The 121,896-nt window shown below is 36.8% G+C and overlaps 2 protein-coding genes across 4 annotated transcripts; one reads left to right on the forward strand and one right to left on the reverse strand.

Annotated features, from left to right (window-relative positions):
* Window positions 1-51,371: 51,371 nt before the first annotated feature.
* CAPZA3 (capping actin protein of muscle Z-line subunit alpha 3) lies at window positions 51,372-52,448 on the reverse strand. Its single transcript, XM_003265573.3, has one exon. The coding sequence runs from the start codon at window positions 52,289-52,291 to the stop codon at window positions 51,392-51,394; it is 900 nt and encodes a 299-aa protein (XP_003265621.1). The 5' UTR covers window positions 52,292-52,448; the 3' UTR covers window positions 51,372-51,391.
* Window positions 52,449-52,503: 55 nt separating this feature from the next.
* On the forward strand, window positions 52,504-105,603 carry PLCZ1 (phospholipase C zeta 1). Of its 3 annotated transcripts, none has more exons than XM_003265572.4 (15): window positions 52,504-52,629; window positions 53,050-53,198; window positions 54,224-54,347; window positions 67,182-67,413; window positions 71,399-71,600; window positions 78,008-78,152; window positions 84,847-84,996; window positions 88,374-88,458; window positions 88,561-88,628; window positions 90,171-90,327; window positions 93,838-93,954; window positions 95,028-95,197; window positions 100,580-100,709; window positions 104,501-104,650; window positions 105,457-105,601. In XM_003265572.4, exons 2-15 carry the CDS (start codon window positions 53,188-53,190, stop codon window positions 105,540-105,542), a joined length of 1,827 nt encoding a protein of 608 aa, XP_003265620.1. In that variant the 5' UTR covers window positions 52,504-52,629; window positions 53,050-53,187; the 3' UTR covers window positions 105,543-105,601. The 3 variants fall into 3 exon arrangements, with proteins under 3 accessions (XP_003265620.1, XP_012357791.1, XP_030660385.1); XM_012502337.2 differs by having other exon boundaries at window positions 52,546-52,629; window positions 67,179-67,413; window positions 105,457-105,603; XM_030804525.1 differs by lacking the exons at window positions 52,504-52,629; window positions 67,182-67,413; window positions 71,399-71,600; window positions 78,008-78,152.
* The last annotated feature ends 16,293 nt before the right edge of the window (window positions 105,604-121,896 follow it).

The raw sequence follows: 121,896 nt of genomic DNA on the forward strand, positions 1-121,896 counted from the left end.
CATCTGACAACAAGGATAATTTGACTTCTTCTTTTTCAAACTGGATGCCCTTTATTTATTTCTCTTGTCTTATTGCTCTAGCTAGGAATTCCAGTACTATGTTAAATAACAGTGGTGAAAGTGGGCATCCTTGTCATGTTCCCAATATTAGAGGAAAGGATTTCAGTTTTTCTCATTTAATATGATACTAGTTATGAGACTGTGTATATGCCTTTTATTATGTTGAGGTATGTTCCTTCTATACCCAGTGTTTTGAGGGTTTTCATCATAAAGGGATATTGAATTTTATCAAATGCTTTTTCAGCATCAACTAAAATGATCACATGGATTTTGTCTTTTATTCTATTGATATGATGTATTGCATTAATTGATTTGCACATGTTGAACCATCCTTGAATCCCTGGAATAAATTCCACTTGGTCATGATGAATAGTCTTTTAAGTGTTTCCTTGAATTTGGTTTGCTAGTATTTTGTCAAGGATTTTTGCATCAATACTCATCAGTGATATTGGCCTGTGGTTTTCTTTTTTTGATATGTCATTGTCTGGTTTTGATATCAGGGTAATACTGGCCTCACAGAATGAGTTTGAAAGTACTCACTCCTCCTCATTTTTTGGGACAGTGTGAGTAGGATTGGTATAAGTTCTTCTTAAAATGTTTGGTAGAATTCAGCAGTGAAGCCATTGGGTTTCTTGCTTTTCTTTACTGGAAGACATTTTATTACAGCTTCGATCTCATTACTTGTTATGCATCTGCTCAGGTTTTGGACTTTCTTCATGGCTCAATTTGGTAGGTTGTATGTTTCTAAGGATTTATCTATTTCTTTTAGATTTTCCAGGTAATTGGCATATAGTTGCTCAAAGTAGCACCTAATTAACCTTTGAATTTCTGCAGTATCAGTTGTGATGTCCTCCTTTTCAACTCTGATTTATTTGAGTCTTCTCTCTTTTTTCTTGGTGAGTTTGGCTAAAAAGTTTTGTCAATTTTGTTTATCTTTTCAAAAAAACAACTTTTTGTTTCACTGATCTTTTGTATTGTTTTCTTCATTTCAATTTTCTTTATTTTTGCTCTGATCTTTATTATTTCTTTCCTTCTACTAATTTTGGGTTTGGTTTGCTCTTGTTTTCTAGCTCTATATGATGCATTATTTTATTGTTTATTTGAAATTTTTCCTCCTTTTTTGATGTGGGTGCTTATAGCTATAAACTTCCTTCATAGTACTGCTTTTGCTTTATCCCACAGGTTTTGTTTTGTTGTGTTTCCACTATTATTTGTTTCAAGAAATTTTTAAATTTTCTTCTTAATTTCTTCATGGACCCACTGGTCATTTAGGAGCATATGGGTTAATTTCCATGAGTTTGTACAGTTTCCAGAATTTCTCTTCTTAATGATTTCTAGTTATATTCCATTGTGGTCAGTGAAGATACTTAATATTAGGCTGGGCATAGTGGCTCACACCTGTAATCCAAGCACTTTGGGAAGGTGAGGAGGATGGATCACTTGAGCCTAGGAATTTGAGACCAGCCTGGGCAACGTGGAGAAACCCTGTCTCTACAAAACACACACATACACACACACACACACACACACACACACACGCACACACACACACACATCCCTTAAAAAAGATGCTTGATATTATTTCAATTTTTAAAAAATGTTTTAAGACTTATTTTGTGTTCTAATATATGGTTTATCCTAGATAATCATGTGCTGAGGAAAAAATGTGTAGTCAACAGCCACTGAATGAAATGTTCTGTAAGGATCTATCAGGCCCACTTGGTCTATGGTGCAGATTAAGTCTGATGCTTCTTTGTTGATTTTCTCTCTGGAAGATCTGCTTGGTACTGAAAGTGATGTGCTGAAGTCTCCAGCTATTATTGCATTGGGGCCTATTTTTCTCTTTAGCTCTAATAATATTTGCTTTATACAACTGAGTGCTCCAGTGTTGGGTGCATATATATTTACAATTGTTTTATCCTTTTGCTGAATTGACTCTTTTATCATTATATAGTGACCTTTATCTCTTCTTATTGTTTTTGTCTTGAAATTTATTTGGTCTGATAGGAGTATAGCTATCCCTGTTCTTTGGTTTTCCTTGGCATGGAATATTTTTTTCCATCCCTTCGTTTTCAGTTCTTGTGTGTCTTTACAGGTAAAGTGTGTTTCTTGTAGGCAATAGATCATTGGGTCTTTTTTAAAAAAACATTCAGCCACTGTATGTCTTTTGATTGAAGAGTTTAGTCCATTTACATTCAATGTTATTATTGATAAGTAAGGACTGTGAACCCAAAAGTGTCTGAGACAGGTCTCAATCAATTTATAAAGTTTGTTTTGTCAAGGTTAAAGACATGACCGTGACACAGCCTCAGGAGGTCCTGATGACATATGCCCAAGGTGGTTGTGGTACAGCTTGATTTTGTACATTTTGGGAGACATGATATGTGTAATATGTACATTGATTAATTAATATGTGTAATCAATATGTATAATATGTAATATTACACATATTAATTAATTAATATGTGTAATATGTACATTGGTTCAATCTGGTAGGCGGGACAACTTGAAATGGGGGCTGCCAGGTCATAGGTAGATAAAAGACAGATGGTTGCATTCTTTTGAGTCTTTGATCAGCTTTTCACTGAATACACAATTTATATGTGAGGGGTTGGGGTAGGAGATGGTCACTTCTGCCTTAATCTGCCTCAGAGAATCTCTATTTTTACATAAACAGTTGGACAGAGGAAGAAATCAGATATGCATTTGTCTCAGGTGAGCAGAAGGATGACTATCAGTACTGTCCTTTGTCCTGAACCTGTTAAGATAAGCCATCAATTTATATTGCCAAGATAAAATTCAGCAGAACCGTTTTAGAGTGAAGATCTTGAAGTCCACAAGGAACTTTCTTGTGGGCAAATCGTGAGAAGGTATGTATACCTTTTACATTTGTAGTTTTCTTATTTGGGAATAAAATGGGAGGCATGTTTGCCTGACATAGTTCCCAGCTTAAGTTTTCCCTTTGGCTTAATGATTTTGGGGTCCCAAGATTTATTTTCCTTTTACAGGACTACTCCTGCCATTTGTTATTTGTTTTCTCGTTGTTTTGTGGTCTCCTCTTCCTTCTTCTTTTTTTTTTTTCTTTTTCTTCCTGTCTTCTTTTTAGTGAAGGTGATTTTCTCTGGTGTCATGATTCACTTTCTTGCTTTTTATTTTTCATGTATCCAGTGTATTTTTTTATTTGAGGTTACCATGAGGCTTACAAATCTTATCTTACAACCCATTATTTTAAGCTGATAAGCACTTAACATTATTTGCATAAATAAACAAGCAAGCAAAAAGAAAATTAATAAAAACTCTACACCTTAACTTGGTCTCCATGCTTTTTAACTTGTTGTTGTTTCTATTTATACCTTATTGTACTGTCTTTATCTTGAAAAGTTTTTGTAGTTATTATTTTTGATGGGTTCATCATTTTGTGTTTCTACTTAATATAAGACTAGTTTACACACCACAGTTACAGTTTTATAATATTCTGTGCTTACATGTGTATATACTATTAACAGTGAGTTCTGTACCTTAAGGTAATTTATTAGTGCTCATTAACATCCTTTTCTTTCTGATTGAAGTACTCTCTTGAACATTTCTTGTAGGACAGGTCTAGTGTTGATAAACTCCCTCAACTTTTGTTTGTCTGTGAAAGTCTTTATTTTCCCTCCATATGTGAAGGATATTTCCACCAAATATACTATTCTAGGGTAAAAAATTTTTTTCCTTCAGCACTTTAAATGCCACCCTCTCTTGGCTCGTAAGTTTTCCACTGAAAAGTCTGCTGCCAGATATATTGGGCTCCATTGTGTGTTATTTATTTCTTTTCTCTTGATGCCTTTCAGATCCTTTATTTATCATTGATTTTTGGGAGTTTGATCATTAAATGCCTTGAGATAGTCTTCTTTGGGTTAAATCTGCTTGGTGTTCTCTACCCTTCTTATATTCGGATATTGATATCTTTCTCTAGTTTTGAGAAGTTCTCTGTTATTATCCCTTTGAATAAACTTTCTAACTCTTCCTCTCTCTCTACCTCCTCTTTAAAGCCAATAACTCTTAGATTTGCCCTTTTGAGGCTATTTTCTAGGTCCTGTAGGCATGCTTCCTTGTTTTTTATTCTTTTTTCTTTTGTCTCCTCTGACTGTGTATTTTTGTTTATATATATATTTTTTATTTCTTCTAAAATAAAACCAGGATACATGTACAGAACATGCAGGTTTGTTACATGGGTGTACATATGCCATGCTGGTTTGCTGCACCTATTGACCTGTCCTCTAATTTCCCTCCCCTCACCCCCCACACCTCAAAAGGCCCTGGTGTGTGTTGCTCCCCTCTGTGTCCATGTGTTCTGAATGTTCAACTCCCACATGAGAACATGTGGTGTTTGCTTTTCTGTTTCTGTGTTAGTTTGCTGATGATGATGGGTTCCAGCTTCTTCCATGTCACTGCAAAGTACATGATACCATTCCTTTTTATGGCTGTGTAGTATTCCATGGTGTATATGTACCACATTTTCTTTATCTAGTCTATCATTGATGGGCATTTGGGTTGGTTCCATGTCTTTGCTATTGTAAATAGCACTGTAATAAACATATACGTGTGTGTGTCTTTATAGTAGAATGATTTATAATCCTCTGGGTATATACCCAGTAATGAGATTGCTTGGTCAAATGGTATTTCTGGTTCTAGATCCTTGAGGAATCACCATACTGTCTTCCACAATGGTTGTACTAATTTACATTCCCAACAACACTGTAAAAGAGTTCCTATTTCTCCACAGCCTTGCCAGTATCTATTGTTTCCTGACTTTTTGACAATTGCCATTCTGACTGATGTGAGTTGGTATCTCATTGTGGTTTTGATTTGCATTTCTCTGATGATCAGTGACATTGGGCTTTTTGTTATATGTTTGTTGGCTGTGTTATTGTCTTCTTTTGAGAAGTGTCTGTTCATATCCTTTGGCCACTTTTTGATGGGGTTGTTTGTCTTTTTCTTGTAAATATGTTTAAGTTCCTTGTAAATTCTGGACATTAGACATTTGTAAGGTGGGTAGACTTCAAAAATTTTCTCCCATTCTGTAGGTTGCCTGTTCACTTTGATGATGGTTTCTTTTGCTGTGCAGAAGCTCTTTAGTTTAATTAGATCTCATTTGTCAATTATGACTTTTGTTGCAATTGCTTTTGGTGTTTTCCTCATGAAGTCTTTGCCTGTGCCTATGTCCTGAATTATGGTATTGCCTAGGTTTTCTTCTACGGCTTTTATGGCTTTGGGTTTTACTTTTAAGTCTTTAATCCATATTGAGTTAATTTTTGTATAAGGTGTAAGGAAGGGGTCCAGTTTCAATTTTCTGCGTATGGCTAACCAGTTTTCCCAGCACCATTTACTGAATAGGAGATCCTTTCCCCATTGCTTGTTTTTCTCAGGTTTGTTGGAGAACAGATGGTTGTAGATGTTTGGTGTTATTTCCAAGGTCTCTGTTCTGCTCCACTGGTCTATATGTCTGTTTTGGTACCAGTACCATGCTGCTTTATTTGCTGTAGCCTTGTAATATAGTTTGAAGTCAGATAGTGTGATGCCTCCAGCTTTGTTGTTTTTGCTTAGGATTGTCTTGACTATACGGGGTCTTCTTTGATTCCATATGAAATTTAAATTAGTTTTTTCTAATTCTGTGAATAATGTCAATGGTAGTTTGATGGGAATAGCATTGAACCTATAAATTACTTTGGGCAGTGTGGCCATTTTTGCAATATTGATCCTTCCTATCCATGAGCATAGAATGTTTTTCCATTTGTTTGTGTCCTCTCTTATTTCCTTGAGCAGTGGTTTGTAATTCTCCTTGAAAAGGTCCTTCACATCCCTTGTTAGCTGTATTCCTAGGTATTTTATTCTCTTTGTAGTGATTGTGAATGGGAGTTCATTCATGATTTGGCTCTCTGCTTACCTATGGGGGTAAAGGAATGCTTGTGATTTTTGCACATATTGATTTTGTATCCTGAGACTTTGCTGAAGTTGCTTATCAGTTCAAGAAGTTTTTGGGCTGAGATGATGGGCTTTTCTAAATATAAAATCATGTCATCTGCAGAGACATCTTGACTTTCTCTCTTCTTATTGAATACACAGTCAGAGGAAACAAAAGAAAAAAGAAAAAAAACAAGGAAGCATGCCTACAGGACCTAGAAAATAGCCTCAAAAGGGCAAATGTAAGAGTTATTGGCTTTAAAGAGGAGCTAGAGAGAGAGAAAGAGTTAGAAAGTTTACTCAAAGGGATAATAACAGAGAACTTCTCAAAACTAGAGAAAGATATCAATATCCAAATATAAGAAGGGTAGAGAACACCAAGCAGATTTAACCCAAAGAAGACTATCTCAAGGCATTTAATGATCAAACTCCCAAAAGTCAAAGATAAATAAAGGATCTGAAAGGCATCAAGAGATTGACTGCCCTGGCCAGAACTTCCAATACTATGTTGAATAGGAGTGGTGAGAGAGGGCATCCTTGTCTTGTACCGGTTTTCAAAGGGAATACTTCCAGCTTTTGCCCATTCCATATGATATTGGTTGTGGATTTGTCATAAACAGCTCTTACTATTATGAGATATGTTCCATCAATACCTGGTTTATTGAGAGTTTTTAACTTGAAGGGATGTTGAATTTTATTAAAGGGCTTTTCTGCATCTATTGAGATAATCATGTAGCTTTTGTCTTTGGTTCTGTTTATGTAGTGGACTATGTTTATTGATTTACATATGTTGAACCAGCTTTTCATCCCAGGGATGAAGGTGACTTGATCGTGGTGGATAAATTTTTTGAAGTGCTGCTGGATTTGTTTTGCCAGTATTTTATTGAAGATTTTTGCATTGATGTTCATTAGGGATATTGGCCTGAAGTTTTCTTTCTTTTTTTTTTTTTTTTTTTTTTTTTTTTTTTTTTTGTCTCCTCCTGGTTTTGGTATCAGGTTGATGCTGGCTTCATAAAATGAGTCAGGCAGGAGTCCTTCCTTTCCAATTGTTTGGAATAGTTTCAGAAGGAATTGTACCAGCTCTTTTTTGTATTTCTGGTAGAATTCAGCTGTGAATCCATCTGGTCCTGGACTTTTTTTTTGTGAAGCTCTTAATTACTGCCTGATTTTCAAAGCTTGTTATTGGTCTATTCGGGGATTCAACTTATTCCTGGCTTAGTCTTGGTAGGGTGTATGTGTCCAGAAATTTATTTATTTCTGCTTCATTTTCAGATCTTGTTATTGCTCTATTCAGGGATTTGATTTATTCTTGCTTTAGTCTTGGGAGGGTGTATGTGTCCAGGAATTTATCAATTTCTTCTAGATTTTCTAGTTTATTTGCATAGAGGTCTTTATAGTATTCTCTGATGGTAGTTTGTATTTCTGTGGGGTCAGTGGTGATATCCCCTTTTTTTATTGTGTCTATTTAATTTTTATCTCTTTTCTTCTTTATTAGTCTAGCTAGTGCTCTATTTTGTTAATTTTTTCAAAAAACCAGCTCCTGGATTCATTGATTTTTTTTGGGGGGGGGGGTTTTTCGTGTCTCTATTCTCTGATCTTAGTTATTTGTTATCTTCTGCTGGATTTTGGAATACATTGCTCTTGCTTCTCTAATGCTTTTAATTGTGTTGTTAGGGTGTCGAATTGATATCTTTCTAGCTTTCTGATATGGGCATTTAGTGCTATAAATTTCCCTCTTAATACTGCTTTAGCTGTGTCCCAGAGATTCTGGTACATTGTCTTTTTGTTCTCACTGGTTTCAAAGAACTTCCTTATTTCTGCCTTAATTTCATTATTTACCCAGGAGTCATTCAGCAGCAGGTTGTTCAGTTTCCATGTAATTGTGTGGTTTTGAGTGAATTTCTTAATCCTGAGTTCTAATTTGATTGCACTGTGGTCTGAGAGACTGTTTGTTATAATTTCAGTTCTTTTTCATTTGCTGAGGAGTGTTTTACTTGCAATTACGTGGTTGATTTTAGAATAAGTGCCATGTGGCACTGAGAAGAATGTACATTCTGTTGATCTGGGTTAGAGACTTTGGTAGATGTCTACTAGGTCCACTTGATCCAGAGCTGAGTTCAAGTCCTGAATATCCTTGTTAATTTTCTCTCTTGTTGATCTGTCTAATACTGACAATGGGGTGTTACAGTATCGTACTATTATTATGTGGGAGTCTACATCTTTTCATAGATCTCTACGAAAGGAGATCTTTTATGAGAGAGAAATTTTATGAACCTGGGTGCTCCTGTAATGGGTGCATATATATTCAGAATAGTTAGCTCTTCTTGTTGAACTGTTCCCTTTTCCATTATGTAATGCCCTTATTTGTCTTTTTGGATTTTTGTTATTTAAAGTCTGTTTTGTTAGAGACTAGGATTGCAACCCCTGCTTTTTTTTTTTTGCTTTCCATTTGCTTGGTAAATTTTCCTCCATCCCTTTATTTTGAGACTGTGTGTGTCTTTGCACATAATATGGGTCTCCTGAATACAAGACCCTTATGGGTTTGACTCCTTGTGCAATTTGCCAGTCTGGGTCTTTTACCTGGGGCATTTAGCCCATTTACCTTTCAGGTTAGTATTGTTATGTGTGAATTTGATCCTGTCTTCATGATGCTATTTGGTTATTTTGCACACTATTTGATGTAGTTTCTTTGTAGCGTTGTTAGTCTTTATATTTTGGTATGTTTTTGCAGTGGCTGGTACTGGTTTTTCCTTTCCATATTTACTGCTTGCTTCAGGAGCCCTTGCAGGGCAGGTCTGGTGGTGACTCGGGATTTGCTTTTCTGGAAAGGATTTTATTTCTCCTTCACTTATGAAGCTTAGTTTGCCTGGACATGAAATTCTGGGTTGAAAATTATTTTCTTTAAGAATGTTGAATATTGGACCCCAATCTCTTCTGGCCTGTAGAGTTTCTGTTGAGAGATCCACTGTTAGTCTGATGGGCTTCCCTTTGTAGATGGCCTGGCCTTTCTCTCTGGCTGCCCTTAACATTTTTTCCTTCATTTCAACCTTGGAGAATCTGATGATTATGTGTCTTGGGGTTGATCTTCTTGTGGAGTATCTTAACGGTGTTCTCTGTATTTCCTGAATTTGAATGTTGGCCTGTTTTGCTAGGTTGGGGAAGTTCTCTTGGATAATATCCTGAAGTGTGTTTTCCAGCTGGTTTCCATTCTCCCCATCTCCTTCTGGTACTCCAATCAATGTTTGGTCTTTTTATGAAGTGCCATATTTCTTGGAGGCTTTGTTCATTCCTTTTCATTCTTTTTTCTCTATTCTTGTCTATACGTCTTATTTCAGTAAGGTGGTTTTCCAACTCTGATATCCTTTCTTCTGCTTGGTCAAGTCAGCTGTTGATGCTTGTGTATGTTTTATGAGGTTCTCGTGCTGTGTTTTTCAGCCCCATCTGGTTGTTTATGTTCCTCTCTAATCTGGTTATTCTAGTTAGCATTTCCTCTAACCTTTTTATCAAGGTTCTTAGCTTTGCATTGGATTAGAACAATCTCCTTTAGCTCATTGTAGTTTTTCATTACCATTTTCTGAAGCCTACTTCTGTCAGTTCATCTATCTGATCCTCTGTCCAACTCTGCACCCTTGATGAAGAGATGTTGTGATCATTTGGAGAAGAGGCACTCTGGCCTTTTGGGTTTTCAGGATTTTTTTCATTGATTCTTTCTCATCTTTGTGAGTTTGTCTAGTTTCAGTGTTTGAGGCTGCTGACTCTCAGAAGGGGTTTTGTGGGGACCTTTTTTTGGTTGTTGTTGTTGATGCTGTTGTTGTCACTTTCTGATTGTTTTTATTTCAGTAGTCAGGTCTCTCTTCTGTAGGGCTGTTGCCATTTGCTGGGGGTCCACTTCAAGCCATATTCATCTGATTCACTCCTTTGCCTGGACATGTCACTCAAAGAGGCTGGAACACAGCAAAGATGTGTATCTGTTTCCTCTTCTGGGACCTCTGACCTTGAGGGACACCAACCTGATGCCAGTAGGATTGCTCCTGTATAGGGTGTCTGTCAACCCCTGTTTGAGGATCTCACCCAGTTGGGTGGCATGGGGAGCAGGACCTGTTTAATGAAGCACTTTGTCCCTTGATGGAGAGGATGTGTTTTGCTGGGGGAAAACCCACTCATCTGGGCTGCCTGGATTCCTCAGAACTACCAGTAGGAAAGGCTAAGTCTGCTGGTCTGTAAAGACTGTGGTCACCCCTCCCCCTAGGGGCTCAGGCCCAGGGAGATCCAAATTCTGTCCCTGAGCCTCTGGCTGGACTTATTGGAGATCCTGTAGGGAAGCCCTGCCTACTGATGAAGGATGGGTCTGGGTTGGACCTAAAGAGGCATTCTGGCCACAGACTGCCACAGGCAGTCTGTTGGGCTCGGGGACAAGTCTTGGGACCAAGCCTTCCTGCCTTCCTGGTTCCAGCAGGGGGAAAGCGCAGCCTGGAGCTGTAGAAATGGATGCCACCATTCCCCCGCCCACGGAGCTTAGCATGTTAGGCAGTTGTGAGTCCCATTGCTGGTTGTTGCCTCTCCTCCAAAGAGCTCAAATGGCTTAGCAGGCTGCGGCAGCTGTTGCTGGTCGCCTATCCCCCTGAGTCTGGTAGGCTTAAGCAGATTTGAACTGAGAGGCTGTCAGAATCTGTGTATTCTGGGGCTGAAACGCTAGGCCCTGGTGGCATGGGTTCATGAGTGAGATCTTCCGCTCCATGGGTTTCACAGTTCCGTGGAAAAAGCAGTTTCCCTGGCTGCGTAGTGTGCTCAATCACCACCTCCCTTGGTTGGTGGGAGGGGGGTTCCCCTTCCCCGTGTGGGTCTCAGGTGGGCTGCCACACCACACTGCTCTTCCTTCTCTCCATGGGTCACACCAGCCTTCTAGTCAATTTTCTTTTCTTTTTTTTTTTTTTGAGACAGAGTCTTACTCTGTTGCTCAGGCTGGAGTGCAGTGGTATGATCTCAGCTCACTGCAACCTCTGCCTTCCAGGTTCAAGTGATTCTCCTGCCTGGGATTACAGGCACGCATTGTGGCGCCCAGCTAATTTTTACATTTTTAGTGGAGAAGGGGTTTCACCATGTTGGCCAGGCTGGTCTTAAACTCCTGACCTCAGGTGATCCACCTGCCTTGGCCTCCCAAAGTGCTAGGATTACAGGTGTGAGCCACTATGCCTAGCTTTCAAGTCAATTTTGATGAGAGAACCTGGATACCTTAGTTGACAGTGAAGGATTCACACACTTATTATGGTTTTCTCTGATGGGAGCCTCCAAACAGTGCTCCTTCTAGTTGGCCATCTTGGCTCCACTCTTGATTGTGTATTTTTAAATAGCTTGTCTTAAAGCTCACTAATTCTTTCTTCTGCTTAATTAATCCTGCTATTAAAAGTCTTTGATGCATTATTCAGTATGTTAATTGCATTTTCCAACTCCAGAACTTCTGCTTGATTCTTTTTAGTTATTTCAATCTCTTCATTGAATTATCTGGTAGAATTCTGAATTCCTTCTCTGTGTTATTTTTAATTTCTTTGAGTTTCTTCAAAACACCTATTTTCTTTTCATTTTAAAATTCCCTTTTTTATTTTTATTTTTATTATACTTTAAGTTTTAGGATACATGTGCACAATGTGCAGGTTTGTTACGTATGTATACATGTGCCACGTTGGTGTGCTGCACCCATTAACTCGTCATTTAGCATTAGGTATATCTCCTAATTCTATCCCTCCCCCCTCCCCCCACCCCACAACAGTCCCCGGTGTGTGATGTTCCCCTTCCTGTGTCCATGTGTTCTCATTGTTCAATTCCCACCTATGAGTGAGAACATGCGGTGTTTGGTTTTTTGTCCTTGCGGTAGTTTGCTGAGAATGCTGGTTTCCAGCTTCATCCATGTCCCTACAAAGGACATGAACTCATCCTTTTTTATGGCTGCATAGTATTCCATGGAAAACACCTATTTTCAATTTTCTATTTAAAAGGTCACATATCTCTATTTCTCCAGGATTGTTCTGTTGCCTTATTTAGTTCATTTGGTGAGGTCATGATTTCCTGGGTGGTCTTGATGCTTGTAGATGTTTGTCTCTGTCTGGGCATTGAGGAGTTAGGTATTTATAGTAGCCTTCACTATTTGGGCTTGTTTTTACCCATCCTTCTTGGGAAGTCTTTCCAGTATTTTTAAAAGGACTTGATTGTTGTAATCTTAGCTGTGTCTGCATTAGGGGCTACTCTAAGCTCAGTAACACCATGTTACTTGTAGACTCATAGAAGTCTCACCTTGATGGGCTTCAATAAGATCTGGAAGAATTCTCTTGATTACAAAGCAGAGACTCTTGTTCTCTTCTCTTACTTTCTCCCAAAGAAATGGAGTTTCTCAGTTCTGCATTGTCTGGAGCTGGAGGTGGGATGACATAAGCACCTCTGTGACCATTACCAGTGGGCCTGTGCTAGGCTAGAACTGAAGCCAGCACAGTAACACACTGGGTCTCACCCAAGGTCTGCTGTAACCACTACATGGCTACTGCCTATATTCCCTTAAGGTCTTGGGGGCTCTACAATCAGCAGGTTGCAAAACCATCCAATCTTGTATCCTCCCCTTCAGGAAAGTAAGTTCCCCTATGTCCTGGGCAGGTCAAGAGGTGCCAGCTGGGAGCCATGGACTGGAGTAAAAAGCCTTAGAAGTCCACTTGATGTTCTATTTTACTGCAGCTGAACTGGCACTCAAACCATGAGACATGGTCCTTTGCACTCTTCCCTCCCCTTTCCATAGGTAAAGGAGCCTCACCCCATGCCTACCATCACTACAGGCCCATGGGGGGTACTGTCTGACTGTTGTCAGTGTTCCCTCGAGGCCCAAGGGCTCTTCAGTCAGCTTGTGGTGAATGTTGCCTGGCCTGGGTCTAACCCTTCAGGGAAGTGGGCTCATTTCTGGCCCAGGGCAGGTTCTGAAATGCCCTCCATGAGCCAAATCCTGGAATTAGAGACCCCAGGATCCCACTCGTTTCTTCATCCCTCTTTGGCCGAGCTGCTACTTAAGGTGCAAGACAAAGTCCCCTTGGCCTTTCTGTCCACTTTTCTCAATAAGGAGTCTCTCCCCATAGACACCATAGCTGAGAATGTGCTGAGTCTTACCTGATACCAGCAAGTTTCAGAGTCTCATCCAAGCTCCATGGCATGCTACCTTGGTATTACTGCTGGTTTTTCAGAACCCAAGGGCTCTTTAGTCAGCAGACGATGAATCCTACAGGACTAGCTCCTTCCCTTCAAGGAAATACGTTCTCTTTTGTCCCAGGGAAGGTATGGTGATGTCATCTGGGAGCTAGGGCCTGGAGAGGTGGCTTCACTACTCTGACTGGTGCCCTTATCCTACTGTGGCTGGGCTAGTATTCAAGACAGAGTCCTCTTTACTCTTCCCTTTCCTCCCCTCAAGTGAAGGAGGGTGTCTTTTGGATTCATGAGCTGTGCAGCCTGGGGTTGGGGAGAGGTGGCACAAGCACTCTCTTAGCTGCCCTGGCTGGTGTCTCACTAGGTCATGTGCTCCCCAAGTCCGCTGGTACCAAACTCAGCATAGCGTTAGGTCTTGCCTAGGAATTGCAGTCTTTGTGGCCTAGGCAGCCTTTGCTTTTCAAGTTTATTTAGAACCCCAGAGCACTTTAGCCTATGGTAGCAAGGCTTGCTGAAAGTCAAGTTCTGACTGCTGGGATGGGCAATTCCCCTCTGGATAGGGCTGGCTTAAATATTTCCTCCATCAATGGGCATCAGCTGAGTTCAGCCTGGTTTTGCTCACTGCTATGACAGAGTAGCATTAAGTTCAATGCAGTGTCTCACAATTGCTACACTTTTCCTTTCCCAAAAGCACAGATTCTCTTTCTGTGTCAGGCAGCTGCTGCCAGGGATGGGGCAGGGGTGGTGTGGAAGATTCAAGACTGTCTTTTCTCTCCTCTTCAGTGCATCTTTCAGTGACATGAAGTTAAAACCAGGTATTGTGAGTGCTCACCTGATTTTTGGTTCTTATGAAGGTGCTTTTTTAAAAATGTAGATATGTTGTTAAATTGGTGTCCCTTCCAGGGGAACAACTAGTGGAAACTTCTATTCAGCCCTCTTGCTCCACCTCTCCTATACATTGTTTTAAGCAGTGAGTTTATGGTACTTTTTTATAGCAGCAATAGGAAACTAATACGCTAAGGAAACTGCACTGCCAACTGGGAGAGAGTGCTGCCTTATTCCTACTTTGGCAGCCTTCTCTGTGCAGTCAATGTTTCAATACATTTGCCACTGTAGGCACTTGACATAAAGTTAACAGTGCCTTTTGAGGTCTTTCTGTCCTTTACTGTTCCATTGTAACACCCATTGTAGGTAAAGTGATAATAAACTCTGCTCTGTGATCTCAAAGGAATGAACAGAGAGTATGCCTTAACTTTTAGGTTGCTAATATTTCTGGATATTAAGTGTAACTCTTACAAGCAACAGCTTGTTAAAATTATTTTAAAATTTAATTAGGGACTATTTCTTTTTACAGGAAAATTTTGCCTCCTTACTTACAGTTTTTTTTTCCTTGCTCCAGTTGCATTTTCATTATTGGTTCTGTTCATATGTTAAAATTTAATAATGCCATTCATTCTTTTCCCTTTTCATTTACATCATATCTCCACAGATGCTAAACTTTCCAAATAATCCATTCAGTTTACATCATGATGAGGGATTTCAAAGGTAGATGTTTTTCTTAGAATATGCATCTCTCTTTTCAAATTTCCCATTGAAATAAATAATTAAGAGAAAAGCTCAGATTACATACAAGGATATAAAAATTAAAGTGTCCTCAGAATTGTTTCTTTTCCAGTGAATATTATAAGAACTCAGAAATGACAGAGTTCCAGGGGAAATTATTTGAAAAGAATAGGACTGTAACCAGACACATTTTCTGTGAGGACACAGAAAGTCCTTCTTAGATATAAAAGAAAACTGGAAAAAATGAGTCAAAGGTCAGAATGCAGTAATGATGAAATAGTAATTGGAGAAAACTAGTGGTGATTACTAAACTCAATTCATTTCTTTATTTACTCAAAAAATATTTATTTAATGACTTATGCCTTGATCACTGTTCTAGGTGCTAGAGATATAGTTGCAAGCAGATCTTCTCCATAAAGTTTAAATTCTAGTGGAGGAGAAGATGAAAAAGCAAAATGAATAAATGTAATATATACTATGCTGGATGATGATTCATATGACTGAACTAACTAAATCCAAGAGGGGGATATGATGGGAGTTTATGGAGTATTGTATTTAAAATATGATAGTCAGGGCTGAGAAGATGATATCTGAGTAAATGTATGAAGTAGGTGCTAAACTAAGGGATGTTTTGATAATTTTTTAAATACACTAAATCATGCACAGTGTTTTTCTTTTAAAGTTATATTTTAAGTTATACAGTAAAATAGAAATTATACATTGTTAAATTTCAGGGAAGACTTTAGTGTAGAAGTTAAATATATGAGCTCTGGCTCCAAAATTTCCGGGTTTAAAGTTCAGCTCTACCATATACTAAGTTTTATGACCATGATTGAGTTAAACTCTTGCAACTCAATTTCCCTACTTGTAATTGGAAAGAAGAATAACAGTTGTTTCGTAGGGTTGTAGTGAGGGTAAAATGAGTTAATATATAAAGTGCTTAAGACTGACTGGCACATGGTAAGTACTCAATAAATGTTAGGTATTACTATGACTATTCTTGTTATTATAATATTAAATCTACAAGGATCAGAAGGAGAAACATCCAATAGGAACCCCTACTTTTCAAAAAGGTAGGTAAAATAATATTGTTCAGTTATTGAATTAATTTAATATGGGTCATTGCCAAACTATCAGATTCACTAGTAGGAACAAATGTGTTTCTTTCTCTTTATAATTTTTGCAGAGAATAATAGCAGAATAATAAAGTAAATCAAGAATAGAATGCATAGAGTAAAGTTGACTGAAACCAAAGCAAACTCAACAATTAATGATGTTTAATGTAAACAGGCCAGATCTCCATATGAACAAATAAATCACCATCTGACCAGTTTTTTTAAAAACAAAGGAATATTCTTCACACAAATGTACACCATTGTAAAATGAAACAGGAAAAAAGAGATATATTAGGAAAGATTTCAAAAAGTTGAAAAAGCAAGAATGACGTTATTCACATCAAACAGGTATAAGTTAAGCCAAAACCTTCAGAATAGAACAGTTATTTCATAATGTTAATAACTACTATACAAAACTAAGATAAAAAAATCTTGAAATAATAAAATATAATAATTTATATCCCAAGACCTGTTAGAATTAAAAATTGAAATACACAAATAATATAGTGGGATATTTTAACACTCCTTTATATATTCATGTTACGGCAAGAAGACAAAACATATATAATATTTGAATAATATGATTAATAATTGAACTAATAGTTTGGTATCTGACATTGTAATCCATGAGGAGAAAATGTTTTTTATTTTTAAATGTGAAAGGAACATTTATTCAAATGAAACTCTGACTAGGTCAAAAAATTTCAACATACTTCACAAGTAGAATTTCAATATACTTCACAAGTATACAGAGATTGTTACAATCAATGTGAAATGCATTTTGGCAATATCTTGCCAAGTTAAAGATGTGGATAACCCATCACTGGTGGTTGCAGTCCTAGGTACCCTATAGAAATTTTTCCCCATATGCATAAGAAGATCATGCAAGAATGTTTGTTGCACCACCATTCATAATTGCAAAAAACTGGAAAGGCCTTAACTGTCTATCTAAAGAAGAATAGAAGCATAAATTTGGGAGTGTACAAGCAATTAAAAACTCTATAGCAGTTCAAACGAATAAACTATGAGTACATGCAACAGTGGATGATCTAAAAAATATAAAATTTAGCCAAAAAGAGCAAGTTTTAAAATTATACAGTATGATTCTATTTATATAAATCTAAAAACATACAACAATACATTTTGCTAATGGATATATATGGGAACAATACCACATTAAGTAATGAAAATAGTAACTACTAAATGCAATATAGAACTTACCTTTTGTAAGTTAGAAACCCTATAGGTCAGATTCTTTGGTTACCTAAAACATAACAAGAATTAATTTTAAAATTTTAATAACATTTTTTCAATCATTTGTATACTTAAAACATCCCCACAGATTACCATAGGATCAAAAAACAAAAAACAGTCAACAGCTTACCAAAGAAAAAATAAATATGTATATCAAAACTTATGTGATTTAGCCAAAGATAAACTTATTCACAAGTAAATATGTATTTTTTAAGTTTTAACTTTTATTTTAGATACAGGGGATACATGTGCACAGGTGTTTTACATGGAAATGTTGTCTGATGAGGTTTGGGGTATGGATCCCATCACCCAGTGATGCATAGTATCTGATAGGTAGTTTTTTGATCCTCTTCCTCTTTCCACACTCTACCCTCAAGCAAGCCCTGGTGTTTGTTGGTCTCTTCGTGTCCACGTATACTCAATGCTTAGCTGTACTTATAAGGGAGAAAATGGAAAATTTGGTTTTCTCTTCCTACATTAGTTTGCTTAGGATCATAGCCTCCAGCTCCATCCATGTTGCTACAAAGGACATCATTTTGCTCTTTTTTTTTATGGCTGCATAAAATTCCATGTTGTTTATATGTACCTCATTTTCTTTAGCCAATCTGCCATTGATGGGCACCTGAGTTGACTATATGTCTTTGCTACTGTGAATAGCACAGGGATGAACATACAAATACATGTGAGAAGACTCCAGACTGCTTTCCACAGTGGCTGGACTAATTAGCATTCCTACCAACAATGTATAAACATTCACTTTTCTCTGCAGCTTGGCCAGCATCTGTTTTTTTGTTTTTTTTTTTACTTTTTGATAATAGCCATCCTGATTAGTGTGAAATGGTATCTCACTGTGGTTTCAATTTGCATTTCTTTGATGATTAGTGATGGTGAGTGTTTTTTCATGTTTGTTGGCTGCTTGTATGCTTTCTTTTGAGAAGTGTCTGTTCATGTCCTTTGCTCTTCTTTTAATGAGGTTGTTTTTTACTCATTGATTTAAGTTCCCTATAGATTCTGGATATTAGGACTTTGTCTGATACATAGCTTGTGATGTCTTTTCTCATTCTGTAGGTCGTCTGTTTACTCTGTTGATAGTTTCTTTTGCTGTGCAGAAGCTCTTTAGTTTAATTGGGTCCTACTTGTCTCGTTTTGTTTTTGTTGTGATTGCTTTTGGGGACTTAGCTAAAAATTCTTTGCCAAGGTCAATGTCAAGAAGAATATTTTCTAGGTTGTCTTCAGTGTTGTTACTATTCCTATCAAACTACCAACATCATTCTTCACAGAATTAGAAAAAGCTATTCTAAAATTCATATGGAATCTGAAAAGAATGCAAATAGCTAAAGCAATCTTATGCAAAAAACAAAACAAAAGAAACCAAAACCAAAAAAAAAAAAAAGCTAGAGGCATAACACTACCCAACTTCAAACTATACTGTAAAAATATAGTAATCAAAACAGCATGGTACTGGTAAAAATCAGACACATAGACCAATGGAACAGAAAAGAAAACTCAGAAATATTGCCCCACACATAACAACCATCTGATCTTTGACAGGACCAACAAAAACAAGCAATGGGGAGAAGACTTCTTATTGAATACATAGTGCTGGGATAACTGGCTAGCCATATGCAGATGATTGAAGCTGGACCCCTACCTTTCAACATATATAAAAATTAACTTAAAATGAATCAAAGATTTAAATATAAGTAAACATTTTTATATTCTTTATACATTAATAAAAGAGAAAATTAATCAAGCATTCAATGTAAAAAGATAGAAATCAAACAAAAATGTTAAATTTAAGGAATCTGAGTGAAAAGAAATAACACATACACACCAACACATGCACACACATATATAAATTAGAATTAAAATGAGATAAAATTTAAAAAGTCACAGATTGATATAGACAAGAATTAGATTTTTTTAAAAAAAGCCAAACTAATGGAAAATCTAAAAAAGAATATACACACCATTTGAAATGAGAAAGAGGATTTAACAATAAACGAAGAATAAATTAAACTCATAAGAGATTTGATGCACATTGAAGCCTACAACTTGAACATTTCAATGACATGAATAACTTGTCTGATGAAAAAAGTATTAAAATTGACTCAAGAGGTAGAAAACCTTTCTAGTGTAATCGTTGGGAAAATTTAAAAACATGCCAATTATCTAAAAACACATACTTTAGAGTCACAAAGTGCTTGAAAATTATGCATTTAAATATTCCAGGAATAGTTCATTTCAACAGTATACACTTTGCTCAGAACATTAAAAACCTGTGTGTGCTTGTGTCATTCATGTTCCCCTCTAGATCCACTCCACCTTTCCCCTCACTGCCCTCATACCCAGATGTACTACTTTAAGAACTCCCTGCACTCTGTTTTGGACTGGTTTCAGCCACATGGGAAACCCAGCAGGAGGTTTAAGGGAGGAAAGAAAGTAAACTTGCAGTATTTATATCTGTAGCTTCTTTTCTGAGGAGTTACCTTAGGCTCTTTGAGACCCCTACTAAAGATTATAGGTTTTCGCAAGTTGGCCATTTTAATATTATTCTCTCATTCCAAGTTTGGTAACTATTTCTCCCTTTACCCCTTCAGACCTAGGTGTGTTAACCACCCTAAGATACTGTAGTGTAGCTGGTGGTTAATCTACACTCCCTGCATACTTCTTTGTACATGGTAAATTTATTAATCTTTCCTGAAATTATCTTAATTTGACTATAATATTTGTTTCTTACTGGTACACTGATTTATCCAATAAGCAAATCATTGAATGAAGTATCACATATGATACCAAAACCTGAAAAGATCGTGCATAAAAGAATTACAAACAAATTTCATCTTTTATTAAAAATAAAATTCTAAATAAAATATTAACAAATAGATATACTCCACCATCGACAAGTAATTTGCATTAAAATATACAAGGATGGTTTGAAATGAATGCACTTACTTTATATCAATAGATTAAATAAAAAATACTTTTAATAGGTACTGAAACATATTTAATAAAATCTCATATATTTCTGTGTATGTATTATACTATATTAACTACTGTTATAGTATTCTAGAAGGTCAATGTAATTAAACATGGAACAATAAAAGCTAGAGTGTTCTGAAAACAATGAGACAAACTTTTATTATTGCAGATAATGTAATTTTTCAAATGTAGATAGCTTAGAATTAAGCAACCTCGTTAAACTGGCTGAATTCAAGAAAATGATAGAAAATTGACCATTATTATCAGTATAGTTCCCAATTAGATAAAACAACAGGGGAGTCTCATTCACAATTGCTACAGAAAAAATAATCATAATATATTTAGGAATCAACTCATGAAATGTAAAGAAATATAAGAAAACCTATAAAATTTTACTTATCCATATGAAGGGGTTCTTGAATGGATGGAGAGATGTATTGTAGTAATTGATGAGAAGGTAGTATATCATGATAATTAAAATCATGGGCTTGGAATCAAACTGACCCAGGCTAGGATTCTTGCCCCTCTACTTAGTAGCTGCTTAAAGTTCCTAAGACTCAATTTTACTATCCGTATGTTAGGGATACAATATTTCCCACGGGTCTTGTGAATACATTGTCACATGTTTTGGTAAAGTTCTTAGCACAATGTCTTAAAATTATAAGGGTTCAAAAATGTTGGAATGAATAATTTTCCTCAAATTAATTGATAGGTTTAACACAATTCCAATCAAATTGAAAAATATTTTCTTTTAGGGGGAACTTGACAAAAATTCTCAAGTAAATCTAGTGGAAAATAACCACACAGAAATAGTAAAGAACTTTTTGACAAAAAAAAGCAGTTATTACAATGTCCTAACGCCACACCTTTGAAAATATGTGATAAGGATCTAAGGAAAGAAAATTAAAAAATGGAATGAAACACAAGTATATGTAATGAAACAGATACAAGTATATTTATTATATATACATCATAAGGAAACTCTATACAATAACGACACAGGCAAGGATATTCACCCAAATGACGTTGGCATTCTTAGTGGAGGAGAAAAAATCATTTGATTTCAGTTTTACACAAATTGGCAAAATAACATTAAGATAGTTAAAAGTTTAAGGATATATCATCACACTATCAAATTGCAGGGGAAAATGTGTGTAATTTGATTAAATTCCTTACTGAAATATATCTTGCTGTATATTGTTAAGTGTTCTGATCTTATTAAAAGATTATTCAGGTTCTCTAAATCTTTAAATAATCTTTTTCTATCTATTCTGAGCAAATTTGCTTGCCTGGGCCTTTCTTATTATTGCATCTCTCTCTCTTTTTTTTTTTTCTAAAGATTTGGATATATTTATCTTCAAATTTGCTACAACAGCTGCATGGTTATATGTAAAGTCATTATTATTTTATGTTTTAGAATAATTTTCTTCATTCTTCCTGGTAGTTAGTAACACCCTGGCCTTGACTTACATTATAATATTGACATCAGGGCTTACAAAGCATGTTCTCACCAAGAGGTGAATTTCTGTATTCACATGATTTCTCCACCGTTTCCCTGTCACACACAGATTTTGTAATTTGACTTTATAACTGGTTGCATTCCATTTTGATAGTTAAAGATAATATTTTTTTTCCCAGAAAGAAGTTATTTCACAAGTAGTAAACAAGAGGGGTTTTCTTCCTTTAAGAAAATAACGTGCTATTTCTATCCTGCAAGCTGTTTGGATCAATTGTGCTTTATAGTAGGATAACTGGGACTCCCTACAGAGCTTTGTTATGATGATATAGTTCACTTCTCTAACCAGAATGCTGTACTTCACTCTCATTATGGTTTTATTTTCCTGACTCTGAGGTGGCATTTCATAGCATTTGTCCTTTTAATTCCTAAAGTAGCAGAAGTTTGGAGACAGCCCTGAGAGTAGCATCTGACACTTGCCCTTCTACCATGAAATGACTGAAAAGATAACTATGTACCTAGAACAAACGAGGCGTGGTCTCGCTGTACTTAGAAAGGGTCCAAGTACAGCAGGTTGTGTTAGGTAGAATCCTGGGTACTTTTTATTAAGAGGAAACTTGCAAAATTGGAATGTAAGTAGAAGAGATGAGGATGGTGAGGTGTCTAGAGAGCATAGCACTTAAGTGTACATGAAGGAACTGGAGAAGTACAGCCTAGAAAATGGAGGGCTTGGATCGTAGAACTGTAAGGCAGTGATATCATCAAATGGTATACTGAAGGCAACTCTGGACTTGAAATGACTTGGTTTCCATAGGGCTTTGCCAAGGAGTCACACGGCCCTGGGGAAAGCATTAACCTTTCAGGGCCTCAGCATCTTCTGTAAATTAGGGAAATTAGATGAGATCACCTCTGCATTTTAATAATACCATGATTTCAGTATCTTTTTGTGATACCGGAATATAGCCATGATTTTTCAAAATCATTTTTAGAAGTGTAATTCTCTTTCTTTTTAAACAGTGCTTTACTGGGAGCTCCATTGTATAAAAAAGATAAAAACAGAGTTTCTCTGGTTGAAACAATGACAAAGAACTAGAGCCCTACTCACAGGGTTTACTTTCCACATGGCATCAGCTCCTGTCTCCCCTCTTGAGTAGCAGTGTAGACGCTTCTGCAGAACTCTGTGGGAAACATAGTCTGAAAACACTGAGAAAGTGGACTGGAAAGGAACATCGACTTTATAGGCTGAACTTTGTGAAATGGTTGATTCTGAAGCTCAACAGTGTAGTGCACTTCATCCGAATAATGGGCTGAGTGGGGTTAGAGCCTCCCTCTTCCTGTCCCTCATATCTTTCCCTTAGATGAATTTAGAATTTGAGACCTACACAGTGTTTTTTTTTTTTTTTTTTTTTTTTTTGTGGGAATACAGAATTCCAGAAACTTCATATCCCTCATCATAATGTCTTACCCCCCACTTCAAGTGGGAAAAATTCACCTCGCTATATTTATAATTGTTAGTCTGCTATAACGTTCATAACTATAATAGTTTTCTTTAGTTGGCTTTTAATAAATTAGCAGTAAATGTTTACACTATAAAAATATCTTAAGCCCTTAAGGAATGTTTTTCATGGTTTCATGAATATAGAAAATGATCTTCATAAAATTTACTACTAATAAAATATCTGTTACATACATTTTGCTTTGTACATAATGTATTCAGTTTCAAAGTAAGATATTTGCAATTAAGGCATATCTCAAGAAACTTCCAAAACACTGATTTTTATTTTATTTTATTTTTATTATACTTTAAGTTCTGGGATACATGTGCAGAATGTGCAGGTTTGTTACATAGGTACACATGTGCCATGGTGGTTTGCTCCACCTATCAACCCATGATCTACATTAGGTATTTCTCCTAATGCTATCCCTCCTCTAGCCCCCCACCCCCCAACAGGCCGCGGTGTGTGATGTTCCCCTCCCTGTGTCCACGTGTTCTCATTGTTCAACTTCCATTTATGACTGAGAACATGCAGTGTTTGTTTTTCTGTTCCTGTATTAGTTTGCTGAGAATGATGGTTTCCAGCTTTATCTATGTCCCTACAAAGGACATGAACTTATCCTTTTTTATGGCTGCATAGTATTCCATGGTATATTTGTGCCACATTTTCTTTATCCAGTCTATCCTTGATGGGCATCTGGGTTGGTTCCAAGTCTTTGCTATTGTGAATAGTGCTGCAGTAAACATACATGTGCATGTCTGTTTATAGTAGAATGATTTATATTCCTTTGGGTATATACCCAGTAATGGGATTGCTGAGTCAAATGGTATTTCTGGTTCTAGATCCTTGAGGAATCACCACACTGTCTTCCACAATGGTTGGACTAATTTACATTCCCACTAACAGTGTAAAAGCATTCCTATTTCTGCACATCCTCTCCAGCATCTGTTGTTTTCTGACTTTTTGATGATCACCATTCTAACTGGTGTGACATGGTATCTCATTGTGGTTTTGATTTGCATTTCTCTAATAACCAGTGATGATGAGCTTTTATTCATATATTGGTTGGTCACATAAATGTCTTCTTTTGAGAAGTGTTCATTCATATCCTTTGCCCACTTTTTAATGGGGTTGTTCTTTTTCTTGTAAATTTGTTTAAGTTCTTTGTAGATTCTGGATATTAGCCCTTTGTCAGATGGATAGATTGTAAAAATTTTCTCTCATTCTGTATGTTGCCTGTTCACTGCGATGATAGTTTCTTTTGCTGTGTAGAAACTCTTTAGTTTAACTAGATCCCATTTGTTAATTTTGGCTTTTGTTGCCATTGCTTTTGGTGTTTCAGTCATGAAGTCTTTGACCACACCTATGTCCTGAATGGTGTTGTCTAGGTTTTCTTCTAGGGTTTTTACGGTTTTAGGTCTTACATTGGAGTCTTTAATTTAACTTGAGTTAATTTTTGTGTAATGTGTAAGGAAGGCGTCCAGTTTTAGTTTTCTGCAAATGGCTAGCCAGTTTTCCCAACACCATTTATTAAATAGGGAATCCTTTCCCCATTGCTTGTTTTTGTCAGATTTGTCAAAGATTAGATGGCTGTAGATGTGTGGTGTTAATTCTGAGGCCTCTGTTCTGTTCCGTTAATCTATATATGTGTTTTGGTACCAGTACCATGCTGTTTTTGTTACTGTAGGCTTGTAGTATAGTTTGAAGTCAGGTAACATGATGCCTCCAGCTTTGTTCTTTTTGCTTAGGATTGTCTTGGCTATACAGGCTCTTTTTTTGTTCCACATGAAATTTAAAGTAATTTTTTTTCTAATTCTGTGAAGGAAGTCAATGGTAGCTTGATGGGGATAGCATTGAATCTGTACATTACTTTATGGCCATTTTCATGATATTAATTCTTCCTATTCATGAGCATGGAATGTTTTTCCATTTGTTTGTGTCCTCTCTTATTTCCTTGAGTAGTGGTTTGTGGTTCTCCTTGAAGAGGTCCTTCACATCCTTTGTAAGTTGTATTCCTAGGTATTTTATTCTCTTTGTAGCAATTGTGAATGGGAGTTCACTCATGATTTGTGGCTCTCTGTTTGTTTATTATTGGTGTATAGGAATGCTTGTGATTTTTGCCCATTGATTTTGTATCCTGAGACTTTGCTGAAGTTGCTTATCAGCTTAAGGAGATTTTGGACTAAGATGATGGGGTTTTCTAAATATAGAAGCATGTTATCTGCAAACAGAGACAATTTGACTTCCTCTCTTCCTATCTGAATACCCTTTATTTCTTTCTTTTGCCTGATTGCTCTGGCCAGAACTTCCAATACTATGTTGAATAAGAGTGGTGAGAGAGGGCATCCTTGTCTTGTGCTGGTTTTCAAAGGGAATGCTTCCAGCTTTTGTCCATTCAGTATGATATAGGCTGTGGGTTTGTTGTAAATAGCTCTTATTATTTTGAGATACGTTCCATTAATACCTAGTTTATTGAGAGTTTTTAGCATGAAGGGGTGTTGAGTTTTATCAAAGGCCTTTTCTGCATCTATTGAAATAATTGTGGTTTTTGTCATTGGTTCTGTTTATGCGATGCATTAAGTTTATTGGTTTGTGTGTGTTGAACCAGCCTTGCATCCCAGGGATGAAGCTGACTTGATCGTGCTGGGTAAGCTTTTTGATGTGCTGCTAGATTTGGTTTGCCAGTATTTTATTGAGGATTTTCACATCAATGTTCATCATGGATACTGGCCTGAAATTTTCTTTTTTTGTTGAGTCTCTGCCAGGTTTTGGTATCAGGATGATGCTGGCCTCATCAAATGAGTTAGGGAAGAGTCCTTATTCTATTGTTTGGAATAGTTTCAGAGGGAATGGTACCTGCTCCTCTTTGTACCTCTGGTAGAATCCAGCTGTGAATCTGTCTGGTCCTGGGCTGTTTTGGTTGATGGGCTATTAATTACTGCCTCAATTTCAGAAATTGTTATTGGTCTATTCAGGGATTTGACTTCCTCCTGGTTTACTCTTGGGAGGGTATATGTGTCCAGGAATTTATTAATTTCTTCTAGATTTTCTAGTTTATTTGTGTAGAGGTGTTTATAGTATTCTCTGATGGTAGTTTGTATTTCTGTGGGATCAGTGGTGATATCCCTTTTATCTTTTTTTTTATTGTGTCGATTTGATTCTTCTCTCTTTTCTGTATTATTCTGGTTAGTGATCTGTCTATTTTGTTAATCTTTTCAAAAAACCAGCTCCTGGAATCATTGAAGGATTTTTCATGTCTCTATCTCTTTCAGTTCTGCTCTGATCTTAGTTATTTCTTGTCTTCGGCTAGCTTTTGAATTTGTTTGCTCTTGCTTTTCTTGCTCTTTTAATTGTGATGTTAAAGTGTTGATTTTAGATCTTTCTTGCTTTCTCCTGTGGGCATTTAGTGCTCTACATTTCCCTCTAAACACTGCTTTAGCTGTGTCCCAGAGATTCTGGTACATTGTGTCTTTGTTCTCATGGGTTTCAAAGAACTTCGTTGTTTCTGCCTTAATGTCATTATTTACTCAGTAGTCATTCAGGAGCAGGTTGTTCAGTTTCCGTGTATTTGTGTGGTTTTGAGTGAGTTTCTTAATCCCGAGTTCTAATTTGATTGCACTGTGGTCTGAGAGACTGTTATAATTTCAGTTCTTTTGCATTTGCTGAGGAGTATTTTACTTCCAATTATATGGTCAATTTTAGAATAAGTGTGATGTGGTGCTGAGACGAATGTATATTCTGTTGATCTGGGGTGGAGAGTTCTATAGATGTCTATTAGGTCCGCTTGGTCCAGAGCTGAATTCAAGTCCTGAATATCCTTGTTATTTTTATGTCTCATTGATCTGTCTAATATTGATAGTGGGGTGTTAAAGTCTCCCACTATTATTGTGTGGGAGTCTAAGTCTCTTCGTATGTCTCTAAGAACTTGCTTTATTAATCTGGGTGCTCCTGTATTGGGTGCATATATATTTAGGATAGTTAGCTCTTCTTGTTGCATTGATCCCTTTACCATTATGTAATGGCCTTCTTTGTCTTTTTTGATCTTTGCTGGTTTAAAGTCTGTTTTATCAGAGACTGGGATTACAACCCCTGCTTATTTTTGGTTTCTATTTGCTTGGCAAATATTCCTCTATCCCTTTATTTTGTGCCTATGTGTGTCTTTTCATGCGAGATGGGTCTCCTGAATACAGCACACTGATGGGTCTTGACTCTTTATCCAATTTGCCAGTCTGTGTCTTTTAATTGAGGCTTTTAGTCCATTGACATTTAAGGTTGATATTGTTATGCATGGATTTGATCCTGTCTTTATGATGCTAGCTGGTTATTTTGCCCGTTAGTTGTTGCAGTTTCTTTATAGTGTTGATGGTCTTTACAATTTGGTATATTTTTGCAGTGGCTGCTATCAGTTTTTCCTTTCCATATCGCTTACAAAGCTTAGTTTGGCCGGATATGAAATTCTGGGTTGAAAATTCTTTTCTTCAAGAATGTTGAATATTGACTCCCACTCTCTTCTGGCTTCTAGCATTTCTGCAGAGAGATATGCTGTTAGTCTGATGTGCTTCCATTTGTGGGTAACCCGACCTTTCTCTCTGGCTGCCCTTAGCATTTTTTCCTTCATTTCAAGCTTGGTGAATCTGACAATTATGTGTCTTGGGGTTGCTCTTCTTGAGGAGTATCTTTGTGGTGTTCTCTGTATTTCCTGAATTTGAATGTTGGCCTGTCTTGCTAGGCTGGGGAAGATCTCCTGGATAATATCCTGAAGAGTGTTTTCCAACTTGGTTCCATTCTCCCTGTCACTTTCAGGTACACTAATCAAATGTAGGTTTGGTCTTTTCACATAGTCCTGTATTTCTTGGAGGCTTTGCTTGTTCCTTTTCATACTTTTTTTCTCAAATCTTGTCTTCATGCTTTACTTCATTAAGTTGATCTTCAATCTCTGATATCCTTTCTTCTGCTTGATCAATTGGTCTATTGATACTTGTATATGCTTCACGAAGTTCTCATGCTGTGTTTTTCAGCTCCATCAGGTCATTTATGTTCTTCTCTAAACTGGTTATTCTAGTTAGCAATTCCTCTAACCTTTTTTCAAGGTTCTTAGCTTCCTTGCATTGGGTTAGAACATGTTCCTTTAGCTTGGAGGAATTTGTTATTACCTACCTTCTGAAGCCTACTTCTGTCAATTCGTCAAGCTCATTCTCTGTCCAGTTTTGTTCCCCTTGCTGGCGAGGAGTAGTGATTCTTTGGAGGAGAAGAGACATTCTGGTTTTTGGAATTTTTAGCCTGTTTGCACTGGTTTTTCCTCATCTTGGTGGATTTATCTACCTTTGGTCTTTGATGTTGGTAACCCTCGGATGGGGTTTCCGTGTGGATGTCCTTTTTGTTGATGTTGATGCTATTCCTTTCTGTTTGTTAGTTTTCCTTCTAACACTCAGGCCCCTCTGCTGCAGGTCTGCTGGAGTTTGCTGGTGGTCCACTACAGACCCTGTTTGCCTGGGTATCACCAGCGGAGTCTGCAGAATAGCAAAGATTGCTGCCTGTTCCTTCCTCTGGAAGCTTTGTCCCAGAGGGCACCTGCCAGATACTGGCCGGAGTGCTCCTATATGAGTTGTCTACTCCTGCTGGGAGGTGTCTCCCTCAAGAGGCACAGGGGTCAGGGACCCATTTGAGGAGGCAGTCTGTCCCTTAGCAGAGCTTGAGTGCTGTGCTGGGAGATCCACTGCTCTCTTCAGAGCTGGCATGCAAGAGTTTAAGTCGGCTGAAGCTGGGTTCACAGCCGCCCTTTCCCTCAGGTGCTCTGTCCCAGGGAGATAGGAGTTTTATCTGTAAGCCCCTAACTGGGGCTGCTGCGTTTCTGTCAGGGATGCCCTGCCCAGAGAGGAGGAATGTCGAGCTGTGGTGGGCTCTGCCCAGTTCAGACTTCCTGGCAGCTTTATTTACACTGTACAGGGAAAACTGCCTACTCAAGCCTCAGTAAAGGCAGATGCCCCTCCCCACACCAAGCTTGAGCATCCCTGGTCGACTTTAGACTGCTGTGCTGGTAGCGATTTCAAGCCAATGGATCTTAGCTTGCTGAGATCTGTGGTGGTGGGATCGACTGAGCTAGACCACTTGGCTCCCTGGCTTCAGCTCCCTTTCCAGGGGAGTGTGTGGTTCTGTCTCGCTGGCATTCCAGGAGCCACTGGGGTATGAAAACAATCTCCTGCAGCTAGCTTGGTGTCTGCCCAAACAGCTGCCCAGTTTTGTGCTTGAAACCCAGGGCCCTGGTGGCGTAGGCACCTAAGGGAATCTCTTGGTCTATGTGTTGCGAAGACCATGGGAAAAGCGTAGTGTCTGGGCTGGAATGTGCCGTTCGTCACGGCACAGTTCTTCATGGTTTCCCTTGGCTAGGGGAGGGAGTTCCCCTACCCCTTGCACTTCCCAGGTGAGGTGATGCCCCACCCTGCTTTGGCTTGCCCTCTGTGGGCTGCACCCACCATCTAACCAGTCCCAATGAGATGAACTGGGTACCTCAGTTGGAAATGCAGAAATCACCTGCCTTCTGCATTGATCTCGCTGGGAGCTGCAAACTGTAGCTATTCCTATTCAGCCATCTTGCCAGCCACTACCGATATATTTTTTTTTATAAATGACTAGATTCTTTTAAATCTGTTTAAATGGATTAAGGAATATAAACAAATCCAGAGGGTGAAGTAGCATCTTCTTCCATGAAGTCTACAGATCAGAACAGTTAATGCTGTTGACATGACTTTGCATTGACCTTTTGATGGTGAGAAAAATGTTGTCAAAAGTTATAATATGCTTAAATGAAAATGAACTTCAAATAGAATCTTAATTACTAAAGCAACTGGACTGGAAAAGATGATGTTAACAGAAACAGTAGTTAATTTTTCAGAAAGTACCATGGAATAAATTTACATTCACTAGTTAAGAAAAATAACAGCACCAAATATATGAAGACTCTTGGTTTTAATATATTACTTTCTGAGCATGTAGATAGATGAGCAGGAAGGTGAATTTAATACAGATGCACTTGAGGCTTTAATTCATTAGCAATTCAAGAAGGAATAATAAATACTTCAAATAAGCTGTACTTTTCATATCTGCTCAGTAATGAAATTTTAATTAACTATAGAACAAATTATAAGATTTTGTATAAAATATTGCAAGATTAATTTTTTCAATGGCAATTAAACTGTTCAAGTAGAGATTCTGCTAGGTTTTGTCTAGAAAGTTTTTCCTTCTTTCTTTTTTTCAATTTTTTATCATAAGAAGTGTAAAAAATACATAAGAATTCCAATTTTGAAAACCAAATCCCTTTCTTTTGTCTGTTATATGTTTCATATATGGACAGTCCCCAACTTACGATAGTTTGGCTTACTATTTTTCAGCTCTACAGTAGTGTGAAAGCAATGTATTCAACTGAAACTTCAAGTGCCCATACAACCATTCTGCTTTTTCACTTTCAGTAGAAAATTCAATAATTTCCATGAGATACTTAACACTTTATTATGAAATAGGCTTTGTGTTAGATAATTTTGCCCAACTTTAAGCTGACATAAGCATTCTGAGCATGTTTAAGGTAGGCTAGGCTAAACTATGATGTCCAGTAGGTTAGGTGTATTAAGTGCATTTTCAACTTATGATGGGCTCATTAGGACATAACACCATTATAAGCAGAAGAGCATCTGTATATATTTTGTGTATCATATATAAAAATTTTTTAATGTAAAATTATATATTGCCTAATTTACATAAAGTGTTAGCCAAAAGAGAGACTCCATTCTACTTTATAGGCCCTAACGGAGTTATGGGTCCCTTTACATGGCAGTGAGTGAAATATTTAGAAGTCTAAGATACAGACCTAAGCCTAAAGAGTTTTTCAAGTCCCTTTTATCTTCCTGCCAAAAATATTAAGTAATAAACAACTATTGGCCAGGCACCATGGCTCATGCCTGTAATCCCAGCACTTTGGGAGGCCAAGGGAGGCAGATTGCTTGAGCCCAGGGGTTCAAGACCAACCTTGGCAACATTGTGAAAACCCATCTCTACAAAAAATATAAACATTAGCCAGACATTAGCCTTAAGAAACATAATTCTTAAATAATAAGACTTGAAAGTCAAAATTACCCCTTGATTCATGGACTGCAGAATGGATGTTGTGTTAACAGGTATAAAAACTCTTTGTACATCTTTCCCAGAGCTCTTGGGTGACTAGGTGCATTGTCAATGAGTAGCAGTACTTTGAAAGGAATCTTTTTTCTGAGCACTAGGTCTCAACAGAGAGCTTTAAATATTCAGTAAACTATGTTGTAAATAAATATACTGTCATCTGGGCTTTGTTGATGCACTTATAGAGCCAGGCAGAGTTGATTTAACATAGTTCTTAAAGGTCCTACGATATTTGGAATGGTCAACGAGCACTGGCTTCCACTTAAAGTCACCAGCTGCATTGAAACTCTGCATTTGAAACTCTGAAGTCAGACACTGACTTCTTTCTAGGTATGAATGTTGCAGGATGTATCTTCTTCCAATAGAAGCCTGTTTCGTCTACATTGAAAATCTGTTGTTGAGTGTAGCTACCTGCATCAATGATCTTAGCTAGATCCTCTGGGTAACTTGCTGTAGCTTTTCCATCAGCACTTGCTGCTTCACTTTGTACTTTTATGTTATGAAGATGGTTTCTTTCCTTAAGCCTCATGAACCAACCTCTGCTAGCTTCCAACCTTTTGCCTGCAGCTTCCTCACCTCTCTCAGTCTTCATAGAATTGAGGAGACTTAGAACCTTGCTCTGGATCAGGCTTTGGCTTAAGGGAATGTTGTGGCTGGCTTGATCTTCTCTCCAGACCACTACAACTTTCCCCCTGTCAGCAATAAGGCTTTCTGCTTTCTCGTTATTCATATATTGACTAGAGTAACACTTTTAATTTCCTTCAGGAACTTCTCCTTTGCATTCAGAATCTGGCTGCTTGACACAAGAGGCCTTACTTTCAGCCCATCTTGACTTTTAACATGTCCTCTCATAAGCTTAATTGTTTCTAGCTCTTGATTTAAAATAAGAGATACGTGACTCTTCCTTTCACTTGAACACTTAGAGGCTATTTGTAGGTTATTAATTGGCCCAATTTCAATATTGTTTTGTCTCAAGGAATAGGAAAGCCCAAGGAGAGGGAGAAAGATGGGACAATTGCTGGTCTGCGAAGTAGTCAGAACACACAATATTTATCAATTAAATTTGCTGTCTTGCATGTGCGATTACAGTGTCAGTGGCAATATCAAAAATCACTGCCAGGTGTGGTGGCTCATGCCTGTAATCCCAGCACTTTGGGAGGCCGAGGTGAGTGCATTATCACCTGAGGCCAGGATTTTGAGACCAGCCTGGCCAACATGGTGAAACCCCATCTCTACTGAAAATACAACAACAACAACAAGAATTAGCCATGTGTGGTGGTAGATGGCTATAATCCCAGCTACTCGGGAGGCAGAGGCGGAAGAGTTTCTTGAACCCAGGAGATGGAGGTTGCGGTGAGCTGAGATCGCACCACTGCACTCCAGCCTGAGAGACAGAGTGAGAGTCTGTCAAAAAAAAAAAAAAAAAAAAATCACATATCATCACAAAAGATGTGATAATAATGCAAAATTTGAAATATTGCATGAATTACCAAAATGTGTCACAGAGACGTAAAGCGAGCACAGGCTATTGGAAAAATGGCATTGATACGCTTGCTTGACACAGTCAGCTTCAAGCTATTGCTAGCTTGAAGTGAGGAGGCAAATGACTACAAATTAGGCTGTTGATTGTTTCACATGTGACTGGAAAGTATTCTGGGACTGTTAAATTCCTTAAGATACTAGATAAAAACTGTCACATGATTTCTTTTTTCAGATTGGAGTTTATCATATGCTAAAGTAGTTAAACTTATTTTCTCAAATCATTTCATAAAATAATTATTCTGATTTCTGTCAGCCTAATCTTGTTTCATCTCTAAAATATTTAATATTTTCTACTTCCTACTAGGAAAATATAATTGAAACTAACTGCTTGGATTAAATAATTTTTTAGTAGTACATATACTTTTTAAAATAAAATACATAGAAAATTTCGGTTAGAGATCTGTTAACTACACTTTATACATAGTTCATGTGTATATATATATATATATATATATCAGACTCCTTACTTTATAAATAACTCATAATTTAGTCTTGCAAATTAAGAAATAAAAATGGCATTTGATCATGTCAATTTATTAGAAAATGATGTTACATTATGTAGATATGAAAAATTGTAGTCTTGTTTGCTTTTAGTAACTTATGTTACAAGATATGACTTCTAATTTATTTCACAGTGAATTTTATATTTCTGAAAATATGTGTATTATCCCTTTACTGGAAGTTAAAACTTGAAGTCTGATTTCTTTTTTTTAAGAGTGGCTGATGGCTGACAGTATTAAATGTGGGTTGGCTTGCTTAATTAGGTTATATGGTGGATATTTCCGACTAATTAAATGAGTATAACACTGCATTTTGTTCCTCGATGTTGACAGGTTTCAAAGATGCATTGAGTTGAATATTTTAATTTCTCCCTCCCTGCCTAAATATATTGAATTAAACACAACCCCTTTCAGTGAAAAAGCCACTGGTATAGGCTGGTCATTGAGTCATGGGAAAGACTTTGTGCTCTTAGCACTCTTCCTTTCAGAAATTGAGGATGTCAGTGGCTCTAATAATAGAATAACAAGTCCATTTTCAAATATATTGGTTTCTTATTGTTTGCTTTCAATATAACAGAAGGGCTGGCTAACAAAGTGTCCATTGACATATTATTAAAAATAATGTTTGGTGATAGACTACTGTGATTTTTTTGGTATAAAATTCAGAAGAATTTAAAGAACTGAGTGACATTTCATAAGAAAACTCTTTCCCATTCACTTTTTTTCTGATCAAGGTTGCTCATTGCTCATATCTATGAAGTAAAAATAAAAATAGACTGGATGCTGAACACTCTGTCTTTCTAGTAATAACTAATATTCATTGATAGATATATAAACTAATCCAAAATAAATGAGCTTGATCCATGTCAGTATGAATTGTGTTTTCAATAAGTTCAAATTTTTATCTTTAAAATTACATTAAATTTGTTAATATCTTTATGTTATTTTGAATAGTTGTTTGTAGAAGAGAAAATTTTTAAATCTTTTAGACTCATGGGCACAGGAAAAATCATATACGTGTTTTTGTAGCAAACATGTATGACAGAATAATCAGCGAAAGACTTTTCAGCATAAAAATGTATTAAATTAGTATAAAATGTATTGGTGAAATGACATAGAAAGTTCAAAAAGAGAAAGAAACTACATAAAATTAGGGAAGTGTTTGTCTTTTTTTTTAAAAAAAGAATAAATCTAGTGTATTTAGATTCTGCTGCATACTTAAAAAATCTGATAAAAAGATTTTATTTGAAAATGTTGATATTTATAATATGTCTGAAATTACGTTACTCTTCACTTTTTAAAAGATAAATCTTAAACATCAACTTAAAAATGTACAAGAAGATACCTATTTTTCTAAAATTCTTCCAAAATTTTAGGGATTTGTCAGTTGAAGTCCTCTATCTTAGGGGACCATGTTTTCTTGGTGATAACTTTTAAAGTCTGTCTTTTTCTTCATCGAAGGAGTTATTTTTGCCTGGATGGTGGCCAAGCCTCTTTATCTCCAAGAGGGGACTGCACCAAGGTCCTCAGGAACATGACCACATTAGGGGTTGAATGCAAGGCCCTTCAGCCTGTTCTAACTTACTACCCCAGCCTTGCACTCTGGCCCCCACCAGAGCTCCACACTCTCTCCACATCAAATCTCTCAGTCTGTGACAATATCAGATCCTTTTGTACTTTGGTGCTTTGAACCTTATGTTTCTTCTGCCTGCAGCCATCTTCTCACTGTCAAAGGCAAAGGCAAAGGCAAAAACTAAAACCCAGAACATGTAGGGAGAGTGATTTTATTTGGAATTTTGCAATAGCAAGAGCACCCCAGATCTGAGGATCAGAGTGTGTCAGCAGGGTGGTTTTGCCTTGGATTTTATAACAAAGAGCTTTTCTAAGCTATATGTGGGATGACTTCACAGTTAGGAAGTTTTTTTTTTTTTTTGTAATCAGGGGGAGACTCAGTCTGTCAGATTGTTACTAGAAAGGGGTTCCAATCCAGACTCCAAGACAGGGTTCTTGGATCTCGTGCAAGAAAGAATTCAGAGCTAGTCCATAGAGTAAAGTGAAAGCAGATTTATTAAGAAAGTATAGGAATAAAAGAATGACTATTCCATAGGCAAAGCAGCAGCACGGGCTGCTCAAATAAGGATACTTATAGTTATTTCTTGATTATATGCTAAACAAGGGGTGGATTATTCATGAGCTTTCCAGGAAAGGGGTGGGCAATACCCGAAACTGAAGGTTCCTCCCCTTTTTAGACCATATAGGATAATTTCCTGACATTGCCATGGCATTTGTAAACTGTCATGGCACTGGTGGGAGTGTCTTTCTGCATGCTAATGCATTATAATGAGCAGTGAGGACAACCAGAGGTCACTCGTGTTACCAAATTGCTTTTGGTGGGTTTTGGTTGGCTTCTTTTCTGCAACCCGTTTTATCAGCAAGGGCTTTATGACCTGTATTTTATGCCAACCTCCTATCTCATCCTGTGACTTAGAATGTCTAATCTCCTGGGAATGCAGCCCAGTAGTGATAGGGACAGGCGGCAAAGAAATTCTGGGCAGAAGAGGGCAGGTCCCTGGCAAGGGCCCCACCCTCAAGCCAAAAAGCCGGAGACTGCAGCCCAAAGTGAGAATTTACATCACTGTTTTCGTGCTCGAATGTTGCCTTTTCCAACACAACCCATAGACCCACCCTGCCCCATTCTGTGCCTATAAAAACCCCAAACCCAGCTGCCAGAGAGAGGAGAAGCAGCTAGACGTTGGCTACTGTGGCTGGATGTTGGAGAGAAGTGGCTTGACTTCGGAGGGACAGATTGACAGCTTCTCTGGTAACTTCAGACAGGAATCTGGCAGGAGATAGCTGGACTTTGGGGGAAGATTACCTTCTCACTTTATCCCCTTTTCAGCTCTCCTTCCCATTGAGAGCCACTTTCATCCACAATAATATCCCCCACGTTTACCATCCTTCAATTTGTCCATGTGATCTCATTTCTCCTGGACACGGGACAAGAGCTTGGGAGCTGTGAGTGCGGATGCAAAAAGGCTGTCACACTGACCCTTTGCCTTTGTTGGCAGAAGGCAGCTGCCTCACATGAAAAGGCAGAGGGTACACTGAGCTGTTAAGGCTTAAGCTGTCCACGGACGGCAGAGCGAAAAGAGCACTGTAACACTCCCTCTGGGGCTTCAAGGGTCGTGGGCACCCCCACGGTGCTGCCGCTGAGCATGCACAGGGTTTGCTCTTGCCAGCACCCGGTAGCACTCACCCTGGCTCCTGCACCCGCTTACCTGTGTGCCCTCTCCCACGAGGGGTGGAAGGCAGCGGGTCTGAGTGAGTGGAGTTCGCTCTTGGCGGCGATGAAGTAGCCAGCTGATTCTAGCACTCGTGTATTCCAGTTCCCGCCTTGTTGGCTTGCTCACTCCCTCCTACGAGGAGTTGAGAGCTGTGGGCTGAGTACACGGGGCACCCCTGTTGCGAGTTCCACAGAGGGGTCAGAGAAATGTCCTGCTTCAGTAGGTCTCAGCCTTATTTTATCCAGCCCCTGTTCAAGTTGCTCTGGTTCAAATGCCTGTGACAAGATGAACAAGAAATGTTTATCTCTGTGTCAAGCTAGTTTTGGGAGGATAAACAGTTCAGCTAATTATTTATGAAACAAAGACAGTTTTTCAGGGTCTGGCTTTGTTATACAGAAACATTTGTGAGTCTTATGTGAGTTAGGAAAAAGGGTGAATTTTGAGTCTCACATGTCACCTGGGAAGGGGGTTCTTTGCAGTAAACCCTTTCCCAGAACACAAAAAGGGTGAGGAATTCTGGAAAGCTACTTTTCAGAACCACAGGGCATAGGTAAAGTTCAATGTCACCACCCTGGGGAAACCTTTGGGTCCTAAGTACTTCCTTTGTCAAACTGTAACCCTCAGGCTCCCCGGGAAATAGAATCGAGACAGGGATTAGCTTGCCGGATGTTTACTGGGAGGTGCTTTTGGGATTAACAGCTGTGGAGAGCAGGTGAGAAAAGCTGTTTAGGGTGGAGCAAAATTCCACAAACCCAAATCTGGTTCATGGCCTGATTGTATTTGGCCCTGAGATAAGTAAGAATGGTTTTTACATTTTCGATGGATTGTAAAAAATAAAATAGACTATCTGACAGAAATTGACCTTATGCAGCCTGCAAAGCCTAAAACATTTTACTCTGTAGCCCTTTCAGAAAAAATTTGCCTACTCCTAGGTTGGAAGGGGGACGGGGAACTGCTGATGCAGTCATAACAAAGGCCTTAGTCAGTCCTCCTGGGAGCTTGGAAGCTGGGATGATGCTGCAAAGTTGTCTTGAACTGGGGCAAAGGGGTAGGATTTCCCATGTGGTCTGCTCCTGGGAAGGAGCCTTATCTTGATGAGGCAGCTGGAGGACGAGTGCTTCAGTCCTCCAGGGAGGGTGGGGGTGGTGGAAGCATTCACTATATGAGCCTTCTCTAACTTCCTGAGGGAGAGTTTTTTGCTCTCCTTTGGTCTCCCACAGTGTGAAGTTTTTGCCTAATTAGTCCTTTACGTGCCAGTATCCTCCACTCAGCTGGGACCTACCAGGAACAAGAAGAGTGTGCAATTTCCTTTTGTGCTCCTAGGGTCTGGCATAAAGATTGGGCTCAGTAGCTATTAACTGAATGAGGAAATATTCTCGCTTTTTATAAGACTGAAATATGGAAAATAATCTGTCTAGGCATTCATAGAATAAGTGGAAGGGTTTTTTAAGAGCCAGATAACTTGTAAACCAGACCTTTGTTTATTTTCATGAAATGGATATGAACGGATGCATGACATTTGAATACAAGAAAAGTAGAATGTCCAATTTCAATCACACACTTGGATTTGGGAGAAATTCTCCCCCCTGGCTTCATAAGCTGCCCTATTAATGTTCCTGACACTTCCTGGCATGTGGTAGGAACAATATGGATTTCTCTGCTGGACTTTGATTAGCTTCATTTATCTCCACCTTCCAAACACAAAACTCACTATCTCCTGCCACTCTTCAGATGAGCCAACTTAATTCGCTTCCTCTTGACCTGAATCAGAAAAAGCTGTTAATTCTAGGACAAGGGATTCTAGGCCCTGCTTACCATGAAGGAGAATATTGCTTTTTTTATTCTTTGTATTGATTGAATCTGTAGGAACAAAAAGCAAAGGTACTAATTTCTTACTATTGCTCTCTGTTAAAATTATTATCTCTGAATTGCAGGAAACATAAAGATAACGCCTGAAGTTACGGTAACTATCGCTCTTTAAAAGGTCCATAGCAAGACTCTGTCTCAAAAAAAAAATAAAAAAATCAAAAAGATCTTCAGCTGCTGGAGAGCTGAGATCATTGCTCATATTGTTTTTCAGTCTATAGTTCCTTTTACAGGGGTGTTTTCAGGAAAATAACTTGTAGAATGAATTGATGGGAAGTAAAATTCTTTGTGATAAGTCCAGTGCTATAACACAGTATGGGTTAAAGTTTATGCTTTGCTCCTCCAACAGTAGACGAACTGTACTTGATTCAGATATTTTCACATTCTGTAGACTTTTGGGAAGAGTTTACTGTTGGCATCATTTGAAGTTTCTACATGGTCGCTTTCCCAGGAGAAAGCTGATAGAGTGGGCATGCAGAAAAAGAAAACAGTTTAATTTGACGGACAGCACAGCTAGATTTCTAACTCTGGATGTAGATAGATAGCAATGACAGAAGGATCAGGAGGGACTGTTCTATTCTACTGACTCCATATTTTCTTTCTTTCTTTCTTTTTTTTTTTTGAGACGGAGTCTTGCTCTGTCCCTCAGGCTGGAGTGCAGTGGCGCGATCTCTGCTCACTGCAAGCTCCCGCCTCCCGGGTTCACGCCATTCTCCTGTTTCAGCCTCCTGAGTAGCTGGGACTACAGGCGCCCGCCAACACGCCTGGCTAATTTTTTGTATTTTTAGTAGAGACAGGGTTTCGCCGTGTTAGCCAGGATGGTCTTGATCTCCTGACCTCGTGATCCGCCTGCCTTGGCCTCCCAAAGTGCTGGGATTACAGGCGTGAGCCACCGCGCCAGGCCTTGACTCCATATTTTCTCAACGTAGCCATTCCAAATACCTTTTGGCTTCAGTGCATACGAGCTGTATTTTAATTATATGCTTAAAATGTAATTGTATATATTTTGAGTTTGGCTATCATGATGCCTATAGTATTTTCTAGTGCCACAGTATGCATTTCTAATGCACTGTATTTCACAGAATCACATATCTTGGGGTAGATGTAAATTGGCTGTCCAATATTAAGTTTTCGGCTGTCTGTCCTTTGTGCCAGAAACTCCAGGGCATCCTGTGAATACATGTGATTGTGTGTCAAGGGCACCAAACCATCTCCAGTACCTATTTGAGAAGTGTCAACTCATTTTCTGTTATACTGTCATTTCCCAGAAAAATATCACTAATAATTTTATAGCTAAATTCCTTCTAATTTAACACTCTGTTTAAAGAGAAATGGATTTTTATCTTTGTGGTTTTGCCTTTTCTGACATATTCATTGAACTATAATAAGTAAAAATTTAAAAAATGAATAGTTCAGCAACTTCTTTTTGTTAATTTTCTTCACCACCAGGAGACTAGACCAGGCAACAAGATAGACATGAACAAAGTTGAGGATTAGAGGGGGCAACTGGCGAGGCAGGAAATTTCTGTACTCTTTCGTGAAGCAGTTTTATAGAAGAGAAAATTATTAGAATTTTGAGTGAATCACAGTAAAGTTATACTATATCTTTATGGTCAGGTTTTCATAATCTACCGATCTGATAAGAAGAAATACACAACTTTTTCAATTTCCCAGTTAGAATTTGACACTGCTTACAGGTCCTGGCCTCTTTTGATCTCTCCTAAACAATCCTTTGATAACAGTGACAGCCTATGAAGCCAAACTCACTTTTTCCAATCACCTGCTACGTGAAAACAGAGATAGACTCTTTTTTCCAATCCCAGTTTGTGTTTGTCTTGAGAAATTCAACCCCAGCCAGATGAGTGGCATTTCTTACTTTGCACAAAGCACACCCTTGCCCAGCACTCAGCCTCATCTGATTACAACAGACCACTCACAGTTACATAAGGTAGGGTTGAAGTGTGGTGCCCTCTCCCTGACACAAGCGGAGGAGAGGGAAAATGTGGGGATGTATTTCAGTTTAGCTTTGGCAGCTTTAACTTCATGCTACTTCTGAATAAATAAAACCATTTTTTACTTCTGTTTATTTTCCCTTTAGTTTCCTCCTTTTGTGGTTCTGGTTGTTTATTTTTGGTTTGCTTTCTTATTTCCCTTGTTTTAGCTTTTTATTCGCCTGTTTTCTTTTATTCCCCATAGCTCATTTCTTTTCTCTGCACAGGCAACCATTCTAATACATTTAATGTGTATTTTTTTAAAAAAGAGCATGTGTTCTTGAAAAATGTATATTGCAATTTGTAAGCATCTCCCTTCAGTTTTTGCATTTGTTATCATGATATAAATCACAGTGTGTCTTATTCTTTGTTACCCAGCAGAGTGCTTTTAAGATCCACCCATGTTGCTCTGGGTACGTCTACTCCATTATTTCCAGCTGTCCATGGTACTCCTTGGTGTGTATCTGCCACCTTTACCTTTTCATTCATTCAAATTGCAACTAACTTCCTGCCACTGCAGTGAACATCCTTGTACGTGTTTTCTTCCAGAGTAATGTGAGAATTCTGGAAAAAAATAGACCCAGGAATGGAATTGCTAAGTCAAAGGGCATGCCTGCGATTAATTTGACTAAATAGTGCCACATTGCTGACAGCAGCCCTTGTCTACCTTCCCACTAGCAATGTATGAGAGTTCTAAACACACACACACACAAACACACACGCGCGCACACACACACACACCCCCACTAACCAGAATTTACCTAAACTGGCTTCTAATTTTTGCCTTTTTTAGAATTGTGATATAAAACTAATGGCAGTTTTAATTTGCATTTCTTTGACGATTTCATGTGCTTTTTTTTCTTAGTTCTTCTGGGTTTTCTGTTCTATAAATTTTTATATACTTCACCCATTTTTGTATTAAGATTGCTATTTTCTGGTTGAACAGTTTCTTGTGTCAAAGTGTGTGTATACTGCTAGAAGAAAGAAGGGTAAGATTTACTTCTCTTCTTTATAGCTTCCCACTCAAGGCCTCAGTAATTTTACCCTTCATCAGCCATATGAAGATATTTTTCAAAGATTCGTTACAACTTATGACAGCATTACAGTTACCTTGATTTACTAAGAAGTTGTAGATTATTTTCTTTTTAAATACCACCCACTTGTTGGCAACTTGGAAATAGAAATGAGAATGGAGCTGTTGAAACTTTCTTTCTTAGGGCAAGTTCCTCCAATTATCAGAAGGTACAGGGGAAAAAAATTGACATCCAATTCTACCTCTTTCATAATGCACAGCTGGGCTGCCCCATAGTGATGGAAATGTGAGAAGCTCTTTCCAAGCATCCTCTCTGAAATTAGGTGTTGGTTCAACCATATCTTTTGTGTCTAAACCCTCACATATATTTCTCCTAAGATCTGCCTGATGGGCTTAGTAATAATACAGGAAATGGAACAAAATGTAAATATAATGCTGGACCAGGACTATAGTATTGATTAAAGTTGCATGATTGTTTTAAAAAAGCACTCAAATTATCTGGGGCTTGTTTCAGTTTCCCGAACTATAAATGAAGAAATAAAACTGTATGGTGGCTATCGTCTTTTAGTTAAAAAAGAAAAAAAACAAAACACAAAACTATTAAAGCCTTCAAACTGTTTTCAAGCTTATACATGGCTCATCAGCAGAAGTCTTCAACATGAATTTTTCAAGGCAAGAATGGAATTAGTCATAAGGAAATTCCCAAAGAAAAGGAAAATTCTTTGTAGAAGGAGACTGTTTATCCAAAAGTGAGGTATAAAATGAAATACTGAAATGAATGTGCAAAATACTTATTAGGAAGCATTGAGAAATTGTTCCAATATCCCTGCTAAAAAACATATCATGTATATGGAATTTTCCAGTATCTTCAGTAATAAGCCTTATATGATACTTCACTGTCACTGTGTTTGCAAATCACAGTGTTGAGATCAGCCTGTTGGCTGCCTAGCTGAGTGGTTTTCCCAGGTTTGATAAGAAAGCAGTCTTACATACCAATAAGTTAACTCACTCTCTCATGCCGCAACTGCCTCTGAATTGAGGCTACATTTGCATGCTATTAGGGTCACAGATCACATTCCCAGGGAATGAAAAAAATAAATCTGTCCAATTAGTAAATCCTATTCGCACCATAAATTCTTCTTTATTTGCATGAGTTTGGAGTCTGAACATTGTGTTTGCAAAGCAAGGGCACTTTACATATTCTAAAATAAGAATAAAAAGTGACTAGGGAGATAAGAACAGTATGGTAAGAATTATATTTGTGTAACAAAATTAATTCAGGAAAGCTGTTGCATTTATAACCTAGAAGAGGTTGTCCTTTTTGGGGGAATTAAAATGGACTAAAATATACAGAACAGTTACTTGAAAACCTTCCAAACACATCTTTTATGTAGTGATACAAAATATATTTATTTACTTAAACAAATGGCATTTCCAAATGAACAAGAGGATAAAGTATCTTCAGCGAATGCTAGATGCTCATCTTATCAAAATGAAGCTCTGTAAGGTGTCAGAAATAGCATTCAGATGAATGGATGTTTGATATCTCCTATTTGCTCCTCCAGTCTTACTTTCTTCCCTTCACCACCATATTGTTAACCGGCGGAGGCTGATGTGTATGGACTATATTCATGGGCTCTCTTGTCTGTCCTCTGTTTGTTGATTGAGTTAGCTAGAGAGCTCTGACAGAGACTGGGGAAAGGAGGAGAACATTTATGCTGTTACCTTTTTCCCTGAGCAATGTCTTTAGACTGTCAGTGTCCTTCCACAGAAATTTACACCCCTTCTTATGGTGACCCAATAAATAGACTCCTCCTTCCAGGCTACAGTGACCACTCCCTAACCTGGGCCTAAACATATGAACTGCTTTCATGTTACTTTACCACTCCATGTGTTTCCACATCTTTTTTTTTTTTTGATAATTCTTTCATTATACCTTCTTTGAATTATTAGATTTGTATTTGTCCATCTGTTTCCTGTTGGGATCCAGATTTACTGAATTTGGAAGACAAATCTTGCCCCCGGCACCTTTTTAAAGAATCTATGTCCACTTGGCATGTCCACTTGGCATGTAATAAGACATCAGGAGTGAATTGTCAGGGAAATAACAGAGTGAGGAAATTTTATATTCTAGTATGTGCCAGGTACCATGAAACACTTTTTAATTGCAAATCTGTACATCCAACCCAGAGGTATCTGTAAGTTGGAATTTCTGAAAGGTAGAGAGCTTGGCTGGACTGGGGAAAGATGCTCTCAGAAGCTTTCTCTTATCGTTGGGAAATATTGCCTGTCCAGCTCTGGCCAACCTGTGAGACTCATGGAAGTTCTCTTCTTTTGGACATTTATTCATTCACCAATCATTTATTGCTCATGAAATATATGTAAACACCATACGAGGTGCAGCACATTTGTAGCTGCAAAGTGCCGTAAAATTAACTCAGTATCTAATTTTAATGTTGCAAAAATCCTCCCCATTTAACAGATGGAACAATTGAGTATCAAACAAATCATATGTTTTAATTATGCCTAAAATTACAAAGATAGTAATTGGTAGAATACAGACTTGAACTTTCATAGTCTGACACAGTGTTTCATAGATTTCCACTATATTACCTAAGAATGAAAAAAAAAATTCCTCCTTTAGTTTATTAACAGAAGCAGGACACACGCAGACACATTTAATATTCAAATTAGGGTGAACAGGCCGAGCGCGATGGCTCACACCTGTAATCCTAGCAACTTGGGAGACCAGAGCAAGAGGATCCCTTGAGGCCAGGAGTTCAAGACCAGCCTGGGCAACAAAGCAAGTTCCCATCTCTGAAAAAGAAACAAACAAAAAAGTAAGGTGAACAAGTACCAAGGCAGAATTAGAGATAAAGTATGTTCACCTTTAGGGAATTTAGAGCACCTCTGGTGAGGCCAGTAGAACAGGCTTTTTAAAAAAGATGCTGGAGGCCAGGCGCGGTGGCTCACGCCTGTAATCCCAGCACTTTGCAAGGCTGAGGCAGGTGGATCACCTGAGGTCAGGAGTTCGAGACCAGCCTGGCCAACATGGTGAAACCCCATCTCTACTAAAAATAGAAAAAACAACCAGTCCTGGTGGCACATGCTTGTAATCTCAGCTACTTGGGAGACTGAGGCATGAGAATCGCTTGAACCTGGGAGGCGGACGTTGCAGTGAGCCGAGATCCCGCCACAGCACTCCAGCCTGGGCGACAGAGCGAGACTCTGTCTCAAAAAAAAAAAAAAAAAAAAGAAAAGGTGCTGGAAAAGATAGGGACCCTCAGATCATGGAGGACATTAGACCGCTAAGCCATGGAATTTGAAATGTACCCACTGCTTAGTAGATATTTGTAAAAAGTGTTTGATCAGGATTGTGAGGAATATCAGTTAATAAGCAATTGAGGCTTATAAAAATTAATTTGGAAAAACTTCATAGAATAGGTTGGAGATTAAGAGAAAAAGAAATGAAAACAGACCAGTTAGACAACTTGATAAGTGAAAAATAACAAGGATTATTAAGGGGATAAGAGAATAAATTTTAAAAATTGCAAAATAGCAATAGACCCAATGATGAATTGAATTTTAATAAATGGATAATTAATAAATGACAAAGGGAATAAATATGGAAAATGATTTCAAGGATAGAAACAAAGGAATCCAATGACTTATTGGATTTTATTTTATTTTGTGTTTTTTTGTTTTATTATTTTACTTTTTAAAATCTTTGACTGTAGGTTCAGGGGTACACATGCAGGTTTGTTACATAGGTGCATTGTGTGTCACAGGCGTTTGGTGTACAGATTATTTCATCACTCTGGTAATAAGCATAATACTCGATAGGTAATTTTTAAATCCTGTCCCTCCTCTGACCCTCTATCCTCAAGTAGGCCCCAGTGTCTGTTGTTCCCTTCTTTGTCTCCATGTTTAGATCCCACTTATATGGGAGAAAATGTAGTATTTGGTTTTCTATTCCTGGGTTAGTGTGTTTAGGATTATGACCTCCAGCTCCATCCATGTTGCTGCAAAGGACATAATCTTGTTCTTTTTTATGGCTGTATATGGTGTATATGAACCACATTTTCTTTATCCAGTCTACTGCTGATGGGCATTTAGGTTGATTCTACGACTTTGCTATTGTGAATAGTGCTGCAATGAACATATGCGTGCATGTGTCTTTAAGGTAGAACAATTTATATTCATTTGAGTATATACCCAATAATGGGATTGAGGGGTTGAATGGTACTTCTGTTTTAAGTTCTTTGAGAAATCACCAAACTACTTTCCAGAATGGATGGACTAATTTACATTCCCTTTGTGTGTTCCCTTTGGAAAACAAGTTAAGAATGCTTAAAGTCTTGACCTTGAGTTAATGGTAAGATAGTGCTTCCAAGAGCAGAAAATAAGAGAGAGTAATTTGTTTGAAGTGGGGGTGGGGGACAGGAAAGAAATAAGTGATTTGGATGTGGGAATGTTGATTTTTGACATAGTATGGCTTGGACTGATAGTATTGGAAATGTGTAATCATTGTCAGGAACTGGGGATAGGGGAAATGGAAAATTGTTCTTCAGTGGGATGAAGTTTCTGTTATGCAAGATGAATACGTTCTAGATGTCTGCTATACAGCATAGTACACATGGTTAACAATACCTTATTGTGTGCTTTAAAGATATGTTAAGATAGATCTCATGTCAAATGTTTTTACAAAAAAATCTCACAAATGAACATAAGGAAATTTTTTGAGGTGTTGGATATGCTTAGTACCTTGGTTGTGATGGTATCATGGGTGTATGCATATGTCCAAATTCATCAAGATACATGCATAAATGTGTGCAATTTTTATATCTCAATTATACCTAAATAAAGCTAAAAAAACAAGAGGACAAGGAACTGAAGTTGGAAGAAGCCTGTGTTTGGCTGAGGGGTGGATGAGGAGATATGAAAGAAATAGTAGATGAGGAGATATGAAAGAAATTAGAGAAAAGATAAACTAAGATGCAGGCACAACTGAGGAAGTAAGGTTTTCAAGACAAAACCAAGTTCCTGTGATAACTGAGAAAAGGTAATTGGAATGAATAATTGATATTGAAACTTTTGAGAATGGGTGTTAGTTATGCTGATGGAATAGAAGCCAGGGGGTAGAGTTAAGGCAGCATGGCAAGGTGTAGAGGGCATGAATTTTGAAGTGTGACAGGCCTGAGTTGGAATTCCAGTTTTGCCACTTACCAGCTGTGTCAATTAGGCCATGTTACTTAAGAAATGATAAAGGGGGTATTACCACTGACCCCACAGGAGTTTGAGACCAGTGTGGACAACATGGTGAAACCCCATCTCTACAAAATATTAAAAAAGCTAGGTATGACGGTGCATGCCTGTAGTCCTAGCTGCTTGGGAGGCTGAGGTAGGAGGATCTCTTGAGCCTGGGAGATGGAGGTTGCAGTGAGCTGTGATTGTGCCACTGTAGTCCAGCCTGGGTAACAGAGTGAGACACTGTCTCAAAAACAAAACAAAACAAAACAAACCAAACAAATGCCCTGATGGATAAAGAGCCTAGATGGGAAAAGATGAAGAATTTAGGATTCAATGTACAGGAGGAAAAGTTAGTCTTAGAAAGGAACATATACTTCTTTGGTGACTATTTGGAAGGAGAAGAGCATAAACGTATTTTTAAATGCAGAGAAAGGCAGCAGTAGCTCTTTTGAAAGAATGTGTCTTCTTGGTGAAGGAACAAAGTCGTTTGCTATGTGAATCAATGATGAAGATCAACTAGAGAAATTTGAAAGCATATCACAAAAAAGACTACAGATGTTAATAGAAAAGAATAAATAGATTGCTCATCAGGAGTGAGAGACAAGCAACTGAAGTAGGGTCAGGATAGATTTCACGAGAATTTAGGAAAATGTAGACTGGTAACCCATTTTCTAAGAATAGTAGCAAACCCTAGGGAGCTGCTTCAGTTATCCAAGTAGAGGGGCCAGAATCTAAGGTACGTCGTGATGAGAAGATTGAGAAGAATTTGAGATAAATCAATAACATGGCCAAAAATTGGCTGAGTGGCAGTGAACTGAAATCACTTTTCATATTGACTCACTAAAATTTAATCTACTATGGAGAGGGCCTTTATAAGCTTTTGAACATCTAAAGAGTTGCATAGGAGCTCCAGTTGATTATTCCCAGAAATTCATGATACGTAGAAGGGAGTAGTTAGGTCTTGTATAATGTGATAAAAGTGCAAACAAAGCAGAAACGATGAAGCATGCTTTAATCTCAAGGCACTCATGAAGCCAGGGCATGTTCCAGTGCAGCAGGGACGCACCCTAACATGCAGGCATGTTGAAAGATGTAAGTCTCCTCATGGACCTCTGCTTGAGTAGAACATGGTATGGTCATTCCTTTAGCTCTCTGAACCAGCCTCCAAGGCTAGAAAATCTTTGACAGAGAATCGTGTAAAATGTAATCAATGTAAAATGAAAAGAAATGTATGACTTTTGAAGAACTTGATTTCTTAAACTTGATAGAGGAGAAATCTCCTACTATTTGGAGTCAGAAAAAACCAAAAGTTTTCATCACAGCAGAAGACCAATGGCAGTTTCTGAATGGAATGAACAGCCTTGGAGTCAGGGGTAACAACATCAGCACTGGGAATCTGCGGTGGGATGCATGCCTCCTAAGGGACAGTGGGTGTTGGTGGGTTACAAAACCTTAAAGCCAGTTAAACCTACTGTGCTTCCTATCTTTGTGATCCTTATTCATTTGTTCATTGATTCATTCATTTGAGTACTTACCATATGACAGACAATAATGGATCAGGTACTTGAGATTAACAAGGCCATCATTCTCATGGAGCTTATATTTCTGTTGGGAGTGGGATTTGAGGGAGAGAACACAGTGACTCCTCAATCTGAAATATTTTTTATGGGTGCATGTGCGTAGGCGTGTGTGTATGTATGTGTTTTGAGTGCAGGTCTAAGTGTGTGTGTGTGTATGTGTGAGAAAGAAAGAGAAAAGAGAAAGAGAGAGAGAGGTCAGAGAAAAAGAGAGGAAGAGAGGACAGAATGAGAGAGAGAGAGAGAGAGGTACAGGGAACAGGTAGTAACTGCATTTCCCTGGCCCTGCCAATTTCCATATAAGGAAAATAACTACCAAATTAAATATCTTTGTGGGACTACTCTTGACATAATGAAGTATAAGTTCATGAAATAACTTTTTTTCCTGTTTTGTATTGTCTAAGATTTCCTTGTTGCTTATCAAAAAAATTTGATATTATATGGTCAGGATTACTGTGCTGAGCTAGATACTCTCTTAATGCTACTAATGGGATGATAAATTCGTCAAAATCTTTATGGAAAGCAATTTGGCAATATATATTAACTATTAATACGTTCATGTCTTTTTAATGGGCAGTTTTAAGGAATTTATCTCAAGGAAAATAATCTATGATGTGGACAAACAAATGTTCATCATAGCATCACTAATAACAGAGATAAAATGCTAAAAATTTAAATTACATATGAATAGAGAAGTGATTTGTCTTGTTATGGACATCTACAGTATGAATATTATGTAAATAATTAAAATTATGTGCTCAAGGAGTTTTTAATGACATGGGGCAATGTTTATGATATATGTGTTATAAAAAAGAACAAGATACAAATTTTTATATTTTGTCTATTCTTAATATTTAAAGCAGTTCTATAAAATTAGACAGAAGAAAATGGGCCACAATACTTTATGCTTTAAGCATTTTCCACGATTTGTACGTGTGACTTTTATATTCAGAATTATCAACAAATATTACTTAAAAAAAACCCTATGTTAAAGCAGGAGCTAAATGCCTCTATAATTATCCCACAAACCACTGGGTCCTAATCTGCAATGATCTGGAAAATCAACCCTTACACATATAACCATAATATCAATTCAAATTTTTGCTAAGGATTCACCAGATGGCTGTATTTTAGTGCTATGAAAGCAACTTTCTTTTCTGCTTTTCTTTAGAAAGTTTGTTTTTACCTTTTTTACATGGCAAGGCCCATCCATAGTAAATGCAGTAAAGTGGTAGCAATGGCCTTCATTAGGCTTTGGTTTTGTGGGAAATGATTTTAATTAAGTAAAGAGAAAGCACGGGACATGCTATTTTAAGATTAGGGAACATTTCTTAAAATGTGGCGCTGAAATCTTTTGCATCAGAGTAACCTCTGATACTTGCTAAAATGCAGATTTCCCAGCCTACTAAATCAGAATCCTAGGATGGGCCCCAGTAAGGTATATTTTTAAAGATAAACCCCAGGTTATTCTCCTGAGACTCTCTAAGAACCAGCAGCTGGGGAGGTTTGAGGTTTAGAAATTCTTGCACGGGATCTGAATGCTCCAATGTTAATAAGTAGAATTAGAACTGTTTTTCAATTGCATAAACCAAAATACAAAACACATTGCTTCTTAGATAAATCAGAATTGGAGGATGGGGCCTACCTACTACTATACTGTAATCTTGTTAAAGAGGTTTACATTTGGGAATTTATTGAAAGAGCAGATACCAGTGGTCAGTAACATTGCTAGGAATAGTGGTAGGGCGAGTGTATAGGTGATTTGCTCTAGCTAGAAAACAGCTGTCACAAGTTCCATTTCTTCTGGGATATCCTTTAAGGTGGAATGCTTGGCAAAATCAATGTACATCAGAGTCCATAACTCATAATGAAATAGGCTTCCATGGGGAACTGTTGTACCCTGAAGCATGAGCACTAAGTCGGATACACTTGTCACTATGTGGTACGGCCTGATTGTTTGTGTCCCCCAAAATTTATATGTTGAAACTAAGTCTCTGAGGTGATGGTATTAGGAGGTGAGGACTTTGGGAGGTGATTGGCCATGAGAGTGGAGCCCTCATGAATGATATTAGTGCCATTAAAAGAAGTTCTACAGAGCAGCTTTGCCCCTTTTACCATGTAAGGTCACAGTCAGAAAGTCCTGTCTATAAGGAAACACACCTTTACTAGGCACTGAATCTGCTAGCAACTTGGTCTTGGACTTTGCAGCCTCCATAACTGCAACCAATAAATTCCTGTTATTTATAAGTTACTCAATATATGGTATTTTGTTATAGCAGCACAAACGAACCGTGAAACTATGTGTCTGGAATATGAAAAGAACTTGAGAACTTAGGTTTTTCTTAGGTACAAAGGAGATAATACTAGTACCAGATTAGTGATGAAAACTGTTATGCAAAATATTTAGCACAAGCCATGTTATGTAGTAAGTAGTTCTAAGTGTTTACAATGATGACTTCACAAGAACTTAGCTGTAAAAGTTTGGGAAGTCAGGCTTTTCTAGTTGGCTTGGAAGATCATGTTAGTTATCAGACAAGCCAGGGATTTTGAGTAACCCCAATTCTTGAGGGGAAGAAAGTAGAGTGGAAGAGGAGCCAAAATTACTAATAGTCCTTCATCTGAGCTAAATTTTTGATATCTGTTGGTTTTGTGGAAAATCCAAACCTAATGTCATTTATTGAAATTCACCGTCTCGTGGATGGTCCAGGACTGAATTGAGTTATATAAAATATCATTTGTGGAGTGATAGTCATTTGTATACCTTTTCCGTTCAAAACAAAGTCAAAAGTCTCTCTCTCTCTCTCTCACACACACACACACACACACACACACACAGCCTTAACCCTGGCCACCTCTATATTATTTCTGGAATCCCAGATTCTATAAAACTATTTTAGTTTCTAACAGATGTCTTGGTCTTTATGATGGTCACCACCATGAAACACAGTTACTTTACGCTTTCTTGCCTTGTTCATAAATATTCCCCAAGTAAAATTACTTGTTACACTTTTCCCATTTAAATTTGCATTGGCTAAGCGAGAGGCATCTCTAAAGATTGCTCAATTTTAGGAAAATAACCATTCCCAGAAACACAAACAAGTCAAATCAAGATAGTTACCAGGAGCAATTCTTTATATTATCCAGTTGCACAACACACTTCTTGAATAAATGACATATCCTAATTTAGGATACATCACCAGATTCAAGTCAGAGAGTATCCTCTGCCAGTCAATAAGAGTGCGGGTCACTGGAAGATCCCTTCGTAGAATTTTTCTCAGGGCTTCATTGGATAACTCCTGTAATTCTTCCAAGACTGCAGCTTGAAATTTGTTCTCTTGCTCTTCCACAAGCCTTGCAAAACTTAGAGCCAGTTGAGCTTGGTTAACTATTTCCAAGCTTTCTTTCAGGTCCTTGGATATTTCAATATGAAGGTTGACACACCTGAAGAAGTGAGCTTGCACAAATATTCTTCCTGTTACTTGGGTTAGAAATGGGTTAACTTGGAAAATCCATTTAGATTTCCAAAGTCCGTTCCAGCACTCTCCTGTTTCATAGCTGTGATCTTCAATGCAAGCTATCAAGTACTCCTTACTTTTGACAGTTTTTCTCAGCACGTTGCAATTTCCTTTTGGATAGTGGTCATTCACATACAGTTTTAAGGTGCACAGAACAACAACTCTCAGGTATTCTGCTTCATTCTGAATGATACCATGACTTTGGATGTCTTTCAGCTGATTTTGAAGCAGGTCATATTTGAAAGAAAGTTTGCTTTGATGGTCAAAAAATCGGTAGTCACCTATTACATTGTGGTGAGACAGGAGTACCGGATTTCCATCTATGCAGAGTGGTACAGAATATTTTTGGCAGTGTTGGTGGCCTGCACACTCACCTTGATGGTGCATAAGTTTTTCATCACGAGTAAGCAGACAGAGATCATCAAAGGCATTTACAAATTCCCCTGGAGGTGCCTGTAATAACAGTCTGCGAATTACTCTTTCCTTGTCCGTCCTGCTCAGCACGCTAAGTGTCATGTTTGGTTGCAACAGAAGCAAAGCTTCTGAAATGAAGAGTGTTCAAAGGATAAGAAAACATTCCATGAGACACCTTTCCCATCAAGATGTTAACATTCAAGCCTGAAGGTTATTATGTCTATCCATGAAAGCAGGCAGTCTGGCAAGGTCTGAGCTTCCTGATGAGGTCATAAGAAGCTTTCCTTGTGAAGTGTGGAACCTCTGATGATATCACAATGGGAATTCAGACCAAAAGGAAAAAATGACAGTCATCTGACAGTGTGGTGCCCAGCCAACCAGCTATACCTCTTTTGAAGGTTTTAAGAACTTAGCCTCCTGAACAGTCTTCTTCGAAAGTGGTGTGTCTCTGTGTGCATTATATGTTGTCAGGGGTCTAGAGAAGCAGCCCGAAGTTTCAAGAGTGACAGCACTTTGCAACTTCAGGAATCACAATGGTGTTGATTTATGCTCAGGCTCTCAGAGTAGCTGCCCAAACCCACTGGAAGCATATTATGATGAAAGGTTTGAGGGGTTTAAACAAAATAGTAAGAAATAAAAGGAGATACAATGGCAGTTCATGGAAAAATGCCAGACATCAGGGAAAGCTGCGTTTTCAAATATTGTGGGTTTGGAGATGGTCAGAACGTAAGAAGCCAAACAGTTTCAAGGGCAGGGTAGTGCAGGTACCACATCTTGCATACTGTTTCTATGGTTAAGTGTGAGCTAGCTTCAAAGAACAAAGGCAACAAACCACTGTGTGTTCTCTGCTTTCTCCCTAGAAAAGTGGTAACAGCTGATGAGTATCAAGAAATTATTTTCTGAAAAAGGGCAGAGTTAATTGTATCTGGAATCCCTGACAGCACCTACTGGGGAAAGACTTCTAAGTGAGGAGAAACGGCTCTACAGGTCATGAAACTATGGAAATGAGATATCCATTGAGAACTTCTTTCTGCCCCTCTTCTTCTTTCTCCTAATTATCCTCTTTACTTGATGCTGTTATTCTTTTCGAGGAGTTCTGAATTTAAGTCCTCTTCATTTAAGTTGAACTGCTTTTCCCTGTTTGTTCTGAGCTTTTCTAACTTTCTCTACATTCTGGTATCTTTTTCTTACGAGAACATGAGCTTTGCTGTATTAAGTCCTAACTATTAAATTTAAGGAGATCTCATTAATTCATTCTAACAATCTGAAACTTAGTAGTTTTGCACAATTTTTACATATACCTTTTATAATTTTAGTGATAATTGTCATTATCTCATTTTGATCTTAGTTTTTCAAATGGAAGTGTCCTAGTTTTTGTAGTTTATCTGTCTATGATAAGTAAGCTTTTTAACATTTTTTTGTTTTCTCTTTCATACAAAATATACACTCACCATGGTATTTTTGTTGCTTTTTGATGGTACTGTCTTGAGTGTGTGTGTAGCTGGGCATTTGACTAATGTAGTAATAATAGCCTTATTAGTCATGGTTACTATTTATTGAACACTAAGTAGCAGAAACTGTGTTCAGTGGCATATTAGGAATCCATCTAATGCTTCCACCTTCCTTAAGATTCAGGGTTAATTTGCTCACCTTTCTGGATGAGAGAACTAAAACAGAGAGGTCAGGTGAGAGGTGATCTTGAAATCTAGCTGCCTCCCAACTTCATGCCTTCAGGCAATAGATTGTAATAATGTTTTAATGTATTTTCTAAGTAATGACTTTACTTCTCAAATTTTAACTTTAATTTTTTTTTTGTATTTTTACTGTGCTATGTCCTTTCATACCTTTACTATAGCATAGTAACTACTTAATTTTGTTTTTTAAAAAATATTTATCATACAATTATACTATAATTTACTTTAAACATATTCTTTAAAAATAAAAATAAGTACAGTAAATCAAATGTTTCTTTAGGAATTTTAAATACTCAATGACTTTCTATGAGAATTTCCTTAACTTTTTTGTGCTTCATACATGGTTTTTGTCAAAGATTCAGGATGACTTTAGAGGTGGAAAAATTAACCTAGAAAAAACTCAGAAGTTACTTGAAAAATTAGATATTCGGTGCAGTTATATTCATGTGAAACAGATTTTTAAGGTAAGATGATGTCCACCCCCTGCCTATCCTGTCCTAGGAGGAACTACTTAATCCAATGTCAGTAAATGTCAAATAAAGTTTAGTCTCTTAAGAAGAAAAGCAATTAATTATACTAACTATATTTACAATCAAGATGGAGAGCATTTCGGTAGAAGGTAAAATTAGTTGTTGAGAAAATCTGAAATAATACCAGGATATCAGTTTAGAATAATTTCCTGAGCATACAGAAATGCTAACATTAAACCTAGGATTGGATGTCTAACTACATCAAAATAATAATGGTAACTGTATTAGATGTTAGTGATTTATAAAAAGAGTGGAGAATAAGCCCAAAGTTAGCAGAAGGGAGGAAATAATACAGATTAGCACAGAAATAACTAAAATAGAAAAGAAAAAAATTAGAAGAAATTGAGGAAACTAAGACTTGTTTTTTTGAAAAGTTAAATAAAATTGACAAATACTTAGTAAGAGTAAGAAAAAAAGAGAGAGGAGTCAAATAAAATCAGAAATGAAAGGAGAGCCATTACAACAGATCTCACAAAAATGAAAAACACATAGAGCAATCATACCCCATAAAATTGAACAATCTAGAAAAAAAAGAGAAATTTCAAGAACCGTACAACCCATCAAGACTGAACCAAGAAGAGCTAGAAAGGCTAAACAGACCAATAACAAAAAGGAGACTGAGAGGCTGGGTGCAGTGATTCGTGCCTGTGATCCCAATGCTTTGAGAGGCCAAGGTGGGAGGATCACTTGGGACTAGGAGTTTGAGACCATCCTGGGTAACATAGTGAGACCCTGTTTGGAGACTTAATCAGTAATCAAAAACTGCCCAACGAAGAAAAGGCCAGCACCAAATGACTTCACAGGTGAATTCTACCAAAGATTTAAAGAAGAATTAATACCAATCCTTCTGAAATGCTTCTAAAAAATAGAAGAGGGAACACTTCCAGTTTTATTTTATAAGGTCAACATCATCCGGATACCAAAGCTGAACAAGAAAACAAAACTTTAGGCCAGTATTCCTGATGAACATAGATGCAAAATTCCCCAACAAAATAATAGCAAGGAGATATACCTAATGCTAAATGATGAGTTAATGGGTGCAGCACACCAACATGGCACATGGATACATATGTAACAAACCTGCACATTGTGCACATGTACCCTAAAACTTAAAGTATAATAAAAAAATAGCAAATCAAATTTATAGCACTTTAAAAGGATCATATTCCATGACCAAATAATATGTGTCCCTGGCATGCAAGGATGGCCCAACATACAGAAATCAATCAGTGTGATACACCACATTAACAGAATGGAGATAAAAATCACATGATTACCTCAAAAATATAGAAAAAGCATTTGACAAAATTTAACTCCCTTTCATGATAACTCTCAATAAATTAAGTATAAAAGGAACTTAACACAGTAAAGTCCATATATGAAAAGCCTACAGCTAATATAATATAAAATAAACTGAAAAGATTTTTTTCTAAGATCTGGGAAAAGGCGAGGATGCCCACTCTCACCACTGCTGTTCAAGATGGTACTGGAAATCCTAGCCAAAGCAATTAGTCAAGAAATGAAAATAAAAGGCAATTAAATTAAAAAGGCAGAAGCAAAATGATCTCTATTCACTGATGGCATGATCTTACACGTAGAAACTTCTGAAGATTTTGTCAGCAAACTACCAGAAGGCCGGCTGTGGTGGCTCATGCCTGTAATCACAGCACTTTGGGAGGCTGAGGCGGGTGGATCACCTGAGGTCAAGAGTTCGAGGCCAGCCTGGCCAATGTGTTGAAACCCTGTCTCTACTAAAAATACAAAAATTAGCCAGACGTGGTAGTGCATGCCTGTAATTCCAGCTACTCAGGAGGCTGAGGCACGAGGATTGCTTGAACCTGGGAGGCAGAGGTTGCAGTGAGCTGAGATTGTGCCACTGCACTTCAGCCTGGGCAACAGAGCGAGAGTCCTCAAAACAAAAGCAGCAACAACAACAAAAACAAAAACAACTACTAGAAATATTAAATTCAGTAAAGTTGCAAGATACAAAATTACTATCTAAAAATTTGTTGCATTTCTATTCATTAACTATGTACTATCCAAAAAGAAATCAAGAAAACATTTTCATTTACATTAGCATTAAAAAATATATAATGCTTAGGAATAAATTTAACCAAAGAAGTGAAAAACTGGCACACCAAAACTGTAAACCATTGATGAAATAAACTTTAAAAGTTACAAATAAGCAGAAAAACATCCCATGTTAATATATCCATACTACCCAAGGTGATCTATAGATTCAATGTAATCCCTACTAAAATCCCAATGGCATTTTTGTTTTCTTTTTACAGAAACAGAAGAAACAATCCTAAAATTCATATTGGAATCAAAAAAGACCCTGAATAACCAAAACCAATCTTAAAAAAGAAATATAAAGGTGAAGGCATCACAATTTTTGGTTTCCAAATATATTTAAAATACTGTAGTAATTGAGGCAGTATGGTAGGGGCATAAAAACAAATATGTAGACCAATGGAACAGAATAGAAAGCCCAGAAATATACCCCTTCATATATAGTCAACTGATCTTCTACAAAGGTACTAAAATACATAATGGGGAAAAGATAGTCTCTCCAATAAATGGCACTGGGAAAACTGGATATTCGCATGTAAAAAATGAAATTGGACTCTAACCTTATCGCATATGCAAAAATCAACTCAAAATCCATTAAAGATTTAAACTTAAGACCTGAAACGATGAAACTCATAGAAGAAAATAGAAAAAAAGCATTTTGACATTGGGCTTGGCAAGAATTTCTTAGATATGATTCCAAAGGGATAGAAACAAAGACAGGTAACAAAAACTTGTCTAAAAATAGAAAAGTGGGATTACATGAAACAAAGTGGCTATTGCACAGCAAAGGAAATAATCAACAAAAATGTAAAGCCAATTTACAGAATAAAAGAAAATATTTGCAAGCCACATGTCTGATAAGGGATAGTATCCAAAATTGAATCCCACAACTCAATAGAATGGAAACCCCAAGTAACCCGATTAGAAAATGTGCAAAGGGATTGTATAGACATTTCCCTAAAGAAGCTATACAAATGGCCAACAGGTGTATAAATAAGTGCTCAACATCACTAATCATCAGGGAAATGCAAATCAAATCACATGAGCTATCACCTCATACCTGTTAGAATGATTATTATAAAAAAGTACAACAGAAAGATGTTGGCAGGAATGTGGAGAAAAGGGAACTCTTGTATACTATTGGTGTGAATGCAAACTGGTACAACCATGTGGAAAACAATATGGAGGTTCCACAAAAATTAAAAATAGAACTGCCATATAATCCAGCAATCCCATTTCTGGGTATATACCCAAAGGAATTGAAATCAAGAGAGATTTGTACTCCCATATATATTGCAGCATTATTTTACAATAGCCAAGATATGCAAGCAATCTAACTGTCCATTATGAATGAATAAAGAAAATATAGTATGTACGTACAATGAAATATTACTCATCCTGAAAAAATAAAGAATATCTTGTTATTTGTGACAACATGGGTAAAACTAGAGGACATTATATTAAGGGAAATAAGCCAGACACAGAAGGACAAATAGTGCATGACACCACTTATGTGAGGAATCTAAAACAGTCAAACTTATAGAAGGAGAGAGTTGAATGATAGTTACCAGGGCTGGGGGAGGGGAAAACAAGGAAGTGTTAATCAAAGGGTATAGTTTGTGTTATACAGCACAAATTAGTCCCAGCGAGCTACTGAACAGCATAGTACCCGTGATAAATAACACTGTGTTGCATATTTAAAAGTGTAAGAGGGTAGATCTTAGATTGAGTATTCTTATCACACACAAAAGTAATAAAGAGGGTCCAGGTGCGGTGGCTCACGCCTGTAATTCCAGCACTTTCTGAAGCTGAGGTGGGCAGATTGCCTGAGCTCACGAGTTCGAGACCAGTCTGTACAACATGGTGAAACCTCGTCTCTACAAAAAATACAAAAAATCAGCTGGGCCTGGTGGTGTGTGCCTGTGGGCCCAGCTAATTGGGAGGCTGAGGTGGAAGGATCCTTCGAGCTCAGGAGATAGAGGCTGCAGTGAGCTGTGATGGCACCGCTGTACTCTAGCCTGGGTGACAAAGAGAGACCCTGTGGGGAAAAAATAATACAGAGGGCAGAAGGAAACTTTTGGAAGGAATGGATATGTTTATGGCATAGATTGTGTTGATAAAATCATGGCTGTATACTTATCTCCAAACTCATTAAGTTGTATACATTAAATATATATAGCTTTCTGTGTGTCAATTATACCTCAATAAATTGATTTAAAAAATCAAGAAGGAATACGTAATCTGAAAACATATGTTATTTCACTTATTCCCCAAAAGAAAATCATCCAAAAATTATCTTTGTTTGAAGAAGAACTAGTAGGAGGGAAACCTGGCTCAATTCTGTCACTAGATGACAGAAGGAAAGATCATTAACAAGATTAGGAAAAGCCGTTTTAGCTGAGATTTGTACTAGGAAGATGACAAATTTCTTGGAGAATCAGGCAAGAAAGCTAGACTGGCCAATCCAGATCATTAGGAACCTTAAAATCCTGCATATGATTTTGTTTTTTGAAAGTGAGTACTCAGATAACACAATCTGTGTTGAAGTTGTTATTGGTTACACAAACTGGGAAAAGTCTGACGTTTTACCCTCCTTGCAAACTAACAAATTAGCCTGATGTAGCTCCATGGAAGCTGGTGGAAGCAGGCTTGTGGGTCAAAAAAAAAAAAAAAAAAAAAAAAAAAAAAGACAGCTTATTACTCACAGAAATGACAGTTGTCAGAGTATTAGCATTTTGATGTTATTTCCCCAAGCCCCAGTTTTTAAAGTGTGGTACGAAGAGGAACAAGTGACACACACTGAGTTGCGTTACAGAATAGGTACCTTAAGCTTAAGGAACCCGGGCCTTTTATGGTGGGCAGTAAGCCTACCTGATCTTTGCCCTGTAGGCTGTCATCATTATTACAGGGAACAGTAAACAAAACTGCTTTTTTTTTCTCTGGAAGGAGACACTACCTTTACCAAAGCTGTTCGCTATACAAATGTCCTTGAAAATCTAGTATGGAAGAAAAGCAGTCAATACCTCTCCTCAGAAAACACATAGAAACACAGGAGACCTATGGAGAATTGTCTTCCAACAACCACTTCTCTCAGTAAGATTTAGTCTTCAAGTTCACAAACCACAAAGAGGAGGTTAAAAAAGAAAAGCTGTGCTTCTCAGGAGACCCCAGTGAAAACCAAAGTTGCAGAACTGTTTCTCTGAATCCAAGCAGTGCATGTGGCCATAACGTATCAGAATTTTAATCAATTCATGGCTAATACCACATTCAAAGAACACAAGTTTTTATGAACATCTTTACATGTAGGATTTTTCCTCCGGCAGTATCTTCCAAAGGGAGAAAAGCTATTGCTTCTCGAGTTAATAAAATTTACATTAAATACAAAATAAAAATAGTAATATATTGAAATCTGTATCAAATGTGAAATGTTGTAAATATTATTCAGTGATTATCAAGTTTCTTTATGTTATCTTCAGGGCAGAGATATCTGAAGTGAAATTTAGTAAAATACATGCCATATTTAAAAGCATTACATAGAATGCTTAACCATTATAAAAGTACAGAAATGGCTCACTAATTGAAATATATGATTATGGACATGAGCAGGCCTGAAGATGTATTGTTTAGCAAAGCGTTTTTAGAGTGGCTATAAATATAATATTAATTATAAAAATTAGAGAGGCAGAGTTTGCTAAGAATACTTCAAAAAACCTTCTTAAAATAACTGTAAGTACTTTAGAAGCATAAATTACATATAAACAAAGCTGATAATCATGATAAACTATTCTTATCTATTAACATAATTCTAGAACCACTAATTTAAAACTTTGTCGCCTTAGGCTAAATTGCCATGTATGCATTAAAATGTTGATTAAGTAGAATCCTTAGGGAAGGTGTATTGGTTAGCTGTATTTTATGGATAGTTGAAGATTAAGCTTCTTACGCATTCAACTCACTTGCTTCAACTCTTGTTGCTGAATTTTTCTCACTTTATGGATGCACCTTTTCCCAGAGTAAATAAAATGAGTCCTAATAAATCTTTCGTGACCAAAATCTTCTAGTCTCTCAGAGCACTAGCGATTCTTGGCTCTAAGACATCCTAGCTGTTTACTATTTGGCAAGTTAAAAATCTCTCTGAGCAAATTTCTTAATCCGTAGAATGGGACTACTAACATAGCTATCTCACATGATTGTTGTGGATATTAAATAAGATATTATGTATGAATATACCTAGTACCAGGCATGACACAAAATAGGTGCTCAATAAATATATGTAGATGCTGCATCAGTTAAGTATACACAATTGAATTACATTTATTCATTTTCTAAGTAGCTGACATAAATTCTGACATGAGTTTATTTTCTTACAAGGTGACATTTTATTAAAAATTTGAGTAAAGAAAATATAACTTTATGATCTTGGCAATATATTCTGAACTTCTTTCTACAAGATTAATTATTGATTCATGGCGTAAGCAGCAATTCTCTAAGATTTTTTTAATCCCTTTACTAAAAATAGTCTATTGCTTTTATCATGCAATAGTCTTTATAGCATTTAAAATATTTTATAGGAAATACGTGTTATTTCAATACATAGTATGAGTGTTGGATTACACTTTCGATTGTTGGTTGAGCAAGATAGTATCCTTTGTAATTTCAGGATTTTTTAAATTGGATTTGCCCTGAGTCTTCAAATTCTCTAAGGAATTAATAGGCACTATTAAACCTATAGTATGTGCTGACACTCTGTAGGAAACTCTGAATTGTAAAAAATGAATAAAGTGTTATCTCCCTTTTAAGGGCAGAAAAAGGAATGCAGAAATTACTGTTTTATAAGTAGCTTATAATATATCTCATGGGTAATACAGGGAATCTGAGAAGAGACTGTATTTAACTTGGGCTTTTATAGAAGATGCCATGATGGAAGTGGCATTCTTTCTGGACCTTAAATAAGAAGCAATATGTATGGAGTATGTGCAAAGAGTGCATGGAGAATAAAAAGTAATCAAATATGACTGGAGTACAGGATGCATGAAAGGAAGTGGTAAGAAAGAGTTGCAAATGACAGTTATAGCCAGATAATGGAAACCTTGAATGGTAGACCATGGAAATTACATTTCCTTTTGTAGGCAAGGGGTACTCACTGAAATTTCTTGAGTAAAGAAATATTACATATTTTAGGATAAATAACATGGCACTAGTTAGAATGGATTGGAAGCTAGTATTCAGAGAGAGAGAAATTGTTTCTCTACTGATTCTGCCCTACAAATCTGCTACCTGGAATCAACTCAGTCACTTACATTCTGCTTGGTTCCACCTCAAGTTTATGGCTTCTTACCTTAGTTGGTCCTCCACAACGTAAACTTTTAAAAAGTCTCATCTAAAAAATAAATAGCACCATATCCTCTTCTAATGTTACATTCTCTGTTTTAACAGATAAACCAAAAGAATCCTTTACATTTCTTTCTCCACTTGTTCAATGATCCATTGCAATCCGTTTTGCTTTCATACCTATCTCAAAAATCTTTTTAGGTCATAAATGCTAAATCCACTGGTTAGCCTTTCTGTGCATTTCACTTATCCCTCTTTATAAAAAATTTCTTTGTTCTGACTTCTATGACATCATTCTCTCCCAATTTTCTCTTAAAATCTGTGACCAATCCTTCTCCTTCTGTCCTGTGACCATTCCTTCTACTCTCCTCTTAAAGTTGAGCTCTTTATATCCTTTATTTTTGCATTACAAACTTCCTGAGCTATCTTATTGACTCTTAATGGCTACTTCTTAAATAGGAACAAGTTCCAAATTTTCTATCCTGAACGTCGAAGACATGTAAATAGCACCATTTGTTCATCATCTGCCATAATGTAGACACTGATTAGGTTTTGCACTCATTTTATTAAAAACATATAAGGAAGTTATGGTTAGCTTCTTTTTACACATAAGGATATTGAGCGTAAGAATGTTGATATAATTTCTTCATATCTCACATAACAGTAGAAACTCATGTTTGGGTCTGTCTGACTCCAAAGTTATTGTACTTTCTTCTATAGCGTATTGTTTTCCTCTATCCCGAACCCACAACCATTTGCCTACTGGCTTTCTCTGCTTAGATGTCATCTCAGATGTACTTCAAATTTAATATGTTTAAAGTGAAACTCATCTTTCCCTCTTAAACTGTCTTCCCTCCTTTATTTCTTTGCTTGGTGATCTCAGCACCGTTCTCTCAGTTATCTAAGCAGAAATTGAAGAGGTTTTCAGACTCTTCTTCTGACCCTACCTTTTTAGGTCCATATACTTGCTACACCATGTCAATTGCTCTTGAACTACTTACTACTTATTGTGGTCCTCAGACCAGAAATGAAGCTGATTGCCTTTCAACAAGTCCCAAGGTGACTCATATGTACATCAAAGTTGTAAAAACCCTACAGATTGGTTTGTTTTACATCCCAACATCTACCTTCTACACTGCTGCCAGAGTAATCTTTCTAGAACAAAAATCTATGTGATTTCTCTCTTAAAACTAATCAATAACTCTTTATTCTTTCCAAAGAAGTCTAAGTTTCTCATTGTGGCTTCCGAGGACCCCTGGGATTCAGCTGTGCTTCCTGCCTTATCTGCTCCCGCAGCTTCACCAACATTCTCTCTAATTACACTCTTCTGTTTTGTACTTTGTACCTTCATTTGCTCTGATCTTAACAGATGGAATTAGCCCCTTTCCTCCCTAATTTCAGGCAAATATCTTCCTTCTCATCTCTGAAGATTCAGCTCCAGGAACACTTTTTCTATAAAGATTATCCTTTGACCCTCCAAGAAGAATTGTCCAACTTTCCTTATTGTGTCTATTATCTATAAAATTTATTTTATTTTTAAAATTAAAAAAAAAATTAGAGACAAGGTCTTGCTCTGTCACCCAGGCCAGAGTACAGTGGTGTGATTATAGCTCACTCTAGCCCTGGACTCCTGGGCTCAAGGGATCCTCCTGCCTCAGCCTCCAGAGTAGCTGGGGCTACAGGCACGCACCAATGAACCTGGATAATTGTTTTTTTTTTTTTTACGTTTAGAGACAGGGTCTCACTATGTTGCCCAGGGTGGTCTTGAACTCTTGGCCTCAAGTGCTCCTCCCACCTTGACTTCCCAAAGCTTGAGGATTGCAGGTGTGAGCCATTGTGCTCAGCTATAAAGATTACATTTTGGCACCTGTACACTTCCATGCCTACTTTCTTTTTCTAGACTATCTGCTTCCAGAGGGCACTGACAATATGTTACTTTTGCATCCTTCTTACCCAGTATAGTATCTGACTCATATATTTGGTAAGGAGGAAAGGGAAAAAGAAAAGGAAAAAGACAAAATTGTCAAACAATTTAAACTAGTGTCAGAGTTTGGGGAAAAAGAAAGTGGCAAGTCATATCATTTCCTGTAATATAATTTGAATTTATTTAGGCTTTATTTTTAGTGTAATTTTAGATACAACTAACTTTAAAATGCTGTATCTTACATTAAAAGTAAATTCTGTTTTGATAAATCAGCTTTCTCATCACATTATTTATTTTAAATAACATTTCATATTTTTACTAGCAAACTGAGCATTGCAAATGGAAAATGGTGACAACATGGAAAGCCTTCATTCTGTTTTCTGAAAGTGTACACTCAGAATGACAACCAATAGAATTATTTTGTATTTTTTTTTCCTTGTTTATTCAATCATTCATTTAAACATATAGTAATTAAGCTCCTACTCTAGGTAGGTCCAGTAGTAGGCATTAGGAATAAAAGGAATAAAATATCTACCTTCATGATGTTCATGGTCTTGAAGTATATGGTGTATTTCTAAATATACAAGACATTGAATGAATTGTTTGGGAAAGTGCTTTTTGTAATGCTTTGCAAAGAATAACCACTTAAGGAACATTTTTTAAACAGGAGAAAAATGATTTTATTACTCTTATTTTATGTTGTACATTTAATGATTAATATGAAACTTTTTAAAGGTGGTAGTGAACCCTGAGGTGGGGCCTGAGATTTTGCATATCTTCTGGAATATGCATTTTTAAATCTCTTTTCCTATCCTCCTTAAGTCTAGGGAGATACTTAACTTCTTTATCTAATTATTGTCTAAATGCACTTATTTCATCAGATTCATAAAACTGTTTGGGTGGTAGGCCACATTCTGAATATCTTCAGTCAGGCATTTTTTTAAGTCTGAGGATACAAGAAACAAATGACAAACTCGCTGTCTGAGGCAATTCTAGAATGAATATAGAAAAAGGCTGTCATTCCAGTCTAATAAGGCCTGTAAGAGAAGAAAGTGGAGTCTTCTAAGAACCCAGAGAAGGGATATTTAATGCAACCTGGGGAGGAGACACAGAGGACCTAGGAAGATTTCTGGAATGGGTGACACTTTTTCAAGGATTGGTAGAAATTGGTAATTTAAACAGAAAGGATATTCCAGAAAGAAAAACAAACAAACAAAAAACAAAAAAACACATCTGTACCATAGCAAGAGATGGTTTGGTACCTGTGCTGCAACTAATTCAGAGCACGTGAAGTGTGAGGTGCAAGGAGAAAAAGAAATCATCCATGACATTTTAGATGGCTTTGGATGCTACACAATACAGCTGGGGTTTTGTCTTGAAGACAAAGGAGGTGCAGTGAGAACTTTAAGAGGGAGTTGAGATGGTCAGATTTGCATTTTACAGAATTTATTTCTGCATATATACTGTTAATCTGTGTAATGGTATACTGACTTTTTTTCTTCCAACTGCTCCTCTGGGTGGTCTTAGAGTTAGTTGAAAATCCTGGTCTACCTGTGTGGCTGGGGACAATTTACCTAAGATTTTTGTGCTTCAGTTTTCTCTTATAGGGGAGTCTAGTACGTTGGCAGTCTGAGCTGCTATCATGTGCCTCAGCACTCAAATTGCGCCTTCTTATTGCTTTTCTTCCCCCTGCTTCCCTTGATCGTGATTCTACCATGTCCTGCTTTTCTTCCCCATTGTTACTTGCTCCTTGTTGCTTTCCTTTTCCATTCTCTTTCTACTAAAATTAGATCTTCCCCTCTTCAGTGATACAACTCTCACTATTTTGTGTGGTTTTCATTTTTCTATAATTTGATTAACATTTGACTTTCAATTCTTCTTTGATTTTGATCAATTATAGTGATTCTTGGGATTTGTGGAATTTTGTTTGGACTTATATCTCCAATTCTTTTTAGTATAAGATGGCAACTTTGACCTTTTAGAAGAACATGAGACAAAACAAATTATCAGAGAACATTTCAGACGACCAAGCTTATACTCTGTTTGAAAGTAATAAAACTTTCATTATTCAGTGAATAATGTATATTTTATTTTATGCTGCTGTTCAGTAGAATAATAATTTTTATTTATATAATTTTCTATAACCAAAATTTTCAGGAATTACAGGCACATTTTAAATTTTGATTGACTTGCTTAAGATTTTATGACAAATAAGGAGTGGGATAAGGCTAAAATGAAATTAATTCTATAATATCCACTTCCATGGACCTCAAAATCAAGAATTTAAAAACAGTAACTTGAAGCATGTTATTTAAGTAAGGTAATGAACAATATGCATGAATTACTTTAAGATTATATAATTTTAAGGTGCTATCATTGTTTAATAAGCTCTGGAGACCCAGCATCTGATTTGACAACCACAGATCCCACCATGACACAATGCCCCTTCAACACATGCTTCTTGCATTCAAGCTGTTTACAATGTAACAAGAGAGTTAAGATGTTATAAAAAAGCATTTTTTAAAAAATTAAATCTCCCTCTTAGCTGAAATTCCTATTTCCCAGTTTATTTGTTAGTGATAGTATAGTTCTACTAGTTTTTCTAATTCTCCCTGAGCCCAGTCATTCCTGAATTATTTCTCTCATTTGTCTAAAATTTCATTGTGTCAAATCCTTCTGAATTCTCCCTTCATCATTTCACTGAGGTCTGTTCTTTAGTGTCTATTCACCACCTCCCACTTGAATTTCATCCTATCTGCTCTCTTACCTGCAGTTCTCTATCTCTTCCAATTGGAAATGCACAACTAATCAAACCAATATTCTATTTCTGGTATTCGTTTTCCTATTCAGAAATTCCCAGTCATCCTGGTACTTTTAATAACTTGCCTTTTCTCATAAAGTTCAAATATGACCTTTTGAATCCACTCTTTCTTATTGGAACTCATCTTGTTTGTACCTGCCCCAAATCCTTCAATGATTACTCAGACTCCACTTCCTCAAGGTATTGCATAACTACTACAGCTTCTGCAGTTTACATTGATCTTGAATGCTGTCTGAATATGTCTGACTCACTCTGACATACATGGTCCAGGCTGCACACCAGTGGCATGAGACTACACACTGCCTGGTATGGTTTTAAGAAGATATTGAAGTAAAGTGGAACACAAAAATGAAATGTGAAATTGAAAGACAACCTGGAATCCTCATTTTCTCCCACACTCCTTTCTTTATCCCTATAACCACTGGGTTTCAAGAGTTAACTAACCCTTTTCCAATTTTGACATCACTCCATGCAGCTTTATATATTTTATCTTCAATAAGAATCCAATGTAAGTTTCATCTTCAAGTATAAATTACTACATATTACATAAATACTCTAATATTCATTTTATGTATTTTTTATACTCACAATGTGAGCCCACCAGTCATTTTTTTAGTAGGACAACGACAGGCTGAAACAAGGAAGAATCACCATAGAAGAATTTAGAGCAATTTATCGAATTATCACGCACAGAGAAGAAATTATTGAGATTTTCAACGCATATTCTGAAAACCGGAAAATTCTTTTAGAAAATAATCTGATTCAATTTCTGACACAAGAACAATATATAGCTGAGATGAGTAAAGTTATTGCTTTTGAGATCATTCAGAAATATGAGCCTATTGAAGAAGGTATGTTTGCATTTCAAACTTTTATCAGAATATTTATATGTGAAGTATTTTTTTTCAAAAATTATTTTAAAGCAAAGTATTTTTATGAATTACGGTTATCAAATTACAGTTTTTGGATGGGTCAAATATCTTTGGGAAAATATATTTTATAGAATTGATACCTTTTAGAATGCCATAGTATGCAACCATGACATCCTTTGCTATACATTGTTCAGCTCCTTTCTTTTAACTGCATCCATGTATGTCTCAAGTGTTCAGAAATGAGCTTGGAGGTGAAAGTAAGACAACAATTCTATTACATGTACCCTATTAGAAGAAAGTATCTTGAGCTCATGAATAAGATAAAACCCCAGTTATAGGTGGTCTTCCATTTTAATGCATTATATTATTGAAAATATGTATGAAAATTCAATGTGCTAAATGAAAAAAAATTCTAAGAAGAAAATATTATAAACTGATGAATTTTACTTTGTTTATAAATATAATTATCTACAACATTTCATAAATATATATACTTTTCGCTTGTTCTTCAATTTTGAACACATAGTGATTTGGTTTAAATTAAATGACCATTTAGGCTAATGATCTGTCATAGAATTTGTGATCTTTGTTCCATCTTTCAATGGGTAAAAACACTTCACAGTTTTTCATTTATGTTCATTTTGAAATAAAATCATAAACACGTAATACAATAAAATAATCATATATGGTACCAAACCATTGTTAAAGCACAATGTTTGACCTTACAGAAACTAACTGATAGAATAGCTCAAAATACTCACCTAGGAGGGGCGTATGAAAGTTCTAGTTTTGCCTCTTTAAGTTGGTTTAGGCTACCAATGTTTAACACATGATAATGTAGGTTCTAACAAAACCAAACTTATTTCTGCATTGGATCATACATTGATAATTTATTCAAATATTTATCTGTAGTAACCAAGTATGGTTTTGGGGGCTGAAGATATAGTGAAGAATAAGGCAATTAGGTCTTGAATTCCGGATGGGTTGGAGGAAAGCTGACAGTAAATAACGAAGCATGTAAAAGGATAACTTAAGAGAGTGCTATGTGATATGGAAATACAGAGCAGGGAAGGTGATGGAGAGTAAATGACCTGGGAGGCCTAGTTCAGGTTGGGTGTTCAGAAGAACCCTCTCTGAGAGTGTGAGATTTGAGCTGAGACTTAAATGGCAAGAACGGACAAGTTATATGACAAAATGGGAGAAGTGTCTAAGGTCCAAGAAAGGGAAGCATTAAATCTGAGTTGAATAACTGAAGGAACAGGAGGACTGTGTGGTTAGAACTTTGAGAATGAGGGGGAGATGAATTTGGAGAGACTGGCAGAGATCAAACCATATAGGTTCTTATAGGCCACAATAAAGATTTTGGCTTCATGACTCAGTGCCATGCAAAGATTTTGGAGGGTTCTCAACATTGTAATGGTGTCATTGAGTTCAGTGTTAGTGACAATTTGGTCTCAGCACCATTAAGTTTTTGCAGGTTTGCAGCAAGGTAAAGAGCTTGTGCCAGAATACTAAGCGACTATATCACTAAGCAGAACTGATGAGTTCAGTTGACTTTTTTTTTTTTTTTTTAATAGCAAGACTTTCTCTAAGGAAGTAGTGAATTGATTTATGTTCTGGCTCAAGCTCTTTATGTCATTGCCAACTGGAAACAACCAGTTTACAGATGAGCACTTTAAGTAGCACTGATCTAGAGAATATTACCAAAAAAATTACTTTGGCACTGTAAACTTCAGGTGGTAAATTAAAAGATACAAATGAGATATTGGGATGGTGGCAGTGACACTTTGGAATTGTGTTTGCATTTTAACTACAATATTATACTGTTCATCCATTTCCTCTTTTGAGCCTTCACCTGCCTCAAATACTCTCCAACACAGCCAAGACCGTGCATTTCATTTACATGATTATTGATCACTTTGGTGTCTTATTAAGGCCAATTTGAATTATGATCTTATAGTTCCAAATGCTGCCAAGTTCCTCAGCCTCATCCCTCATTGGTATGTGACATATACCAAATGAGGTTTTTAAAAATCCATGTGATCAGTCCTCATTTCAAACTGGTAGTTTTTAAGTGAACAAAATGAGTTTATTTTCTATTCCATTACCGAAGATATTTATTTAATTATTCAATAGTTCAAAAGGGTAAGCCAATTACTGCTAATTAAACAGGGAAAAATAATAAATGTATGCAAGTCATTACTGTTACAATGAATGATTAATTTGCTCCATACACTTCTATCTTCCTAAATTTATATGGCTTTGAAATAGAGGTTTTGTATACCTATAAAAATTTTATTTATTTTCTTCTAGCTTTTATTTTTTAAACCAAAATAGTAATAGCAGTTTGAATGCTGTCTTCTTCATTTTTACGATGTCATAAACATTTACTTACATCACTATATTTTTATGATACATTATTCTTAATGGCTGCTTAGTATTCTATCATATTTTGAGCTTTAATTTGTTTATTCCCCCGCACTTATCTTGCTTTTTATAAATAAGGCTAATGTGAGCATTCTTGTACATCACTGTCTGAGTCTCTACTTCTGTAGGATAAATTCCTGGAAATAAAATTCTCTGCCAAAGATCACACTGTAATCAAGGGAATGCTCATGTCACCTTTTCTTTTTGGCTAAAATGAACTATCAATAGCAATAATAGCAACTAAAAATTATAGAGTAAATATATAAGGTTAGATCCTATTATTACCCCCATTCCACAGATAGGGAGAGGTTAGCTAATATGCTCAAGGTCATATAACAAGTTAAATGGATATGGGTCCAGGCTGTCTGTTTCCAGAGCCACTCTTCTGCTTGACTGATATTTTGGTATATATTACAGAGAGTAAAAAAGTTCAGAGATTAACTACTAAAAATGATCACATGCAAATGACCCAGCAATTCCATTCCTAGGCATGCACCACACAGAAATGTGTATATATTTGCACCAAAAGACATTTACTGGTTATTTTTGGCAGCACAATTTGTAACAGCCCCAAACAGGAAATTATCTAAATGCCTATCAGTGCTAGAATGAATAAATAAATTCTGGCATAGTCATACAATGGAATACTATAAAGTAATGGGAATGAGCAATGTATAACTACATGCAACTACAAGAATAAATCTTTGAAATATAATGTTGAGTAAAAGAAACCAGGTACAAAAATACATACTGTCTGAGTCAATTCATGTAAAGCACAACAACCAAAGAAAACTAAATCTATGCTTTTCGAAGTCAGATCAGTGGATATACTTGGGTGTGGTGAGTGATGGGGAAGTTAGTCGGAGGCAGGCTTCTGGAACACTGCAATGCTTTGTTCCTCAACCTGTGTGCCAGTTATCCAGATGTGTAGCTTGTGGAAGTTCATTGATCTATAATATATGTACTTTTCTTTTGGGTATTTTCAAAACATAAAAAAGAGATAATTAAATAATATATTCTTTTTTTTTTTTTTTTTTTTTTGAGACAGAGTCTCGCTCTTTTACCCAGGCCAGAGTGCGGTGGTGCTATCTTGGCTCACTGCAAACTCCACCTCCCAGGTTCATACCATTCTCCTGCCTCAGCCTCCTGAGTAGCTGGGACTACAGGCGCCGGCCACCATGCCCGGCTAATTTTTTGTGTTTTTAGTAGAGACGGGGTTTCACCGTGTTAGCCAGGATGGTCTTGATCTCCTGACCTTGTGATCCACCCGCCTCGGCCTCCCAAAGTGCTGGGATTACAGGCGTGAGCCACCACACCCAGCCAAATAATATATTCTTTACTTGAATGTTAATATGGAAGAACTGAAGGTTTTACTACAAAAATTTGTTTCCAAACAACATAAATATAGTATTAATATTAATTCTAAAGGAATATTTTAGAAATATGCTCTACTACTGAGTAAGTTTACAAGTGAGATGTAATTTTTTATCTTGCTAATGGTATTTTTGCATCCTTTTAACTTATTTTATTTTTTTAGTTAGGAAAGCACACCAAATGTCATTTGAAGGTTTTACAAGATACATGGATTCACGTGAATGTCTGCTGTTTAAAAATGAATGTACAAAAGTTTATCAAGATATGACTCATCCATTAAATGATTATTTTATTTCATCTTCACATAACACGTATTTGGTATCTGATCAATTAGTGGGACCAAGTGACCTTTGGGGATATGTAAGGTATTTATTTTATTTTTAAATCTATTACATTTAAAAATACTTGAAAGTTCCTGGCAGTGTCTACCTCAGTAGGCAAGAGTGCACAATAAAAAGAAGACTCTCTGTGTTATCCAAACTCATAGGGAATAGGAATTTTTATTTGTACATATCTTGAAGATCCAACATTTGGATGAAGTGGCAACGTAATTTATTGTATGCATTAGTATCATATGCTTTCCTTCTAATCCCACCTGTTAACCTCTTCTCCGTGATTATGGCCCTTCCAAAGTTTGCTGAATAACCTAGACACTTCTCAAAGGAAAGCATATGAAGAAAACTCTTATTTAGCTAGTCAGAAGATGCTAGATTTTAATAAGTATGGTTAAAATTAATTCTAAGGCATCAGGACACATACTATAACTAAAGCCAACACATAAATACAGTACATTGTATAAATTTGCATTTATGGATAGTGATTTTTATAGACTTGCATGTTAAATAGTTTACATAGATTAAAAATAATCCACGTTGCATTGCTGATTTTATACCTAACAGTGTACCTATCATACTGTTAATACCAGACTTCAGTTTAGTCAGTCAGCTCAGATACATCGCTGAACAAGATTTTCAAAGCTGCTATATTTATCTGTGTACAAGCAGATAGAAAGATAATAACCAGGTAAAAAAATGTTTTCAAGGGTTAATGAATCATACAGGGAAGATGAACTAAGGTAATGTGATAGAAAGTGACTGTGAGGTGGAGGGTGTTACTTAGGGTAAAGTTGTCAGAAAAGTCTTCTCAAGAGGTGAAATGAAATAGTTGTGGCATGAGTGATGATACAGGAAGCCTTAGAAAGATCTAGTAGGAAGGTCATGTTGAACAGAGTAAGTGCTTGGCATGTTTAAATGAGAGAAAAATGGCAAATGTGGCTGGAAACAAGTCAATGGTGAATGAAGGGAGGTGAGTTTGAGGAGGTAGGCAGAATCAGTTAATGAGGATCTTGTAGAGCATGGAGAGGAGAATAGATTTTATTCCAGCTGCACTGAGAAGGATTTTCCTTAAGATAGTGTCATAATTTGATTTATTCAGTAATGTGGAGGAATGACTGATGGGGCCAGAGTGGAGGTAGAAGATGATTTGGGAAGATGATGTAGCAGTGCAGGTGATATAGCTGGTGGTGAACTCATGAGGCAGCAGCTGAGATGACAAGTGGTTGAATTTGAGATGTAGATGCTTCTCAACTTAAAATGTGGTGACATCCACAATTGTATCAATACTTGAAAATATCTTAAGTTGAAAATGCATTTAGTACATCTAACCTACCAAACATTATAGCTTAACCTAGCTTACTTTAACACACTTACACTAGCTTACAGTGGGGCTAAATCATATCCCCGCTCCCAAAGCACCCCCCAAAACTGGCAACACAGGACACTGTAGAGTTTTGGTTGTTTACCCTTGTGATCATGTGGCTGAGTGGGATCTGTAGCTCACTGCTGCTGCTCAACATCTTGCGACAGAGTATCTCATACAGCATATTGCTAGCTTGGGAAATGACCAATATTCAAAATTCAAAATGTGATTTCCACTGAATGCATATTTTCTTTGCACTGTCATAATGTTGAAAAATTGTAAGTTGAACCATCCTATGTTGGGGACCATGTAATTTTAGGAGACATAGCGAACATGACTTACCAGGTGATTTGAAGAGAGATATGAGGGAAAGAGAGGAATCAAGATTTTCATTCCAATAACCAAATTACAGTGATACTGTTGGCTGAGACGTTGAAGCCCAAGAGAGAAGCCCATTGTAGGGTTTGAGGCAACATGCAAGGGTTCTGTGGTTTCCACGTTAAGTTTGAGATACCAATTAGTTACCAAATGGCTAGATCAGATAGTCAGTTGGGTATATTTATGTGGAATTCAGAAGTTATCAGACTGGAAAAAGAGAACTGGAAGTCATCGGTATATATGGGATATTTAAAACCAAATGATTAGATAGTATTACTTAAGGTAAAACCATCAATAGAAAAGATATCTTCTAATTCCAAGATAATATCAAACATACAAGTAAATATTGCTGCTTCTCTAATTTCAAATGTAAGTAATGACATAAATTCACAAATTTTGAAATGTATTCATTTAGAATTCTGTAAAGATAGCCCAATTTATAGCTATAATTTCATTATAGGAATTTCCGTTCATTTTTTGTTATTTTAATTTTTTAAGAGAGAAAATATAAATATTAAAGCAGTTATATTTAGATATATATATAATTACTTTTACGTTACAAGAAAAAGTTTCACCCAACCGCAAATTTACATTTAAATTTAATTGTACTTTTCTGTTTCTTTATCCACCTTTGGAAGATACATGCTTAGTATGAAAGTCTTTCAAAATATTTTTCCTTATGACTAGTGGCATAATATCGTGTTTAAATATCAATGTTTAAGTTTCTAGCATTCATATTTCTTCCCTTTCCCTCATCTGTTAATTTTGTGACAGATATAACCATTGTGTATCTCAATTTCCTCATATTTACAAAAGGAAAAAGAATATTACTGTTGTATAGCATTCAATATCTTAATGTACCAAAAGATTCTTAAATTTATTTTTATTACCAGTTAAAATTCAACTTCAAATAGAAAAAATAACATTACACAGTCTAAAGAAGTTACAACAAAAATTATAATATTTTATACCTTGATAGTTTATAGGAAGTATTTGAAGGAAATTTAAAGATAAATAGATGAAATAAAGTTAAGAGTGGAAATTTCATACCACAAAGTTCTGTACAAATTCTAGAATGCGTGGAGAATATCACCTATAAGTTTTCTAAGCAGCCAAAGTCAAGAGAGAAACAGGATTAATTACAAGGTTTACAATGATCATAAAAAACTGTAGTGAATGAGAGAGAAATTTTCTCTATTTGTTTCCAAAAAGGAGGCTCAAAGTGAAATAGCGGAGTGTCCTCAACATCACTGTTAGAGAAGATAAAACTTTCTCTTATGTGCCTCCACATGTAAGTGGTTGACATGACATTGCACAATCACTGAAAACATTTTGCTGGAGACCAAACCATGTAGTCTGAATATGCAGTTTTGTAAAGGTTGATTTGATCCATCGATAAAATTAAAACTATCTAGAGAAGTAGCAAGAGCCAATATTATTTATGAAAAGTTTTCTTTCACAATATGGTTCTTGGTGGTTTCTTCCCTCCACCACCCAAGTAAAAAGCTCAAGACTGTTCTCTGGCAGCACTCCAGAGATCTCATACTCTATGTTGATAAAATAGGCAAGACAATTTACTGTCATAATCAAATACGAGTCAGGAAAGCAAACATTCTTCCACAGAAATTAAGAAACTTTACAAATAAACATTGTTTCTTCTCCAACTTTAAATACATAAATAAATCCATAAGCCAAGAAATATATTCATTTGCAATTCTGCAAATGTAGCCGAATTTAGAACTTCTGCCTTATTTGCCCAGAGAGTATCCATGGGCCAGACAAGATTTCTCTATGAATATTCTAGGCCCATTTCTCCAATACAAAGACAATTAGTTAAGAAAACTCTGAAGTTTTACATTATAGTGCATTGCCACATGCCTAAATAAAGCACTGTGCACTTAAACAAACAAACAAAAGCCAAAGCAAATTACCCAAATGTGGTAGCATGTGTCTGTAGTCCCAGCTAGTTGCGAGGCTGAAGTGGGATGATGACTTGTGCCTAGGACCAGGTTGCACTTTAGTATGGGTGACAGGAAGAGACCCCATCTTAAAAACAACAACAAAAAAACAAAAACAGACACAAAAACAAAAAACAAAATTAAAAAACCCCATCCTGGCTAATACAGTGAAACCCTGTTTCTACTAAAAATACACAAATTAGCCGGGCGTGGTGGCGAGCGCCTGTAGTTCCAGCTACTTGGGAGGCTGAGGCAGGAGAATGGCGTGAGCCGAGATTGTGCCACTGCACCCCAGTCTGGGCGACAGAGCGAGACTCTGTCTCTAAAAAAAAAAACAAACCAAAAAAACCCCAAACACCCCAAAAGAATTTATTAAGAATTTAATTTTTCTTAATAAAAATTTGGCTTGGTTAGTGAAGCCTCCAAGATAGATGAGATTCACCAATTCTCCTTCTCTCGAATGCCTTACTTCCTCATCAGAGTTCTTCCATCTTTTATCTCTATTATTCCCAAGGGTATACAAGGTTTTTTTTTCTCTCTCTCTCTCCCTCCTTCCCTCCCTCCCTCTCATACTTTAGGCAGTCCTGAATTCAGTACATTGACTTAGTGTCATAATTGTTTTATCTGTTCTCAGCTATCTCTTACCTAAGTACTTCTTGGGTCGTCTCCCTAGAAAGGGACTAAATAAGATCTCCAAAGAAGAACTAAATCTAAAAGGTTCATTTTCTCATATGGCCCATTTGGTGCTCAGTGTTTCTGTTTGGAAAAACTACTGATTTTATATAAGTACTTGGTGCTGGGATGACAGGAGCTTCTCCAGGTTGTCATGACTTATGGCAGGGTTTCGCAAACTTTGCATTTTTTGAGTCAGATAATTCTTTGTTGTTGGGGTCTGTCCTGTGCATTGCTGAACGTTTAGCAGCATTGTGACCGTTACCTGCTAGATGCCAGTTACAAACCTCTCCCTATCTCCAGTTGTGGCACCGAAAATGTCTCCAGACATTGCCAAATCCCTCCTGTGAGGCAAAATCGTCCCAGTGGAAAACCAGTAGCCTGTAGACATGGGGTAATTTCATGTACTTATTGGTTTTCTATGGAAAAGTATCTCTATGTATGACAAGGGAGCTTTTTTAACCTCTTTCCTAGTATGTATCGATTCTAAGATCCTGGTGTTTCAAGTCAGCTCTCAGATTCAGTTTTGTCTCTTCCAAGATCGCACTTTAGAAGATCACATTTTTCTGCCTTCCACTTTTCTTCTCACATCTCTAGTTCCCATTTTTTCTAATATAAACATAATAAATATTTACTAACAGTCAGTTTATGTCAAACATGTTTTATGGCCTGAAATTTCAATCCCTGCTGTTGTAGAACCAGCACTAACCATTGCCTCATGTTAGTGTTGCTGACCCTGTCTGTGGTTGGCACATATTAGCTCCATGTCAGGCCAGGTTCATAGATAATAGGAATAACTATACAATTCTTTGTATGTGTCTGTGAAATGATTTAAAGAATTATCTTAATGCTATCACTATATTTGCATGAATCAATAAAACAATATCTACACATAAATCAAGAAATTTGAGTGAACACTTGGTAGTTTGGGGCAAATGACCTACTTCATGATGGCATACAATGGCCTACTCTGGGCTGGGTATGAAGATTTTGAGACATCCCTATTTGCTTATGTTCATTATTATAAAGTCAGTGAAAAATCTGAATGCAACCGGCTTCCGCTGACACAGAGTAAATAAAAGCATATGTGCTAATAAAGCATCCTGTCACTGCTCTCTTGTAGTATGAACACTGAAAATTAATTTAAACCCAGTGGGTACAACTCATTTAATGAATCTAAGATAGAATTTATGTTTAAATCAAGAAACTGATTTTTATTTTTTAGGTAGAAAAATCAGACCCAGTTTTAGATATCAGCAGAAGTAGAAATATGTTTTCCTCAGTTTTGATAAAGCTGTGAACTTGTATTCTGAGGCAAGCAGGTCATACTTTTCTCCTAGTGAAATTATGAGTCGAATAGACATAGATGAGCAGGTATCTAGGCTTCCTTTGCATAAACCTTGATTTTCTCTAGTGCTTACTTGGATTAAAATTAGAGATGGCCTTATGTTAAATGGTTAGAGAAAGAAGGATTATTTGCTGATTCACCAGGCCCTCTAGCTTCCATACTGTCTAGCCAACACTGTTTCCAGAGAGCAAGTATTGTCATGCTTTGCCTTTTCTTTATCCTTCCCTTTCTACCATATACCCCATTCCCCAAAGCCTGACATGAGGAAATAATTAGATAAGATTTTATTAATATGTTTTACTGTTCTGAGAGGGCTTTGAACATTATCACTTTTCAATGGTATGGCACTGAACAGTAAATGCCACCATAAGGAAAATTGTATGGGTTGGGAGTAGGGATGTTTCAGAGCTACAACTATGGAGCAGGTATCTTCATTGCTTACTGAAAACCCAGGCTTGTATGGAGAGCACACAAGAGTAAAACATTTGACTAGAGAGAAAGACACAGTATTGTATTACACAGATGGTGTGTGTCTTCCTTTTTAATGCGAATTTCTAGAGACTCAAAACTTGTCCCAAAGACAAGTTTTTATAGAGTTTTATGGACTCGTTTATGCATTTATTATAAAATCACAAATGGTCTTTGGCATATTTTAATACTTTGGTATATATTTTTAATGGTCCAGGAGTAACATTTTATTTTGCTGAAATTTTACTAGTGCCCTTGTGAAAGGATGCCGTTGTTTGGAGATTGACTGCTGGGATGGAGCACAAAATGAACCTGTTGTATATCATGGCTACACACTCACAAGCAAACTTCTGTTTAAAACTGTTATCCAAGCTATACACAAGTATGCATTCATGGTATGTACACATCTTTGTTCAACTGTAGCTATTTAAACAGAAGCAATTTTAATTTTCTTGCTTCAAAATCCTATAATGCTTAGCCTTACTTTAGATGATATTTCAAATTGTGGGTTATGATCCATTAGTAGGCAGTGAAATCCATGTTGTATATAGCTAAAGGTAGATTTATCAAAGTTAGTTTCAGGTGGTAAGGTACATAGCGTTTCATGGAACTTTTTGTTTACTTGTGTGTGTGTGCATTGTTTCACAATGTAAAATATATTTATTACTGTGGATGATGGCCAGAAAAGTTTGAGAAATACTGGTCTAGGTAATAGTAGATATTTTACCAATATTCAACTCTTTTACTTTCAAGACAAAATAAAATGTGTCAACAATGCATCATTTCAATTGTTGACATTTTAATGACTATAATGACAGCTATTGATATAGTAAGAAATGTTCAGAAGTTTACTTTGGATTCAAAAATGTTTAATTTAGTACAGATTCAAAGATATAGTTATTCCTAGAATTTGAGCTCAGTTTATGAATCCTACTCTATAAATTGAGCAGGTTTTTGCAATCCCTCAATGTTAGAGTTCTAAATAACACTGGTTTCATTTATAAACGTGGGTAATTTTGCACCTTCAGACATTTTAAGTTGTTTTTGTAAACTTAACACCTTGATTTCTTAAGTACTTCAATTATAGTACAATTTTAGTACAATCAAAATGACTACAATCAAAAAGAATTCTTACTACGTACTAAAACTGTGTAATGTGTACCTAATACATTAAATTTACAAATGTAATAAACTTGAAGTTCTCCTATGTCAATACATTACATCATCTGTCAACATAAACTTAAAATCACAAATTTATATAAATTTATCTACTATATATTAAAATGGAGTACAAAATAAATATTTCAAAGATACAAATATCATGTATGAACAATTTCTATCTTAATATAAAAACATTGAGAGTATGGCACTGATTCTCCTAAACATGTAGTTTCTGTTATTTCTCAATTTATTTATTTCTACTCCAGTCTCTTTCTTGAACTCACACCAATGTACACAACTGCCTGTTTGACATTACCACTTGGATATGAATAGGCATATTTAACTTAACATGTTTAAAATTGAGCTACCTGATATTTCTCTAGTTCTGCTCTCGCCATGCTCTTCCCCATCTCATCAATGACAACTTTCATATGCTCTAGCCAAGACCTTTTTGCCAACTGTAACCTTCTTCTCCTTCTCTCAATCCCCTCAATCAATTCTTCAGTAAATCATATTGGCTTTACTTTTAAAATGTATCCTGAATTTAACTATCTCTGCCCATTCTTACTGTCACTGTCGTAGTCAACCAACATCACCTCTCATTTAAATGATCCCACTGCCCTCTTCTCTGATATTCTTGCTTCTTTTCTTATTCCCCTGCCATCTCATCTCAACATATCAGCCAGAGTGATTTTTGGGCACTCAGACTATGTCATTCCCCTTCTCAAAGCCTTTGGCCTCGCTCAAAATAAAAGCTAAAATTTGTACAATGACTCACAAGGCCATAAGTGGTCAGTTTTTCATTACGTCTTTTAACTCTCCTGCTACTCCATCCCTGTTCACTTGGCCATTCTGGCCTCCTTAGTCTTTTTCAGACACGTCTCAAGGCCTTTGTACTTGCTATTCCCCCTTTATATGAAATACTCTTCCCAAATATTTGTATGGCTAACTCCCTCACCTAATTCAGAGTGGAAAAATGAGTTAAAAAAAAATAGCGACAGTCTTAAAATGCAAAGGCCTTGCAAGGATGAAAAGCCTACAGCTTCTAAGATTCCAAAAAGCAAGAAATGGGCAACTAGATAAGAAAAAGAGACAAAATGCAATACTTTCTATTATTTCCAATGGGAAGAAAAGAAGCAACATTATGTTTATTTGCAGATGACATAATCCTGTCTGTGAAAAAGCCCAACGATTCCGTACAAAACACCCTGTTAGAACTCATAAATGAATTCAGTAAAGTTGCAGAACACAAAATCAACATATTTAAATCAGTAGTATTTTTATATGCAAATAGTGACCTAACTGAAAGAAATTAAGAAAATAATCTCATTTACAATAGTATAAAAATGACATATCTAGGAATAAATTTAACCAAGGAGGTGAAAGATCTGTACACTGAAAACTATAAAACATGGATGAAAGAAATTGGAGACACAAATAAATGAAAAGATATCCTATGCTCCTGAATCAGAAGATATAAAATAATATTGTTAAAATGTTCACAATATCTAAAGCAATACACAGGGTTTTTTTCCCTTGGGGTGTGGTATTGTTATGTTGTCGAGGCTGGTGTCAAAATCCCGGCCTCAGAAGATCCTCTCACCTTGGCCTCCCAAAGTGCTGGGATTACAGGTGTGAGCAACTATACTAGGCTACAATATACAGATTTAATGCAATTCTTATCAAAATTCCAATGGCATTATTCATAGAAATAGAAAAAAAAGTCCTAAAATTTGTAAATAAGTATAAAAGACTTCAAATAGCCAAAATAATTCTGAGAAATGAGAACAAAGTTGGAGGCATTACACTTTCTGATTTAAAATTATATTACAAAGCTATAGTAATCAATACAGCATGGTCCTGTGCAGAAAAACAGACATATAGACCAGTGGAACCGAGTAGAGAGCCTAGAGATCAACCTAAGCATATATGGTCAACCTAATTTTTGTCAAGGAGACCAAGAAGACAAAATGGTAAAGGATAGTATCTTCAATAAATGTTACTGAAAAAACTGAATTTCAACATGCTAAAGAATGAAATTAGATCTTTATCTTACACCATATGCAACAAATCAAGTTAAAATGGATAAAAAACTTACATATATTACTAGGAGCTATGAAAACCCTAGAAGGGAACATAGGGGAAAAGCTCCTAGACACTGACTTTGGCAATTTTTTTTTGATATTATATCAAAAGCTCAGATCACAAAAGCAAAAATAAATAACTGGAACTACATCAAACTAATAAGCTTTTGCACAGCAAAGGAAACAATCAACCAATAAAATAAAAGGGCAGCCTATGAATTGGGAAAAAATATTTGCAAACCATGTGTCTGATAAGGGAGTAATATCCAAAATTTATAAAGACCTCATACAACTTATTAGTGGAAAAAAAACTTGATTAAAAACCTGAATAGGCATTTCTCCGAAGAAGACATAAAAATTGCCAACAACTATATGAAAAGGTACTCAACATTATTAGTCACCAGGGAAATGCAAATCAAAACCACCATGAGATACCACCTCACAGTCTTCCCATGTTAGAAGGTCTCATCAAAAAGTCAAAGGATAAGAAATGTTGGCAAGGGCGTGGCAAAAAGGGAACTCTGTACACTGATGATGGAAATGTAGTTGGGTACCACCAATGGGAATACAGCATGGAGGTTTCTAAAGAAATAAAAAATACAGCCACCATATGACCCAGTAATCCCTCCTCTGGGTACACACCCAAAGGGAATTAAATAACCATCTCATAAAGTTTTTGTGCTGCAATGTTCACTGTAGAATTGTTCACAATAGCCATGATATGGAAACAACCTAAGTGTCATTGACAGACAAATGGATAAAGAAAATGTATATATACAATGGAATATGATTCAGTCTTTAAAAAGAATGAGATCTTTCCATTTACCACAACATGAGTGAGGACATTATGTTAAGTGAAATAAGCCAGACACAGAAAGAAATAATGCCTGATCTCACTTACATGTGGAATTAAAAAAAAACTCAAATGTACAGAGATATAGAACAAAACAGTGGTTGACAGGAACGAGGTGTGGGGAGGGAGAAGAAAATGGAGAAAGGTAGGTCAGAGGCTACAAACTAGCACATATGTAGGATGAAAAAGTCTAGACATCTAACGTATCATATGAGGATTATAGCTAATAAAATTGTACTGTGTATGGTATTCATGCTGAATGAGTAGATTTTAGCTGCTCTTGCCATAGAAATTATAAAAAGGGTAACTGTGAAATGATGGATAGATGGATATGTTAATTGGATTCACTATAATAACCTTCTTACTATCTACGTGTGTCCCATAACATCATGTTGTATACCTTAAGTATACACAATAAACTGTATTTAAAAACACCCAAAAGAGCAAGAAGTGAGATTTTAAACAAGGCTTTGAGCAGTGGAGACTCAATGAGACTTCCCAGCCAAACAAGGTGACTCAGTTTTGCAGCATAGATAAGATTAAAGTTTAGACTTCCTACGCAAGGTAGTCACTATTAATTTGGAAAAAGAGGACATGAAATTAAATAGATGATAATTATGACTAGGGAAGTCATAATTGGGTCTAGTTGCATGAGTTTACTAGAATAAATACGTAAGAAATCGAAGTTTTGAGGAACTTATATTGCCAAAAATCCCCATAAGTATGACTCTTAGGTGAGCCTTAAAACAGCCTTTGGTAAGGAAATGGGCTGCAAACATTGCTTGGCTTTCAAGAGAACAAACTCCTCAACATCCACTTTCAATGTGGCCGAGGAAGATAAAAGAAAGAGGATCTTCCCAGAAGATGGAGCCCAGAAGAAAGAGAAATGATGTCAGTGATGTCAGGGCCTCATGGAAGAATCCACCTTTTAGGCCATCACTTTGCCCGTTCTCAGAATTACTTATTATATTTGGAAAAAACTTTACCTATTCTTTTGGGATCAGAGTGAGTCAGTAGACTCACTCTAGTTGAGAAGGTCATTGTGTAGGTCAAATAAGGGCTTCCAAAAAAATTAAGTATTAAGTTTTAATTCCTGGAACTTGTAAATGTTGTTTTATTTGGAAAAAGTGTCTTTGTAGATGTAATTAAGTTAAAGACCTCTAGATGGGGAGATTATTCTGGATTATCTGAGTGGGCGCTAAACACCATCATAAGGGCTTTTATAAGAAGGAAGTAGAGAGAGATTTGATACACGAGAGGAGGAGGCAATGGGAAGACAGGGACAGAGATTAGAGAGATGTGGCCACAAGCCAAGGAATGTGGGCAGCCACCCAAACCTGGAAAAGGCAAGGAGGATTCTTCTCCAGTGCCTTCCAAGGGAGTGCAGCCTTACCAACACCTTGATTTGAGACCAGTGAAAATGATTTCAAACTTCTGGTGACTAGACAGTGAAAGAATAAATGTTGTTGTTTTAAGCCTCCGAAGTTTGTAGTAATTTTTGTCACAGCAGCTACAGAGCAATACACTCATACATTAAAAAGACATAGTAATAATCTACTCTGTTCTCAGTGCTGTGAAAATGCAGTAAGACTTGTGATCCCCTGGCTTGTTTACAAATTGGTAAATTTGTGCCCTGATAAGTAGATATGAAATCAAAACAAAGAAAAAAATTATAAATAAGATCCAATGATGTTTTGTTCCCTATTTTATGGCAAGTTGAAGTTGCAGCAATGAGAAAGGGCAGAAAATACCTTTGTAGAGCCACCTTCACTTAATAAAACTCCTTTGCTATTAGAAACTGGAAATATCTTTATCTTTGTTTCTAATTCTAAAACAATTAGTTTTAATTACAGAACTTAAAACTGAAAAAGCAGAATATTAACATTTCCCCCAACTCATCAGTGTTAATAATGTTTTTGTTTCACGTTTTAAAATCTCTAAACATTTGTATATTAACAATAAAAATATAGCATCCTACTTTTTGGTAACTTGCTTTTCTTCATAAACCCATAGATAACTTTCTATAGCAGTATAGATAGCTCTGTCTTCTTCTTTTTTTTTTATTTTTATTTTCGAGACAGTCTCGTTCCGTCACCCAGGCTGGAGTGCAGTGGTGCAATGTCGGCTCACTGCAACCTCCGCCTCCTGGTTCAAGCAATTCTCCTGCCTCAGCCTCCCAGGTAACTGGGATTACAGGCAACTGCCACCACGCCCAGCTAATTTTCTTTTTTTGCATTTTTAGTAGAGACGGGGTATTGCCATGTTGGCCAGCCTGGTCTCGAACTCCTGACCCCAGGTGATCCACCTGCCTCGGCCTCCCAAAGTGCTGGGATTACAGGTGTGAGCCACCATGCTCGTCCTGCCTTCTTCTTAATTGGTCTATATCATTCCTTTATATGGATATGGTATAATTTATTTATTATTATTATTGTTATTTTTAAGATGGAGTCTTGCTCTGTCACCCAGGCTGGAATGCAATGGTGCAACCTCGGCTCATTGTAATCTCTGCCTCCTGGGTTCAAGTGATTCTCCTGCCTTAGCCACCTGAGTAGCTGGGATTACAGGCACATGCTACCACACCTGGCTAATTTTTGTAATTTTAGTAGAGATGGGGTTTCGCTATGTTGGACAAGCTGGCCTCGAACTCCTGACCTCAGGTGATCCGCCCACCTCAGCCTCCCAAAGTGCTGGGATTACAGGTGTGAGTCACCAAGCCCAGCCAGTATAATTTATTTAAATAAGTACTCACCGATGGATGCTTCAGTTGTTCCTATTCTTTTGGTGCAAATAGTAATACATTTTTCTTTTTATGCAGATTTAATGGTCTCCGTTTTGCCAAACTCAAAAGTACTTTCAGTTTAAAGAATATTTATTTTGCAAAGGTGCTAAACGTTAGAAGTAGGTTTTAAAATACATTAAGCACTTATATTAATTGCATTACAATTATTTAGAAGTTTTGATGAATAACCATAGTAATGGTTACTTTTTTAGACATCTGACTACCCAGTGGTGCTCTCTTTAGAAAATCACTGCTCCACTGCCCAACAAGAAGTAATGGCAGACAATTTGCAGGCTACTTTTGGAGAGTCCTTGCTTTCTGATATGCTTGATGATTTTCCTGATACTCTACCATCACCAGAGGTAACATTTTTTTCTGAGAAACTCAGGTTAAGAAAAAAGTGCATGAAAACATGTCACTGTTGTATTGGCCCGTGAAACTGGGCTAGAGACCAATGAAAATGCTTAGTTTTGATCACGTATAGAGGTTTATCTTTGCAATGTTGCCTAGGGAATGTTCTCATGAACATTTAGGTGAATATATTTCGATAAAAATTATATATATACAACCCACATTTTGATTGTGTCTCCTACCCCATGGGTCCACAATATCAAAGCAATTAGTATTAGGGACCAGAAATTTAGTATGTTTTACAGGCAAAAGTCCTAGAAAGTGGCAAAAGTTCTAGACTATAAATAGAGTCAGTACCCAATATCTCAACAGCTGGGTAGCAAGTTCCCCTTCAAAAAATCTACTCTTTTCAATTTCCGTCTCTATGACCCTTTCCATCTTAATTTGGGCATACTGAAGTATTTGCTTTGAAAAATCACATCCACATCTACCATCAGGACTTCACTTCTCTCTCTGGCTGTCTCTTTATTACTCCGTTTCTATGGCCGGGTGCGGTGACTCATGCCTATAATCCCAGCACCTTGGGAGGCCGAGGCAGGCAGATCACCTGAGGTTAGGAGTTCGAAACCAGCCTTGAGCAACATGGTGAAACCCTGTCTCTACTAAAAATGCAAAAATTAGCTGGGTGTTGTGGCATCCACCTGTAATCCCAGCTACTAGGAAGACTGAGGCAGGAGAATCACTTGAACCCGGGAGGCAGAGGTTACAGTGAGCCAAGATTGAGCTACTGTACTCCAGCCTGGGCAAAAAGAGCGAAACTCCTTCTTAATGAAAAAAAAGAAAGAAATTACTCCCTCTCACAGCCCAAATTTTCATTTTATTGTCTCCTTGCAACCTATTCAGTCCCTCTTTCTCTTCTAATTGCTTCACAGGAAAGTTTCCATCACATTCATCAAAGATTTTCTTACTGATAAATTCTAATGAACCTCTTTTAGTCCTGGTCTGGTTGTCCTCCCATTAACATTCAATACTGTGGGCCTCCACTTCCTTTCCCTGAATTACTTTCTGTTGTAACACCACATTCTTTAGCCTTCCCTCACTCCTCTTTGACCACTCCTGCTTAGTTTTCTTTGCTGGGCCTTTCTCCCTATCCCAAATTTTATCAGATTATAAATACACTTTCTTTTTGATGAATAGTATTGTCTAACAACAAATAGTTTGGTTTTGACATGTCTTCATTTTTGCTAGACATAACAATATTTTTATAATATTTGGGTATTTCCCTCTATATTTTCCTTTTTTTTTTTTTTGCCAACTTAAAATAATCAAAAGGCTTGGGATTCAGTTAGAAGAATTTATTCAAGTGCAAAGTGTAAGGGTAGCTTTCTGGGACACACAAGACAGCAAAGAATAGTAGTCATTGCTCCTGGTGTGGGAAAAAGTGAAAATTGTTTTATACAGGCAAAAACAGAGGTACAGAACAGAATTACAGTATTTTCCATACAAGGGTTAACATACAGATTTAAGATTTGATTGGCTACGGTTGATTACACTCTAAGGGGTTTGCTTAACATTCTATTGTAAAGAGGTAATCACAAGGTTCTCTATCTCTAAGGTCATTTAGTCTAGGTTTGAATAAAGAATGAGGAGTCTGGCCAATGTATAACATCTCAGCACAAAGGTCAGAAAGCAATGGTCATGCACCATCGAAGAAAAACAGCTGTATTACATGACTGTTTCCAGGGCTGAACTTTTCTCCTTGACATAATAAATTTGGAAGATCCTCAAATTTTACTTCTTTTAACATTTTATTTAAATCAGTGAAAAATTTTCAAGTGAAAGTGTTGTGACACTAGTCACAAGAAATATAGGGCTGATGACAGAACTGAGACAGAAAAAAATGAACTGTGTGATAAATGGAAAGACCACGGTTCTTTTGTGGCATAAGAATGCCCACAGACTCAATGTGTTCAACTGTGGCAGAAAAGAAATAGTAAAGAATTTCGAAACATATCATCAAAGATTAAACCCGAATCATAGTCCAGTTCTGGAACTTATAATTTTTAGCTTTCTTGGAAGAGAATCCCGCTTCCTATTATGTATGAATCTATTTTTCTAGCATTCCCGTACATAGCTTTCATTCAAATTTTAGCTCCATACTAAAGCAGGGAGGTGCTTTTCAATGAGTAAATGAAGAATTAAAGTTACCCTGTAATCCCAGCTACTTGGGAGTCTGAGGCAGGAGAATCTCTTGAACCCGGGAGGTGGAGGTTGCAGTGAGCTGAGACCATGCACTGCACTCCATCCTGGGTGACAGAGTGAGACTCTATCTAAAAAAAAAAAAAAAAAAAAATTACCTTATCCTACAATATTCAGTCCTTGTGTGTAACAGAATTGCCTAGAGACTTAAGGAGGCCCAATTCCAGCCCCACAATTCAAGATTCTGATTCCCTTATTTTGAAGCAGATCCTAGGAATTTGTCCCTTTTCCAAGCACTTCTGATAATATTCTTGATGCATGGGATTGCAGAGTGCATTTGGTAAACTCTGCAGTAGAGAGTATCATAAGGGTCATGGTGAAAGAGGGACGACCCAAGATGATGGAATAATTTGAATGGATACCTGAGGATGACAAAAGGGAAAGGACAATCAAAGCTCCTTGGAGAAAAGAACTTTACTTTATAATCCAGGTTTCAGCATTGTATATAAGAGAGCTGGTACTTAAATGTACTTGTTAAATTAAAGAAATTATCCTAAGGGCAGGAATAACCAAGTGAAAGAATGGAACCAGAAGCCTTCAAATTTAGAACAAGTGACACTGATGGTAAATTTTGCTATGCTTCTAAGTTTGAAGGACAGAAAATATTAAGTTAATGATGTTTATGTGTAATACAGAAGAGATTTGAGAGCCTTTATTACGAATCTTTAATGTAGTCTATGCTAGATGCCAGACACTTATGATAGACATTTTAATATACCTGATTTCAATTAATACTTTTTAATGTTGGATAAGAAAATGATGAGCTGAAGCGTTTACTACCAGAAGTTGTAACCTTTTAATTGCAATATCATGGTAAGTATTTATATATATACTTTTCACATATTTCAAATTTTTGGAATAGTACTAACTTGTGAAATATTAAAAAAATGGCATATGGTAAGTCTCAATAATAACAGGCTTATTTTTTGGTGAATTACAGTCAATAGCATTATATCACTGTATTCATTCCACTACTGAGATGTGAATAGGGGTATGGGAAAAAAATGGAGTTCTTACATATCTTATTACTGTAGGCTAATTGGAAATATAGTGAAACACTTTTCAATGACTGTTACAACGCAAATTTACTTGTAAATATGTAATTGTATGTCTCAAATTGTTTCCTTAGGCACTAAAATTCAAAATATTAGTTAAAAATAAGAAAATAGGAACCTTAAAGGAAACCCGTGAAAGAAAAGGTTCTGATAAGCGTGGTAAGGTGGAGGAATGGGAAGAAGTGGCAGATCTAGAGGAGGAGGAGGAGGAGGAGGAGGAGGATAAATTCAAAGAATCAGAAGTATTCGAATCTGTTTTAGAAGACAATCAAGACAAGGAAACAGGGGTGAAAAAGTTACCTGGAGTAATACTTTTCAAGAAAAAGAAGGTGAGGTGGTGCTTTGTGAAAATCTTACAGGTGATTGGAAAGTTTTCTAATTTTATTCTTGGAGATTTTTTTAAAATTCTGGAGAAAAATCATTTTCCTTCTTATAAAAACTCTAGTCAGTCATTTACAATTTACTTTGAAAACATCAATGGTGGAAGATGAATTTTTTAAATTGCCTCTTTTCTTATGTTAGCTGCTTAAAAATTTTTTTTCTCTAGGCTGAGCATGGTGGCTCATGCTTGTAATCCCAGCACTTTGGGAGGCTGAGGTGGGCGGATCACATGAGGTCAGGAGTTTGAGATCAGCCTGGCCAACATGGTGAAACCCCATCTCTACCAAAAATACAAAAATTAGCCAGGCATGGTGACGCATGCCTGTAGTTCCAACTACTTGGGATGCCGAAGCAGGAGAATTGCTTGAACCTGGGACGCGGAGGTTGCAGTGAGCTGAGATCGTGCCATTGCACTCCAGCCTGGGCAACAGAACGAGATCCTGTTTCAAAAAAAAAAAAAAAAAAATTCTCTATAATTGATAAATATTATGCCTTCTTATGAAGCAGGCTTTGTGCAAAGTGCAAAAGATGCAGAGATACACAACGTAATTTCCCTGGTCTCAAGTAAAGACAAAGACAAGATTCAATGTTTATAATACATAGCGTTATATGTATATACATTAGCATGATGAAAGAAAGTATATTAGGTCGCATGTGACACAAAACCAATCCAGCTGGTTTAAATAAAATGATAATTAATTAATTGGCCTACATAGATGAAAAGTTCAGTGAAAGGGATTTTAATTTAAAAAATGACTTGATACAGTGTCTCACATAAAGTCAGCAGAACTTCAATTCTTTCTCCAGCTTTGCTCCCACTTTCTCTGCGTTGGTGCATGGCTATTGCAAGGATTCAGCTTTATATCATTTCAGCTTCAAATCCAGTGGAATGCCTATCTCTTGGCAGAGCAAGCAACTTTTTTTTTTTTTTGTATGTTGGCTCTGATCTGGTTATGCGCACATCCCTTAACCAATTACTGTTGCTAGGGGAGTGCAAAGCTCTGTTTAGCTGGCCCAATCTGCCTGACTCATACTTGGATTGAGCATGAGCAAGAAATGTTTTCCCAAAACAAAACTTGGGCAATGGCTAAAAAGAAGTGTAAAAGAAATAGATGCCAGGTTGCGAAATGGCAAATGTTCACTATGTAATAGAAGTCATTTCAATATAAATGTATTCATGACAAAAATTCCTAAATGTATAAAATTCATGGGAATACACGGAGATCTTTAGGAAAAAATAAATAGTAATAATTGTGGTCCTCAATACTTATTACATTAATCATGATTTTTAAATTTAAGCTAGCGTATATTAACATTAAATATTTTTGTTCCCAAAAATAATCACATTGAGTTAATCAAATGGCATTTGAGGAGATAATCTTATGAAAAGATGAAAATCATTTATTTGAAAGTGTATTTTCTTTACTAGAAAAAGATTTTTTTCCCAATGATTAGCATAAAAATGTAAAATTACTGCATTTTATTTTTAGACCAGAAAGCTAAAAATTGCTCTGGCCTTATCTGATCTTGTCATTTATACTAAAGCTGAGAAGTTCAAAAGCTTTCAACATTCAAGATTATATCAGCAATTTAATGAAAATAATTCTATTGGGGAGACACAAGCCCGAAAACTTTCAAAATTGAGAGGTAAATTTTTATGACTCAAATAGATGAAATGTTTAAATGAGTTAGATTCACTGCTAGGGTGTTAAGATTGCTCAATGATATTTATAAAATGTATATTCTCATAAAATTTCAACACATTTAACATAATTTAGAATGGGATTACATAACTCAGGTCTCACTAAGTTTTATTTCACGGAACTTAGCCATTAATTAACTTTCCTAAGCCATGACATTTTGATTGAGAATGTCCAATGTGGCCACATTTATTGAGAGCTGGGGGGCTGTTGTGAGCAGTTTGTATAGCGGAGCAGTGACAGGGCTGCAGAGGGAGGCAGAGCCAAATTAGAAGGCTTGACCTTTGTCCTGGAAGCGAAGGTGAGCAGGAGAAGATTGAACTCTCAGGAGTGGCATGATCCGCTGTATTTCTAAACGATACCTCTGATAGCAGCCAAAGGGCGAGATTGCAGGCAGGAAGGTGGTAATAAAGATTTATGGCAGTGAGAGCGGAGACAGGGTGAACTTTGTGGATTTAATAGGCATTGAAGAGGGTAGGGTTAATCAGACTTTGGAGGCTGTATGTCTATGGTGAAGGAAGGGGAAGACATGGCGCCCAGGCTGGACTACCAGATGGCTGTGCAGATTGTGCGTGCCCCACTGCACACCTCTAGAGGTGCCATCTGTCTCTGAATCTTCTTTTCACTGCCTCTAATTCTAAAACTGAGGTGGTTATTCTGTTTGGCAGTGCCCAAAGTAAAACGGGGCCTGAGAAAGAGAATGGGAAGAAGACTCATTATGTGGGGAATGTCCCAAACTTAAAAGGGAATGAGCAACTAACTTAACAGCCAGGTGACTCTGTTAATTCTTAAAAAATGGCAGTTATTTTTTGTAGTAGGGGTATGGGGGAAGTAGGGACAATAATGGATACAAAACTATAGTTGGATAGAATGGATAAGACATAGTATTTGATAGTGCAACAGGTGACTACAGTCAACAATAGTTTATTGTACATTTAAAAATAACTAAAAGAGTATAATTGGATTGTTTGTTACACAAAGGATAAATGCTTGGGGTGATGGACACACCACTTACCCTGATGTATATCTTTATCAAAATATCTCATGTACTCCATACATATATTTATCTATGTACCCACAAAAATTAAAAGTTAAAAAAATGCAATCTACCATCCTGTGTAGAAATACCACAGAAGGAAAATCAGCACCCGCAATTGACTTGAGAAAAGTTGCTGGCAGTTTGGGAGTGCAGATTCTGATAGATTTAATGATTAACCTTATTGGGCTGGCCATAGATACCCAAAGATTTTGAAGTAGACTTTAGTTCATATTCTCTAACTATCTATTAGAGAGATTCTGGATTTTTTAAAGGCTCTTTTCCTTTTTTAACCTGTGTGTTGTAACCAAAAATCAATTCAGTAGGTCTGGACTACAGTTAAATAATAGAATAGGATAGATTAGTGTAGAGTAGAATGGAATGGGATGGAATGGAATGGAATGGAGTATAACAGAATAGAATAGAATTAGAATAGAATAGAATAGAATAGAATTTAGAATAGAATAGAATAGAATAGAATAGAATAGAATTGCAAGCAGTAATAATAAATATGGTTTTATGAAGCAATTGTGCATGGTGCATGTGTGTTGGATTGTAAAATGTATTTCTTACTGTAAGGTATGGTTAAGAGAGTTTGAATGACATGCTTTACTGGTCTCTGTTCCTTCAAATTATTGGATTTTTGTTGTTCATGAGGACAGGACCTGTGGGTACAGAATAAATTAATTTTAATTATATTACTCCCATCATATTAAATACTTGCAAAAATTTTGGAAAGGAATTGGATAGAGCAGAGTCAAAGTATAGCATTACCATTTCTTTGAAGGGGTGTAGAGCATTTTTCTTGCACCAAACATTAATAGTAAATAATCAATGATGTCTGCAAAGGTTTAACTTCAAGGATGCCAATTATCATTATAAACATAATAAAAATCATTAAAAAAATGTAGATGAATATTATTGAAATGCAATGATGTTCACATTATTTTAGTAAATAAAGAGTAGTTTGTGAAAGGGAACAAACATTATCATTCAACTAAAAATTACACACATACAAAAGAATGGGAAGATATACATGAAGGAGTTATCAGTGGTTATCAATTGAATGATGACATATGGTTTGATTTGTTCTTTGATGTCCTCCTATTTTACAGTAAACATGAACTGCATTTGTAATAACAAACATGTTTATTTTCTAAAGGTTAATCTCAGAAATAACGAAATCATATTATGTTATGAGACCTTAGTCATCATTCACATTTATTACTTTGTAAATGAGAAACATTAAGACTCAGAAGAGTATGTGTTTTGCCTAAGGACAGACATCTGTTAGGACTAGATAAGGGAGCATGATACTTGGACACCTATGCTGTATTTATACACACATGGTTTCAAAATAAACTTTCTCTCAAGGAATGTGTAACTTTTGAAAATAAAAATTGATAAAATTAACTGTAATTTTTAATTTGACAATGCTTCCTAAATAATAGTATTTAGGGTGAGGGGAGAGGTGATTCTATTCTAGTTGGATTAGCAAATGAAGTGAGCCATAAGCAATAGCCATTCTCCCATGATGAGTCACTATATCAGCAGGAATGGTTGCAGAAACAGGATCTGTTTAATGAAAAAAGGCAATCCTTGGAGAAGCATGAAATGTGTGTTCAAAAATTTGAAGAAGGTGCCAAATGGTAAAGGGTTTAAGTTAATTTGAATCTCAAGTGACTTAAATGTTATATAGACAAGAAGAAACACAAGGAATATGTACAAAAACTAAAATAGACGGTATGTGTATGTTTGTTCCTGTTTGTGTGTATACTACAAATACGTAGAGACTATCCCAGTAAGAACGACATTTGGAATAATTAAAAGCATCAAGAGTTTTTCAATGGAGAGATGTAAACACAGATTGAATAAACTTTGGGGGAAGATGCTGGAGTGAAGGGATTGGAAGTCGAACTGGACAACTTTGGGGTGCCTTTCAACCCTGAGAACCTGTGAAATGTTCAGTAGGATTAATTTAGCTGGAATCATATAGCTTTGTGTGACTTCCATATGATTCTGCCCTACTGTGAAAATCAAAGTGGAAAAATATAAGGGAAAATGCTGCTTTTGTTTTGAAAAATGAATGGATTATATTTTGGAGTTTTATGTATTCTTACAACAAAGTGAAATAATTTGGATGTAAAAAATATATAAATTATCTAATAAATTTTTTCCTTGAATGATCAGTATACATAAATTTTATGATAAAATTGTCACTAACATCTAAATAATAGTGAATTATACTGTAAACATAAAGGCATGGATTTATTTTGATATTCATGAATTGCAAATTTTTGCCAAGACAATACATACCAAAATTGTTGAAACTATTATAGAATTATATGATATATATATATAAATAGTGGTTTATTTAATGTATTTGAATTCTTTCACAATGTTTTAATAATTCTTTTTCAGTCCATGAGTTTATTTTTCACACCAGGAAGTTCATTACCAGAATATATCCCAAAGCAACAAGAGCAGACTCTTCTAATTTTAATCCCCAAGAATTTTGGAATATAGGTTGTCAAATGGGTATGTTATATAGGATATTGAGTTGTTTGCAGAAGTAACATAAAATGAATTCATTTTATGAATGTATGAAAAATTCATGAAAAGGGCTTTCTGTAAAAGATTTTTTAGCCCGGGGGCTTTGGGGTCAGGCACTAATGGTGGGTCATGTGTTTTAAGAGTTGAAGTCATTCCTATCTGGGTTGAAGCTGGGTAAATCTCAGTGATGGTTCGGGGAATGGTGGTTAAATTCATGAGGAGTTAATATGAGACATATGTAGTGGAGGAAGGGAACAAGGAAACCCAAACGGACATTGAAGATCAGATTCCTTTGCTTGAGATATGCTCAAGGCCTCTTCAAATCAAGCGATCTCTATCATTTATACTTTACATGAGCTTCTACGTTCATAGTTTTGAAAAGTGAATAAGATTGCATAACTTGGTTATTTGCCCTCATCGGACTCTTATTCCAAATTGCACAGCTAGTACAGCACTGCACTAACCCGTCAGGAAGTACCAAGTGTTACCCTTCTTCTACTGGATTGTGGCAAGGCATGTAGGTGTGAGGAGGGGGGATATTGGTGCTGGGTGGAGGGTGGAGTGTGGTACTCTCTACAGTGGCTATTTACCAGCCTGTATCGAGGTACTTCCATATTTTAACGACAATTATTGCTTTGCCTGTTTCTCACTTTCTCCTCAAGTGACAACAGCATCTCATGGACTTGAAAATTTATGACATAGTTGATGTCTTTGCCTCTTGCATTTAATGCACTGATACTCTTTATTCTGATATTTCTTAAGTGTTACCTGACATGAACATTGTTATTCTATAATCTGTACTGGATACGATTTTGGTTTCTTTACTCAAAGCTGTGTAGTAATTTACTTACAGATTAAACTTTGCGACTCATCAATATACATTAATGTAGACATGGCAGGAGAAAGAGTTTTAAAAATCATGAATTATTAGGCTAATGATGCTTTCTCATAGAATATTTGGGGATACAGAATCCATGATTAGATTTCAGTAAATGGTTTGTGTTCCTTTATTTGTATTCTCTATTACCTGACAATGTCAAAATACTTCTTTCTTACAGTGGCTTTAAATTTCCAGACCCCTGGTCTGCCTATGGATCTGCAAAATGGGAAATTTTTGGATAATGGTGGTTCTGGGTATATTTTGAAACCCCATTTCTTAAGAGAGAATAAATATTACTTTAACCCAAGTAACATAAAAGAGGGTATGCCAATTACACTTACAATAAGGGTAAGATTAATAACTTTTCTTTTACATTTTTGGGTTATTATATAAACTAGATATTGTACATTAGTATTTTGAATTCCACTGATTGGCTTTAATTTCTTTTAAATTTCTGTTGATCTTTTCAGGTACTATATGTGGGTAGTATTTCAGCATCCTTCTATGTCTGAAAAATGTCTTCCTGTTGCAATTTTACATGAATGATTATCTGCCTGTGAATAGACATATTGAGGCTAAAACCTTCTCCTCTCAAAGTTCTACTTATATGATTTCATTGTATTTAGGCATTTAATATTGTGAGATACGGGTCTCAGTTCAGCCCACTGATAACCTTGTGGGCATGTTACTTTTTCTTGCCTTTGATGGATTTTACCTGAAAATTTTAGGAGCCCTTGTCTTTTCCTCAGTCTCCACAATTAGGCTTTTGTAGGTCAGGATTTTTTTCCCTGATATGTCTGTGAATATCATCTGATTACTTAAAAAGAAAAAATCTCCATATGTCTTTCTCCAGTATCTGTCTTCTGTTCTGTTAATTTGTGTCAACTTTAACATATTCCCTATTCCTCTGCATGTTGGGAGAGCTTTTAACATTTTTTCTTTATGTTGATGATTCAAAGTCTGCATTTGATTTTGTTCTTTACTGATTTTAATGTAGAAATGATTTTTTAATCCTGCATTATTAGTCCTCCTGCCCCATTGCGGTTGACCTCATATTGCTTCCTTTTTATTTTTGTCTGTATCCCACCTAGCACCCTTCCTCCAGACTCTTGTCTTATTATTTTAGCTTTTATTTTATCACATCCTGTAAAACCTTATGGAGCATAAAAGCAGTTGTCTAAGATTTGTTTCCATTAGTAAAGACTTTTCAAAATGTCTTTCTTTTTCCTCTGTAACCTAAGTGCTATGTTTATTTTCTTTTTAAAATGTCACCAAGTCTTTTGGAAAAACCTCTAGCTGCTTTTTCTCTCCACTTACTTATGAGCAATTCTATTTTAGGCTATAACTGTACGTGTTGTTTGCAAATCAATAGAGTGGGTATGGTTTCATTGGTCCCTCTTTTTTTTTGAGACGGAGTCTCGCTCTGTTGCCCAGGCTGGAGTGCAGTGGCGTGATCTTGGCTCACTGCAAGCTCCGCCTCCCTGGTTCCCGCCATTCTCCTGCCTCAGCCTCCCAAGTAGCTGGGACTACAGGCGCCTGCCACCGCACCTGGCTAATTTGTTTTTGTATTTTTAGTAGAGACAGGGTTTCACTGTGTTAGCCAGGATGGTCTCGATCTCCTGACCTCATGATCTGCCCACCTTGGCCTCCCAAAGTGCTGGGATTACAGGCGTGAGCCACTGCGCCCGGCCTGGTCCCTCTTTCTGTTTAACTAGTTACTCCTAGAACTCTATAAACCATCCCAGATCCTACCTGGAATTTTGTAGTATTTATGTTTCTGCCCTGGCTAGCATGTCATTACTTAGGGAAGCTCTGCCAGCTGTTGAGCATTCCGCTGCTCCCCATTACCTGGCTGTTAGAGTGCAGGAAACGCTGGAGCCTCCAGGATGTGCTTCTCCTGCGACTCTTCCTAGCTCAGCTCCTTTTTCCACCATTGTAATACCACAGGATTTGGGAAACTACACTCCACGTCTACTTCAGGCCCTAGCCACTTTATCTCAGCTGAGAATGGGAGGATTGAGAGCTGTTTTCCAGAAATTAATGTGAAAAGTATAGCAAAGATGAACAGGACTAGAAAGATCCTGACTGTTGCAGGAAACAGTGCCTGTGAAGTATGTAGCTGGCTTTTGCATTGTCTGTTAAGGAGTTTGTGACTCTGATGTAGAAGCATTTAGTGGATAGGCAGCAGTTGCCTACAACACTGGATTGTTAATACTCCTTCAAGGCCTGGCAAAGAATTAACCACTGACTTCACTTTACAATGCAACTTTAAAGTTGGCGTCATTTTTGTAGTTGATCTGGTAAAAACAAATGGCAAATCAGCCACTTTGAAGATCCCTTCCATTTCTACACACATTGCTTTTCTGTGCTCCGGGACTGGACTCTCCTTTTACCCCCTACCTTCCAAGTGATTGTCACTTTTATTCGTGGCTTCCTCTTTCTCTGCCTTCCCTTAAGATATTTATGTTAACTAAAGTCTTTCCTTAAACCTTGTCTCAAACTATTCTCCTTGGGTTCTGTTACATAAACATTCATAGTTTTACCACCAACAATGCTCAAGTCTTTAATTGGACATCATTTTGGGAATCTAAAGGCTCACTGAGCATCCTTACCTCCTTAATCACCATTCTGTCAAACTTAAAATAGTAAAACTTGAACATCCCTTCCTAATCAAATCTACTTCTACTCTTATTTAAATGTCAACGAATGGCCCCATTCTTCCACTGTGCTCAGACTAGAAAATTGGGAACCATTCTAACCTTCCACATCTCCTTCACGTCCCACATCCAGACCAACTTTAAATTCTGCTGATTCTATTCCTAAATGTTTTCCTTCTCCATTCTCTTGATCTGACCTATTTTGCTGCTGTCCTGTGTCAGGAATTTACTACCTGTCATCAGGTCTATTTCTTTGGCTTCCTGATGGTTTCAGGTAGCCTGTCTCAGTCCTCCATATCTATTCTCCACAAGTTGACCAGAGAGATTTTGCTACAGTGCTAATGTTATCATGCATACATAATATTTATTTGTGTCTCTTGACTACTATCTTGGTCAGGTCTTGCCCTACTTGCCTAGCCCTATCTCTCACCACTTCTAGCTTTTCACTCTATTCTACAACCATATGGAACTAGGATCCTTCTCTAACCATGACTCACCTCCACGAATTGCATATGCTCTTCCTGTGACTAGAGCATTCTTTCAGCCTTACCTGCCTATTTCATTTTGACTCAGTTTTCAAGACTTAGGAATCGTGTCTTTTTGAAAGCATTTTCCTAGGCTAGGTTAGCTGTGCTTCTTTTCATAGCTTTGCTGTTTTCCCTAACACCCTCTGCATGCATATATTATGGCATTTATCACAAGGTTTTATAATTGTTTATCTGCTTGTAACTTGTCTTCTCCATTTGTCTGAGGATTCCTTAAGGATAAGAGATGTGGGCCAGGCACGGTGGCTCACGTCTGTAATCCCATCACTTTGGGAGGCTGAGGTGGGCAGATCACCTGAGGTCAAGAGTTCAAGACCAGCCTGGTTAACATGGTGAAACCCTGTTTCTACTAAACATACAAAAACTTAGCTGGGCGTGGTGGCATGCAACTGTAATCCCAGCTACTTGGGAGGCTGAGGCAGAGGAATCGCTTGAATCCAGGAGGCTGAGGTTGCAGTGAGCCGAGGTTGCGCCATTGCACTCCAGCTTGGGTAGCAAGAGCCAAAGTTCATCTCAAAGAAAAAAACAAACAAAAAACAGATGTGTTTTGTTCCATCCTTATTTGTGCCTGACACAAAGTATATGCCTAATATATCTAGGTTCATTGGACAAATACATTATTTTTCCTGTTAAGAATAGTAAAGAGAACATATGTGCTCTTTTATTGAGAAAGTGAAGGTGGAAGGCAGCTAGTGTGCACAAATGCTCACAAATGCCACGTTTGTATTCTGAGGAGTCTCTTGTTGAAGTGTAAGTGGCATGGAGAGTTAATGATTCTCCAGGAAACTGCTGCCATGGCCATGTGGGTCTTTCTCTGTTTCCTCTATCACTCTAGGGAGCTTTGTGATTACTTTATGACTTGCTCAGATAGTAGAGGGCATGATTTGGGAATCAGAGGGCCAAGTTTTACTATAAGCTTTCTTAAGTTCTTGATGAAGGCATTTGACATTGCTGCTTTACTCTTTGTCATCTGCAATCTGAGCGTTTTGGTCTAGGCCGGTTATTTTCAAATTTATAAAAACTACAGGACTGCTTTCTAAATCCAAAATCTTATGGGTAAGGCCAATGGATAACAACAGAGTTGACCATTGAGGGCTTATTGTTTGACATCCCTTCCTCTTCACTGGCTCCTGTACAAACACATTTGTTAATTTATTTACGAATTATTTGATCAATACTCCCTAAACCAGGGGTGTCCCATCTTTTGGCTTCCCTGGGCCACGTTGGAAGAAGAGGAATTATCTTGAGCCACACATAAAATACACTAACACTAATGATAGCTGATGAGCTTTAAAAAATGCAAAAAAAATCTCATAATGTTTTAAGAAAGTTTACGAATTTGCGTTGGGCCTCATTCAAAGCCACCATGGGCCATATGTGGCCCGCAGGTTGGACAAGCTTGCCCTAAATTCTCATTCAGTTTTCATATTCAATTCTGTTTTTCAAAACTAGATAATTTTTTTTTCTTTCTGGAGTGAGGTACACCAAGCTGAACCTACTCCATTTTGCAAAGGGTCTATTACCTGCAGAGTGATATTCAGCGAGTCTGTAGTGGTATTGGGACCAGTGTACTGTATGTTTATGGCCATTGTTCTTTCTAATTACTTTGATGTCTAATTATGCTGATGCCCATTCCATACTGATTGCTAAACAGTTGCACAGTCATACTGGCTTCTAGCTAATGCCATAATCTGTGGAATTAGGAAAAATTACACATTAGTGTTTTTTCTTTTCCTTTCTTTTCTCTTCTCCTTCTCTCCATCCTTCCTTCCTTCTTTTCCTTCCTTTATTTCTTTATAGTCAAACTTAATTATATATTTGTTTCTCCTTATGTAACCTTCAGAAATTGCAATTATGCCTCAGTTTTTATAACTGCATTTTTAGGCTTATATCTTCTATCTCTTAGCCTAAGTTAGTACATTTCAAATATAGTTTTGTTGTGTGCTCATTTTGTTCCTTAAATTATAGCACATTTTTGCTTCAACAATTAGGTTGGCAAATCAAAGTTTAAATACAATTATTACTAATTACTTTGTTAAGATTTTTTTGATACCCAGTCCCTAATATACATATGAAATAACTGATTTTGTCAAACTCAGAAAATGCTATCATGGGAAGTTAAATGGTACATTTTTTAAAAAGTAATATTTATATTGCTTTTAATTTTTTCCAGCATATATATATATATGCATATGAATTCAAAAATAGTACATGTTATTAGAGTGACTCGACCTGAATTCCCTAAAATGTGATAACAAATGATTTTAAAACAAAAATATCTTAATAAATCAAAAATTGTGGACATTGTGGATTTCACTATAATTTTGTACATATTCTTGGTGTTTATCTACTGACAACTAAAGATAAAAGACTTAAATTTTAAAATTTGTATTATATTCCACTTTCAATCTTTGTGGGAACTGACTTAGAGTCCATCAACTTTTTATAATACATAATTTAATTTTGAAATAAATGGTGATATAACTTAATATCTTGCTAAATTCTTATATTTGTATATATTTGTGCAGCTCATCAGTGGTATCCAGTTGCCTCTTACTCACTCATCATCTAACAAAGGTGATTCATTAGTAATTATAGAAGTTTTTGGTGTTCCAAATGATCAAATGAAGCAGCAGACTCGTGTAATCAAAAAAAACGGTGAGCTCCTAATATACCTTATTGAACTGCCATTAGACTTCTTGTTGGAAAGCTTACAAATTATATGTTGATAAAGTTTTTATACGTATTTATTATTCATAAGACAAGGGTTTTCCATTATGTCCAAAATTAGCAAAATGTTATATGCAGCAAAAACATTTTTATAATGATTAGGTTGTTTAGCTGTATTTTCAGATTATGAATACAGAAATGTATCTGACCTGCAAAATTATTGCTTAAAAAAAATTTACCTCCTTTTGATGTTTTCCCTCATATCACTGAATTAAGAAGGCATTTTAACAGCCTCCAATCTACTTAGCTTCTAGCCTTTGTGTTAAATCAAAAATTTGTGATTTTTGACACAGCATATTATATATTTTTTTAATGAATTATTTGCATTATTTTAGATTAAAAGTCTATGGCTTCTGAATCAGGCTAAGGATGCCATAGAAGCCTACTGATAGAATTTTTGGATAATTCAGTCATTTTTGCCATAAGGGAAGTGAAGAATTAAAGGAAATAACTTTGGTAAGATTTTCATCATTCTGGCATGCTATGACATCTTACACAGTATAGTATTGGCATTGCCATTTCTTCTCTGAGGTTGAAATGACTAAGGAAATTAGAAAAGGATGGGTTCCTGCGATTGACCCCTGGTCAGGGTCACCTTGAAGGAGACATTGGAACTGATTCTTGAGTCTGGAATCTTCTTCAAGGGATATTCTCAAAGCAAAGTGGACTTCATTCCAGAGTCTAGAAATATGCTCCAGGCCAAATGGCACCGAGAGAGGAGCAGGCACAGTTTTCTTTTTCTTCTTGGATAATAATTTCTAACAATGTCCATAGTCTGCCTCCTTTGCACTCGCCTGAATACTTCCAGTGTGGCTTCTAGAGCGAAAGTCATGGAAAAAGATTTGGGAAGATTTTATTGCCTTATCCTATGTTATCAATGGGAAGGGATATTGATGATGACTTCCTGCCTCATCTGACACCCTTTAGAGTTGAAGGCACATTGCTATGGCTGTGTCCAGAGATAGTAATTGCTGATGTCACGAAGCTTATAATAATCTATCTCTTGTTCCCTCCATCCTCTACCTGAATCTTCATCACAAAATGCTTAGAAACTTAATTTATTTAATGCACCTCTTATAATACTATGATTCCAGAATTTGTATTACATCCTTGGATTTTATGGGAATATCCTTGCAGAAATTCAGTTTGGTTCATCAAACATTACCGAGCCTCTGCTATGCTAAAATCCTTGTGCTAAGTAGTAAAAGACTTAAAATCTGTTTATTAAATGAATTCTTATATATGGACCAACTAACTCTTCTATAGATAGTTTATAGTTCAGTGTGAAAGATGAGCTATAAGTAAAATAATTATGATTTAGAGTAGTTAGTGCTTCAAGGAGAGTACAAAGATTTGTACTGGAAGGGGGCACTTTTGGAGATGGTTCTTGGAGAATGAGTAGAATTTTTTAGAGATTGGGGACAAGAACATTTAAGGCAGAAGCCATAATATAAGTCCTAAAATATGAAGAAAATAAAATTTAAATGTACCAGAGACAGAACACAAGTCCTAAAATATGAAGAAAACACAATTTAAACATGCTAGAGAAAAGCCAGGAAACTCAAGATGGGTGGAATATAGGGTGCTTAAGAAAGATTAGTGAGAGATAAAATGAGAAAGTTATTTAGGGAGGGTCAGGGAAAATCTCAAAAGCCGTGTGCTAAGGTGTCAAGAACTTTCTTTTTTCTAGAAAATGGATGAAATTCAGACTTTTAAATAGGGCTATAACTTTAACAGAGTTGAGTGTTAGGTTTTTTTCTGCAGATTTGAGAAGAAGTATATGAGAGGGAAATGAGAAATACAAAGTAGAGTCAGGATAAAATTTCAGTGGTTAGAGGATATGAAAGTCATGGTATAAAGGAGGCTATGGCAGTAGGAAAGCAATGGGGGATGTAAGTGAGAAACACTGCACAGAAGTCAATGTCCAGATGGCTGGACAAGAAGAATTTTAAGATGATTTAGCTAGACATGAGAGTCTGGGAGGAATGATAACATTTGGATAAAATGTGGAAGTAATTCAGTTTTGGTCTTGTCTGGGAGAACTATTTTCATCACTATCAAATTTGGTATCTTGGTTTACTTTTTTTTATGTTGACAACTAAAAGTGAGGGCTTTCTCTTATAATTAATCCATATTATTGTGTGTGTGTGTGTGTATGTGCGTGTGTGTGTGTGACAGAGAGAGGTACAGGAGGAGGATGGAAGGGAGGCAGAGGCACATGTGTAATGAAGTAGGATTGGAGGAAGAAATCAGTATAAACATTTCTGTAGATATTTTGCAGTATCTATAAAGAATTGACTCTAAACCTGCCTCTGTACCCCATGAAATTATTTCTTTTCTTAGGTCAAGGTAATATGGTCATTATTCCAGCATGAGCCAATTAGTTTACTATTTCTGTGGGCATAGACTGCACCCTGGATTGCTATGTGGTAAATGTGCTCTTGTGACCACAGGTGCACCATAGAAAACATAGATATAGTATAATTAGAAATTCATCAATGCTTCTGGAAATGTAAGTCAAAGGACAAAAACTATTGACGTAGCAAGTGTAGCATTGCCTTTATAAATGAAAAATAATACACATAATTCTTCTCCAAACCTTTGACTCTTTATTAAGTAGAATTTATATTTAATCTGGATGTGAATTTCTTGATTCTGTTAAATTACGCTTTACTTTTTGGATGATTTGGGTCATACTGTGACACAATGTGGATTTCTTGCTTGGCAGAAATTGGTTGCTTGGGATGATTTGTTTTCCTAGAGATTGAAATTCATCAACTTTGGACTTTGAAAGGAGCACTTAGTCTAAAGAAGGATCAAGAGCTGACTTTAGTTTGTTATCTAGCTTTCAGTCTAACAACTATGTATGGAACTCTTCCCATAATAAGACTGACTGTATTAGTCCATTTTCACATTGCTCTAAAGATACTACCCGAGACTGGATAACTTACAAAGGAAAGAGGTTTAATTGATTCACAGTTCTCCATGGCTGGGGAGGCCTCAGGAAACTTACAATCATGGTGGAAGTTGAAGCGGACACAAATTTGGACCTTTTCATGTGGCAGCAGGAGATTGCTAGTAAGAGTGGGGAAAACTGCCTTACAAAACCATCAGATCTCTTGAGTACTCACTCACTATCATGAGAACAGCCCCCTATAATCCAGTCACTTTCCACCAGGTGTCTTCCTAAACACCCGGGGATTACAATTCAAGATGAGATTTGGGTGGGGACACAAAGCTTAACCATATCAAGGACTTAGTATAGAAAAGTGATGTTACTTAATTTTCTTCATTTGTCCATTTATTTGCTAAAGAATTGCCTAAGTACATCAGTCATATTGCATAACGATTAAAAGCTTTTGCTCTGAAGTCAGACTCCCCATTTTTGTAATTCCTGATCTGCCACTTAATGACCACATATATGAAATGTTAGGAAATTATGTAACATCTTTGTAGCTCAGTTTTCCCATCCCACCCTGATGGAGTGGTTATCAGGATTAATTGAGTTGACCCATTCTTAGAACATTGCCCAGCAATAGTAAACACTCAATATTGTCTGGTTATTATTCCTCTCACACTGAGTATGTTAAAAACCTATGTACTCTAAACACAAGATATTATTATTGTTAAAGGGTTGAAAAGAAAAAGTTTGGAGAACAAGTGTAATCTATTTTTTCCTAGGTATGGTATCTATTTGTATCTCCTTTTTTATATTTTAGCTTTTAGTCCAAGATGGAATGAAACATTCACATTTATTATTCATGTCCCAGAATTGGCATTGATACGTTTTGTTGTTGAAAGTCAAGGTTCAATAGCAGGAAATGAATTTCTTGGGCAATATACTTTGCCACTTCTCTGCATGAACAAAGGTAATGTCCCTAAAAGTTAGATGATTGTACCAGCATTTAAATATAACTTGTGTATATCAAAGACACATTTTGACACACCAAATAGCTCTATCATAAAGTAGGATGTAAAGGAAATTTTATGTATTGACACATATTTTTTCTCTGTGGAATTATAAAAATGTGTTCTCATGTGGAAGGTGGGGTGGGGGTGTGGGACTGACAGGAAGGCTAATTAGACAAACTTGGCATGTATAAGCCTTTCTTTACGTGCATCATAGTTCTTCTGTTTCAGTAAAGAGTAGTCATGACTACCATAAAGAAATGATGATGGGTGGCAACCAGAAGGGAGAAGCAGTGACTCATTCTTCCTGCCTGAGGAGAAGAGACTGGGAGCCTGAGACTATCCTTTCCTGACCCCTTTTCAGGGCTGACTGCCTTTAGGTTGCAAAGTCACCTTTCCAGGGTGATTTACACTGTGCACCCAATTACCTTGTCTCAATATGCTTACTTTTCTAACAGCATCTGAGATGTGCCTAGGAAACAGGGTCTTCCTGAAGCAGAAGGGTGGTGGCTAATTTTGGATCATGCAGCGCTTTGCGGAAGGAGAAGTATGAGCTGTGTGTTCAGTTTTGGGCAGTTAGGAAGTCAGAATAGAAAATGCAAATATTTAATTTTTGTGGAAGATTAATATACCAGATGGGAATATAACTCTATAGTCATGGTTTTTAATGTATGCTTAGTAAAGAGCTCTTGTTTCTCAGCAAGGCTGCTGGAGACACCACTGATTAATTGGTTATTGGTCTAATTAGATATAATTCCTTTTGCAGGTTATCGTCGTGTTCCTCTGTTCTCCAGAATGGGTGAGAGCCTTGAGCCTGCTTCACTGTTTGTTTATGTTTGGTACGTCAGATAACAGCTAATGATAAATGACACATCATTAGCTATGCATCGCAATAAAACAGCCAAAATGAATGTCTATATGTTTTCTTTTTTAAATATAAAGAAAAATAATTACTCATAAAACTAGAAATATTGAGCCCATTCAGTTAAAAATATACAAAAATAAATCAGTGGAAGAAAAGAAAATAGAAACTTCAGAGGGTCCTAACCCAGCATGGCGTTCTTGTTAGCTGATTTCTCCTGCCCTTCTGCTGCTGAGTTGTTTTCAACTGGCTTGTATCATTTTTAATTACTAGAATTTATAGGCTTTTGAAATACATCTAATTATAAAAGATACATTGGCAAATATTTAGCAGTATAAAAGAAATGTGAAATCTAAGAGTGTTTTAACTTCTAGACACCCACTACTGCGTATTTTTGTGGGAAGGAATTAGATTGCCAGGCCCTCCGAGCCTTTTCATATCCTGGAGAGTAATTAGCCCCTGCATTCTTATGCTAGTTCTTAGATGCTGTGCACTAGAGTTGGTACCCTGTAATTAGACAGCCATTTTTATGAGTGTGTATAAAATTGATTTGCATGCAAACTGTATTCAGACTCCCTATCTATAAAAGAGATCTACTGTATGGACTTACATGCTTGGATCTGAAATTAATTTGCAATGTTTCTGAATCTATACTAAATATACTTTCAAGATGATTTCTTGGTCAAAGATGAGATTCCTGTGCTATCTCATCTGCTGGACTTCTTACCAACAGCAGAACTTTGCTTTATTAAATGTCATGTAGAAGAATATGGAACCGCTGATATTAATACTAATTCTACCACATCGTTGCATGGTAGTGATGTGAAACCATCCACCACAAAGTTTGACAAAGTCGGGGACCTTTAATAGGTACTTTTGCAATTGAATCCTAACTAATAACTAAAATAACAAAATGTTTGGGATGTATACTAACACATGATATCTTTATGACCAGAAAATGTAACCCATCTAGCATGTTTTACTATTATCATGGTTTACTCTCAGTACTAAATGTTTAAAATAAACATATCACTGAGAATTCAAATTCCCAAGCCATAGGTAGTAAGAAATGGATGTGGTTATTAGGTGCACAATCTTACAGTTTCCACCTCAAGGGCTGTTGGATTTAAGATCAGTGCACACCCTTCCCAGTAGGGATGCACAGCCAATTCTTAGAAAGATGCTTCTGTTTTTGCCAGATAATGGATGGATCTTATTTAAATCATCTACTGTTCAGCATGACAGCAGGAGGGAGTTTCAGCCCATTGACCCAAGGCTTTAACCTTCCCTAATCTCCTAAGGCCTTTTGAAGATCTGGAATTCCATGAAATTTAAAGGCTTTAATCAAGTGAGTTTTACAAGAGAGTTCATTAATTCTGCAGTGCAGTAAACTTCTATTTCTCATTTATACCATCAAGCTTTGAAATGAGAGAGAAGAAGGATATATTTTATTTTCTTTCCTTTTCTTTAGGTACCAAACTTATCTCACTAATTTTGAAGACCAAATTGTTCATTTTGAAATATTCCACTCTATATTAGGAATATGGACTTTGAGAGAAATATTAAATTATTTTATTTCTTGTTCAAGAATCTTGTGATGTCTTGAAACATTTTTGGTTCCATTTTAACATTTGCATTACTTATCATTTAATGTCCCTATGTATTGAACTAGAATTTCGATTAGAATTTTCTCACAAGAACTATTAACAGATTTTATTCATGTAAAACTCCAGAGTAAGGGAATGTTCTCACATTTAGAATAGGTTGGGAATGTTGTGAGAAGCCAGATTTGACTCATGCTTTTTAGGTACAATTCATTTGCAAGAAAAAATTGTGTTGGTAAATGGAAGAAAACATCAGAAAAGGCTAAACGAACACTTGAGACTGTGGCAACAGAAGATTTTTTAAACTTTAAAGTCTTAGTTTAAAAGTCAGTTCCTCAGGGAAGCCATCCGTGTTCTGCTAGATTAGGTTATATTCCCTGAATTATGCTTCTTTACAACTGATAATGACAGTTAGGAACCAACTTTGTACTATCAGCCAGACTTTAGTGTTGCTAGGAGCTGCCGTGGAGCTCACAGCTAGACTGTGGTGTTTCCTTGTGGAACATAAACAGTTTCACAGAGCATCAACCCAGACACAGCCACTCTGTACCATGATGGAACAAGACAAAGAGAAGAACATTCCAGAATCATGACTGAACGCACGGCAAAAACATGAATATCATCCAAACACAACAATGCTACACACTCCCCTATCCTGGCTGACCAAAATGACTGTTAATTTATTACCAAGTATCGCTTTAGCCTTGATTTACTCCTCTCATCTTATAGATAAGATTTACTCCAATCATGGAATTGACCCCTGTTCTTGACAATATCCAAATACAGAGGAGAACTCTACTTTTTTGAAATCTCCCCCAAATCATTTAATCCAAGCCCAAATCCAATAGTGAGCCCTTTCTAATACCCTCTTACGGAGATGCCCTATGGCTTCCCATGTTGTGTCTCCTTTTGTAGTGAGCAATAGATGCAACTGTGTGTTCCTGGTGGTCTTTGGTTGGACAAATTCTGACTTCTTCCATTATCTTGTACTTATATGTGTTACAGAAAAGTTTAATTATGTTGTTAATTTTGAGGGTTTATTTTTTTTCTGGTTGTGGTTGGTTAGGGTCTCAAATAGAAGATGAGTATAGTCTCTCTACCCAGACTTATCTGGACTTTTGTCTGGGAAATGATGATCACTGGGGGTAAATGACAGGCTGGTTGCTAAAGAGTAAAGTTGCCCTGTCTCTGAAAGAGGTATGAGGAAGCTTCCCTGTAGCTGTAAAAAGAAGGTCTCCATTTTAAATGTTGGATATAAGGGAGTGTCTTGAGGGATGTAAAACATGTCCCTTATACAGAGCCTCTAGGAGTACTAGTCAAAATCCTTGTGCAAATCTCAGGAGATTTGGGAGCCACACTAGGAAGAAGCTTGTGCCGCTGGTTAGTGCAGAGAGAATGGAATCCCTTCTGAGTGAAATGCTTATGGAATTGAACAATGGACATTTTACTGGGGGACTATATGGACTGGATTTCATTTTTCAAGAGTTCTTAATATCCCTTTATTCTCAGTACCACAAAAACATCTGTTTAATTACATTACTTTCAAAGTAATAACACACCGGAAATATGTGTACCAACAAAGGGCTCTTACGATGCACTCTAAATTCTTAGGCCGTAAAATTTGAGCATTCTATAGGATTCAAAGTTAAGCTACTTCTACCACTCACTGGAAACTCTCATTCCAAACACTGAAGGGTTGAAGTGAAGTGGATTTGAACTGATGAAGAGATAGATTTTCTTTTACGTATCTTCTACGCTTACACAGCAGCTCAGCACACCTGGGAGTTGGTGTTAAATGCCTTAATAATGTACCTGTTTTCAGGGATAAGTGCCCTTTTTCTACTTTCCACGTGTACATAATTTAACTTTCACACTTTCAGTCATCTCTTCCATTCTTCTCGCAGGGCAGTCTTTTTTCTAATGTATTAATCACAATATCTGCAACGTTAGCCAGGGCCTAATGTGTGCCTAATATTAATAAAAATTAATCTTAATCATTTCAGCAGCCTTACATTGTATTGTTAATGACACAGGCTCAGAAACATTAAGGCAATGTTTACAGGCATTATAAACATTGCCTGTGGTTTACAGTAAATGACAGAACCAGGGTTATTAATCTAGGGCCATCTGGAAAAAAATGAATGTTGTCACTTAATGCACAATACACGAAAATTAACTCAAAATGGGTCATAAACCTAAATGAAAAAGCTAAAGTTATAAAACTTCTAGAAGAAAGCAGATAGAATATCTTTGTAGTCTTGGGATAAGCAAAGGTTTCTTGAAACATTAAATGCATGAGGCATAAAATAAATGATAGAGTTGGTTTCATCAAAACTTTTTTAAAAAGAACTTCTGCCTTTTGAATACACCATAATGAAAATGATAAGGTAAGCTATATATATATATATATATATATCTCCAAGGACTTATATCCAGACTATATGAAAAATACTTACAACTTAATAATGACAACCCAATAAGAAAAATGGCCAAAATATTTGAACAGGCACTTGCCAAAAGGAAATATGTGAATGATCAATAAGCATATGAAAAGAGGCTCAAAGCGATTCATCATCAGAGAAAGGCAACTTAGCAGTATAATGAGTTATCATTAGTATTGCTAAAATAAAACATAGATGACTATACCAAATGTTGGGGTGGATGTGGAGAACTGAACTCATTCACTGCTAGTGGGAATGTAAAGTGGGACAATCACTGTGAAAACAGTTTGACCATTTCTTACAAAGTCAAGCACATCCCTACCATATAACTCAGCCTTTTTGGTCCTAGATATTTACTAAAGGGAAATGAAAACACATGTCCACACAAAGGCTTTCCATGACTGTCTATAGAAGGATTTTTTATAATAACCCCAAAGTGGAAACAACCCAAGTGTTCATGAACAGGTGAATAGATAACAAATGATGTTATATCCAATACTATTTAATGTAATAAAGGAATAGACTATTCATACATGCATTAATACCAATGAATCAAAATTATTAAAATGAATGAAAGAATGTAGGCAGAAAGTAGTATGTACTGTGTGGTTCCATTTATTCAAAAGAACTAAAAATGCAAATTAAATTTCTGTAGTAACAGAAAAAAAATCAGTGAATGGGGTTAGGGATGGAAAGAGGAATGGATTAAAAGGAGCCACAAGAAATTTTTGGCACTGATGGAAATGTTTATCTCAATTATCATTATGGTTGAATGAGGTATGCCTATGTCAAAATGAATCAAATTGTATACGTCAAACATGTGAAGCTTTGTTAACTTCAACTATATCTCAAAAAAGTTGAAGAAATTCAAATCGTAAAAAGAAAAATAGCATAATTCTGGCTTTCTTCTGAGCATGCTGACCAGTAACTTGTGTCAATGATGCATGAAAGGTTTATTTGGCTCAGATGTGACAATATGTGTTCTAACAGCAGTATTAGCCAGACCTCTAATTGGATCAGGTGATAGAAGTCTCCCTAAGTGGGGGACACAGAATTGAATGAATAGGAGGTGTAAAGTACTGTTCTAGATTCTGTGGACATCTGGGCTTGCTAGAAACTTGTATAGTGTTGTTTGCATAATATTTATAGCAAATCCACATATCCACAATGTCATTCATTTAACCAATGAGAGTTATATTTCTCATATTCTTTATGCTAATTGACATGCTCTCTTGATTGAAATACATTTGTGCATGCCTACACACACAGACACACACACACACCACATACACAAACACACATGCATATGGATACACATGCTCACACATAAATATCACATGTTTTATGACAAATTATTAAAGTATAATTTTGAAACCAAAATGGAAGGATAGATTTGTGCTTATATTTTTTAGATCTATCTACATGTTTAGAAAACACAAATAATTATTATTTTTTTAAAATGTAGACCAGTTGTTGTTAACCTTTTCTGAACACTGGAATCATATAGAACATTTTAAAAATACTGATGTCTTTGCTCCTTTCTAGGAGATTCTGATGAAATTGGTGTGGCATTCCGCTTAAGCATTGTGAGTTTTGAAAATTCTTTAGGTTATTCTAAAGCAGCACTCTTAAAGCACTGCATTAGGTCCTCAGGCCCGTGACAACAGCATCAGGGGACATTTTAAGAGATGAAAATTCACAGGCTCCACCCCAGACCTCCTGAGTTAGAAACTCAGAAGGTGTGGCCCAGCAGTCTGCCTTCTAACCAGGCCTCTATGTGATTCAGACACATGCTCAAATTTGAGAACCACTGTTCTAATCAGTGGTCAGGACTGAAAACAACTAGCCTTGCCTCTATTCATTACCAGTTTGATTGCACGGTGCTGATTCAGCCTATGTTGTGTGCCTGGCTTAGCCTTCTAGAAACTGTCTTGCTCACCATCTTTCCTCAATTCATATGCTGGTTTAGATTTTGGTCTCTGGATTTAAAGTGCTCACATATTTGTGCATCATATTGTGGCAAGCAGCCTGACCAGGATCTGCTGTTGGAATATGACAGTAACTTGTGTTCAGCCAAAGCCCTAATACAGACTCCCCTTTTCTACATCAAACTTTCTGGAGAGACAGAGCTTTCTTCCCTGGTACCTTTTATTTTCCTTTTGGGAAAGAATCACTCTCATTCATCTTTACATTGTTCATGGTGATTTATGACAAATATCTGTTCAGTAAGCAACAAAGTGTTTGGAACCAGATGTTTTGGGGAATAAGAAAAACAGTTTTGCTTTTACAATCTTTGGGAATCTGAAGTTTTATACAAATGACGAATGCCTAGATCTTCTTGTTATTATTATTTTACATGGCTGTGATCAATCTTATACGTGTGTTTCCATTTCAGACCTCTTCCTAGCATAATCTTCCCTTCTGACCTTCTAGTTTTTCTAACATCTATTACCTTTTAAGACTTTGCTGAAGAAAGAAAGGTAAGACATCAGGAATAGTTAGTGGGCAGGCAAGTTAGTAATAATTCATTACATTTATAGTAATGCTTATCCTGTAGTCCTGCTTATTTTTCTACTTTAATCTTTCTAGACTGATTATTCTTTGTAGTCTACATCAGAGTCAGAGAGTAAGAAATATACTCTCTTCTTAGACACCTAACTACAAAATGAACATAACTTCCATATATGTAAGTGACAACAGGAGAGAACAGAGTCCTCAGGTGGTTGAGAGCACTCAATGGGATACTACCAAGGCAAATGCAGACATTTTCACTGAAGAAGCAAGGGGTCGATGTACTGAAACTGATGCTCAGGTTGCTAAAGGGACATCTGCAAAAAAGCTGACTATGGGACATGGATTATATTGGATTCTTTCAGTTACAAAGTACAGTGAACATGGCTTGGTGGTTTAAGCAAATATAGACATTTATTAGCTCATATTGCTAAAGAGAACAGGTAAATCTGGCCTCAAAAGAGGCTTCACCCAAAGGTCAAACAACATGATTAGGACCTGGTTTCTTTCTCTTGTTTTTTCATTTCCATGTATTCAGTTTTGGGTTCATTTTCTAGCTGTCTCTTGCCTCACGGTCCCAAGCTGGCAACTTCTAAGGATATCCATGCAAAGCAGGGAGAATGAAAAAGACACAGGTCTATTGACTCATGTTGATGGTATAATTTTTTTTTCCTTTCTTTCAAAAAGTTTTTTTTGTTATAGATTCAGAAGGTATATGTGCAGGTTTGTTACATGGATATATAATTGTGATGTTTGAGTTTCTAATGTGCCTGTCATTTTAATAGTTAACATTGTACCCAAAAAGTAAAATCTCAAACCTCACCCCCCTGCCACCCTTCCCTTTTTGAGTCCCTAGTGTCTATTATTTCCTCATCTGTTCATTTGTACTTATTGTTTACCTCCCTCTTATAAGTGAGAATATGTAGTATTTGATTCTTCTGAGTTATTTCACTTAAAATAATGGCCTCCAGCTCCATCCATGTTGCTGCAAAAGATATAATTTTATTCTTTTTTCATGGCTATGTAGTATTCCATGGTGTGTATATATCACATTTTCTTTATCCAATCAACCATTGATGAGCACTTAGCTTGGTTCCATGACTTTGCTATTGTGAATAGTGCAGTGACAAACATACAGGTGCAGGTATGTTTTTGATATAATGATTTCTTTTCCTTTGGGTGGATACCTAGTGGTGGAATTGCAGAGTTGAATGGTTGTTCTGCTTTTAGTTCTGTGAGAAATATCCGTACTTTTTTCCATAGAGGTTGTACTAATTTACATTCCCACCAGCAGTGTATCAATATTCTCTTTTATCTGCATCCATGTGGAGATCTGTTGGTGTAGTTTCAATGTACCTAGACATCTATAATGATCATAAAAATTTTGCCAAAACAGAGTGGCTTGAAACAGCTATCGGACTACAATTTGGCTGGACTAAGCTGATTTGCTGGTTTTACCAGGTGGGAGGGGGAGGAGAAGAGTTTACTCATGTGACTGTAGCCATCTAGACCAGCTCTGTCCAATTTGACTACTTGTATTTAAATAAATTAAAATTAAATACAATTTAAAATTTTGTTCTCTGGCCACATTATTAATCACATTTCCATTGCTCAATAGCTGTCTGTGGCTAGTAGCTACCATATTGAATAGGGTAGTTATGGACTATTGCCCTCATTAGAAGTGCTCATCTAGAGAGTTGGCTGGGGCTAGATATTCCAAGATGGCTTCACTCACGTGACTGGAGCCTCAATTGAATGCTAACATAGCTGAGTCAGCTAGTCTTCTCTCTCTCCCCAGGTTACTTTTCATCCCGGGGTTCTTCACAGGCTGGTGGAAGTGTTCTAAGCGGACAAGAGCAGAGGGTGCAATGTGTGTTGAGGCCTGAGCATGGAAGTCATACCATACCACTTTCAACTCGTTACAGAAGTCATACAACATCACTTTCACTCTATCATGTTAGTTAGAGCAAACAAAAGACCAGCGTAGCTTCAAGGAGTGGAACATTATGCTTTGCCTCTTCATGGGAGTAGTTGCAAAAAATTTGTGACCATGTTTCATCTACTACAATGCATGACAGCAAGAAAATGTAGAAGGTTTACTCTATCAAGAATAATGGTTGGCAGACTGAAAATGTTAGATTAAATATTGATTGGAGAGAATTAAAATTCTGGGTTTAGGAAGAAATTCATGTATTTGCTCAATTTATTTGTCCAAAAAATTCATAGAGTGAGAAAATCTCATGTGCCAGGCATAGTAGCTGAGGATAAAGTGGTAAACAAAACCAACACACTTCCTACTCTCATAAATCTCACATTCTATTGCAGACATGTAAAACAAACAACATTTTAGATAGTTACCAGAGGGTAGTATGAAGGTGTTACTTTGGAGAATAAGTTTAGGAAATGAGAGAAATCCTTTAGCTTCTCTAAATGTCATTATTATATTAAGCTATTGTTTGAATTTAATATATGTGGCTTATACTTAAAAGGTGCAATGAATGGAAAAGCATTTAAAATGTAGTTCCAAAAGTATTTGAATCCATGTGTTTCTATATGCTTTTCCCTCTGATACTCTTTGTCTTTTGATTTTATTCTTCATAGTTGTGGTAGACAGCCTCTAAGATATCTACCAGTGACCTTCACTTCCTGATACTCACAGCTTTGTGTAATCCACTGCCTTTAAATAACTTGCTTTTATCCAATAGAATACAGCAACACTGAGGTGATGTCACTTCTGATTGTGACTTCCATTTTGCTAGTAGACTATTGTTTTCTTGGCTTGCACACTGTGATGAAGCAAGCTGCCATGTCAAAGAGGCCCATGTGGCAAAGAGCTCAGGGCAGCTTCTGAACAGCCAGTGAGGAACTGAGGCCCTGAGTTCAACAGTTTGTGAGGAGCTGAATGCTTCCAACAGCTACTGAAAGAGGGTAGCAGTGGATCCTTCCCCTGATGAGGTGTCAGATGAGACTGCAGACCCTTTGCAGCCTTGTGAGAGACAATGAATCAGAGGGCCCAGTAGCTGTGCCTGTATTTTTGACATACAGAAACTATGAGATAATTAATGCATATTCTTTTAAGCTGCAAAGTTTTGGAGTAATTTGTTACATAACAATAGATAACTAGTAAAATAGGTCTTTTCTTTGTGAGGAGAGAAAGGATCGTAGATATCACAAGGTTTCTCTAGCCTTGTTCGTTTGTTCATTTTTGGCTTTTTCCTTGCCATCAAACCCTAATAGTTTTAGAATTCCATAATGGATGTAAAAAGCATATCTTGGTGAAATGTCTCTGTTTATGATATTTTCATGTAACAGTAAATTTTTCTATTCTAGTATTTTCTCAGTGGGGACATATATATCACGTTTTCATTTCAATAACTTGTATACTATTTCAAATGTGAAATTTGAAATTATATTGTAGGGATTACAGTGGGGATAGCTGAAGATCGTTTCCTGTACCCTTTATGAGGGGCAGTAGATGAATCAATTTAGCCATTAAAAACACGAATAAATTCCCCTATTCCTTAAGCCTGTCTTCTTCATACCTTTTGGAACTAATTTTTAGAACTTTTCTGCTTCAGCTAAATTAGTCTGCTTTTTAATTCTCTTCTATGTACCACTTTGGCAAACATTTCTGTATTTTAATTTATGCCATCTTTTGTGTCATGTACCAATCTGTGCACAATTTAGCCTTCACATCTCACTTCTTCCTGAAAGCTATCCTTGGTTGTCCTCACCTGAGTCAGACATTTTCTCTTAGCTCCTCCAGACCTACCCTCCATCCTGCTCACCTTGCCCTCTGCCTAGGTAGTAGCCCTGAATGGACTACATCAAAGCGTTTCTATGCCCTCTTGCTCCTGTTAGGTTAGGCCATGGGGAGAAGTCCACCAGGAGGTCGAAGGGAGGGAAGAGTTCAGGGCATGTATTCCTCAATTTTCCTCCCAATGAGGTCAACTTGGGATGGTCATATTCCTCAATGTGACTTGCTACCCTTCTGGGTTCTGGTCAATAAGAAACTCAGTGTCAGTAAAGAAGAGGTCAAAGAATGAAACTACGTGTTCTGATTTTCTCATATTCATTCAAATGTGATGAGTAGTGGGAGTAGAAATCAGCCTCCAGCATATGGAATGTTGAGTATATTAAATAACACATATTTTTATGTAGTTGTTTTAACCTGATTTATACCAGTTTTTTTCAAGTCATTTGACTTTAATTCCAGACTGTATCTTGAAACTTACATAATCAGAGATCACACATTAAATGAGCACATAACATAATGAGTAAAAGTAAACAATCAATTAAAAGCCTTTCCCTTTTCTTAATTCAGGAAAGGTTTGTTCTAGATGAGCAATGATGACTGAGTAATAGAGGTGCTGAGAATTAAGTTAGAATAAGACAGTTGTATTTTCTCATTAAAAACAGTAACAACAGAACAGTTTTCTGAAGTAATATAAGCTAATTCTGCAAAACTGAGAAATGTCAAAAACTATACAGCCATAAATCATGATCCACTGCAAAGTAAAATAATCTCTTTAAATTAGTTTGTCTTTGCTATCATCTAAATGTTTGTGTCCCCACAAAATTCATATGCTGAAATCTAATCCTCAAAGTAATGGTATTAGTAGGTGGGGTCTTTGGTGGGTGACTAGGTCATGAGGGTGGAGCCCTCATGTATGGGATTTGTGTCCTTATAAAAGAGCCCTAGGGCACTTATATGCCCACTCTACCAAGTCAAGATGTCATGAAAAGGTGCTGTATATGGGAGACGAGCCTTCACCAGACATTGAATCTGCAGGTGCCTTGATCTTAAACCTCTCAAGCTCCAGAACTGTGAGAAATCAATTTCTATTGTTTGTAGCCACTCCATGGATGATATTTTTGTTATAGCAGCTTGGATGAACTAAGTCTTTTTGCATTTTCGAAAAGAATTCAAATTTCCCTTTTGCTCATCATTTTCCTGGAGCCTTTCCTTTCCATAAATTGTCTGCAATAATGAAATTTTTTTATATCCAATAGGGTAGCCACCAGCCATATGTGCCTCCTCACCACTTGTGATGTGCCTAGTACACCTGAGAAATCAAATTTGTAGTTTTGTTTCATTTTTAATTGAGTAGCCCCACATGGGTGCTGCCTCTATAGTGAATGCTATAGCTCTGGAGTGCTGATCTCATGTGTGATCTTCTTAGGTTCAGGTTTTCTGCATCATGCTGATGCAGTCACATGCTGTCCCTTATTACACAAAGGGGCCAGGCTCTCATGTTCTTTCTCCTACCTGTGTCTGTTTCTTCCCAACTGTACTTACTAGATTGTGGATTCAATCCAATAAAAAAAAAAAATCCCAATATCTTCTTTGTATGGTGCATAGCAGTTTATGAAATGTTTTTACATACACTATTTAGTTTGATCCTCATAATAAATGGAACTAGATAGTGCTTTTTCTTTTTCTTTCTTTTTTTTTTTCAGCTGGAGTCTCACCCTGTCGCCCGGGCTGGAGTGCAATGGCCTGATTTCGGCTCACTGCTGAAATCACTGCCACCTCCACTTTCCAGGCTCGAGTAATTCTCCTGCCTCAGCCTCCTGAGTATCTGGGATTACAGGTGCACGCCACTACGCTGGGCTAATTTTTGTATGTTAGTAGAGACAGGGTTTCACCATGCTGTCCAGGTGCTCTAATTCCTGACCTCATGATCTGGCTGCCTCAGCCTCCCAAAGTGTTGGGATTCCATGCGTGAGCCACTGTGCCCGGCTGAAACTGCGTTTTCTTAAATAATTTTTCCAGCTGAAAGCTTCTTAACTGATTTGATCAAGTAAAGGAGCTCATTTGGAAGAATGTTTCATGACAATGTAAACATTGGTTAATCCAGAATTGGTAAGAAAAGTGCACCTAAAATAGTTCATGATGATAATGTAAAGAGAACACCGAAGAGCTGTGCAGGCCACTTATCATGAGATTGATAATAGCAATAATAATAATGATAATAGTAATAGAGACATGTATTACCCACTTACCATATTCCAAGCATTATCCTAAGTGCTTTATATGCAGAAAAGAAGTTAACCCTGCAGAAACGAAGTTAACCCTCATATCAATCCCTGGAGATTTTGCAGATGAAGACAATAAGATTAAAGAGGTTAAGAACTGTGTTGAAGCTAATGCACCTTGGGTAGTTGAAGCTGTCTTGGGTAGGCCCTTCAACTCTCATGGTTTGTTTGCTCCCCTTTAAAAAGGAGGTTGCTGAACTAGACAACATGTTCTAGCTCTCTGTGGCACAGACAATTGAAATGTCTAAATCAATAATGTGATTTTTGGCAGTGTCCTTTCTGATATTGTGTGTGTGTGTGCCTATGTGTGTAATTTCTGCAATTGTGGAGAAATGTAGCAATCTGATAAAATAATTCTTCTGAAAAAAGTGATTTCCTAAAGCACTTCATTTTTATATTGATCTTGTTTCAAGGCAGCATACTTCTTCTATCTAATGATCTCATATCTGTTGTAAATGGAATGTTTATGTCCTCTCCACACATTCCCAAATTCATATTTTGAAGCCCTAACTCCCAATGGGGTGGTATTAGGAGGTAGGATCTTTGGGAGGTAATTAGGTTTAAATTAAGACATAAGGGCTTAGCCACTATGATAGGATTAATGCCCTTATAAGAAGAGGAAGCAGGCCAGGCGCAGTGGCTCACACCTATAATCCTGGCACTTTGGGAGGCCAGGTGGGCGGATCACAAGGTCAGGAGTTTGAGACCAGCCTGAGCAACGTGCTGAAACTCCGTTTCTACTAAACAAACAAAAAATTCAAAAATTAGCCAGGTGTGGTGGCATGCGCCTGTAATCCCAACTACTCAGGAGGCTGAGGCAGGACAATCACTTGAACCCGGGAGGCGGAGGTTGCAGTGAGCTGAAATTACGTCTCTGGACTCCAGCCTGGGTGACAGAGCGAGAATCTGTCTCAAAAAAAAAAAAAAAAAGAGGAAGAGATACCAGAGCTTCCTCTCTCTGCCACGTGAGGATTCAGCTGCAAAGGTAACTGTCTGGAAGCCAGATAGGGGCCCTCCCAGCAACTGAATCTGCTGGTTTGGACTTTCCAGCCTCCAGAACTGTGAGAAATAAATTTCTGTTGTTTAAGCCACCCAGTCTACGGTATTATTGTTATAGCAATTCACGTTAAGACAGTATCTTTTAGAATCTCACTGATAATATGAATTAGATTATTTAAAGTGAGGATAATTATCCTTACCACACACCAATTTATTATAAACATTAAATGAAATAATGTTTACTGCAGTTTCTGCTACATAGTAAGAATACAAGAGACCCCACATATAATGGAAAGAGAATACAGTGCAGTGGTTAAGAGGCTGGATTCTGACACTTCATTGCCTAACTTCATGTCCTTTGCTACCTACTAGCTGTGGGACCTTGGAAAAAAATTACTCAACTTCTTTTGTGTGTGTGCTTTAGTTTCCCATCAAAGGAATCAAGGAAATAATCATTGTTACAAGGATTAAATTACCTGTTGTTTATAAAGAATTTGGAACAGTACCAAGAAAATGCAGAATAGAGACAGGAGTGTCACATAAATATTAGCTATTATTAGTATTACTATTTTCTGCACTAGCTTTTGCTCAGCGGGGGAAATTATACATCTGGAGCTTCTCTCTTAATCTCTTATTCACGATTTTTTTCTTACACATCTACCAATTTATTTCGTCTTTGCTGACATTTACAATTGAAAATCCAAAAAGATCCATCAGAATTTTTGTCTGGTGTGAGCTCCTTCTGCACTCATGTATTCTGATGAATGAGTAGGTATGTATCAGAGCTGGGCAGGCCTGAGGTGAATATCAGCAGGCAGCATTCCCAAGCAATAAATATAGCTTTGGGGTGTGAGCACTTCTACCCAGAGAGTGATAAATGGTCTTTTCCATTATAGGCTGGAGGCGAGTTGGTCTGAAGTGAGCAGCACTTTGCTCTAGGGAGATGAGTTGTGCTATGATCTGTGGGCTTCCCCAGGGTGTTGGTCCTATCTTCAATGTGCCAGAAGATGATGGTCCAGCAGGCATGATCTCCTTGAAGAAGGCAAAGAGCACTAGCGTTGCAGTCCTGGAGCTTCCGTTGTAGTAGACGGCAGGCAGGTTAGTGATCCCCGCAGTCCTTGTCTCTCTTTGGTGCTCCATGCGAGTAGGTTGGGTTCCATTTGGTTTCTGATGGATGAGCAAGGTTTTCCTTTTACAAACTTTCTCTTAATCACCTCAAAAGGGAATTAGTAAACTGGTAAAGTGGCAAAGATATGTTCTTAGTTTCTCTAACTTTCCAAAGAATTATTATCAGTGGGGAAGGTTCATGTAAATATTTAATGAAAATTTGATGTGTGTTTCTTCTTAAGAAATAGTGGGCTTACTGTTATATTCTGCAGAGGATATTATTGAAAGTATGACTGGACTTTTTTTTCTTTTAAATTTCACTACCTGCTAGTCCTTATGAGACAGAGAGGTTAAGATAATACAAGTGGGGGCTGAAAAAGGGACAGAGACTTTTTTAGCATAATTACGCTAAGTGGAGATGAACTTTGACTATATCAGAAATTTGATTATATTAGGTAGTGTCCTAAAGGTAGACCTTAGGTAAAAATCTTTTGCCTTTTGTTGTTGTTGTTGTTGCTCCTCCTCAGGGTTCAAAGTTTTCCGCTGCTCCCCATCTCACTCTCCACCTTGTTCTGTTCACTGGCAAGAGAATCTGCTAGAACCATGGGCAGAATCTCTTCTCTTAAGAAGGCAGAGCGATGTGGTGGAAACAGCACGGAGTTTGAAGTCAGGCCAGAGCTGGATTTGACTGCTGGGCTCAAGGACATTTCTTAACTTTATAGAGTCTCATTTTCTTTTAAAAATAGAAATACTATTGCTTATTTCATAGACTTTTATGATAATTAAATCAAATGCTGTGGGTAAAGCACTAGCACAACGCCTTATACAAATTAGGTCTTCAATAAACACTAATTTCTTTCCCCTTTCCTACTACAGAAAATTGGTGACAAGAAGGATCACTAAGAAAGGAACTCAGGTAAAAGTAGAAGAAAAAAAGACTTAAAGATGTTTTTAAAACAAGCCAAACTCTAGCTTATAGAACAGTTATTTTACTAAAATTATGTTCTCAAAACATAGTACTTAGTGTTGTCAAAGACTGTAATATTGACTCAGGAGACCTGAATGAGAGCAGGTAGATACAGGTAATCTCGATTTTAGCCCCACCAGGTGCCCATCAGTTTATAACAGTTAAAAGTTGATGACTGTTAACTTCTTGGTAGGAGGTTTCTCCCACCAAGGGTTTAATTAAGATATTACACATATCTCTAAGTGGTAGTCACATGCTGTCATAGCTCTAAGAAGTAGTATATTCACTTATGTATTTGAACTATTCCTGCCTTCATTCAAAGCTTACAAGTTTATAATGGTGGCAACCTTCATCATGAGACCTTATTTGGGACCCCTTTCAATATACTGAAATGCCTTTATTTTCATTCTCCTCTTAAGCCTAGTGTTTCTGGCAACTTTCCGCCACTGTGATGAAGTGAGGATGCGCTCTGTCTGGTGATACAGCCTACATCATTATTGAGAAAGGATATTTTTAGTTCTAGGCCATGATTGCTACTTTCTCTGCGTTTTGCTAAGGAATTGTGGTTAAGACCTGAAACCTGCCTCCTAGAGAATTTGTTTAAAAATAACCTTTTACTTAACAGTTTTAGGTTTATAGGAAAATTGCAAAAATAATAAATGCAGTTTCCATATAC

This window comes from Nomascus leucogenys, chromosome 23 (assembly GCF_006542625.1).
Source record: "Nomascus leucogenys isolate Asia chromosome 23, Asia_NLE_v1, whole genome shotgun sequence".
Taxonomy (NCBI): Eukaryota; Metazoa; Chordata; class Mammalia; order Primates; family Hylobatidae; genus Nomascus; species Nomascus leucogenys.

Coding starts and splice junctions, on each gene's coding strand:
- CAPZA3 (XM_003265573.3), bottom strand. CDS start 52,291: ATGACACTTAGCGTGCTGAGCAGGACGGACAAGGAAAGAGTAATTCGC.
- PLCZ1 (XM_003265572.4), top strand. Junction 67,414..71,398: donor ATATGAGCCTATTGAAGAAG/GTATGTTTGCAT, acceptor TTATTTTTTTAG/TTAGGAAAGCACACCAAATG. Junction 84,997..88,373: donor ATACTCTACCATCACCAGAG/GTAACATTTTTT, acceptor TTGTTTCCTTAG/GCACTAAAATTCAAAATATT.